Source organism: Sarcophilus harrisii, chromosome 2 (genome assembly GCF_902635505.1).
Source record: "Sarcophilus harrisii chromosome 2, mSarHar1.11, whole genome shotgun sequence".
NCBI lineage: Eukaryota > Metazoa > Chordata > Mammalia > Dasyuromorphia > Dasyuridae > Sarcophilus > Sarcophilus harrisii.
In genome coordinates this window covers 139,525,458-139,669,636 of record NC_045427.1, presented here as the reverse complement: position 1 = coordinate 139,669,636, position 144,179 = coordinate 139,525,458, and the positions used below count along the sequence as shown (strand labels likewise).

Here is a 144,179-nt window from a genome sequence, read left to right as displayed (position 1 = left end):
TTCTCACCTCAGGTATCAAAAGTAAGAAAACTAGCTGAGCATCAGTAAGTGTCTAATCCCTATTTCTGCTTTCATAATTAGGAAAGTTTCTAATTTTTTATATTTAATTTTAAAAATTAAATTTAAACTTAAATACAAAATAATAAAAGAAAAAAGATATTTCCATTTACAAAGTACACCAAGAGAGAATTTGATATAAAACTTTCTAACAGGTAAATACAAATTCCTATTAGGATTGATTTAGACATATTTAGAAAAAAGCATAACATTTTCACAATGGCACAGAGATCAGAAAACTAGATAGAAAAAGGAGGTATACAGATATAGATACACATGTATATCTCTGCTATCATATTACTTTTTTTTTTTAAATTTAATAGCCTTTTATTTACAGGATATATACATGGGTAACTTTACAGCATTAACAATTGCCAAACCTCTTGTTCCAATTTTTCACCTCTTACCCCCCCACCCCCTCCCCTAAATGGCAGGATGACCAGTAGATGTTAAATATATTAAAATATAACTTAGATACACAATAAGTATACATGACCAAAACATTATTTTGCTGTACAAAAAGAATCAGACTCTGAATTATTGTACAATTAGCTTGTGAAGGAAATCAAAAATGCAGGTGTGCATAAATATAGGGATTGGGAATTCAATGTAATGGTTTTTAGTCATCTCCCAGAGTTCTTTTTCTGGGTATAGCTAGTTCAGTTCATTACTGCTCCATTAGAAATGATTTGGTTGATCTCGTTGCTGAGGATGGCCTGATCCATCAGAACTGGTCATCATCTAGTATTGTTGTTGAAGTATATAATGATCTCCTGGTCCTGCTCATTTCACTCAGCATCAGTTCGTGTAAGTCTCTCCAGGCCTTTCTGAAATCATCCTGTTGGTCATTTCTTACAGAACAGTAATATTCCATAATTTTCATATACCACAATTTATTCAGCCATTCTCCACCTGATGGACATCCATTCAGTTTCCAGTTTCTAGCCACTACAAAAAGGGCTGCCACAAACATTCGTTCTGCTATCATATTACAAATGACCAAATAAAAGAGTAAGATTTGGTCCCTTTTGGGTCTAAATTTATGATTGTTATGAGTTAGGAAATAAGGACTCAAGTCCTGGCTCTGTTATTGGAAGACCTTGTACAATTGATTTCTTTGGGTGCCTGTTTCTTCAGCTGTAAAAAGTGAGATGAGACTAAGGGACCTTGGAGTTCTCTGTTATTCTATGTATATTACCCACTTTCTCAGTCTAAAAGAGTGACAGGAAACTCTGACATAGAGTTACTGTGCCTTCTCTACTAGGAATGTGCTAATATGTCGCCATTGGGGTATATTTATAGTCAGTCTGGGTAGCAGCAGGGGCTCTGATGGTGGCTCCTGTTGGACTTAGCTAATTAAAGGGGAGATAAATGATCCTGCTAAAAATAAACATCCATCTTCCTCAAAGTGGCCAGCCAGCTTCCAGACAACAGCAGCCCACACACTCCGTCACTTGGCAGAAGGGCAAATGCACCTATCCCCTCTTCACTGTACCATTCCCTCCCTCCCCTTAGCTAATTCATCCTGCAACTTTAGCCTATTCAGGGCTAGCCCCCTGCCCACTGCAACACCTGAAATTTCTCAGTCATGTCTAAGCCTTCAACACATACCTGATAAGTGATTATACAACTTGAACCTGGAAATCTCTAGTGAGGAGGAAACGATTATCTCCCAAGATGGTCCATTCCACTTTAGGATAGTATGAAGGCTTAGAAAGCTTTCTCTTATATTGGGCTTAACTCTGTCCTTCCGAAACTTTTACCCTTTGATTTTAATTCTACTTACTTATGCCAAAGGAACAAGTCTACTCTTTCCCACTTTCCAGTTCTTGAAATTTTTGAACAGCTATATCATGTTTCACAAAAAATAATCTTAAACATCCAGTTAATCAATATCTTTTTAAATCATGGTGTCCAGAAATTAATACAATGTTTCACAGCCTGAGTAGAGCAGAGGATAGCAGGACTATTACCACCTATGTTCTGGACATTATTCCTCTAACCCTATAGACTACATTAGTTTTTTTGTTATGAATTTATTCTATTAACTTATAGTGAGTTTGTAGTCCACTAAAAACCACAGATTTTTTTTCTTATAATTTTTTAACTACACCTTCCTACCAACTTTTCATTCTGACATTTTAATCACAAGAACTTTACAGGATGAGTGGTAGCATTTGGTAACTCCCTGCTGAGGAGCCCACTCTTCTATCTAACAACAATGAAGAGATTTTTTGTCTTTGGAGATCATATACCCAGGAAATTTCAAACTATGACCTAAGCCTAGTGATTCATGTGAGCACAAGTGATACAGTCAGAAGGAATCTAGAAAGCATTGGAAAAATTATAAATCTCTGGTAGGAAATTAAAGACCTGAGGGAAATAGATGGAACTGTCACCCTAGTTCTCATTGAAGGCAAAGGCAGATTTGAAAAGCAAAGAGTTGTTCAAAGAGCTAGTGCCTGAGAGTTGGATTTAGATTTTTGGACTATGGCATCAAGACAGTCTATTGGATAAGAGCAAATTTCATCTGATAAATAATGGACGTTAGATAGAAAATGAAAGTGGAAAAAATAAAACTGCCTGCATAAGTGACAAAGCTAGATACCACAGAAAATACAAGATAAGAAAAAAAAATAATGGTAGTGATGACCAGAAAGTCATAAGAGAAATCCAAGAAAGGATCCAACAATAAAACACTTAGTCATGTATCTATTCATAAATGAAGGAGGAAGGACAAAATGGCCTATGTACATTGACCAAGCCAGATACCATAAAGTACATAATTATCAAGCAAGGGGTACTAGACAGTCTTGTGTAAGAAGGCAAATTTGATCTTGTAGGTATAGTTAAGACTTGGTAGAGGGAAAGATTCATGAATGGAATATAGCTGTTAGTAAAATGTAAAACTAAAACAAAGGGTTTTTTTGAGGGGGTTGTTTTTTGAAAGGGGGGAGAAGAGAGAGATCAAAATAGCACTGTTTGTTAAGAATGACTACTCATATGAGCCACTCTAGGAGCCACAATTGGGAAGATAATGGAAAGCAGTTGGAAGAAAATCAATGAAAGCAGAAATAGAAATAACATCGTCCTGTAGGGACCACCTAGATAAAAGACGTCTAAGTTACAAATCACAAGTCTGATATAACAGCATGCTCTAATGGTGATGGGAGATTTTGATTATCTAGGTACCCAAGTAGGTAGATAATATCTTGAGTTGCCTGTAGGATGACTTCATTCTTTAAAAAGTGAAGAAACTAATGAGTACAGTTACTCCGGATCTTATTGTTGAGTGGAAATGATGGGAAGCTAGGGGGAAACCATGACTCTGATTTGCAATTTGTGTGGGAGAGGAACACTGGGCATAGTCTGACATGTACCTGATATTTCAAAGAGTTCTGAGAAAGGACAGGTAAGAGCCAAAGGCTTAAGATTCAAAAGGCAAAGTCAGACGAGAAGAAATGTGAAACTCTCCAGAATGAAATTCTGAAAATACCAAGAAACAATTCTGAGAAGAAAAAGAGGGAATTGTCTAAAAACACTGATATTGATACTTAAGGAACTTAGTTACCATTTGAGATTTTAAAGAGATAAGAATGGAGTGGAAAAGAGAAGATAATGGAGGAAATTAGAGAATGAGCTGAGGCTGGCAGGGAAAGCTAAGAACAATAAAAGGATTTGGGGAAAAGAGAAGGATCAAAGAAGAGTTAAGACTGCTGCTTGGGGTGGACAGGATGATGATAAGAGATAATAAAAAGAAAGAAGACCTGATCAACTCTTATTTTGTTCCCAGTTTTACCTGCCAAGGGGGAAAAAAACTTTTTAAAGGCTAGAACAAAAAATCACTAAATAGGTAGTTGAAACTGGGGTGGGGGGGAGGGGAGGAATGGCAGATAGTAATAATAATAATAGATAACATTTATATACCACTTAAAGATTTGCAAAATAATTTACATATGTTGTCTCATTTATTCTTTACCATAACTTAGTAAGGTAGGTGCTATTATTATAAACCCAATTTTACAGATGAGGAAACTGAGGCTGAGTGATTAGATGACTTGACCTGGCCACACTGCTAATAAGTATCTTTTGGTAGCATTTAATCTCAGCTCTTCCAGAGTAAAAGGCTGGAGCTTTATTCATTCTTTCCACCTTGACAGCTATTCTTTAGGTACTTAAATTACCACATTACATCCTAGGGGTCTGAAGGTACTGGTGATACGATTGCTGAGCAACTATGAGAAATCCCTCAAAGATGATGAAGTGAGTTAAGATGGAAAAATAGCAGCAAGAAATACAACTGAACTCCCAGCCGCAACTCAATTCATCCAAAAAGATCTCAAAAATGTTTCCAATTAAGTCTCAATCAGTAAATCTTTTAAAAGTCGAGATTTGCAAAGGAAAATAGGGAGTTCTGTGGACATTGGAGATGAGGATAGAGAAACACTGGGTATAGTTTGATGTGCACCCTAGATTTTGGGAAAACAATTTTTTAGAGATAAAAATAAAGTTTTATAATTGATTCAAAACTTCAATTTCACAAGTTCTGATTGGGACAGCATTGCCAAATTATAGTTCCTATGAAGAGAAACTGACCTTTAGTGGACTACAAACTTTGTCTTAACATTGAATCTTAAATTTTAAAAAATGGTGAATCACAGTTCCACAGTTCAGATTGGAAGGAATTCCCTTGGGCTGTCAAATTCAACCTACTTTTCAGCAATAATCTCTTCTGTACTATCTCCAACAAGGGAGATCTCCAATGAAGAGGATGTCATCACTCTCAAGGTAATAAATTCCACTTTCTTTTTTAAAAAATTAATAGATTTTTATTTTCAAAATATACACAAAGATAGTTTTTAACATTCACCCTTGAAAAACCTTGTGTTCCAAATTTTTTCTACCTCTCTTCCCCCACCCTCCCCTAAACAATAAGTAATCCAATATGTTAAACATGTACAATTCTTCTATACATCCTACAATTATTATGCTGCACAAGAAAATTCAGATCAAAAAGGGAAAAAAAAGAAAACAAAAAGGAAGAAAACAACAAAAAGTGAAAATACTATGTTGTAATTCACATTCAATCCCCACAGTCCTCTCTCTGAGTGCAGATGGCTCTCTCCATCACAGTCTATTGAAACTGATCTGAATCATTGTTGAAAAGAACCACATCCAGCAGAATTGATTTTGCATAGTCTTGTTTTTGCTATTTTTTTATTTAAAACACACATTGCTTTATGAATCATGTTGGAAGAGAAAAATCAGAACAAAAGGGAAAAACTATGGAAGAGATTAAAAAACACAGGAAAAATGTGAAACATGATATGTGTTAATTTATATCTAATCTCCTTGTTCTTTTTCTGGATGCAGATGGCATTTTATGTCCAAAGTCTATTGAGATTGCTTCGGATCACTGAACCACTGAGAAGAACCAAGTCTTTCATAGATGATCATCACATATTCTTGCTGTTATTGTGTACAATGTCTTCCTGGTTCTGCTTGTTTCATTCAGCATCAGTTCACGTAAATCTTTCCAGGTCTTTCAAAAATCAGCTTGTTCATCATTTTTTGTGAACAATAATATTCCATTACTTTCACATACCATAACTTATTCAGCCATTCCCCAACTGATGGGCATCTACTCTTTTCCAATTCTTTGCTACCACAAAGAGAGCTGCTACAAACATTTTTGCACAGGTAGGTTCTTTCCCCACATATATCCAATCCCTTTCCTTGGGATCCAGACCCAGTGATGGCACTGCTGGGTCAAAGGCTATGTATGCACAGTTTTATAGCTCTGTGGGCATAGTTTCAAATTGCTCTCCAGAATGGTTGAATCAGTTCACAACTCCACCAATCATGTATTAGTGTCCCAGTTTTCCCACATCCCCTCCAATATTCATCATTATATTTTCCTATCATCTTAACCAATCTGAGAGGTGTGAAGTGGTACCTAAGAATTGTCTTAATATGCATTTCTCTAATCAATAATGATTTAGAATATTTTTTCATATGGCCATAGCTTTAATTTCATCATATGAAAATTGTCTGTTCATACCCTTTGACCACTTATCAATTGGGAATTGTTGTTGCTGTGCACAGTGTTCTCTTAGCATCAGTTCATGTAAATGGGAGAACAGATTTCAAAGAGTTCAGAGAAAGGATAAAAAAGATCCTATGGCAAATATCCAAAGCATCTACTTCAGGGAGAGACAATACAAAAAGACAAAATTAAGTCTCAAATCCAGTACAGAGAGGTCTAAACTTTTGCAGGGTGAAGGAATAGTGCCTATTGGTGGCTCTGTTAACCCCCAAATGAAGACTCTCAGAATTATAGTTAAAATGTAGAGCTTCAAGAGAAAAGAAAAAAAAATGCTAGAAGTAGCCAGAAAGAAAAAACAATCAAGTTTCAAGAAGCCACAGCTATCACCATAAAGGAATGGAGATTTTGGAGTATGATATTTCCAAAAGCAAAGGATATAAGATTACAACTAAGAATAATTTATTCAGATAAATTGAATATAATTCTACGGGGGGGGGGGGAAAGAGGGGACTTTAATGAATCAGGGACTTCCAAGCATTTCTGATAAATAGACCAAAGCTACATAGAAATTTTGAAATACAAACATGGGAATCAAGAATAACATGGAAAGGTAAACATGAGAGAACAATTAATCAATAAGGACTAAATAAGGATAAACTATTTACATTCTAATGTGTGGAGATGATGCCCATAGAATTCTACCATCTTGATTATCTTAAAATAAGGGAGAATGATAGGGAAAATTGTATCACATTATCTGGGTATACAAGTAAAAGTCTATGCAAACAAAGAGAAAGAGAGGGTGGGAACAGGAGATATTTGATCTTTACTCTAAACTGGTCAAAGGAGGGAAAAAATACACTCTGTTATAGAAATACATTTAATTCAATAGGGAAAACAGGAGGAAAAGGGGATGATGGAGAGGGAAATAAGAAGGACAGATTAAGGGAAAGATTAGTATTAAAACAATGTATAAAAATTTTGTGGTGGGGAAAAACCTGGAAATTGAGGGGGTGCCAGAATTCAGCAGTTTGGTGATGTTTTTGAACTTGGCTTTGGGACTTTGGGGAAAGAGCAGGTAAGAGAGCTTCTGACTTGCATGGATCTAAGTGTGTGTATTTCATCTCTGAGGGCTGCTCCCCTGCCCTCTTTTTCTAGGTCTTTGGAAGACTTCTGGGCAGGATGGGGGTAATTGGAACTCCTGGGACAATGAATAGGGGCTCTCAGAAGCGGACCGGTGTGTCCGTGAGGTTTAGCTCCCAGAGCTGTGTAAACTGCTTCCTGTTATCTCAGATCTGTAATTTCAAATGACAGGAGGCGATGCTCGCTCTCAGACACACCTCGCTTTCTCGCTTTCTGCTCCATTCAGTGACAAAGCCACTGAAGGAGAGGCAGCCATCCAGGCCTGTCAGCAGTCAGGCAAAAGTAGCCAGGGTGAGAGGTTTTTTACTTACTTATTGTACCCTTCTGAAAGATTATGTCTGTTGTTGTGTCAGATAAATGACACAGTTTGTCATTTATGTTAGCTTGATTGATGAAAAAATCTTGCAACCATTTAAACACTTATTGCACAATTCACAAGTATTTATTAAGCACTTAGTATATGCCACGTACTGTGATTAATATTTGACACAGAGAGAACTTATTAAATTTTTTAACTGAGTTAAAAATAATTGACACAGAGAGAACTTTTGGGAAGAAATTTTGACCCTTTAAAGAGATAGCAGATGTTATTTCCTTTTTTGGTGCAAGCTGAGGGAAGTCAGGGATCTTAGTTGGATCTCCCAACAATAAGAGAATGTACTACCGTGATATCGCTTAGTCAAGGGAGTCTTAATCTTTATATTGTCATGTATCCCTTCAGCAGTCTAGGGAAACCTATGGACTTCTTCTCAGAGTAATGTATTGTTTAAATAATTGAAAATATGGTGTAATTATTTTTTCTATGCAAGCACAGCCACAAACACCCCTTGCAAGTCTATTGATGACAGTTTAAGAACCTCTGTTCAAGTCTAATTCACCTTACCTATGTGGGAGAGAACAGGAGCCAAGGATTCGTGGGTGAGAAGGTTTCACTCCCACCCAATATTAAATTCTTTGGAAAATTTAGTTCCAATTTATTCCGAGTTGGGACTAAGATTGTGCCTGAAATTGAAGCTGGTTCTCTTGGAACACTAGATGGCAGTGTTGGTTTAGGTTCCTGGAAAATCTCATTTGTGTTCAGGCTACCCAATTTCCCCGTAAATATTTCCAGGAATTAAACCTTTCTGTTCAAGAAAACCAGACAGGTTGTCCCTCCAGGTACATGGAATGATTGAGGAACTTCATCTAGATCAGTTCAAATTCTCTCTCCTACTTTCAGTCAATCAACAATCATTTATGAAATACTGGGTTCAGGGCTCTGTGCTAAGTGCCTAGAATACAAAGAAAGGCAAAAACAGTCCCTGCACTAGAGGAGCTTATCAAGCTTATCAAGAAAATAATTAGGCATAAATAAATAAATAATAGACGGAACAGAACAAAGAGGCAGAGCTATGCTGTGGGTTAAGACAATATCTTTGGGCTCTTATTAAAGATCCCATGATGGTCAATGAAAGAATCTAATTTGTTGGACTAGACATAGATGTTACAAGGATTTCATCTTTTTTTTCAGTGATTTTAAATTTGAATTAAAAAAGAAAGATCATGTTACCTGCAAAGAAGTGATTCAGTGGCACTTATTAATTTGGACAAGTACATGCAATTAGTTGGCTACCCCATGGAACATAATGGGCCCTGAAGAACTTGAGAGAATAGGAAAAGTTTATATGGGAAGATCTATCATAAAACTTGGGATTTAATATGCAAAGAAAGGCTTAGGAGAAAACCAGGCTAGAGTTACAGAAAGATGATTGAACTTGAGATGGTCAGGACTTTAATCCTGGCACTTTTGTGTGACCTCTGGCCTGGTGATTATGGTCTCTGAGCATTATTTTCAGTCTGTAAAATGTAATGGTGATATTAATTGCTGTTGAACCTCATAATTGAAGAGGACCTAAATGATGTCATGATGTCAGGGGTTCAATCAAGTCAAACCAATATGACTTGGAAGACTCTACCACAGGTTGGGCAAAAATTGTCCATGCGGAACATTTGGGAAGAAGATGCTTCCAGATGTTTGCATCTCACGGTTCTTTTGAGCCACTGCAATTATGCTTTAATCATAGAACCAGGCCCTTCCTTGATGAGGACCTGCCGGAGGGTCCTGTACGACCGTCTCCCCGGACTCCCGATCCACCCCGAAGTTCTCAGAGAGAGCACTTATTCTGTCTCCGCCTGTGAGTGCTTGCTCTGTGGGAGTTCTATGTAAAACTTCCAGGCAAGCCCACAGCTGGCGCTCCCTGCAGCTGAGCTGGGATGCTCGGCAGCGCTCTCAGGATCGGGCCTCGGTGCCCGGTACCTCATCCTACCGGCGATCTTCAGAATCTTCCCGAGACGATTCAGGCGGCAGGGGCTGCGCTTCCCGCCAGGCTGTCCAAGGCCTGCACCAGGCGACCAGCACAGCGGCTCTGCAGGCGGCCGGATCCCTCTTCTCTCTCTCCCTGTTTTGGAGCCTCCGGGAGGGAGCCAGCTCTGGCAGAACCTTCATCAGCATCAGCATCTTTGCGGATCTCCCTGGAAGTTTACCGAACAGGTACAGGAGCTTCTCCACAGCACTCACAGTTTCTCCCCTGGCTCTCCGTGCCGGTTCCATGTAGGGATGGGGCCGTGCTGCTGGCGGAGAACTTCCGTTTCCTTGGTATGGATGCTCAGGCCGAGAACCAGGGCAAGGCTCTGAGTCTCGGCCTCGGCGGCGGCCCCGAGCACCGTCACCTGGGAACAAAAAGCCTCAACTCCCCCTCCACCCTAGTCTTGGTGTGTCGGCTTCTCAGGTTAAATCCTGTGCCGTCAGTGTGGGGGCGGTCCTCAGGGAAGCCCCGAAAAGCATGGAGACCAGCACCCGGCCTCGTCCCACTCCACCGTGAAAGAGGGGCGCAGGCGCCCTCATCGAGGGCCCGTGGGAGCCCGTCCTCCGGCAGCTGGCACGCAATCACGCAGCCGAGGCGACCACATTTCTCCACGATCTTCCATAAGCCCTCGTGCCCGACTGACGGCTGGGCCAGGTGGATGACCACTGCCCACGGATCTCTGTTCCGCTCCAGGCTGTTCTCCTGGAGTTGCTGGGCCGCAAAGGCAATTCATTGGACCTTTCCGAAGCCGCACTGACTCCCAAGGAGATGATTATCTTCCAAATGAAGAGTCAGGAGGACTCTGGCGAGAATCCTGCCAGCAATGATTCAGAGAGACCCCACTGTGATTGTCTCACGGTCTAAAAACGGCCCATTAACTTTGCCTTTATGGAGATGGACAATAAGGCCCCATTTGATCTCCTCTTGCCGCACAGCCAGAAGATTTCAGTCAGCTTTTGTATGGGCAGTAGAGCCCCTGCTTTGTAGATCTCTGCTGGAAGGGAATCGGCATCACACATTTTGCCACATTAGAGGGGCCTAATGGCATTCGCAATCTTTTCTTCAGTTGGAAATTCGGTTAGAGAGAGATGGACTCCAACCTGAGAAAAATGGTCAGTGACATCAGCGTTGGTGGATGAATGTCTGCTGAGAATACAAGGAAGTGTTCAGCTCAACTCTCCAGGAGGATGCCTTATCACTAATCAATGTGGTTCAGTTAGGAGAGGCTTCATAGAGCTTTAGCCCATAAATAACCTTCTGGGCATTGTAGAAATGCTTGGATTATCAACATCAATGAAAAACTGAATTTCATCTGTTTTCTTACTGAGTCAAGAATCCTGCATCTCCCTAAGCTTCACTAGCACTTTATTTTTTTCTCAATAGTATTTTATTTTTCCAAATATATATAAGGATAGATTTCAACATTTATTTTTGTAAGACTTGTAATCCAAATTTTTCTTCATCCCTCCTTTACTTCCCTCTTCCCAAGAGAGCAAACCTGATATATGTTAAACATATACAGTCCTTTTAAACATACTTCCATATTTGTCATGTACAAGAAAAATCAACCAAATGGGAAAAAAAACATGAGGAAGGAAAAGCAAACAGAAACTGAAAATATTGTGCTTCAATTCATATTCAGTATCCATAGTTTTCTCTCTGGATGTGGATGGCATTCCCATCCCAAGTCTATTGGAATTGCCTTGAATCACCATATTGTTGAGCAGAGTCAAGTCTATTACAGTTGATTATTGTATAATCTTGTTACTCTATACAGTTCTCTTGGTTTTGCTCCCTTCACTCAGTATCAGTTCATGTGAATCTTTTTAGGCCTTTCTGAAATCATCCTGCTGATCATTTCTTATAGAAAAATAATATTCCATAACATTCATATACCTTAACATATTCAGCCATTCTCCAATGGATGGTATCCACTCAGTTTCCAATTGCTACTACAAAAAAGGGCTGCCACAAACATTTTTGCACATGTGGGTCCTTTTCCCTCTTTTACGATCTCTTTGGGATACAGACCAAGTAGTTGCACTTTACTTTTGATGGTTTCCTTCTTAGAGGCAAACAAACTATCCTGCTGGTAAACATTGTGAAGTTCAGAAGTACAGCCACAGGTTCTGAAAAAGACCTCATTTCCAAAATATATAGAGAACTGACTCTAATTTAAATAAATCAAGCCATTCTTCAATTGATAGATATGAACAGACAATTTTCAGATGAAGAAATAGAAATCATTTCTAGTCATATGAAAATGTGCTCCAAATCATTATTAATCAGAGAAATGCACATTAAAATAACTCTGAGATAACACTACACACCTGTCAAATTGGCTAGGATGACAGGAAAAGATAATGCTGAATGTTGGAGGGGATGTGGGAAAACTGAGATACTGATGCATTGTTGGTGAAATTGTAAATACATCCAGTCATTCTGGAGAGCAATTTGGAACTACGCTCAAAAAGTTATCAAACTGTGCATACCCTTTGATCCAGCAGTGTTACTACTGAGCTTAAAGATCATAAAGAATGCAAAGGGACCTGTATGTGCAAAAAATGTTTGTGGCATTTTTTTTTTGTAGCAGCTAGAAACTGGAAATTGAATGGATGCCCATCAATTGGAGAATGGCTGAATAAGTTTGGTATATGAATGTTATGGAATATTATTGTTCTGTAAGAAATGACCAGCAGGATGATTTCAGAAAGGCCTGGAGAAACTTACATGAACTGATGCTGAGTGAAATGAGCAGGGATCATTATACACTTCAACAACAATACTATATGATGATCAATTCTGATGGACGTGGCTCTCTTCAACAATGAGATGAACCAAATCAGTTCCATTTGTCCAATAATGAGGAAAACCAGTTACACCCAGCAAAAGAACTATGGGAAATGAGTATGAATCACAACATAGCACTTCCACTCTCTCTTTTTTTGTCTGCTTACATTTTTGTTTTTGTTCTCAGATTATTTTTACCTTATATCTAAGTCCTATTTTTCTGTGCTGCGAAATAACTGTATGGATATGTAAACATATATTGTATTTAACATATACTTTAACGTATTTAACATGTATGGGTCTACCTGCCATATAAGGGAGGGAGTGGGGGGAAGGAGGGGAAAAGTTGGTACAGAAGGTTTTGCAAAAGTCAATGCTGAAAAATTATCTATGCATATATTTTGTAAATAAAAAGCTATAATTAAAAAAAGAAAATGGAAAATATCAAAAATTATCTCTCATGTAAATACAGAAGGCATCAATAAAATGACTTTAAAAAAGAATAAGAAAAACGTTTTAATTGAACCAAGAATGATTAACACAATGATAACATAATGATTACTGAATTTGACCATTTGCAGATGGGAGAAGAAGCTTGTGTGTTGTTACTGTTGCTTTAAATAACCACTCATTAAAAAATGATAACCTTTCCCTCTTCCTTTTCCTCCTTCAATTTGTAAGCAAAACTACTAAATCACCTTATAATCAAATATACAAAATCTCAGTTCCAATGGATCTCCACTCTAATTTAATGAAACACAAGTTTATGCACATTTATAAAATCTCATTTATAAACTCACAGATCTAGAACTAGAATGGACCTCAAAGACCAACTAGTCTTATCCCCTTGTGTTATGAATATGTGAGGTGAGTCACAGAGAAGTTAAGAGATTTGCCTATAGTCAAGTGTATCAGAGAAGGGGTTTAAACCTAATTTTTTTTTTACTCTAAAACTAATCCTTTTTACTTAAAAAACACAAAGTAATTTGACTAATTTATTTGGCCAATAATAAATATGCTTATATAATTCTTTGTGGGGGCACAGTGGATAGCCTCGAGTCAGAAAGATGTAAGTTCAAACCCAGGTTCAGATATTAACTGTATGATACTGGACAAGTCATTTAACCTCTTATTACCTCAGTTCTATCACCTATAAAATGGGGATCATAATAGCATCTACTTCCCAGGGTTGTTGTGAGGATCAATTGAGGTAAGATTTATAAAGTTCTTCATATGGTGCCTGGTACATATTAGGTGCTATATAATGTTAGTTATTATTATTAGCTCTTTATATCAATTATTATTCTCTCTTAAGGTTTACAGACCAAGTGTTATCTGCCTTGGTGGAAAAGATTCCCATACCAATTAAATAAATCGTGGATCCTTGAAATAATGACTAAAGTGATAACTCACCAACACCAGTGTTTTTCTAAAGTATTGCTGAAAAAAAAGTTGCTATTCAAAAAGATCATTATTTATATGCCTGTTTCTATAATTTTCACAATAATGAATCAACAAAAATAAACAGACTGGTATGTACAATAAAAAAAAAAGAAAGTCATAGCAAAGAGGAAGAATAAAGGTAGGAAGGCAGAAGGAGAATGACAATAGTGATCACATAAGGGAATTTCAGAGTTTATGAGCATGGAGAGTTATGGCAAAATCTAGGGTATGACCCTCTTTGTGTAGGTAAGGTGAGGTGGCTCAATAGGTCATGGAAAATTAGTATTTTGAAAAACTGAGTTTCTGTGATTCTATTCATTATTCTATTCCAGCTGAGGATGGGAAAAGGATGGGGAAAAGATGATGAAAGTAGTAAATATACAAATACTATTTAATGCTAGGAGCACTCATCATTATAATAAGAGCTGTCATTTACATAGTAACCTAGAGTTTCCAAAGCCTTGGGAGATAGTTTAATAATTACCCCTATTTTACAGATGTGGAAACTGAGGCTGTAAAAGAGATAAGTGATCTATTCCTGTGCTTCTTAAACTTTTTCCACTTGACTACTTTTTGTGAGAGAAATTTTTATGTGACCCTAGGTATTTAGGTATATAAAATATATTTAGATATATAAAATAAGTCTACAAATCAAACATTTACAATAATAAATCATAATTTTTACAATAATTACAATATAAATCATAATTTCATAACCCCCATTCCTACATGGCAGGATGATACTTGTAACGCAGAACTTTTTCATTATTATGGCAGTTTGAAAGAGAACATATAGACAGAGGGCACAGGTATGAGTTGAATATGAAAGGACAACATCTACTAAAAAAGATTAAATTAAGGGGTAAGAGAGGAATGTACTGGAAGAAAGGAAAAGGGAGAAGTGGAATAGTGTCAATTATCTTCGAAATTGAGTGAACCTTATTCTCAAAAGAATTGGTTCAAAGAGGAAATAACTTACACACTCAATAAGGGTATAGTACCCTGCAGGAAAATAGAATGGCAATGGAAAACAGGAAGAGGGTAGGGTAATAAAAGGGAAGGCATATTGGGAGAGGAAGTAGTCAGCATCAAAACACTTTTGAGGATAGAAATGTATCACATGTACTCACATTGGGAGTGATACAGTCTGGTGCAGAATGAAATAATTGAAAGAACCATCACAAGACAATCAGAAATGGCTACTAAGAAGAAATATAAGAAACACCCTACATTACTTCCTTTGCAGAGGTATGAGGTTCACAATTGTGGTATACTGCATAATTTTCAGACTTTTCTATATATTGATTGGTTTTGCTAAATTTTTCCTTAAAGAATTTTTTTTTCTCTTAGGGGAAGACTCTCTTGAAAAGGGAAAAATAATGGAGAAATTCTGGTCATGAAAAAAATCAACAAAATTTTTATTTTTTTATTAATAAAAAAAGAAATCATATGCATTCACAGGTATGTGGATATATGAGTGTACTTGAGTCTGGGCCATGTTTTCTTCCTGTTTAGTGGCCATCCACCCGTATCAGTAAACATGGATGAACAAAATGTTCATTCTCCATTCAAATCTGTCATCTCTAATCCTGGTGAGCCTTATTTTCATGTGACTGCCACCTTCCATAAAAACAGCCTCCATGGCATCCCAATCTATCATTCCCAGGCATGGTCAGCCCCCGTCTGTTCTTCAGATTCATACCAACTGGAGCAGTGAGTTCTGAGACTTTCCTTTACCGTGTCCTGCTTTGCTCACAGATCCTCTTCCCTTTCTGTTAGGGAACCTTACATGCTTGTTGCCCATGAGTTTCTAACCTGTTCCCCTAATGCTTCACAGATCACTAACAACGGCTTAGAGGTACCTCTAGGTACCTCTTAGGAAATAGTTCATATGTGTACTAAGTGATATATACTTAATAAATATTTGTTGATTAATTCAAAACATCAAGGGACCATTTTACCAACTGGTGTGGTAGACTTGGAGTCATGAAGACAACTTCAAATCCTACCACAGACACTAACAAGTGGTAGGTAAGTCACTTAAGCTCGCTCTGTCATTTTTCTCCAATATGGTTTTAAGTTTTAAAAATATTTTCTCCAATATAATTTTAATTTAAAATTTTTTTTCATCATTCATAGCTTTCCTAACAAGTTCTAGCAATTCTTAGCCTCAGCTGTTCTGGCATTATTCTTATTAAATCATAGCAAGCTTTTGGATTTATCCCCATTACCTACTCTTACTTCCATTTGTTCTGCCTATATTTTAAAAACCTATTAGCATGCAGAGATATAGCATCTCTAACTAGACTGTTTTGCTTGGCCAAGTATGTTTATCTCTATCTGAGACAAATCGGTTTCATGTCACTTACCTCAGCTCTAGATGACCTGAGCTACTGTAGAGTAGATATGTGTGTTTTGTGTGCATTATGTAAATTCAGGGGTGATAGATGATAGCACAAATCTTTCAAAGAACCCCATCCACAATTTTATTCTTCAATATGTACATGTTAACAAGGTCAGAGTTATGCTTTAGGTACTGGGGTCCTCAAACTTTTTAAATAGGGAGCCAGTTCACTGTCCCTCAGACTGTTGGAGGGCCGGACTATAGTAAAAACAAAAATTTTGGTTTTTGGGCCTTTAAATAAAGAAACTTCATAGCCCTGGGTGAGGGGGATAAACGTCCTCAGCTGCTGCATCTGGCCCGTGGACTGCAGAAAAATCACTTCAACTGCTGAATGAAGGATGGCCTGGGGTAGGAAAAGAAAAAGCTTCAGGCAGGAAGAGTAACCAGAAGACTTTCAGGCACGAGATGGTAAGAGTATGAAGTAGGATGGTGACTTTGGTAGGGAAGAGAAGGGGACACCTAACAAAAAAAAGTTGTTACAAAGGGAGAAACAAGAAAATTGGGCAATAGATGAAATAGGTAGAGTGAAAGAGAACAAGGAGTCTCAGATGACATGAAAGTTGTGGGCCTGGGTAACTAAGAACACTGATACTCTGAATAGTAATAAAAAAGAGAGGTTTTTGAGAAAAAGACAATGCATTCCATTTTGGATATGTTGAGTTTAAGATACCTACAGGAGAGCCAGTTCTATATGCACAAAAGAAAATTGATGATGCAAGACTGGAACTCAGGGCAGCTGGATATACAGATCAGGGATTTATGTGCATAGAGATGAAAATTGGACCCATGGAAACTGGTGAGAGAACACAAAAGGGAAAGAGTAGAGAATCCAAGACAGAGTCTTACAGAACATCCATGATTAATAATTATGACATGGATGAAGAACATCAAAAGAGACTGAGGAGTTGTTGACCAAACAAGAAGAGATCTAGAAGAGAGAAATTTCATGATAATTTAGAGAAAAAAAAGAGTATTCAGGAGTAGGAAATCAACACTATAAACTGATGTAGAAAGGTCAAGAAAAATAAATATTGAGAAAAGGCAATAAGATTTATCAATTAAGAGATAATTCATAAATTTAGAGAGAGCAATTTTAGTTGAATTAAGATTATAAGTTAAATTGCAGAATATTTAGAGGAAAGCAAAAGGAATCAAGTGATGCATAAAACAAGGAGATATATAGATGTTCTATACATTTGGCTTTCTTAAGGAATTTGGCCATTGAGGGGGGAAAAATATGGGACAATAGCTAGCTGAGATAATCAGGTCAAAAGACAATATTTAAAGATGGAAGAGACATGAGCATGTTTTTGAGGCAGCAGGGAAGGAAATGGAAGTTAGAGAAATTGAAAAAAAGGTAGAGATATTGATAGCAATTACCTGGAGAAGACAAGAATAGATAGGATCAAGCCTTGCCCATGGGAATGGCTTCCTTTTCATCTATAATAGTAGTGAAAAGAGATAGTGATAGATGATGTCTGAAAGTATGATGTGAGGAAGAGGAGAGAATGGGAAACTCTCATCAAATGGGCTTATCTTTTTCAGTTAAGTATGAAAACTTGGCCCTCAGCTGAGAGGGTAAATAAGAGGGCTTAATAAAGAGAGGTTCAAAACAGTCTCTGTGGAGAATTGGATAATGAATCAATGAGGGAGGGATAAAATGTAGTATCATGAGAACTTCACATAATAGTTAAATGATATAAATCAATTGTTGTAACAAGAAGACTGTGGGACCAAACTGACAGCAAATACTTGATCTCCTTGTCAGGTCTAGACAATACTGTTTGAGAACATAAACAAGTTTGTAAAAATCTTGCAAAGAAAGATGGTAAAAGTTTACGACCATCAATATCTCAAAAAACATCAAAAACCAGTAGAGGGATAGATAAATCTAGAGATAATTTGGAAAGAGATCAAATAAGTCATCCAGAGGGCATTTAAATATAATGCTAGTGCTAAACTATTTCAACCAGCAGAAAAAAGAAAACTAGAAAAAAAAATCTGTGAAGATTTCTGTAGCAAATTCATTTTGAAACAAAAAATGTTTAGAACCAACATTTAGGCTAATACCCAGTGCTGCATATGGGGCAAATGTAATTGAAAAAACATACTGAAGAATAACAAAGATGAATAATCAAAGAGATTTGATCAAAAACACAGAAATATGTCCATGCTGGAAGTAACATAATTTTAAGATTAATGAAGTACTGATTTTTAAAATATATAATAGAATATAGAATATCAAAGGTATTAGGGAAAATCATAGGCATTATTGCAAAAAAATTTAAAAGAAGACCAAGAGTATATCAATAATGATCAAACAGTATTCTTTTGCTTCTATGCATAATATGAGATTAATCTATGCATGCATCTGAAACCTCAATAAAGATTTAAGAACTTTCAAAGACAGTAATAGACCGGATCATGCCATTATAATTACACAAAGTGGATGCCAGAAATGAAGAGCATATAAGATCCTACCACTATTTGCTGATTATTAAAAAATATTTTCATTAAAATAGAATTTTATGTTTCTTTCTCATATAACAAGGTTATCTTCTCCACATGCATGAAAACCTTACAAGATCTCTTGAAAGAGATAACAATGGATATAACTTTGTTTCACCATCTTCTGATTATTCATGTCAAATGAAACATGAAACAGGGAGACATATATTCAATGTTTGCTACTGCTTCAGTGTTTGCTACTGTCCAAAGCAGAGTTCCTGGAAAAGAAGAATTCCCTAAGGATGTTGAATTCCTACAGATAGTCCTGCTATTAAAGAACACAATATTGACTACATCAAGCAGTAGAATACTGCAGAGTCTTTAAAAAGGAATCCATAACACTGGATGACAAAATCAAGACCCAAGAAGATCTCGACAGGCTAGCAGAAAAGCCGTGTGGTGCCTCTAACAGAGTACTGAATGCAGAGAAAGAGAGCCTGGATTCAAAGTCCTAGGTCACTACTCAGGTGGCCTTGGTCTCTCACTTTAATTCCTGAGTCTCAGTTTTCTCCACAGGACGACCAGAATACACTACACTGGTCTTCTGGTGACATGTGATTGCAAATCAATTGAAGCAGAGGATGACCCAAAGGGGAAGGAGGAACTCAGAGACTTCCATCACTTTTACAGGTGCAATGCATTTTATTTACATGATCTCACAATAGCAATCCTATAGGGCAGATTATTGAGATTAACAAATAAGGATTTGCCCAGGTTCTCTGGGGAGGGTTTGAACCCAGTTTTCCTGACTTCAAGACCTATCCTCCATCCATGGTATGGGCTACAATGCTTCTCTGGCGGTGATGGATCTTGTCCCCAAAGATCTTATATTAACAATAATAGCAATGGCTACCATTTACATTGCCCTTTAATATTTTGAAGGAACTTTATATATTTTGTCCTCACCAAAACTCTGGGAGGAGGTAGTTCCTAATATTATCCTCATGTTCTAGATGATCCAAGTGAGGCAGACAGATGCTAAGTGACATTCCAGATTCACAGGCCTGCTGAGGGTCTGAGGACAGATTTGAACTCCAGTCCTCCTCCCTCTAGCTCTAGCACAGTTTACTATTCCACCTGGCTGACTCCAGATACAGGAGACCTTGTGGAATGGGACAGAGATGTTTCCTGCTAAGGACTTCTGACTCTTTTGAATTCTCTGGATTCTTCCTTCACCACTTAAATGAATAAATAAGCATTTATCAAGTGCACAGGCCAGACAACCTGCCAAGCCCCAGAATTCAAATCTATCCTGCCTTTGTATACCAGAGAAATTGAGGCAAGACAGAGACTGGTTTTTAATCTTTTAATGTGGAGAGTTTAGTCCCCAAAAAAAGGGACTTTTGTCCAAAAGCATTCAGTCCAAGGAACTGAGGCAGGGAACTTCTACAGGGATTTTTCCTGACTCAACTCTCCCAGTTCTAATGGCAAGGAAGGGGGGGGGGGTAGTTGCTATGATTTTTTCTATTCAGCGTTCAAACATATTCCCTGTGGGTTATTATTCAGGATTCAGCACAACACCTTGAAGGAGTTTATATTCTAATAGAGGAAGATAATACACGTGAAACAGTTAAGCCAGCTAAAGGTAAAGTTACAGGTATAGGAAGCAGACCATAAGGCACTGAAGGGATGCAGTTTTTCCAGGGTTGTATGATTATGATTTCCTTAATTTTGAATATCGGCAAGAATGTTGGCAAGAAGAGTCAGTGCCCCTTGGGGCTCCCACAGGATTATAAGGAATTCAGTGTGGATTTCAATGTTGGGCCATCACTGCAAGAGTGTTTGATGATGGCTCTGATGTTGCCATGCACAGTCGTGGAACTGGTCCATGGATACTCTTGCAATGAAGGTTTTAGGCCCAGTATGGACTTTGGTAAGAACGAACAACTTATTGAGCTTATTAATTGGTCTGAGGTATTATCTGTTCAAGGATGGCTGGTGAGAAGAACAGGAAAAAAATAAGACAAAGTTCGAATTATTACAGTTGGTCTCGATGGAATAAGGGTATGCAAAGTAGTGGGATTTAAGAGATTCAAATATACCCAGAAATTTATTTCCTTTTGATATCTTAAATTCTACTACTAGAGACTAATAGTTTAAGATTAAGATTTGATTTTAAGATATTAAATATGATATCTAAAATTCTACTACTAGAGATTAGGGGATATTTGTGAACTTTATTATATTTCTTATGCAGATGATTCTCAAATTTATATATTCAGACCAAACTTTCTGTATATTCTGCACCAAGCTTTCTTCCCATAATACCAACTGGTGAGGTCTGCCTATCCCAGAAGTACTCCATCTCAAAAGGTCTAGTACACAACTCATTAACATTCCCCATAAACGGATTATTCCTCCAAACCTCCCTTATTGTGGCCACCACCACCTAGTTAACCATACTGATAACTGCAACATAAGATGTATTATCTTCCTCCCTTTCACTGAATCACCTTTTCTAGCTTCCAAATTTCCTTGATTCACCAGTCGAAGTCAACAAAATATATGAAGTAGCTTCTGTATCAGTCACTCTGCTAATCACTGAGAACACAGAGAAAGGACTAAAAAAATTCACTCCCTGCTCTCAGGGAGCTCCTAGTATAATTGGGGGGGGGGAGGGGAGGAGAGGGGAAGGAGGGAGCATTAAGCAAACAACCAGGAATACATAGGATAAATACCATGTGAATGGAAAGTAATCTCGGAGGAAGTCACTGGAAGTGAAGGAGAAATAGAGGAAGAGGCAAGGGCAGGGAAAACCCTCCTGTAAGAGTTGAGGCTTGAACTGAGTATTGAAAGCACCCATGGAAACCATGGGATTAAGACAAGACAGGGAAGCCTTCCATGCACAGGACACAGGTGGGACACAGGCACGGAGCCCAGAGATGGGGTGTCTAGCTCCAGAAACAGCAAGAAACCATTGCAGCCACACGGCAGAGCAGGTAGAGGGAAATCAAATGTGAGACTAGGAAGGGGGAGGACTATGTGATGGGGCCGGGTGCTAAGTGCTGGATGCAGAGGAATGCAAAAATCAGTTCCTACTCCCCAAACCCCTCAGACTATGGGGCGGGAGGGGGAGGGGAGAAGGCCAAAATCCCCATCCTCTGGTCAGTTTTTCTTATCTGGCTAACGTTGTTCCCCAGACTGGAGTGGAGATGACTCCGTGCTGTCTTTTTTAATAGGTCCCCAGAGGTGGTGTTTGGATTCGATTGATAATAAAGAATACGAGACAGGCACTCGGTGACAAAACAGCCTGTCATCAATGTGCCGGCACATCCATGGGTCTGAGCCGCTGTGAAAGGTAATGGCTCATCCTCTCACATCCCCGAAGTCCCTGGCGTCTCCTCCTACCCGGGGGACTGCGCTGACTTTCCGATTTTCTCTCCTCTTGCCCTCCTCTGTCTGCCCTTCCCTCTCTTTGTAAGGGGAATGTCAAGTCTCTCCCTTTGTTTCTCTGTCTTTGACACCGACATCTTTCCCTGGATGAGATGACCCCTAATAAGGGGACCTGTCCATAACCATATTATTGTTGCTGTCCACAGGGATCGGTGCTAATTATTCAATTCAATTTAACAAGAACTTTATTTCTCCATTTCTTTATCTATAAAATGAAAAGGCTGATTCAAGAGTCTCTAAGGTCCCTTCCATTTATAAACCCAAGACCTTATGAGATAAGTACTAAGATCCTGAACGTCAGAAAATTATGAGGACAAAGGGAATGGCATTTAACCATTTCTTTTTTTTTGTTTTCTTTTTCAGCATGAATTCATGTGTCTGAAGGATTAATGGTCTAAAGGACAGCACTTCTGGTTCCTCTGTGCCTCAGGCTCAAGTATATTGTAAACCATTAAATAGAAATCACACATACTCTGTCTCTGAGCTTGGTCTTTTCCTTGGTGGAAAGGGGTGGACTAAAAGAGAGATATTAGTGGGTGGTCTTCCTGATTATAACAGTGCTCTAAGAATAGAAGGAAAATTTAGGCCAAGAGCTATCAAAAAAAAATCAAAAAACTTGGATGAGTGAAAATTTAATTTTAAGTTTCATTTAATTCAAATGAGTCTCTATTCACTGAATGCTTTCCCTTCTCTGAATGAAAATATTCTGCAGCACAGGCTAGTCTCTGTTCTTAGAATGATGCCTGATCTAAGGTAATGAATAAATGTTTATTGACTGATTGAGTTCCAGAGCGATCTGTGGTTTTAAAAAAAGCTTAGTTTTATAACTACCATTTAAAACTGATGTAGAGCAAATGATTTTTGTTCTAAGCAAAACATAAACATAAAATTTAAAGAGCATAGGAGGAACTAGTAGGCATGGGAACACTGACTCTGCCTGGAAGAATCCTGTTAAGGCAGAAAAGATAGAACTGTTAAAACTCCTATTAACTCCAGCAAATACCCACTCACCCACCTGCAACAGATTTATAAGATTTGGGGAAGTTGGAGACAGACATTGCTTCTTCTCTTAGGACCTTAGAGCTCCATCACTTTGGCCACCTTCCATCCAAACTGAGGTTAGAAAGGGCTGTGAGTATGGGAACACAGGTGTCTCCCCCATTATTACAGGGCATTAGCTTGCTATTTGAATACAGAGGTGAGTCCCAGATGCAGGCAGGAGGAAACAGATATCAGAATAATTTCCCTTGGGCTCCAAGCATCCACTCATGGGCTAATTAATAATTAGTTTGTAAGAATACTTGGTTAATGGAGGAAGCTGTCATCTAAAAGTAGTCTTTATTGGCAAGGGGGCTGATGGAAAGTGTAGTTTTGAGGGGTTGAAATATGAAAGAGGTAAAAGCTTGGTAGGGAAAGATACCAAAGAACCTGGGAGCTCCAAAGAGGATGAGAGCCTAGGTTTGCAGACATGTACCAGCCAGATGCATGTGAAAGGTCCTACTATTCCAAACTGAATCAGATGCATGTGAAAGGTCCTACCTCTCCAAACCAAATCAGATGCATGTGAAAGGTGCTACTACTCCAAACTGAATCAGATGCATGTGAAAGGTCCTACTACTCTAAACTGAATCAGATGCATGTGAAAGGTCCTACTACTCCAAAATAATCATAACAGTAGAAGCTTTGTCTTTCTCACTGTTAATAGGGAGATATAATTACGCTGTTTTCCTAACTGTCATGGCTACTAGGATCTGGCTAGTTTATGCCCTCTGCACTTCCTTCCCCTTCCACTTGATATTTACCAACTTTCCTGTATTGCTCCTTGCTAGAGCTTAGCCCAGAACTTCTATAGGAGGCTCAGGGAATGCAGCCATCATCAGATGGAAGGCCAATAGTAACAATAATAATCATAATGGGCATTTCTATAGCACTGTGAGTTTTGACACTCTACACCCATTATCTCATTTGAGATTCCCAACACCTCTGGACTAGAGACTCTGATTCTTAACACTTGTCTCAAGCTGGGAGGAGGAGGAGGACAAGGCGGTGACAAAGGGAGGTTTAAAACAGCCTCCAATTCTGAGCTTCCAGAGTTCTAGACAGAGTGAGGAGGCCTCCCAGGCCCTCCCAGGCCCTCCCAGGATACCAGACAGAAACCTCCAAAGAAACAAACCTAATTCCTAAAGGATGCTGGAAGTCAGAATCAAGAAGAAATAAGGGGGGGGGGTGGCATTTGCCCAGGGCCTTAAGGTTTCCACACAACTGTCTGGCTTGACTCTTTGGAGAACTTTCTGGGCAGTAGCCAGGACCCCCAAGAGTGGGAAGCAGCAGTCATCCTGAGGGGCAGGTGAGATGGGCAATGGTGGGCTTGTGGGGGGTCACAGCTTGGGCCTAGAATGGGCACTCCAAGCCCTTCCTAATATTTTCAGAGGCTGATCCAAGTTCCCTCAGGTACCTCAGGCACTAAATCTACCTGGGATGTTCAGCTCAACTAATCTTCAAGAAGCCCCAAGGCAAGGGAATGGAAGCAAGTGAGGGCCCTTCACTGAGGGTGAATTCTTAGCTCTCTCTCCTCCTCCCCCAATTCCAGAAACAGTCCAGGGTCCAGAGGAATCTCTGGGCAAACAGCTGAGCTCTTAGGCAGGCAGGTGGGAGAAACTGGAGACTGCCAGGCAGAAGCTCTGGGCTGACCATAGTATGCGTAGAGTACAGCCTGACAATCAGAGAGCAGACCTAGAAAGGCAAGGGGGAAATGCTGACTGGGGTCTATCTTCATTCTGGAATACAGATGACTGCCCTGGAGACATAGCCTGGCAACTCATCCTCCAGATTGCTTCTACAGCTACATGTGCTGATAAAAACTCAGGAAAGAAAGCTCTTCTCATCAAATTCCTTGATACCATCAAACGGGACAGCTTCACAAACTGTTGGGGTTTTATCAGTGAACATGACATATCATCTGTTCTGCAGCTGTGCCTTAAGTACTATGGGACCTTTCCATCTGACCGGATTATTACTGGCATTGAAACATGAGTCAAATAGAAATCGTCATTACTGTGATCAATGTTGTTATTATGAAAACTATCTTCATGAGTTGGATACATTCGTGTGGGATACTTAGTTCTACACTTAGAAGATAAATGTCATACTTTAACATATTTAACATGTATTGGACTACCTGCCATCTAGGGGAGGGGTGGGAGGAAGGAGAGAAAAAGTTGAAACAGAAGATTTTACAAGGGTCAATGTTGAAAAATTATCCATGCATATGTTTTGTAAATAAAAAGCTATAATAAATTTTTTTAAAAGATTTAATGACAGATTGAAATTTAAACAGCTATTAAAGCTTTAAAATGAACCAAGAATAAAAAAGAAGATAAATGTAACAATTAGTCACTTAACGAGCACTTATGAAGCTCCTATTGAGGGTCAGGAATGGTGCTAAATCCTAGGGATCAAAAAGAGACAATCAGTTCTTCCTCCTCAAGGAGCTCACAATCCAATGGGGGATGGGAATAACCCCACAAAATAAACAAACAAGGTGCAAGCAGAATAATTTGAAGATAATTAATCAAGGGAAGTCACTACCAGTGATGACAAATGAGCCAAGAAGAGCAAGATCATCAAGGAAAAGAATGTAAGAAAGGAAAAGACCCTGGGATGCATGAGCACCCTGAAGGGACAAGAGACAGCAATGGTCAGATAGAAAAGAGGAATAAAAGAAGATATGGCTGGTGGAGAGACTTCAGAGCCCTTAGGAAGGACTGATTAGCTGTAGTCACTGAAAGAGATGGCTGTGTGTGGGAAGGGAGAACACACAGGTTCAATGAGGACAGGACTTTCTGTTGTCCTTCTCCTGTTCCTCATCCCTCACACCTTCCCTCATGGCCCCAGCCCCAAGAGAGCTCCTAGTTCAGGAATCTGCCCACAGAGGACCCTCAGAAGAAGCTTGGACTGATTGATGGAGAGCCCAGTGACAGAAGCAAAATTATTTGGACTGCTAAGGAAATGGCTTATGTTCTTTCTGAGGGGTTAGGAGCTTATTGCCCTTGGTCCTCCAGTCTTCTTGGAGCATAGGCTTTGTCCAGAGCCCCAAACACACAGGGAGTTCATATCCTCTGCATCTTGCTTAAGGAGACAGTAGTGATTAAAATAAAAACTAGCAAAGAGCCCTTTAGAAATTTGCCAATGGTGTTACTACTAAGCTTATATCCCAAAGAAGGGAAAGAGACCTGTATGTGCAAAAATGTTTGTGGCAGCCCTCTTTGTAGTAGCTAGAAACTGGAAAATGAATGGATACCCATCAATTAGAGAATGGCTGAATAAATTGTGGTATATGAATATTATGGAATATTATTGTTTTGTAAGAAATGACCAGCAGGATGATTTCAGAAAGGCCTGGAGAGACTTACACAAACTGATGCTGAGTGAAATGAGCAGGACCAGGAGATCATTATATACTTCAGCAACAATACTATATGATGATGAATTCTGATGGACCTGGCCGTCTTCAGCAATGAGATGAATCAAATCAGTTCCAATAGAGCAGTAATGAACTGAACCAGCTACACCCAGCGAAAGAACTCTGGGAGATGACTATGAACCACTGCATAACATTTCCAATCCCTCTGTTTTTATCTATTTGCATTTTTGATTTCCTTCACAGGCTAATTGTACACTATTTCAAAGTCCAATTCTTTTTGTACAGCAAATAACTATATGGACATGTATAATATATATTGTATTTAACTTATACTTCAACATATTTAACATGTATTGGTCAACTTGCCATCTGAGGGAAGGGGTGGAGAGAAGGAGGGGAAAAGTTGGAACAAAAGGTTTTGCAATTGTCAATGCTGTAAAATTACCCATGCATATATCTTGTAAATAAAAAGCTATAATAAAAAAAAAAGAAAGAAAATGGCAATGATCAACTAAAAAAAAAAAAAAAGAAGAAGTTTGCAAATGCTTTACATACATTCTCTCACTTGATTCTCACAAGCACCCCATAAGGTAGGTGCTATTATTTTTGCCATTTTACAGATGAGGACATCAAAAACTGAGAATCCAAGGGACTTGTCCAGGGTCATAAGCTAGTAAGTGCTCAAGACAGGTGTTTAAATCAGGTCTTCCAGACTCAAAGTCTAGAATCCTATGACCTGCAGCACTTAGCCAGTAAAATGTGAAAAGAAGTCTAGCTTTCACTACAATGTGAAGGTCCAGCTTCTTCAAAGCTGGAGCCCTGCTTAGTAATGATCAAGTTGAGTCACCCTTCAAGGTCTCAGAAATTATTTAGAAACAACTAAACAATGTGGTGCGGCAGCCAAGAAAGCACATGCACTCTTGGATTCAGGCTGGAAGGGTATAATTTAGGAACTCCCTGTCCTGTGACAGAGGACTGTGATAAACTGACAAATGGAAAAGTTGAGGACCAGAGAGGAAGCCCAGGTCCCACACAGTGTTAATTACTTCAGAACAGAAACCAGGGAGGTTGCTGCTTTCCAGCCCTGTCCTCCTTTTTCTCACATCATCACTCTCTAACTTTGTAGCAACCTTCCATTCTCTCTTTTCACATTCTTAGTTTGGGATCTAGAATGAATATCCCTGGGGGGAAAAAGGCAATTTAAACTTCCAAATTTCATATGCATTTCTGGGCACCCTGTGTACATAGTCCAAGGCTATCAGAGCAGAAGGTTCTATCCTTAAGTAGATTAGTATCAGGAAAGCCTGTTCTTGCCCTAAACTATTATAATGAGTATCAGGGTTAAGACACTTAGCAATAAGGCCATACTGTCTACATCAGGGTATGTGTGTGTGTGTGTGTGTGTGTCCAGGACACCTTTAGTAGTTTGGTAAAGTCCATAAATCTGTTCTTAGAAATAATATTTTTAAATGCATAAAAATGAAATACATAAGCTTGCAAAAAACCCAATTATATTCAAATAAAGTATTGGAAAATATTTTAAAAACAACAAACAAGTTCAAGGACCCCAGATTAAGAAACCCTGGTCTGCCATTCTAATAGACTTGTGATAAAGAAAGCCATCTGCATCTAGAAAGAAGATTCTGGGGACTGAATGTGGATTGCAACATAGTATTTTCCCCTTTTTTGTTTTTCTCCCTTTTTTTTTTTTACTTTTTGATCTGATTTTTCTTGTGCAGCATTACAAATGTAGAAATATATTTAGAAGAACTGTACATATTTAACCTATATATTGCTATATATTGTATTACTTGCTACCTAGGAGAGGGGAGTGGGAAAGAGGGAGAGAGAAAAATTTGGAACACAAGATTTTGCATGTATTTTGAAAATAAAAAGCTATTATTAATTTAAAAAAAATTTTAAAGAAGAAACCCTATCCTGAGTGGGGTTACATGCTCCAAGATGAGCCCCATGAGATGAGATGACATGACAGATCTCCATAATCCACATTTTGCTAAAAGATACCATAACAATGAGGTAATATCAAAAATTTTACAACAATTTTTTCTGATAAAGTTCTCATTTCTCAAATATATGTATATATATACATATACATAAAAATATAAATGAATATACATATATACACATGCATATATAATATGTATATATAAAATGGAATCAAATTTATACAAAAAAAAAGCCATTCTCCAATTGATACATCATCAAAGGTTATAAACAGATAGTTTTTAGAAGAAATTAAAGATATCTAGCGTTATATGAAAAAATGCTCTAAATCACTATTGATTATAGAAATGCAAATTAAAACAACTCTGAGGTATTGCCTCATACTTATAAATAATGCTAAATTCTGGTGGAGATAAGGAAAAAATAGCTATATTAATGAGCTGCTGGTGGAGCAGTGAACTAGTTCAATCATTCTGGAGAACAATTTGAGCCCAAAGGGCTATAAAATTGGTCTACCTTTTGAACTAGCAATATCACTACCAGGTCTATATTACAAAGAGATCAAAGGAAAAGAACCTATGTACAAAATGTTTATAAGCAGCTCTTTTTGTGGAGACAAAGAATTGGAAATTGAGGAGACAGATGCTCATCAGCTGGGGAATAGATGAAATAGCTGTGGGCCTATTATTGTGTGTTAGGATTCTTACAAGGTGCTGTCAGTTATCTAATTTAGCATGGTGCCTAATAGTTCTCTAGTTCACTAATGTATTTAGTACTTCCTACAGTTCCACAAGATTCACACCTTTAAGAGAGCATATATAAGCTAGGAGCCTCAACCAGGATTCAGTCGGGGACATTCAGGGCCAGAAGGACAAGCCCACTCTCGGAGGAGGAGACAGATTCATTCCAACTTCCACCTTTGTGCTGGCTGGAGATATTTGGAGGGAGTTAGGGGCTGAAGCTGTCAGAGGCAAAGGACTAGCAGCAGGAGCTCTCGTAACCAAGGCGAGAGATAGGCCTCTAAGAAAGCTAACCGGACTATTTTGAAGGAAACAATAAGGAATTTGGACTTTAACTCCTGACTGCATTTGAGGTGATTATTACTTTGAACTGAAACAAAGGCTGCTCCCAGAAAGCCCCCCAAGAAACCTGCTCCCAGGGAACATTAAATTTTAGAGAAGAAAGTATGACAATTGTGATGGAATACTATTGGGTTATAAGAAATGACAAAGGTAATAGTTTCAGAAAAACATGGCAAAAAGTATATGAACTGATACAAAGTGAAGTGAGAAGAACCAAGAGTTCATTGTACACAGTAAGAACAATGTTGCAGTGAAGATCAAGTGTGAAAGACTTGGCTACTCTGATCAATCCATTGATCCAAGACAATTATAAAGGACTCATGATAAAAAAAAAAAAATGCTATCCATTTCCAGAGAGAAAATTGATGAATTCTGAGTTCAAATTGAAGTATACGTTTCTCACTGTAATTGTCTTACTTTGGGGGGGAAGGGAAATACGGCTAAAATAGAAATATATTTTGCATGATTTCACATATACAATTGATATATTGCATGCCTTCTCAGTGGGCATGGGAGAGGCAGTGAGAGGGAAGGAAAAAATTTAAAACTCCAAATTTAAAAAGAAAAGAAAGTCTAAATGTAAAAGAGAGAGAGATCATATACATTTACAAGCATATGTGTATATAAGTGCTCACCTGATTCTGGCCTGTGCTATTCCAAGTTAGTGAATAATATTAGTAAACACACACACACACACAAAATGTCCCTTTTGTCCCTTAAACCTCCCTCCTCTGTTTTTGGCAAACCTTCTTTCCATGTGACTGACTGCTCCTCCCTATAAAAGCAGCCTTTGAGCCTTTTCAAACCATCTTCTCTCCTCCGGGGAACAACTGTGAGCCTCGGTCTGTTCATCAGATTTATACCACCAGGAATGGTAAGTTACAATATTCTTGTTTAGCCCTGTTCCATTTACAAATGTTGCCTCCCTTTGTGTTTGGGGCCTAGAAGAACCCCCACAGGCTGTTCTTTCCTAGGGCAAAAAAAGCTTTCCATTAATATTCATTGTAGAGATTGGTCTATAATTTTCTTTCTTTCTTTTGGCCATTCCTATTTTAGGTACTGGTACCATATTTGTGTCGCAAAAGTCATTTAATAGGATTCCTTCTTCCCCTATTTTCCCAAATAGTTTATATAGTATTGGAATTGATTGTTCTTTAAATGTTGGGTAGAAGTCACTTGTATATCTATCAGGCCCTGAAGATTTTTTCTTAGGGAATTCATTATGGCTTGTTCAATTTCTTATACTAAAATGGGGTTAAGTAAATAATAAAAAATAAAAACAACTATTCTACCTAAATTAGTCTACTTATTAAGTGCTATATAAATCAAACTACCAAAGCATATTTTATAGATCTAGAAAAATAATAAAATTCGTCTGGAAGAAAAAAAAATTAAGGGCATTGATAAAAAAAAAAAAAAAAAAGCAAAGGAATGTGGCCTAGCCATACAAGACCTAAAACTATTAACTCTTAAGAGTTATCAATTGTTTCTATGATTTGTTGTTTGACCCACAAATTCTTTAGGATTAGATTGTTTAATTTCAATTAGTTTTTTATCTATCTTTCCCTGGACTTTTAGTGCATGCAAATTTTATTACATCATGATCTAAAAAGGATGCATTTACAATTTCTACCTTTCTGTATTTGATTGTGAGATGTTTTTTATTTGTGTGTTTAGGTGTACCACTGAGAAGAAGGTATATTCCTTTCTATTCCTATTTAATTTTCTCCAGCGGTCTATCATATTTAAGTTTTATAATATCATATTCACCTTTTTAATTTCTTGTTTATTTTGTGATTAGATTTATCTAATTCTGAGAGGGGGAGGTTGAGATCCCCCACTAGTACAGTTTTTCTATTTCTTCCTATAATTGACTTAACTTCTCCTCTAAGAAGCTGAACACTGTTCCACTTGGGGCATATATGTTTAGTATTGATACCACTTCATTGTCTATGGTACTTTTTATCAATATGTAGTTTCTTTCCTTCTCTCTTTTAATTTGATCTAATTTTGCCTTAACTTTATCTGAGATCAGAATTGGTAGTCTTGCTTTTTTTTTTTCCTCAGATGAAACATAATGTATTTTGCTTCAGCCTTTTACCTTTACTCTCTGTGTATCTCTCTGCTTCAAATATGTTTCTTTTAAACAACAAAATGAAGGATTATAGATTTGAATCCATTTTGCTATCTACTTCCATTTTATGGATGAATTCATCCCATTCATGTTCACAGTTATGATTACCAGCCAAGTATTTCTCTCCATCCTTTTTTCTCCCATTTATACCTTTTTTTTCTTTCTTTCCACCTTGTCCATCCTCACCACTGTTTTCTTTCTGACCACCCCCCCTAAATCTGTTCTCTCTTCTATCACCTCTCCTCCCTTCTCTTACCTCTTTCTCCTCCTGTTTCTATCCTTCCTTGTATCTTGCCCCTCCTCTTTCCCCTTTCTCTTCCTACTTCCCTATAGGGTAAGATAACTTGAAATGTATGTTATTCCCTCTTTGAGTCAAATTTGATTAAAATTAAGATTCAAACAATGCTAATGTTGATCCCTCTCCCTTCTTTCCCTCTATTGTAATGGTCTTTTTGGCCTCTTTATGTGATGTAATTTACCACATTTCACCTCTCCTTTGTTCTTCTCCCAGTAGAATCCTTTTTTCCATATTCTTCTCCCAGTATAATCCTTTCTTCCACCCTTTTTAATTTTTTTTCTTGTTTATCTTTTTATGTTTCTCTTGTCTTGAGTTTGCAGATCAGATTTTCTGTTTACTTTTGGTCTTTTCAGTAGAATTGACTGAAAGTTCTCTATTTTAGTGAAGATCTCCTCCTTTGAAATACTATGCTTAATATTGCTAGGTAGTTGCTTATTGGTTGTAATTTAAGCTTCTTTGCCCTCCAGAAGATGATATTCCAAACTCTCCAATGCTTTGTTGTAGAAACTGCCAAAAACTGGGTAATCCTAAGTATAGCTCCTCAATACCTGAACTGTTTCTTTTTGGCAGTTTGTAATACCTTTTTCTTGATCTGATAGTTCTGGAGTTTTGAACAATGTTTCTTGGAGTTTTCTTTGTGGTTTCTCTTTCCACAGATGATTAATAGATTCTTTCAATGACTATTTTGTTCTCTAGTTCTAGTATATCAAGGAAGTTTTCTTTGATGATTTCTTGAAAGATGCTGTCCAGGCTGGTTTTTTTTACTTGTGGCTTATGTCTCTTATGTCTTGTGGCTTATGTGGCTTATTATGTCTCCTGGATCTATTTTCTAGGTTGGTTATTTTTCCAGTGAGATATTTTATATTTTTGTCTATTTTTTCATTCTTTTTATTTTGTTTGACTGATTATTGTTGTCTCATTGCATCATTTGATTCCATTTGCCAGTTCTAGTTTTTAATGTATCCTTTTCTTCAGCCAGGTTTTGTATGTCCTTTTCCATTTGGCTAATTCTACTTTTTAAGGTGTTGTTTTCTTCAGTCAATTTTATCCTTCTTTTTCCAAGTTGTTGACTCTCTCTTGTGTACCTCTCATTTCTTTTTCCAATTTTTCTTCTACCTCTCTTATTTGATGTTTAAAATCCTTTATAAGCTCTTCCAAGAAGGCTCTCTAGGCATGAGACCACTTCATATTCTCCTTTGTGGTTTCATATTTTGTCCCCTTCTGAGTTGGTGTTTTGATCTTCCCTGTTTCCATAGTAGCTTTTTGTTGTCAAAGTTCTTTTTTCTTTCTTGTTCATTTTCTTTATTTCTTCTTTTTTTTTTTTTTCTCTTGAGCAACTTTAAAGCTGAGCTCAGCTTCTGAGGCATGGGAGGACTATGCCGAGTTTCTTGTGCCGTTTTAAGCACAGGGACCACTTGTATTTGGTGACAATGCTCTCAGCTTTGGGACTAGCCAGACCCAGTCCTGCCTTTTGTTCTTTGGTTTCTCGTGCTGGGCCTGGAGGCTGCCCCACTGGTCTGTTATTGGGCCCAGACAAAGGAATCTTGCCTGTTGGTTCGTCCTGTGCTAAGACTAGCTTGCCCAGACACATCTGAGTTGGGCTGTGTTCCCATTTCACCCAAGTGAAACTGGCCTTCCATGAAATTCTTCTAAGCTATCTTGTGCTGGAAAATTCTTTAATTTCATCTCTTCTTAGGGTCTGTCATTCCAGAATTTATTCAGAAGCTTATTTTCATGTTGTTTCCAAAGGAAAGTGGGAGAACTCAAACAACTTCCTGGCTTCTCTGTGCCATTTACCATTTGACTTTCACCAGGCTCATCTAGGGGAATTCCTATTTATTCATATTACTACTAACCCCTGACATGTGTCTAGTGTTTGGAAACACAAGTTTTGTGGTATGATCCTTTCAGGATCATTGACCAAATGGAAAAGGAGGAACAAAAACTTCTGAGGAAAAGAATTCCTTAAAAATTAGAAATGAGAATTAGAAGGTAATGACTTTATGAGAAATTGAATGATAATGAAACAAAACCAAAAAAATGAAAAAATAGAAATATCTCATTGGAAAAACACCTGACCTGGAAAATAAATCCAGGAGATATAATTTTAAAATTATTGAACTACCTGAAAATCATGATATAAAAAAAGAGTGTAGTACTCATATTTTAAGAAATTATCCAGGAAAACTGCCTTGATTTTCTAGAGCCAAAAAGTAAAATAGAAATTGGAAGAATCCACTGATCACCTCCTGAAAGAGATCCCAAAATTAAAACTCCTAGGAATATTATAACCAAATTCTTGAACTCCCAAGTCAAGGAGAAAATACTGCAAGTCTCCAGAAAGAAACAATCCAAGTCCAGTGGAGTTATGGTCAGGATACACAAGATTTAGCACCTTCTACATTAAAGGATAAGAAATCTTGGACTATGATATTCCATAGAGCAAAGGAGCTAGGATTACAACCAAGAAGCACCTACCCAGCAAAACAGAGTATAATTCTTTGGGAGTGGGAGGTAGAGAATGAATTTTCAAGCATGAAAAAACCAGAGCTGAATAGAAAATTTGATTTTCACATAACAGGGCTCAGGAAAAGCACAAGGGGGATAATCAGGCAAGGGAAATCATAAAGGAATTAATGAGGTTAATTTTGTTTCGACTCCTACATGGGAGGATGATACTTCTAATACATAAGAATTTTCTCATTATTAGGGCAGGTAGGACAGGTGGAATGAACAGATATAGACAGAAGGAACAGTTGTAAGTTGAATATGAAAGGATAATATCTAAAAATATAAAATTAAGGGGTGAGAGAGGAATGTACTGGGAGAAAGGAAAAGGGAAAGTTAGGTACAAATTATCTGCCATAAAAGAGGCAATAAAAAGCTTTTACGGTGGAGGGGGAAAGGGAAAGTGAACCTTACGCTTATCAAAACTGACTCAAAGAGAAAATAACATACCTATCCAATTGGGTATAGAAAACTATTTTATCCTGCAGGAAAGTAGGAGAAGAAGAGATTTGAAAAGGGAGGGAATGATAAAAGGGGAGGCCTACTGGGGGAGGAGATAGGTAGAAACAAATACTTTTGAGGAGAGACAGGATGAAAGGAGAAAGAAAGAATAGAATAAATAGGGTCAATTTAATTGTGAAAAGGATTTTGAAGCAAGTTTCTCTGATAAAGGTCTTGTTTCTCAAACATATGAGGAACTGAGTCAAATTTATAAAAAATAATAAGCGCCATTCTCCAATTAATAAATGATCAAAAGATATGAAGTTTTCATATAAAGTAATCAAGGTATTTATAACTGTATGAAGATATGTATTCACTATTCATTGGAGAAATGCAAATTAAAACAATTCTGATTTACAATCTCATACCTATTACATTGGCTAATAGGACAGAAAATGACAAATATTAGGGGGAATGTGAGAAAAATGAGACATTAATCCATTGTTGGTGGAATTGTGAACTGATTCAATCTTTTTATAGAGCAATTTGGAACTATACCCAAAGGGCTATAAATTCATGCAAATCCTTTGATCTGCCAATAGCCTGACCAATATTTACAATAGCTCTTTTCTTAGTAAAAATTGAGGGGATGCTGATCAATTGGGGAATGGCAAAACAAATTTTGATATGTGATCATGATGGAATACTATTTTGCTATAAGAAATATAGGATGCTCTCAGAAAAACCTAGAAAGATTTGCAAAGTGAAATGTATGGTGTACAAACAGCAATAATAGATGATCAGCTGTGAATGACTTTGCTATTCTCAGCAATACAATGATCCAAGATAACTGTCAAAGATTTATGATGAAAAATGTTATTTATACTCAGAGAAAGATCTGTTTGTGTCTGAATATAGACTGAAGAATATTTTTTAAACTTTTTCTTGAAGTTTTGGGTTGTTTTTTTTGGGGGGGGACAGGAAAGAATATATGTTTTCTTTCACAATGACTGTTATGGAAATGTGCATAATTTTACATATGCCTTCTCAATGAAGGGTGGGGGCAAGGAGGGAATAAGGGAGAGAATTTGGAACTCAAAGTTCTAAAAACAAATGTTAAAATTGTTTTATGAGTAGGTGTGGGAAAATAATAAATTATAATTAAAAAGAAAAAAAGGATTTCTGATTCCTTTGAATTCTCTGGATTTTCCCTTCGACTTATTAAATGAATTAATTATTTAATTAATTGTATTTATTAATGAATTATTGCTTAAATGAATGAATGAATAAATAGGCATTACACATGCCAGATAATGAGCTAAGCCTAAGGATTCAGTTCTAAAAAAGACACAGTACCCGCCTTCAGGAATTTATATCTTAATAGAAGAAGATACATGTGGTGTTGGCAAGAAGTCATTCAGTGTGTTTTTCAATGTTAGCTGATCATTGCAGGAGCGTCTGATAATCCTGATGTTGCTGTTCTCTGCCCTGACCCTGACCCACGGATACTGTTATAGAGTACAACTTCGCAGGATCTCAAAGTTTGGTAAGAGAAGATCACCTGGGGAAATTATTCACTGCTTTGAGATGTTGCCTGGTTGCCTAGGTTAAAACCTAGAAGAGACTTATAAGAGAAGCAAGAGTCCCATCACTACAGGTGGTTGTGATAAAGCAGGATTATTCAGATGGGGAGATTTGAAAGGTGCATATCTACCTGACAATTTCTTACTTTCTGTTATCTGAAATTCTGCCCATTAAAGATTCAGTAACTTAGGGATACCTGTGGACTTTATTTTCATTTCTATTAAGATGACTTCCATATGGGTATAGCTAATCCAAATTTCCTACACATTTACACTGAGCTTCCGTCCCACATCACCAGCTGGTGACATCTGTTCACCTGCTTCTCCCAGAGGCATCTCAGATCCAAAAGTCCAAAAGAAAACTTGCAACATTCCCCAGAATCCTGCCACTCCTTCAAATTCCTCCTGCTCTTTGTTGAGGGCATTACTACGTAGTTAATTGGGTTCAAAACGTCAAAGGGCCCACTGTTCCTGCTCCCATTTCCAGTCAGTTTCCCCATTGCTTTCATTCTCCCATCGACCACCAGAAGTCACTTATCAAGCACTTGCTCCGTGCCAGGCGCTGTGCTTAGCTCAGGGGATACAAGGACATGTAAAAAGAAGGGAGCCCAAATAAAAAAAAAAAAAAAAAAAAGAAGCGAGCCCCCGGTCCCAGAGGAGCCCACGGTCTGATCACCTTTCTGGCTCCTCTTACCTGCCCTCCTTCAGGCTTCATCTCTTCTTAGCCACTGGCTATCTCCATAGGGTCTTTCTGTTTCCATCCTTTCTCCCTCCTTCTTTTCATCCCCTTTGCACTTCATGATTTCAGATTTCCAAAGGTTATCCCAATCGAGCACTGGCTCTGGAAGTTTCTCCTAACTTTGAAGAATATTGATTAGCTGTGCATGTCTAGCCTTTGATCAATGACCTAACTCCCTTTGGAAAAGCTCATCACCAGGTTGACTACAGGGCAATAAAGTTTTCAATCAGACAGCCTAGTAAATAACCGGGATGTGCACGGGTGAAATGAGCAGGTGCTCCCTGTGCCTTTACAAAAGTCCTCCCAGTCCTACCCTTGGGCTACCTTCCCTCATTTCTGCCTCTCTGTGTCCCTAAATTTCTTTAAAACACTATTCTGGTGGAATTTACTAGAAAACCTTTTCCTGATATTATAATCACCACCTTAGTAATCATCTCTTGAAATTACATTTATGAGTCTCTCATCAAGCATTTATTATGTGCCAGGCCCTGTGGTAAGTGCTGGGGAGACAACAAAAGGAGAAAAAAATTCTAATTATTATCCTGAAGGGATAAGATGGGAGAGCCAACAAGTATATTCACCCAAAACATAGAAGATATATGTCATGTAAATGGAAGGTATTTCAGAGAAAAATGAATAGCAGCAAATGAGGAAAGAAGTCTCAGAGATAAAGGAAACTGGAAAAATCCTCTTGCAGAAGGTGAAATTTGAATGAATATGAGACAAGAAAGGAGAATCTTCTAAGTATAGTAGGACAAAGGCATGGAAGCCAGAAATGTGCTATTATGTTCCAGGAACTATTAAGAAAGTCAGTGTAACTGAACAGAAAGTAGGCAGACAGAAATGAATTATAATAAGATTACAAAGGTAGAAGGAGCACAGTTTTGAAATTCAAATTGAGGATTTCATAGTTGAGCCTAGATGCAATAGAATTTGTTGAGTAGTGTTATGACATGGTAAAAACTGAGGTTTAGGAAAGTCTGTTTTGAGACTGAGTAAAGATAGACTGCAATGAGGAGAAATTTGGACAGGGAAAACCATGAGAACTTTAAAAAGATACTACAATAATCCAAGCATCAGGAGAAGAAATCCTGAGCCTGATCCAAGCTAGCTGCTACATGAGGAGGAAAGGGGACCTGAAAGGAGAGATATTACAAGGATAGAGAGGGCATATTTTCTGTTTTCTTACAGGGGGCCCATTGTATTGTTCTCTCTCCATCATTCATCCCTCTGATTCGATGTTTTTTATCCCAGGGTATAAAACCAGTATAGGTTCTGGATATATGATCAGTTGAATTGCTGCATTGAGCACTCACACTGATAAAATCACAGATCCTTAAAATATAGTTAACATCATTATTATTTTGTTTTTTTTTTTTTTTTTTTTTTTTTTTTAATTTTTTATTTTATTTAATAGCCTTTAATTTACAGGATGTATACATGGGTAACTTTACAGCATTAACAATTGCCAAACCTCTTGTTCCAATTTTTCACCTCTTACCCCCCCCACCCCCTCCCCTAAATGGCAGGATGACCAGTAGATGTTAAATATATTAAAATATAACTTAGATACACAATAAGTATACATGACCAAAACATTATTTTGCTGTACAAAAAGAATCAGACTCTGAATTATTGTACAATTAGCTTGTGAAGGAAATCAAAGATGCAGGTGGGCATAAATATAGGGACTGGGAATTCAATGTAATGGTTTTAGTCATCTCCCAGAGTTCTTTTTCTGGGTATAGTTAGTTCAGTTCATTACTGCTCCATTAGAAATGATTTGGTTGATCTTGTTGCTGAGGATGGCCTGATCCATCAGGACTAGTCATCATCTAGTATTGTTGTTGAAGTATATAATGATCTCCTGGTCCTGCTCATTTCACTTAGCATCAGTTCGTGTAAGTCTCTCCAGGCCTTTCTGAAATCATCCTGTTGGTCATTTCTTACAGAACAGTAATATTCCATAATTTTCATATACCACAATTTATTCAGCCATTCTCCAACTGATGGACATCCATTCAGTTTCCAGTTTCTAGCCACTACAAAAAGGGCTGCCACAAACATTCGTGCACATACAGGTCCCTTTCCCTTCTTTATAATCTCTTTGGGATATAATCCCAGTAGTAACACTGCTGGATCAAAGGGTATGCACAGTTTGATAACTTTTTGAGCATAGTTCCAAACTACTCTCCAAAATGGTTGGATTCGTTCACAACTCCACCAACAATGAATCAATGTCCCAGTTTTCCCACATCCCCTCCAACAATCATCATTATTTGTTCCTGTCATCTTAGCCAATCTGACAGGTGTGTAGTGGTATCTTAGAGTTGTCTTAATTTGCATTTCTCTGATTAATAATGACTTGGAGCATCTTTTCATATGACTAGAAATAGTTTCAATGTCTTCATCTGAGAATTGTCTGTTCATATCCTTTGACCATTTTTCAATTGGAGAATGGCTTGATTTTTTATCATCATTATTATTTTGGCAAGATGCAGAAGAAATTAAATTTTAACCATAATCAGTCTGTTAGTCAATCAGAAAGCATGTATTAACTGCCTGCTATGTGAGCACTGTGCTAAATAATGGGCATATTAAAAAAGGGAAATAAAAGAGTTCTGCTTTTAAGAAGCTCTCCTGGAGTGTGTGTGGGGGTGTTGGAGAGGTTAAGTAATAGAAAGACAAATTAACAGGTAAAAGTAAAGCAGAAGAGTTACTAGGGATATGAAATAAAAGATATACACAAACATTATAACAATGACCAGAAGTAAAATTTATTGGAAAAAAGGTAGAGATAGTAAGCATTGATCTCAGACAATGACAAACTTAAAAAAGATTTGATCAAGAAAAAACATTTACATTATATGTCAGCTATATGAAATTGTTTTAGATGTATGTGAGTGTATGTGTATATGTGTATGTATAAGTATTTTGTGTATGTTAATACATGGGTATACATTTGTACATATATGTATATGTGTGTCTGTGTGTAGCTGTGTATATGTATCTATGTAGATAGATACATATGTACGTGTCATATATATGTATATGTAAATATATTTATATGTGCTTAACTAAACTTGCTTGGGGAGGTGGAGGGAAGGAAAGAGGGAAAAGTGAATAAAGTAAAAATTCACAGCAGATAACAAAAAAAAATCTACAAGGAAGCAAAGAAAAGATGGACAGTTATTAATACAATACCTGATATTATTATATGTTTTCATGAAATGGAAATTTATTGTTACATACTTTGAATTCTTCCTGATGTTCAGCTGAGCACATGACAGTGTTTTTCAGTTTTTTCTTTTTTCCATATTTCTTTTTCTATTTTGTTTTTTTCTTATTCTGCATTTAAGTTTTTTAAAATACATTTTTAAAACGTTATCTTTTAAAAAAGAAGTTCTCAGTTTAATGCAAGAAACCATCAAAATCCCCTATCATATGCTCATCTAATTCTTTTTTGATTAGGCTGGAGTTGTTCATAAAAATGGAATGGAGATGACTTTGTTGTATATCTTTTTTAATAGGTCCCAGAAATAAATGCATCGATGAAATTGATAATACAATATACAAGTTGGGATCCAAATGGCAAAACAGCCAGTGTGAGACTTGTCTCTGCATGAAGGATGCCATGAGCTGCTGTGAAACGTAATGGCCTTTCCTTCTTTTTCTCCCTTTCTCCTTCCCTTCCTTTCTTTTTTTCATTCTATTTATTAAGTGTGCAGAGCACTGTGCTAGGCTTTCAGAGAAATGCAAAGAAAGGTAAGAGAGACCCTTTGCCTTCTTGAAGTATTAAATCTAGAAGCAGGTTAAAACATAGACAAAAATAAATAAAAAATAAAATATGGCCAAGTGATGGGTACACAAAATACAAAGGGGGAATCCAAGTACAAAAAAATTTGTCTTTTCTTCATATCAATCTTGGGAGGTAGATAACAAAAATGACTTTTATCTGATTTCCAGCTTTTCCTATCCTTTACCATTGAGCCTCTTCTATAAAGTTTATTCAGTTCAATTCAATAAGCAATAAGTTCTCCCATTTCCTCACCTGGAAAAAGGATCTTTAAATTTCTTTCCATTTCTATGATCCTAAAAGTAGCAGCACATTGAATACCAGGAAAGTTGTCTCCAGGGACTGTGGGAGGGACCCCACCAAGTCATTCTTTCTTTCTCTTTCAGATCAGGTGATTGCTACTGAAGGACTAAGGATCTCCAAAAGAGCCTCCTTTGGTTCTCTGTTGGAGCACAACTAATACCTGTGCCTTTTGGAAATAATCATATAATAAACACTGACACATAAATCACAAACCATCTGACTTTGACATTTTCTTTGGAGAAAGTGTTTGGACTAAAGAAGATATAATGATGAATGGTCTCCCTACCTATAACAGCCCTCTAAGAAACGAAGGGAAATTTTTTTCTATATTAAGGGAGATTAAATTTAAATTAAAGCAAAAAGGCTTTAATTAGTCTGGATTTTTTATTTCAAATTTCATTAATTTACATCAGTCTGTAGTTACTGAATGCCCTCCCTAATAAGTATCCTGCAGAATAAACTGGTGCTAGGACAATCTTTAGTACAAAGAACCTAGAAAACATCTAGGAACATTACACATTATTATTTATTTAAAATAATGGTGACTACTAAAAGAGATTGAAGCATCAAATCTAGTAGCAGATTAAAATTCTTTTTAGGTTTCAAGCTTTAGCTATATTAATGATAAGTATTCAGAATAAAATACCTAAAAGATTTCAAGATATCTTCACATCTACTACTAAGGATGAGGTAGGTCAAATGAGTCTTTGTTCTAAGTAGATAGTAAATTGAGAGGGTAGAGAATTGGTTATAGAAATAGTGATTCTGTCAGGGAGAAGGCATAGAACTGTTAAAACTCCTATTAACTCCAGCAAATACCCACTCACCCACCTGCAACAGATTTATAAGATTTGGGGAAGTTGGAGACAGACATTGCTTCTTCTTTCAGGACCCTAGAGCTCCATCACTTTGGACACCTTCCACCCAAACTGAGGTTAGAAAGGGCTGTAAGTATGGGAACACAGGTGTCTCCTCCATTATTACAGGGCATTAGCTTGCTATTTGAACACAGAGGTGAGTCCCAGATGCAGGCAGGAGGAAACAGATATCAGAATAATTTCCCTTGGGCTCCAAGCATCCACTCATGGGCTAATTAATAATTAGTTTGTAAGAATACTTGGTTAATGCAGGAAGCTGTCATCCAAAAGTAGTCTTTATTGGCAAGGGGGCTGATGGAAAGTGTATTTTTGAGGGGTTGACATATGAAGGAAGTAAAAGCTTGGTGGGGAAAGATGTCAAGGAACCTGGGAGCTCCAAAGAGGATGAGACCCTAGGTTTGCAGACATGTACCAGCCAGATGAATGTGAAAGATACTACTACTCCAAAATGAATAGATGCATGTGAAAGATCCTACTACTCCAAACTGAATCATATGCATGTGAAAGGTCCTACTACTCCAAAATAATCATAACAGTAGAAGCTTTGTCTTTCTCACTGACCTGTTCAAGTAGTTAATAGGGAGATATAATTATGTTGTTTTCCTAACTGTCATGGCTACTAGGATCTGGCTAGTTTATGCCCTCTGCACTTCCTCCCCCTCCTACTTCACTGCTGCCTGCCCACTGAAAGGTTAAACTTAAAAATCTGTTAGGCAAACACCCCCACACACACACCAAGGGGCATGTTAGACATTCACCAACTTTCCTGTATTGCTCCTTGCTAGAGCTTAGCCCAGGACTGCTATAGGAGGTTCAGGGAATGAAGCCATCACCAGATTGAAGGCCAATAGTAATGATGAGGGATAAGGGTACCAATGAAGAGGTTAGGCAGGAATGGATGGGGATCCTCCTCTCCAAAGCAAGTTCTGAGCGAAAGAATTTGCTAAACTCAGAGACTATGTATGATAAAAAGGTTTTATTGCTAAAGAAACACCAAGAGGGATTGTCTTGGAGGACAAATCATTCTCAAGGGAGAAGTGACCTGCAAAAAGTCATTTTTTGAAGACCTATTTTATGTATGAGTCTAAGAGAAATCTTAAGTAAATGTGAAATCTTGCCTGGGTTGTGACTTCCCCCAAGAAAGCTTATCTTGCTCTGAGAGGATGTAAGACCATTTGGGTTTGTAGATCAAAGAGTTCATTTTTTTGTGATTTTACATAATTTTACAGGGCTCACTCAGGTCATACAGAGTTCACTCTTGTCAGTAACAGTAATAATCATAATAGGCATTTCTATAGCATTCTGAGTTTTGAAAAACACTCTGCATCCATTATCTCATTTTGATGAAGGGAGCCCCCAAATTCTTTCTCTTTCTCTTTCTCTGACTTTGGGAATGAGCCATGAAGTAGAGCATTTGAGAAGCTTCTTGAAGGAGAAATTCTCCTTGAATCCTGCCTCTGTGAGATCTGCCCCAGGGAATCAAGGTAAAAGTGGTTTATCTAGGTGAGGCTAGTTGAGTCCCTGGCTGGAGAATTCCAACCCTATTGAATTAAAGATTAGTCAAAAAAGACTCATTTAATTCCAGCTCAAGCCCACCTAGCCCCCATCAAGAGCAAACCCCAGCTTGTAGCCAAGGCTTCAATTATAAAAATGACAATTTTAAGCTCAGTCCTTGCAGAAGACCTAATATATCATCCCTGGCATAGCAGCAAACCTCTGCCCGCTGAAATGATATTCTCTTTCAGAATTACCCTCTTGTTATCTGTCTCACCTATTTCCCTAACAAGATTTTATACCTCTCTGATGGGATTTCTCTACTAGAAACTTTACTTCTCTGTCAAAACCTTGACATTAAGGAATTCAGTCTTTCTATTCATGCATAGCAAAGGTGACTTCCCAATGCTAATAATAAACTTTTTATCAGTCTAGCTTTTCTGATTCATAATTCCTTTATGAAGGATCTCTGCGCTGCCAGAAGGGGGTTCCCACAACTCCCTGCCCTGTGCCAAATCCTAAGGGGATTTAGGAGAACCAAACCTCTTCATTTGGTTTCCTGAACCCCAAACCTGCCACTAACCTCATCATTTAACTCTCTGACCACCAGGAACCCTAATCTCATCCATTTGAGACTCCCAACACCTCTGGACCTCTGATTCTTACACTTGTCTCAAGCTGGGAGGAGGAGGACAAGGCGGTGACAAAGGGAGGTTTAAAACAGCCTCCAATTCTGAGCTTCCAGAGTTCTAGACAGAGTGAGGAGACCTCCCAGGCCCTCCCAGGATACCAGACAGAAACCTCCAAAGAAACAAACCTAATTCCTAAAGGATGCTGGAAGTCAGAATCAAGAAGAAATAAGGGGGGGGGGTGGCATTTGCCCAGGGCCTTAAGGTTTCCACACAACTGTCTGGCTTGACTCTTTGGAGAACTTTCTGGGCAGTAGCCAGGACCCCCAAGAGTGGGAAGCAGCAGTCATCCTGAGGGGCAGGTGAGATGGGCAATGGTGGGCTTGTGGGGGGTCACAGCTTGGGCCTAGAATGGGCACTCCAAGCCCTTCCTAATATTTTCAGAGGCTGATCCAAGTTCCCTCAGGCACCTCAGGCACTAAATCTACCTGGGATGTTCAGCTCAACTAATCTTCAAGAAGCCCCAAGGCAAGGGAATGGAAGCAAGTGAGGGCCCTTCACTGAGGGTGAATTCTTAGCTCTCTCTCCTCCTCCCCCAATTCCAGAAATAGTCCAGGGTCCAGAGGAATCTCTGGGCAAACAGCTGAGCTCTTAGGCAGGCAGGTGGGAGAAACTGGAGACTGCCAGGCAGGAGCCCTGGGCTGACCATAGTATGAGTAGAGTACAGCCTGACAATCAGAGAGCAGACCTAGAAAGGCAAGGGGGAAATGCTGACTGGGGTCTATCTTCATTCTGGAATACAGATGACTGCCCTGGAGACATAGCCTGGCAACTCATCCTCCAGATTGCTTCTACAGCTACATGTGCTGATAAAAACTCAGGAAAGAAAGCTCTTCTCATCAAATTCCTTGATACCATCAAACGGGACAGCTTCACAAACTGTTGGGGTTTTATCAGTGAACATGACATGTCATCTGTTCTGCAGCTGTGCCTTAAGTACTATGGGACCTTTCCATCTGACCAGATTATTACTGGCATTGAAATATGAGTCAAATAGAAATCATCGTTACTGTGATTAATGTTGTTATTATGAAAACTATCTTCATGAGTTGGATATATTCTTGTGGGAAAAAGTCCCATTCTACACTTAGAAGATAAATGTAACAATCAGTCAGTTAACAAGCACTAATGAATCTCCTACTGAGGGTCAGGAATGGTGCTAAATCCTAGGGATAAAAAAGGAACAATCAGTTCTTCCTCCTCAAGGAGCTCACAGTCCAATGGGGGGAGAGAGGGGAAGGACCTCCAAATAACTAGTATCATGTGCAAACAAGGTGCAGGTAGAATAATTTGAAGATAATTAACCAAGGGAAGTCACTACCAGTGATGACAAGTGAGTCAAGAAGAGCAAGATCATCAAGGAAAAGAATGTAAGAAAAGGCAGAATCAATGAGACCCTGGGATGCATGAGCACCCTGAAGGGACAAGAGACAGCAATGGTCAGATAGAAAAGAGGAATAAAAGAAGATACGGCTGGTGGAGAGACTTCAGAGGTAGGAAGGGCTGATTAGCTGTAGTCACTGAAAGAGATGGCTGTGTGTGGGAAGGGAGAACACACAGGTTCAATGAGGACAGGACTTGCTGTTGTGCTTCTCCTTTTCCTTATCCCTCACACCTTCCCTCATGGTCCCAGCCCCCAGAGAGCTCCTAGTTCAGGAATCTGCCCACAGGGGGCCCTCAGAAGAAGCTTGGACTGACTGATAGAGAGTCCAGTGACAGAAGCAAAATTATATGAACTGCTAAGGAAATGGCTTATGCTCTTTCTGAGGGGGTAGGAGCTTATTGCCCCTGGTCCTCCGGTCTTCTTGGAGCATAGGCTTTGTCCAGAGTCCCAAACACAGAGGGAGCTCATATCCTCTGCATCTTGCTTAAGGAGACAGTAGTGATAAAAAATAAAAGCTCATAAAGCCCTTTAGAAGTTTGCTAATGCTTTACATACATTCTCTCACTTGATTCTCACAAGCACCCCATAAGGTAGGTGCTATTATTTTTGCCATTTTACAGATGAGGACATCAAAAACTGAGAGTGCAGGGGACTTATTCAGGGTCATAAGCTAGTAAGTGCTCAAGGCAGTGTTTAATCAAGTCTTCCAGACTCAAAGTCTAGAATCCTATGACCTGCAGCACTTAGCCAGTAAAATGTGAAAAGAAGTCTAGCTTTCACTAGAATGTGAAGGTCCAGCTTCTTCAAAGCTAGAGCCCTGTTTGGTAATGATCAAGTTGAGTCACCCTTCAAGGTCTCAGAAATTATTTAGAAACAACTAAACAATGTGGTTCGGCAGCCAAGAAAGCACATGCACTCTTGGATTCAGGCTGGAAGGGTATAATTTAGGAACTCTCTGTCCTGTGACAGAGGACTGTGATAAACTGACAAATGGAAAAGTTGAGGACCAGAGAGGAACCCCAGGTTCCACACAGTGTTAATTACTTCAGAACAGAAACCAGGGAGGTTGCTGCTCTCCAGCCCTGTCCTCCCTTTTCTCACATCATCACTCTCTAACTTTGTAGCAACCTTCCATTCTCTCTTTTGACATTCTTAGTTTGGGATCTAGAATGAATATCCCTGGGGGGAAAAAGGCAATTTAAACTTCCAAATTTCATATGCATTTCTGGGCACCCTGTCTACATAGTCCAAGGCTATCAGAGCAGAAGGTTCTATCCTTAAGTAGATTAGTATCAGGAAAGCCTGTTCTTGCCCTAAGCTATTATAATGAGTATCAGGGTTAAGACACTTAGCAATAAGGCCATACTGTCTACATCAGGGTGTGTGTGTGTGTGTGTGTGTGTGTATGTATGTCCACCTTTGGTAGTTTGCTAAAATCCATAAATCTGTTCTTAAAAGTAATATTTTTAAATGCATAAAAATGAAACACATAATCTTGCAAAAAAAAAAAAACAGTTATATTCAAATAAAGTATTGGAAAATACTTTAAAAACAAACAAGTTCAAGGACTCCAGATTAAGAAACCTTGGTCTGCCATTCTAATAGACTTGTGATAAAGAGAGCCATCTGCATGTAGAAAGAAGATTCTGGGGACTGAATGTGGCTTGCAACATAGTATTTTCCCTTTTTTTTTTTTTTTTTTTTTTTTTACTTTTTGATCTGATTTTTCTTGTGTAGCATGACAAATGTAGAAATTTATTTACAAGAACTGTACATATTTAATCTATATATTGCTATATATTGTATTACTTGCTGCCCAGGAGAGGGGAGTGGGGTAGAGGTGGAGAGAGAAAAATTTGGGACACAAGATTTTGCATGTATTTTGAAAATAAAAAGCTATTATTAATTAAAACAAAAAAAAATTTAAGAAGAAACCCTATCCTGAGTGGGGTTACATCCTCCAAGATGAGCCCCATGAGATGAGATGACATGATGGATTTCCATAATCCACTCAAGTCCAATGTGTGAGGGGGGAAAAACTCGGCTCAGATACCAACTTTGGAGAACTCCACGTGCGTCCTTCTTTAGGATGTTCCATGTTCAGGATGCCGGAGAAAGTTTGGAGGAACAGGCGCATTAATCTATCTAAATGTAACCGCTGTGTGTGCAGAACCAAGAGAGCGCATTAGGGGCAGCCGCTCTCAGAACTCCCCCACGGTTTCCCACACAGGGCTTTTAAATAATTCCTGAAATCAAATTTTGGAGTGTGGGAGCCAACAAGTCAGGGGACACGTTTCAAAAAAAAGAAGTCTGTGGCCTGGGGGTGGAGGCCCGGGGAGCCCAAATACAGAGCAACAGCAGCAGCAGTTTCAGAAGCTCTGAGCCCTCACGCAGGGGGTTGGACAAAAAGGGGGACCTTTCGCTGGCACTGATTAACTACTGGTCACACACACTTTTGGGTCACAGTTCCCCGGGGGGGGGGAGGGGGAGAAGCCCTGAGGGTCCAAGTTTGGAAAGAGGTGTGCGGGTGCTTGCGGCCGCCACGGGAAAGGCCAAAGAGTATAGCGGAGAGCCGTGACCGTACCCGTATCCAATCCAGGCTCAACGCGGGCACTTCTTGTAAACGCATCGGTCACGCCGCGTAAGGCACGCCCGATCTAGGGAGGGGCTAAACCATGGGCTGACACTTTACTCTGAACGTTCTAAACGCCGGCTTCCCACCGGAGAACGCAGCACCTCAAAGGCAGGGCCCGTTTCAGTGTCGGCTGGCTCCGCGGCCCGTCGGGCCAGATTCAGAGATGGAGCGACAAAGGAAGCGGTGACGTAGGGAGAAGGACGCGGCTTTGGAGGCACGGGGGGGGGGGGGGGGGGGGGGGGGGGGGGGGGGGGGGGGGGGGGGGGGGGGGGGGGGGGGGGGGGGGGGGGGGGGGGGGGGAGGGGCGGTCCTGCCTCTGACTAGCTCTACGCCGCTTACTCTCTCTAGGTCTCAATTTCTTCTTTTATAAAATCAGAGACTCGGACTAAAATCATCCATTCTTAACCGTTTTTGCGTCGCGGACTGCTCCGGCAGTTGGCTGACATCTATGAAATCACGTCGGAATAACGTTAAATAAAATATTTTAAATAATAAAATAATAATAAAAAATAAATAAAATAATAAATTATTATAATATAACATGATATATACTATAATATTATATATATTCTATTTTATTTGCATTATATTTTATATAATTATATATATTTTATATTATATGTTATATTATATTATATATTATATAATAATATACATTATATATAACACATATTATTATATATTATATAATATATTATAATTATATTATTAATAAATAAATAATAATAAAATAAAATTATTACAAAGGAAACGAAGTTAGAAGAAAGGACATCAAGTATTATCTGGAACCAGTCTCCTCCCCTAACTTCTTCAGGTCTCTCCCGAACAATTTGGTAACTACCACAATTTCCCCGCACACAATAGGCGCTAAAGGAACAAACTAAATTTCCTATGATCTTTATCTCGTTTCTTTTCTCTCACGGGGAAGAAGGGAGGAAGTGCCGCTTTACGACGACTTTACGACAGCGTCGCCGTAGGACTTCCTTGCTTGCCGGCTACAAGCGGAAGGCGTGAGATCTCTGTCGGGAGTTTCGTCTGCCTCCGGCGTCGCTGACAACATGAAGGAGAAACGGAAAGGTGCGAAGGGGAACGGTTGGAAGTGGAGGGTCTGCCTTTCTGTCTTTGGGAGCCCTTGTCAGCGGCCCTCCGTGTCCTGAGGAGAGCGTTTGCGTCGCTCTTGGTGTGACGCTGTGCGTGTGGGTGCTTCCGTGTGTGAGTGCGAGTCCGACGGCGTGTATGTGTGTAAGGGTCCGTGCGTCGGTGTGTGCGTGTGGGTGCGCGGGCCAGGGCGCGCTTGTGATCGCGACGCAGCCTCCTCTTCTTCCTCCTCCCCTCCCGGGCCTTTTCCACGGTCCGCGCTTGCCGCTCGTCGCGGGCTCGGCGCCCCGAGCTCGTGGGCTCCTCTCGCCGCCCACGGTCAAGTTTGTTCGTTAGCTTCGAGCGGTTTGAAAAAGGTTTTGTGAAGATGTAAAATGTGCGCTCTTGTGATTTAAAGGCCCTTAGGTTTGCCTTAATTTATCTCTGGGTGCTCCCGTCCAACATGAAATCCGCTTTGTAGAAATTGACCTTGTAAAACCACTGGTCAATTAAATTATTTTCCGCTCTGATGACACCCTCACCTCTTCCCCGTAACTTGTATGTTAGAGCAGGGCTTCTTAAACTTTTTCCCCTCGAGACTGTCCGAGAAGTTTTTGCATGGCCTGGGATATGTGGCTATATAAAAAATGTACAAATTAAATACTTACTGGTAAGTCACAAATTTAAAAACAGTTCTTTGGTCTGTCTGTGTGTGTGTAGATATCTATATATATATACACCCACGTGTAATTTTATACATTACTTTACACATGTAATTTTATATATTATATATACACACATATACGTGTGTAATTTTACTGTTTATTAAAAACAAAACCAAATTTTCATATGTATGAGGGGGTATTTGTTTTTTACAAAAGAAGTCAAATCATGGCGGAATACTTGATACTTTTCACTGTTGCCAAATTTATCATGACTTCCACATTCAGTTACTCACTATATGTGTGTAATTTTACTGTTTATTAAAAACAAAACCAAATTTTCATATGTATGAGGGGGTATTTATTTTTTACAAAAGAAGTCAAATCATGGCGGAATACTTGATACTTTTCACTGTTGCCAAATTTATCATGACTTCCACATTCAGTTACTCACTATATGTGTGTAATTTTACTGTTTATTAAAAACAAAACCAAATTTTCATATGTATGAGGGGGTATTTATTTTTTACAAAAGAAGTCAAATCATGGCGGAATACTTGACACCTTTTACTGTTGCCAAATTTATCATGACTTCCACATTCATTTACTCACTATACGTGTGTAATTTTACTGTTTATTAAAAACAAAACCAAATTTTCATATGTATGAGGGGGTATTTGTTTATTTTTTACAAAAGAAGTCAAATCATGGCGGAATACTTGATACCTTTCACTGTTGCCAAATTTATCATGACCTCCACATTTAGTTACTCAAACTCATATCGGTATTGAACCAGTTTAAGAAGCTTTGTGTTAGGGAACAGGAGTCCTTATGCCAGAGTTTTGGAAAGGAAATCTCAAAATATTTGGACAGCTAGTTATAGAATCAATATGAGGGTTCTGTTCTGCCAGTTCATTGTTTACCAGTAAATATAAGTTATTTTAAAAAAAACAAACTTAGTTTTAGGCTATTAAAACTTAAATTATAATAACTTCAAATTAAATTTTTTGGGATAGTTTATATTTCATTGGATTCATGTTTCCTTTCTACAAGGAGGATCTGGAGGGGGGGGGGGAATGATTTTTTTTTTAGTCTTTTAATCAAGAAAAAGCATGTTGAACTAAGAAGTTAGGAGATTGGATTCTGTTTCTGGTCAATTAGTCAGCTGTAGGACTTGGATAGCACATAAACTTGCTGTATTTCCTTATTTGTAAAAGGAAAATAATGCTCTTATCTTTACTAAGGTTATTTTAAGGATCAAAATGTTTGTATTTAAAAAGGCAATAAATAATCATTGTTTAAAAAATTTATGTGTTGTAGTTATTCACCTATTTTAGTTGTGTCTGTCTTTTGCCACCCAATCTCATTTGCAATTTTCTTGGCAAAGATACTGACGTGATTTGCCATTTCCTTTTCCAGCTCATTTTAGAAATGAAGAAACAAGCAAATAAAATTAAGTGACTTGCTCAGAGTCACACAACTAAGAAGGTCTGGCTGAATTTGAACTCGGGTCTTAACTCCAGGCCCAGTGCTCTGTCCACTCCACCACCCAGCTGCCTCAGTTGAACTGATACTGCCTTCATTATTACATTTGAGGCCTTATCTCTTCCTCCTAAGAATGTCACCCCCAAAATTTTCTGAGTAGAGTCCATTAACTACCTATAACTATCACAAGGCACTTGCCCAGGAGCAAATCTGTCCTACCAACCATCCCAAGTTATTCTCTAACTTTCCTCAAGACTCAGGTCAGGTGCTACTCCTATAGACCCTAAATCTTTACTGATTTCTTATTTTGTTAGTATTTCCTCCTTTCTTTAGTTCTGTTTATATATTTGTGGATAAACTTTATAGGGACAAATATTGGTGGGGCTTTTGGTCTTCATTTCCTACACAAATCACAGCACTTTGCAAATAGGAGTATAGCAAATATGTGTCAACTTGTATTTGTATTTGTGACCAGTTGGAAAGCAAAATAATAGATATTTATATATTGTTTAAAGTTTTGCAAAATGTTTTTTTCCTCATGTAAATTCAATGCTCACAGCAATTCTTATTAGGTACTATTATTGTAGTAGTAGTTGGGGAAACTGAGGCAGCTAGAGGTTAAGTGACTTGCTCAGACCTGAGACAAGATTTGGACTCATGTTCTTGCTACCAAACACTGTGATCAGCATGTTCACTGGGCCACCTAGCTATAATATATATAGCAAAGTATAAGAAGAAGTTAGTGGGGTTTTCCAGTTATTGGGAGAGGCATGGAGAGTGGGAGGAAAGATTTTAATTACATCTATTTCTTTCCTATGAGTAACATTTTTTTGAGAACACTTCCCCAGATTTATGCTCTTTTCTATCAATTTTTGTTGCTTTTCCTCTTTAGTTGAGGAGGAAGAAGAGAATCATTCCTATTAATAATTATCACAACATTTCAAAGTGAGAATTAATGTCAGCAGCTATTTAGTCCATCCCCACCTAAAATAATATTTCAACTACTACCCTCCTGACAAGACATGTAGTAACATGGAATTCACTAATTCCAGAAGTGGCCCATTATATTTACAAATATCTGTGTTATCAGGAAATTTTTCTTCTTTTGCCCCTAAATTTGAATTTAAGACTTCCACCCCTTAATTGTAGTTTTACTCTGTGGGACCAGACAAAAACAAACCTGATCCCTCCTTTCCATGTGACAGTTTTTCAGACATTTAAAACTAGCTATATCATGTCCCTTTTCAGTCTTCTTCAGACTAAGCATCCCCAATTCCTTCTGCCAACTCTCATATAGTATTAACTCTTCACCATCTTGATGACATTTTGGACTTAAATCTGTTTTATACTAATTAGCTCAAGCATGTATGGTATATATGTTCATATATTAATCCAGTAGCTCTGCTTTTGCTACTATACTTCTTCTATAAGGTAGATTTTTTTTTTTAAATTATAGCTTTTTATTTACAAAACATATGCATGAGTAATTTTTCAACATTGACCCTTGCAAAAACTTCTGTTTCAACTTTTCCCCTCATGGGTAATTTTTTCTTGCAAAACCTTCTGTTCCAAATTTTCCCCTACTTCCTCCCCTCCCCTCCCCTAGATGACAGGTAATCCAATACATATTAAATTATATGTTAAATCCATATATATACATATTTTACAGTTATCTTGCTGCATAAGAAAAATCAGATCAAGAAAGAAAAAAAAAAAACCTGAAAAAGAAAACAAAAATTCTAGCAAATAACAGAAAGAATGAAAATGCTAGGTTGTGGTCCACACTCAGTTCCCATAGTCCTCTCTCTGGGTGTAGATATAACTAGTTTGAATCATCTTTGTTGAAGAGAGCCACATCCATTAGAATTGATCATCATATAGTCTTCTTGTTGCTGTGTGTAGAATGATCTCCTGGTTCTCCTCATTTCACTTAGCATCACTTCATGTAATTCTCCCCAGACCTCTCTGTACTCATCCTGCTGGTCATTTCTTACAGAACAATAATATTCCATAACATTCATATACCACAATTTATTCAGCCATTCTCCAATTGATGGGCATCCACTCAGTTTCCAGTTTCTTGCCACTATGAAAACATTTTTAATATGAGGCCTTTTTAAAGTGGATTTTCTTTATGTTTTCTCTGCTTGTCATGCTTACTTCCATTCTGTGAATAAATAACTTAAAAATAGAACTTCTAAAATAGTATATAACCATTCCTCTCTTAAACTGTAGACAAACATCTGCTTTATTTTTATTGAAATGTAAAAAAATATGTAATCAGAATGGTAGGATGACTTAAAGTTAAAAGTCTTGCTTGAGTTTTTAATTTTGTAGGGTTAGGTCAATAGTCATAGAAAAACTCCTAAGTTATAGTATACATAAACTTAAAACTTTGTACAATATATTCTGGTTTTAAGTGTTTATTTAATTTTCTTTCAGGAGATCTCAGTCCTGCTGAGCTGATGATCCTGACCATAGGTGATGTTATTAAACAATTGATTGAAGCCCATCAACAGGGGAAAGATATTGATCTAAATAAGTAAGTGGGTTTTTTTTTAATTCCCTTAAAAAAATTCATTTATTGGTATTACAGAACTGTTTTGTGTAATTTTTTTTTTTAATTTCTAACTTTGTCCTTTGTTATACTTAAATCTTGGAAATTTGACTTTCCTGCCTGCCATACTCTTAATTTCAGAAAATCTGTCTATATTCTGTCTTTTCTTCCCTTCTGTCCTAAGGAAAAAAAAGTGATCTTCCTTTCTAAGACTAACTTTTTCACTCATGTTTATAATCCTATCTCTCTCCTCCTTTGGCATCTGAATGTAGCTGTTATTCCCAGTCTAACATTTTCAACTTTTTCACTGGATCTTTTTTCTCTACTAATTCTCCCTCTTTATCCCCTGCTACCCGACTTGCACAATACACATTTCTTGCCTTATATGACATTATACTTTTTTTGGTTCTCCTATATCTTTAGCAGCTATCTTCTAAATATGAACATTCCTATGCTTTTTCTCGTGTGTTCTCTCCTTTGGAGACTTATCTGCTGCTGTTAGTAGGGGTAGTAATCATTGATCTCAGACAAAGTTAAAACTAAAATAGATGTAATCCAAGGAGAAAAATGAGGAAAGCATGCTATGGGTCAGCCATATTAATTAGTATTATCATAGACTATTTAAAATAATTGGATAATATAAGGCTAATATTGTTGTAGTGTAGGAAATTATGAGTTGATGATTTTAGAAAACCGTGGAAAGCCTTGGATTTATGAAGGATGGTGTTTTTCACCTTTAGAGAAACAGGACAGTCAAGCATAGTATAGCTTTACATAGATATATGCATGAATGTGTATGTGTGTTTATATACCTGCACTTAGTTGTAGCCTTCTTGAGAGAGGTGGAAGGGTGGAAAGAAAAGAGAAAAAAGAATAAACACAGCAGAGAATAAAAGAAAACCTACAAGGAAGCAAAGAAAAGATGGCCAGCTCTAAACACAGTGTTTATGATATAGGCTTTCTTGAAATGGAAATTTATTGCCTCATATTTTGAATCCTCTTATATGTCCTACTATCAACATGCTAATATTTTTTCTTTTTCTATTTTGTATCTAAGTTTTAAATAAATATTTAAAAAAAAAAAAAAGAAAGAGAAAGGCAACATGTAGAGATGTTGATTCCTATTCTCTAAACATTGAGCAATTGAAATCATTGTTGCTACTTGCTAGATGGAAAAGGATGCATGTAACTTTTTTTTAAAATTTTTTTTTAAAAGCATACTTTTGCCTCCAAGTTTCTTAATTCTTTTGGTAGCCTGGCTGGGGATTTGAATAATCCTTTTAATATGAAATGTTTCATTTTTAGAGTGAAAACCAGAACAGCTGCCAAATATGGCCTTTCATCCCAACCTCGACTGGTAGATATCATTGCTGCAGTCCCACCTCAATATCGGAAAATCTTGGTGCCCAAGTTAAAAGCAAAACCAATTAGAACTGCCAGTGGGGTAAGTAATAGCTTTTTTTAAACTACAGCTAGAAATCTAAGCTTGGTCATTCTTAAAATTTGGTATATGTGCTGCTCCCATTGTAAATTGCCCTTTTATTGGTAGGAAGGCAAGACATGTACACACAAAAAAAGATAACCATACACACAGAGTATCAGATGAGTGGTACAGAGAGAGGGAGTACTAGAGATGTTCAGAGGAGGGAGAGACAGGTTCAGGTAGATGAGAAAGACTTGCTGTGGATTATGAAGGAGGAATACATTTTGGGGGGTAAAGAAGAAAGGATTAGGGAACTGTTGTAAGTAAAAGTGGGAAATGTATAAAGTATTACAATCCTACTTTAGTATCAAAAAATCTTGGTGTCCAGATGTTACTGGGCATACAATGAAAGGCACAAGAAAGTCCCTGCCCCCCAAGGAGCTCATAATCTAGAGGGGAAGACAACATATAAAAAGCAGGTTTGGAGAGTACCTAGCATGAGGCACATGAGGAGAACTTGCGGGTTGAGTGATTATGAGTTAGTTGCACTGGGCTTCCCCTTAAATGGAGGATCTGGGAGTAGTTCTCCAGTCAAAAGTAGAAAGGGATCTTGGGGCCATGGGGTACTGAGGAGGTTTGGGTTTCAGAGTTTTACTGAATGCTGCAGGAAGATGAATTACTAAAGACTAGAATGAAGTCTAGATGATTAGCCTGATGGGAAATGACAGTAATGGGGAAATTTTGAAGGTTGGGGGAGAAAAGTAATGTGTTCTGTTTTATGTTGAATTTGCACAGACTGGAATACTCTCATTTCTGCCTTTCAGAATGCTTACATAGATAAGACTTAGCTCAGTGTGATTACTTTTGTAGAATTCCTATTTCATCATCTTCACATTTTACCCTAGCTCTCTGATATCTTCTTTGTCCCCTTTACTCTTCTCTTTTTCTCTCTTCATCTGAGTTAGGGTCATAGACTTAACAGTAAAATGGTACCTCTTTGAGGGCAACAAGTGTTTTATTTTGTTGTTTTTGTATCTTTGGTATCTAATAGTGCCTTTCATATTATAAACACTTAATGTTTGTGGAATTCAAGTGAATTTTCTCATGACATAGGAAGAATACTCTGGAATGAAAGTCGATTGCTTTGTCTGAATATACCCAATATGTTCCTATGGTTCAAATGTTAGACATCTTAAAAAGAAGTGGGGTTTTTTGGCCTGGACCTGTAATTTCATATATGGAATTTCCAAGTGAAGAAATTCACTCTGCCAGTGCAGATTGGTACCTTTGGATTTGCACACTAAAATTATGAGTTAATATTTTTAAAGTCATTGAAAACATGTAACTTGTTTTGGAATTAAACTCAAAAAAGAAAGCCTTAGCTGATGCTTTTGTAAAATTATTTTGCATCAGCCCTTTTTATGGGGGCTAGAAACTGGAAACTCAGTGGATGCCCATTAATTGGAGAATGGCTAAATAAGTTATAGTATATGAATATTATGGAATATTATTGTTCTATAAGAAATGATCAGCAGGATGATTTCAGAGAGGCCTGGAGAGACCTACATGAACTGATGCTGAGTGAAATGAGCAGAACCAAAGATCATTGTACACATCAACAAGATTATGTGATGATCAATTCTGATGGACGTGACTCTCTTTAACAATAAGACAATTCAAACCAGTTCCAATTGTTCAATGATGAAGAGAGCCATTTTTACCCAGAGAGAGAACTATGGGAAATGAGTGTGGACCACAACATAGCATTTTTACTCTTTCTGTTATTGTTTGTTTGCATTTTTGTTTTTCTTCTCAGGTTTTTTTTTTTTTTTCCTTTTTAGATCCAGTTTTTCTTGTGCAGTAAGATAACTGTATAAATGTGTGTGTGTGTATGTATGTATATATGTATTTATGTGTGTGTGTGTGTGTATGATTTAACATATTTAGCATGTATTGGACTACCTGCCATCTAGGGGAGGGAGTGGGGGAAGGAGAGGGAAATTTGGAAAAGAAGATTTTGCAAGGGTCAATGCTGAAAAAATTACCCATGTATATGTTTTGTAAATAAAAAGATATACTATTAAAAAATATATATTTTGCATCTGTATTTGGTATACACTGGTGCATTTCAGAGATATGGAACTACAGAACTATAATCTTAAAACAATTTTGGGAAGAGGAAAAGGGGATTCCATATGAGGATAGTTTGAGAAAATAGGACAGATATATAGATCTTGTTGTGGAGAGTGATTTTGGTTTATTTATTTTTTACACATCTTCCCTTTACAGATTGCTGTTGTGGCTGTGATGTGCAAGCCTCATAGATGTCCACATATTAATTTTACAGGAAATATATGTGTGTAAGTATGATGGTTGTAGTGATGTATATGTCAATGCTCATTAATCTCCAGGTTAGTTTTAATTCTAGTAATTTAGATTTCAGTACAAACAAAAATCATAAATCAGTTCTTTAAAATAGCCTGCAAAGGACTTGTAAAATGCCCTTTTTTAAATAATGAATTTTCAGTATGCTTCTGGCTTCTTTGTCTTTGGTGATTATTATTGTCTTAGTCACCAAAGAGCATGTAGTGAAATCAGAAAACAAAAGAAAACATATTTGTACTAATTAACTGGATAAATCAAACCTGAAAATATGTGTAGACTCTGCTATGAGAGTCTGAGAATTAAGGTAGAGTTAGGCCAGAAAAAGGAATTTTGATAAAGGAAACATTTCTGTAGAAATTCTTTACGTTTGTTTCTATGGGTTTTAATTAAAGATAGTTATCAGGGCCATATGATTGATTACCATTGATAAGAAGGGGAAGAAGTATTCCTGTATATATTTAAAAATCAAACCTTTATCCTTGAGGGCTTAATAGCATACTGAGGAAAATATTCACAATTTATTGCCATTAAAATGCCTAAAATATTAATCATTAGTCTATATTTAAAAAATGCAAGTAATGTTATTCTTTTAGACAATTCCATATCTTTGTGGGTTGCAAACATTCACTGTAATTGGTGCTGAGTTAGACTTTTCTGTTAGTATTTCTGTGATGAAACTCTTGATTTCAATAGTGTGGAGAACATAGAATCTTGGATATTACTTGGGCTCTGAAATAAGGTTTGTAAATGGCATTTTAATCTGTTTTTCATTTTGACAGTTACTGTCCTGGTGGACCTGACTCAGATTTTGAGTATTCAACTCAATCTTATACAGGATATGAGGTAAAAGTTATCTTCGAGTTATTTTATTTATCATAATAAAATGCTTTGTCAGACTTTGTATTCAGTATAGTGTTCCACAAAAACATTTTTTAAAGTTAGAGGAAGGAAAGTCCATCCCCAAAAGGAAGAAGTCTTCCTTCCATGTAAATGATAGATAGAACCCTTCAATGCTGAGAAATAGTTTGTATTCTTTTTATTAGGCAGAATATTGTTCTTTTTTTTTTTTTTTTTTTTTGAATTTTTGAAATTATTTTGAAATAATTCCTTAAAAATTAAATATATTATTTATATAGTATAAATATTAATATTATATATTATAAATATAATTAAATATATATTATAAAAATGTTTTACATTATTAAGCTTTAATTACTTAGAAGGTTAATAATGTAAAAATACCTAGAAATTTTATTCTGTAGGCAAAGATGAACATATTTTGTGCTTGCTTCTTATGGCCAGTAGGAATAGAGTAGAAATAACTTGTTTAACAAAAGTTATAGCAGTTGTACTTTGAGTTACTCTTAACTGTGTACAGTTCTGATTTCCACAAGAGTTAGTGTTCTGTCCTTTTGTTTCTATGTTTTTTTTTAATTGCATTCACCATATTGATCATTCTCTACATTTCCTTTTTTTTTTTTATTCTTTTCTCTTAAAGTGATTTTTTTTAACCCATGCAATGGGTTAAATGCAATGTATGAAGGAATTTTAAAATGGAAAGAAATGCTAATTATGCTAACAATCACCATTTTCTCTGCTAAGAATTCATAATTTAGAAAACAAAAGGAAAATTTCTATTCAGTTGCTTTCTCATAGTTTATGCCTGTAGGCTATCCCCACTTCTTTATGTATTGCATCCTGTTGCCTTGGGCTATCTCTTTTCTTTCCCTTCATGCTATTTAAAGGAGGGAGAAGATATTGACTGGGTTGACTGAAGATATATTTCTCTGTGTGTTTATAATGTAGATATTTTTCTTTAAGAGAACTGAGATGAAATAAAACCTATTTAGGGAGTAACTTTGAAAAACTGAGCTAGTAATATTGTGCCACGGTTCCCTTTTATTGGCCTGATTTCAATTCTTGAAGAAAGGACCCGGAAACTCTGAAAATCTTTAAAAAAGAAAATCTCCTTCAACTCTGCCTCAGTGAGGGACCCCACCCTGAAGGACAAACAGTTTCATCTTTGTTATCTGGGTGAGGTTGGCTCAGTCCTGAAACTCATTGAATTCAATTCAGATTCTAGCTCTAAGAGAAACCCAGCTAAGGGGCCAACTTGGAACTCCACCCACAGGCCCCCTTTAGCTAAATCTCTCATTATAAAAAGAGCCAAACTAAAATTCTCTCTTTGCAGAGGTTCCAAACATGTCAGCTATACCATGCTTGGTGTCCCAAGGAGCCTCTGTCCACTGGAATACTGTTTCCAGTGCCATTCTCTCTTTACCCTCACCTATTTCTCTAACCAGATTTTAACCTTACTGCCAATCTCCATAATAAACCTCTTTTATCAATCTAGGTTTTCGGGTCTGTAAATTCCTTTACAGAGACTCTCTGCGCCACCAGAAGGGAGTCCCCAAAACTCCCTACCCTTGCACCAACTCCTAAGGGGTCACAGGGGAGACAAACCCCTCCATTTGGTTCCCTGAACCTGCCACTAGACCTTATCATTTAACTCTCTGACCACCAGAAACCCTAATTTCATTTGGATTCCCCAAATCTAAGCCTCATCATTCTGACTCAGTTTCCCCAATTGTTCTCACCCAGTTTCCTTAATTGTTCTGCCTCAATCCCCTTAGTTGCAACCCCCCCTCTTCCAGTTCATTAAGACTGATATAACTCAGAGGTTATAAATTGTCAATGTATAAACTTAAGATAAGGGGGGAGTTCAGACTCCTTGGCTCCTAAATCCTCCTAAGTCATCTAGAATTTATGGTCCTACCCTCTATCCCATCATTGTTCTTTATCCCAACTTATCAGAATGTCCGGTGCCTCCCCGGATATGTGGATCCATTTGATCCCAGTAAATCTCTCCCTTTCAAATAAAATACTATAACTCTCTAATCTCTATTTTGCCTCAGTTTTTTCCAGCATTACATTAAAATATTTTTTGTAGAGAGATGAACTCCAAAAAGCTTTATTGAAATGTGTAGTGTAGTATGAAGTGCTTTATAAAACAAGTTAGAGACTAGTATCATTGGCCAACTTTGCTGCTTTTTTATTTTCTTTCAACTGTACCCTGTTTTATCTTTAGCTTTCAAAACACATACCTTCTGTTCAACTCTCCACATATTCTTTTGGAATTTAAATCTGTGTGTGTTATAACAATTGGGTGACCCTAAGGAATACTTAAGAAGCAGCATTATATATTGGAAGGAATACTGAACTGTTTATCTAAACAAATCGTCTCAGTCAGTGTGACCACATTATTTACTCTTTGGGGTTTTGTAACTAAAATACTTATAACATTGGGTAAAACAATTGTTTAATCTCAGCCCATACTGCTCAATTGAGGAGGAGGAAGGAGAAGGGAAAAAAATAATTATCTACTTTTTTTTTTTAACTTTTAATAAAACTACATGTGTTTGACAATTGACAGCAAATTAGATGACTAAGAAAAAAACTTTGGATATTTTTCCTTTTTTTTTTTTTTTTTCTTTAGCCAACTTCCATGCGAGCTATCCGTGCCAGATATGACCCTTTTCTCCAGACAAGACATCGAATAGACCAGGTAAATATGTAAAAACATTTTAAAAACCATTTTCTTTCAGTAATAAAAATATATATATTTTTTTCTTTTTAGAGGAAGTTTCCTCTGATAGGCCCTGTCAGACAGGGGAGGAGGACGATTTTTGGATAGATAGGGGCTTTAACAAGGACTAACTTAAATTTTTGAGTCAGAGCAGCAGGCGAGATAGCATAACTTGGGGTCTGTCCTTGACAGTAATTCTGTTTCCAGGGTAGTTTTGAACAAGGATGGAGTCAGAGTGGCGGGCACCTGGATATTGTTTTTCTTTTCTACCCTTCATTGTCTTACAGTGATATATGAAGAGGAATCAGAGCCTCGAGGGTCAAAGTTTTCTTTTTAAACTCAGTTTTCCCAAGTCTAATTGCACAAATGAAAAAGGGAAGGGGGGGATGTATGGCCTCCTATCCAGGGCCCAACATGAGAAGAGGGGCTAATCCAGCACCTAACAGTACAGCTTTGATGATAGTTAAGAAGAACATTTATAAGGGAGGGTAGAGGTTCAGAAAATTATAACTTGAGAAGTATAAAGAAAAAAATTATCTGAGAAGCAATGGATCTCATAAATTGCAGACCTACTGATGATACCGGTGCAGATCCAGAAGCTAATTCTCTCTAGAGAATTTGCCCTTCTTCCAGCCCCTTACCAACATACATAGACCAGTGATGCTTTGCTAGGTATCCCATTCTCCCTTCATGCAGAGGACAGGACATGCTTACCCTAGACCAGCACTAACAGCTCTGACCAAGAAAAGAGGGTTAGAGACCTACTATCTGTATTCTTAGAGCAAGGTTTCTTTGATAGGTCAGAGCCTATCTACAAATATACTCTTGAAATCATACTTTTTAGAGCACCTCCTCCCTGAAATAGATGGGGAATAGAGGAGAAAAGAAAATCAGATAATAATCAACTACCAAGATATAGTGTTGTAGCTATTTTGTTTCCCACTACCAAATAGGAGGCTGTCATTTTTTATTTTGTATTGTGTTAATTTGAGACAGATAGCTGTCTAAACCAATAATTCTCAAACTGTAGTCCTAAGATCTTGAGTTTGGGAGTCCTTGATGCTTTCAAGGGGTCCATAAGATCAAAACTATTTTCATAATAAATATCAGTAGATAGGAATAATTTTTAAGATTATAAAGGGATCCTGAGCTAAAAATTTTTGAGAATTCCTACCTTTAATTAGCTTTAACTTTAAGGGTAAAGGAGACAAATGTTATTCTTTCTCAGTCATACATCTGTCAAATGGAGCTGTTTATCATGTGGGATGTAGAAGGTTCCTTTTCTGAAATTGTCATAACTATTTACAAGGGCCAGAAGAAAATAATAGGCCTATAAGTCATGTATGAATGACAAATGAAATGAGTACTTGGGGAACTGTTGCTCTCTGCTTCTGTCAGGACTGAGAATTTTGTAAGAAGTTCATGCAAAAATGAATTTAATGATTTCTGCTCACGAATGGAATCTTTGCTCACTTACTGATAATGGAATTGTAGTTAATGAAACAAAAAATTGTTCATAGAATTATCATAATTTCTAGTTTCTGATTTTTAGCATGGAAAATAATACTTCTTCATAGCTTGTCTAATGATTAAAATAATTTTGCTTTTCATACTTTGCTTTCTGAAAGTTGAAAACTAAAGTTCCTTTTAAGTACTTTAGCTACCCAATTTTCTTTTATTACTGTAGTTTATTTTTTAATTTTGTAATTCCTTTTTTTCTCTATCTCTCTTCAGTTTTCCATTAGCATATATTATGGCATACACAGTTATACTTTTCTGCTCTCTTTTTTGACATCCTCTTGGTTTTGTCTTTATTATTTACATGAAGTTGGCTGTTATTTACTTAAGAATTCCTTTTACCTCATTCTGGATTTTCAGTTGCTTCTTCTTTCAATATGTTTAGATTCCTTCTTATTTGAACCAACTCACAAGATTAAGTAAAATGTATATAGATCATTTCTAATTTTTAAATTTCCATATTGATGAAACATTTAATAATATAAAATCTTGGAATTTAAAGGTAATTTGTCAGAGTTTTATACTAGTGAATTTTATTTCTTTCAGTTGAAACAACTAGGTCACAGTGTGGATAAGGTAGAATTCATTGTGATGGGTGGAACATTTATGGCCCTCTCAGAAGAGTACAGAGATTATTTTATCCGAAATTTGCATGATGCCTTATCTGGACATACTTCAAACAGTGTATCTGAAGCAGTCAGGTGAGAATTGTTCATTTCACAATCAAAAATTTTTTTTCTAAGTGCAGACAATACTTTTAAATGTTTTCAACACTGGGTTTAAAGCTCTATAAGGAAACATTTATTCATATATATATCCTTTATAAAAAATTAATACTGTGTATTGATTAAGACAGTAAAAAAATTTTTTTTGGTAGCCCTAGTGCATAGCCTGACTTATAATATATACTACTTGATTGTTGATTGACTGTCTGATCTTCTTGGTGGAGTAAGGAGAGAGAAGGGAATTAGGATATTGTTCTCTGGCCAACTATTTCTTATTTCCTTTTATCTTCTGAAAATATTTTTCACAAAACCTTCCATTTTCTTATAGCAGACAGTTTTCAGACAAATCAGAACTCTCTATGGAAAAAAATATGCTGTAAGTCACTATTTTGATTAAAGAAATGCAAATTAAAGCAATTCTTGCACTATCTCAAACCCATCAGATTAGCTAATATGACAAAAAAGGAAGATGCTTTATGTTAGGGGAGGATGTGGGAAAAGTAGAACAATAATATTAGCACTCTTGGTGAAATTGTGAACTGATGCATCCATTCTGGAGAACAATTTAGAAATATGCCCAAAGGGCTGTAAAACTGTGTATTCTGTTTGATCCAACCATAGCAATGCTAAGTCTATATTCCAAAGAGATTTTTTTTTTAAAGGAACCAGAGGTATAGGTTGGGGTGAAAAACTTATCTGTACAAAAATATTTTTAGCAGCTCTTTAATATGGTGCAAGAATTAGAATTTGAAATGATGCCCATCTATTGGAGAATAGCTGCATAAGTTGTGGTTAATGATTGTGATGAAATACTATTGTGCTATAAGAAATGACAGGCAGGATGATTTCAGAAAAACCTGGAAAGACTTACATGAACTGATGTTGAGCAAAGTAAACAAAACCCAGTAAGAACAATGTTGTATGATTAATAATTGTAAATGACTTAGCTTTTCAGCAGTACAATTATCAAAGGTCTCATGATGAAGCATGCTATCAACCTCCAGAGAAAGAATTGATGCTATTTGAATACAGACTGAAACATTTTCTTTGTTCCTTTCTTTCTTGTTCTAATTTTCTTTCACAAAATGACTAATATGGAAATGTTACACATGATTGTCCATGTATAACCTATATCAAATTACTTACTGTCTCAGGAAAGGAAAAGGAAGGGAGGAACTCAAAACTTAAAAACAATGTTAAAATTGTAATTGGGGAATGTAATTGGGGAAAATAAAATATTTAAGATCATATGAAACCTTAAAAAAAATCTTTCCTTCATAACAAATAAATATAGTATTCAAAAAAATTTTAAATTTCCATTTTCTACACGAATGACAAAAAACCATTATAAAACCCTTGGCTTGCTGAAATTTCATTCCAAGCAGGCAGATAGTTGGCTATATAGTCTAAGACATTATCATTATGATATGTTAATCATCTGAAGATTTATTTTAAATGACTTCCTTTATCGCAGAAAGATTTGAGCTTTAGAAATGTTTTCAGAATTTTTTAAATAGGTGAATTTTACTTGTATTTAGTGAAGTTAGAAAATAGAAAATTAGAAAATATTGCCTTTGTAGGGACATAAATAAAAAAAAAAACCACAAATGAACGAATAAATGAATGAATAAATAGGACCATATGTATTCCAGCTTTCCTGCTGGAATGAGCTTAGTTTTATAGTAACATTTTCTTGGTTAACTGTTCAGACAAATATTCCTTTACTATGATGCAAAGTCATTATCATTTTCTTTATTCTTTATTTATTTGTGAGGTACCCAGGTTATCAAATATTTGGATTCATTTACTTTCAAATAGCTATGTGGGCCCTTTATCTTTGAAGAAAGAAGAAATAAAAAGCTATTCTAGATCCAAAGAAATATAGATACTGCACTGAATACTGATGTCAACATGTTCCCTGCTTATTGTTGTGTTTAAATGAATAATTAATGAATAAGTATTTATTAAGTGCTTACTATGTGGAGATACAATTAGAAAATTTAACTGGGGGAGATGAAACATGAAAGAAAGTTCAGCTACAGGTCAGATGGTGAGACACAGTAGGTCATAAGCCCTCTTGTACATAGCACTATTGTATTCTGTAATGTTAGAAAGATCTTGAATAAATTATTCAATTATATTTGATTAATATCTTATTTTCATAGGCAACATATTTTCCCCACCAACTTTAACTGAAAGTAAATGTTGTAAGCCCTTGACATGCTCTTTAGTAAATTTCTTTTGAATGAGATTTCTTATTTTGCATTGCAGAATTGACAAAAAAAATTTATCTTCAGGATTAATAGCCTTCATGTATAAAATCTGATAGACCAAATGGTCTATGTTGGTATCCAAATGGACTCAGTTCTACTAATGTAACTGTTGCATTTTTAAAACAATTCAGATATTTGCTTTCTTGTCTCCATTTTGTTTGTTAGTATGCACAACAGCTCTTTTGAAGGTAAAGACCTTTCTTGCCATGTGGTAGTACATCTATTACTTTAAAGTGTTATCTTTACAGAGTCTATGTCTTTTGGCTTTAAACTAAAAAATACTGTGATGTGATATGTTTAACTTTATATTGGTCATAACTCATCTTGCTCTTCTTGTTAGTTATTCATAAGCAACATTGGCTTTCAACAGCTTTATTTTTTGTTTTATATCAGTGACTTTCGATTTTGAATTATGTTCTTCTAAAAGCTACTCAGGTCAGTAGTTTTCTGAAAAAGGTTTTGTCTAGCCACCTGGGAACTCTTCATTTACCTTGGCAGCACAAAATCCTCTGCTCAATTTAAAAAATACTTCAGTAATCTTTTCTTTTTCTTCTTCTAAAAACCATATTACTGGTTTTTTCTTCCTTCCTACTTATCTTCCCTCAATCTTCCTGAAAAGAAAAGAAAAAACAAACTTTTTTTTTTTTAAACAAAAATGCATAATCAAATTCCCATAGTAGCCATGTCTGAAAACCTGTACTCATTCTCTACCCTATTGCCTCTGTTAGGAATTGGGTAGGTAGTAGCATGCTTCATCAGTCCTCTGAAATTAGTCATTGCATTGAATATAATTCTTAAATCTTTCAAAGTTACTTTTTCCTTACAACATTTTCACTGTATAAATTGTTCTTCAGATTTTACTCACACTTTGTGTGGCATCATTTTCTATATGCCTTTATAAGTTTCTCTGAAACCGTCTTTTGACATTTCTATATACTTGAATCTCTTTACTCTCTGACATCCCTTTGAGGCTAGTAGTGACATCTGGGTTGAAGGCTATGCCTAGTTTAATGACTTTGGGGACATAGTGCCATATTCCCTTCCATAACTGATGAATTAGTTCACACCTCCATTGATAGTACATTAGTATGCCTCTTTTCTTATAGCCCCTCTAACAGTTGTCATTTTCCATTTCTCTCATCTTTGTCAGTATGATTGAATTGAATTGAATTTAATAATAGTTCTAATTATTAGGAAGATTTTTTAATGTGGTTACTTTTCTTTTTTTTTAGTTTATTTATATATTTAATTATTTTGAGTCCCTCAGTTGGTGTTGTGACTTGCCCAGTGTTAAGTGCCTGAGATTACATTTGAACTCAGCTCCTCCCTACTTCAGGGCTGGTACTCTATCCACTGCGCCACCTAGCTGCCCCATTTATGGTTGTTTTGAATGCCTTGGATTTCTTCCTTTGAGATCTGTCTGTTTGTGTTCTTTGATCATTTTTCTATAATTCTTATTCGTGTGTGTGTGTGTGTGTGTGTGTGTGTATGCATACATTAATGTGTGTGTATGCATGGATATCAGACTTTTATCAGTGAAACTTTTTATAAAGATTTCTCTCCTAATTGTGCAAAATCATTTTTAGTTTTATGTAATCAAAATTATTCATTTTAATCTTCTGTTATTTTCTCACTCATTTAGTAATAAAATCTTCCCCTGCCCATTACTGATAAGAGGAATCTTGATAAGAGCAATGTGGTATAGTAAAGATTTGAAAACATTAGAAGGGATATGGGAACTGAGTTCAAGAACAGAACAAGTATAGTTTCCCAGAAGAGTTGATTAATATAAATGACATTATCATTGTGCATGCAATGCACAAAGTAACAACTTTTGGTGATTACCAAAATTAGATATAAAAATCACAGATTATTAGGAGATGAAAAAGAATTGGCCAAGAGATGAGTCATCCAAACACCAAACTATAAAAGAGCGCAAAACAACGTGGTCATGCTTTTTAGATGATTTTATTCTTTATTAATCAGTGCTTCCCAAAAGCAATTTTATGTCCAATCTCTAATGCTTCCTAGCTATTCTGAATAGAAGCTATTTAAAATGAGTTACTCATCAAGGATTTTTCAAGAGTGGATGAATCAGTATTTCTCCCTATAGAATTGTAATTCATTACAATCTTTTTATTTCTCTTATAGTTTTTTATTTCAGTTTTTTGACTTAATTCAATGGATTGTTGCCTTCAATGTGCTGGAGAGAAAATGGTTTTGCTAGGCCTCAGCTGAGGTATTTGAGTGTCTTCTGTGGTTGTAGCCTTGGAGACCCCTGAATGGAGTAGGAGAAAAACCGAGCCTAGAAGATGAATTTTGCTCAGTTTTGTTCTGAATTTGACAAACTTCAAATTAGCTTCTGGGTTTTAATTAGCTTCTGGTTTCTTAGACTTAAGGCTTCCTAAACTACTTTCTGGTTCAACTTGGCTCTTTACCTACCAGTCTGTACTTCAATTGAGATTAGGACAGCCAGACACAAGTTACGTTGAAGGACAGTTTTTAATGAGTAATTGAACACATATTAAATGCTAGAAAAGTTAATTCTATATAGCACATAGGAATTTGTTTTGTAATAAATTGCGGGCCTCACAATAAAAGATCAAAGGTAGCTAGTACTACCAAGAGGGAATTATTTTCAAATCCTAGTTTCCTGTCCCTCCCATTAATTCCATTCACTGGACTAGTCTTCAGAACTGTTCATTGACTAACACATGAGTGGCTTCTAATTATATTTTTAATAGATGATGCTATATTCTAACTATGCTAGCTCAGCTTCTGCAGGATACTAGAGAAATCCTGATTTGTAAAATGAAAATAGTATTATAGAAAATAATGAAAGTTTATTGTGTCTATAGAATATTAAATAACTTTTCTGTTTGTTTCTTCTGTTTCCTTTCCTGCAAGTGAATTAACAAAAGTGCTGGTGGGTTGTGTTTTTTTTTTTTTTTTTAATCCTTGAAGTAAAGCATTTTGAAATGAAATTGAAAATGATTATGTGAGGGCTATTTTGTATTCTTGTCCCTTGTGCACTCTATAAACGTCCACTCGTGAAGGGACCTTATCATGCCTGCAGCAGCTTCCTGTATCCTTGATTGGGTCTTTGATGCTCTCCCCTTCAGTAGAAAGATTAGTTTGTAAATTCCATTGGCCTCATCCTGTGATTGCCTTTCCCTTATACAAAATTCACATTTGTGCAGTTACTCTCCCAGTGGTATTTTTGGTGAGTCACTGATGTGTCATTTGGCAGTGAACTTGCTGACTTAATGGCATGAATTCTAAAAAGTAGATTTTTTTTTTAACATGTAGGTTAAGAGAGGTTTTGTGTTAGTAACTGTGTCTTCATCTAAGCTCAGAATTTTTTTTTTTGGCATAATTAAATGCTTTTTTAGTGTATGTATTAATACTATTAACTGTTAAACGCTAAAAATATCAGTAGGTTGAGACTTTTGCTTCCTGATGGAATTTGTTTTGTAACCAGAGAAGCAATAAAATTTGGTTACATTTTGGGCTGGTCCTTTTTTCTTTCTTATATTGTTTTCCTTTAATGAATGCATACCTTGATTACTGTTGCTTCCTGTTATCTTCATACAGAAGTATTGCAGCTTACTACTGTTGATACAATAAGGTTTATACTGTTAGAATAAAGTTTCCACAGAATCTTGAGCTTTATCCAATTTAAAAAAAAGTACTCTCTTTGCAGGTTCCTGGGTAAAATTTTGAGATAACTTACTTAACTGTATTGATTGCCTGGGGAAAGCAGATCTACTTTTAAAGAATAATAAAACCATTGAATTTTAGAAGTAAAGGAGATCTTACACATCTTATAATTGAATTCTCATTTTTCAATGGTTGAAAAAACTGAAAACGAGACTGATAAAGAAAATGAAAGCAAATAAAACCTGAATTGTTCTGGTTCTAGTCCTATTTGGTAATCTTTGGTCTGATGTGGGATGTTTTTGGGTAGGGGATGTAGTTGTGTACAGAAACATTCTGAATGTTTCCTAACACTTTCTTAAAAGTTGTTTCATGCCTTTTCATTATTCTTGTTACTTGCCCTTGCTTCATTTTTCTGTATAACTCTTTCCTGCCTCTCATGTAAATTAATCAGTGAACTCTGTTATGTTTTTATTTTCACTTGCTAAACCCTGTAACTTTTTCTCTCACATACACAAATACACACCTTTCTATTTCCCATTATCCCCACAGTATTACAGGACCTCATTGCCACCATTATACTCTTTTACATACCATTTTTTCTCCCTTCCAATCCATCCTTCATGCTTCTGATATCCTCTTCTTTTTCAGTAGATCTGATGGCAATCACTTAATAAGAACTCTGAAATTATTATTCTTTGTCAAAATTCATATTCCTTAACCTAACAATCAAGACTTTCTACAATGTGATATTACCTTCTCTCCATCTTTCTCATGGTAATCTCTACCAATCTAATAATGATGATGATAGTAATAACTAACATTTACATAACACTTAAAAGTTTTCCAAATCCTTTGTATACATGATCTCATTTGATTCTCATAACAGTCTTGTAGGGTAAGTATTAAAAATGAATGTTAGCCTATGAAATGTATTCTACTAGTGCAAGTTACCTAAGGCTTATAGAAGTTAAGTGCTTGAATAAAAGAAATGGAAGGGAACTCAGCAGCCAGAGTCTAATCCCTCCTCTTTTAACATACCCAATTAATGGTTTATCTGTCCTCTTTTTAAAGACTTCTCATAAAGAATGACTGATTACATCTAAAAGGAACTGACTTCAGGATAGCAATAATTGTAAGGAATGTTTATTTTTAGCACAAATTTGCCTCTCTATGGCTTCTACCAACTTCTTCTGGTTCTGCCCTCTGATCTTTTTTTCTTTGTGATAGGCCTACAAATTTTGAGGCAACTATATCATTCTCTCTATTTATAACAGTTCACCCTTAAGTCCTTCTTAAGGTTTTACATCTCCAGTTCTCAGATATTCACATGGCATGTACTCAAGGGCCTTTACCATTATTTTTTTCTTTCTCTGGGTTCTTACTACTATTCCTATTTATGAGTATTCTAATCTTTAGAAATTCTATTTTTTTTTAAAAGCAAGAATTTCTTTTGATTATGACTCAAATTCTGCTTTGATAAGGGTGGGACTAAGTTTTTTTTAGCTGATATTAATGTAGTGTTTTAAAGTTTACAAAGTACTGTATGTACTTTTCCTCATTTGAGTCTTTCAGATGCTACAGGTCTTATTCCTTTTTTACAGGTAGGGAAATGACTTCTCAGATTTGCTTAGGGCTATTCACCAAGTAGATATCTATCTTATCAGTAAATTTAAACTCAGATCTTACTGATGCTTTAAGTCCAGTGCTCAGTCTAGTACATCATTTTGTCTGACTCCATCCAGGAAGAAGACTGAGATTGGTTTGCAATCTATAACTACTGCATAACTAGGTTTAAGAACTAAAACCAGAATCACCAAGTTAGCCATATTTTAATCAACAGAACAAGGCTAGGAAACAAAAAACCAGGTATGGTAACGGAAGATCGAAAAGCAAATAATCACAGAAAGGAAAGTTGATGTAGGTGGCAGTATAATACCATGAAGAAAAAAAGCTAAATTTGGAATCAGAAGATCTAAGTAGGAATCCCAGCCATACTATTTTCTGTCTTGAGACTTTGAGTAATTTCTTTAATCTCTTTGGGCTCCAGTTTTCTTATCTGTAAAATGGCTTGAAGTCCATTCTGTTTCTAAATCTATGAAGCATCTTAACTCTAGGTCTTCATGTTCTCTATTTTTTTCATCAAGTAAACAGTGACCAATTTCATGAATTGTGGAGGGGGCTGTGTAGGATGGATGCTCAGTTAATCATACTTGGTTTAGAGAGCAAACTCTGAAGGCTGATGTAGGCAAACCCTACCTGATCAGAGATTTTCATGAAGCAAGAATAAAGAAAATGTCAACAAATTCAAATCTTAATATATATTTGAATCAATTCCCCAATATAAAACTTTTATGTAAGAGAAATTCTACTTTGTTATATATAAAGCTACAGTTAACTATTTTGATATAGGATTTTAAGCTTTGCAAAATGCTTTAAATGTATTACCTCATTTGATTTGGCATTGTTTTAAAAAATATTTATTGGCAAATTTGTTATTCTTATTTCTCAGATTAAAAGCAGAGCTTCTTCACTCAGACTACATATCTAAGGAAATATAACTTACCTAAGAACAGATCTTGCTAATTGTATACAAATGACAAAATGACAAAAAAGATAATAATCTGGAGTGTTATATGTAAATTTAGAAGGTCACAGAAACAACTATCAGTAACCAAAAGTAATGGGGTGAAATTGTTTCAGCATATTGTTTTGTCCCTATTGTATGTGTGTTTATATGTATAAAATTGATAAAAACAGCATAATTTGGGAATACTCTCAATTTGCTTGTGTTAAAATGTAATGAATATAACTTTAATGGTTGGAAAAGATTTTAGTGGGATATTGGGGATGGAAAAACCAAACTTTTTCAGTTTTATTTTATTTTATTATTGTATGTTAGAATCTGAAAGGGTCTCTGATTGGTGGAGGCTAGATGTCGATGAGAATGATCATCTAGTCATGGTTTTTATTGGTATTGTACACATTTTCATGTCCATGTACAACTTAGTAGTGGGTAATATCAGCAATAAGCATAATAATAATAAATCTGTAATTATAATTCAGATAAGCCAACTAGCTTTGGTTTGGGTTTGATTTTACATAATTTTGATAACCATTAACAAATGAAATGAGTATTTCCCAAATATATTTCATTTTTAAGTCTTGAATTTATAACTAATAAAACTAACTTAGAACTAAGCTTGGTTATTATTTTTTATAAAGATAATAATGATTAGAGCCCAATATTAGGGAGTGGTCTACCCACTTAAGGCATGTAATAGGATAAAATAGTTTGGCATTTTTAATCCATGTTTTAATGTCAAAAAAATTCAACTTTGTACTGTGATATGTTCATGGTAAATTAATTATATTACACAATATATTCTCAGAATATAGTACAGTTTTCAACTCTTTACTATATCCTACAGATACTTGATTATAGTTCTGCCTAAATCAGTACACAAAGCATTATTCAAATTGGCATTTAATTTTTGGAATTTAAGTAAAAACAGGAGAACAATTCATTTATTTCCTAATTATTCTCCAAAGTAGATAAATGGTAATATTGATACTAGGGAGTTCAGTTTCGGCTAGCAACTAAGGAATGAACAAGTGAACAATGAACTAATTGCATAGCTTATTAGGGGAGTCATTATTTCAAGGAAAAATAGAGTAGAAAACATGGCTATATTTGGAGTAAGAGAATTGAATCTTGAAACTTTTTCATTTAACTATTGGTATGGATTTAGACAAATGAAACAGAGACTTAAAAGAGGCACTTAGCAGTAACATAACTGTATAAATATGTGTACATATATTGTATTTAACATATACTTTTAACATATTTAACATATATTGGATTACCTGCCATCTAGGGAAGGGGGAGAAGGGAAGGAGGGGAAAAGTTGGAACAGAAGGTTTTGCAAGAGTCATTGTTGAAAAATTACCCATGTATAGGTTTTGTAAATAAAAAGCTATAATAATAATAATTTAAAAAAAAAAAAAAAGAAAGAAAATCAGTTAACCTGGGGGAAAAAAGAGGCACGTAAAATATATTTGATTCTATTCTCTTTGACTTGTATCTTTTTTAGTTTGATGGGCATAAATTTTTTTTAAAGAGAGGAAGCTGACTATCATACAAAATAGATTTTTTTCATAATAGAGTGTTAGGAATGTTCTTGCTGGAAGCATTGAGAAAAATGACTGGTGAGAAGGGATACAATTAGAATGTTCTATTCTAGGTTCTTTTCCCAACAATCTTTACTTCCTCCTTGTAGGTGATTTTCTTTTCTCTATCCCAGCAGTGATCAGCACATAGAATATTGATTTAGCAATCTGTTATCTTGACATTAAAAGTATAAAACAGAAAAATTGATCATTATTATGTGCTATTTCTGAGATTAGTAGCATCTAGGAGAAAGTACACATTGTAAAATACTTGCATAGAATACTACAGAGGGAGGGAGATAAAATTCTTGTAGATCCTCTTTGGTAGAAACAGAAAGATGCTTTTATATCAGAAATCATTGCTTCTAAGAGAAAGATGCTTGCAAAAACACTGGATTCTCAGTTATGGAGGAGAAATCTTTGCTTTAGGGAATAAACAAGGATTTTCTATAATTAGAAAATATGATTTATTTTTAGCTTTGTTTTATAGGTACTCTGAAAGAAGCCTCACAAAATGCATTGGTATCACCATTGAGACACGACCAGATTATTGCTTGAAGAAGCATTTGAGTGATATGTTATCCTATGGCTGTACAAGATTGGAGATTGGAGTGCAAAGTGTTTATGAAGATGTAGCCAGAGATACCAACAGGTAAGATAGTGGTGACCTCTGAAAGCTGGCAGTAACATGTATGCCAACCCCATCTAAAGGTCCCTGTGAAATAATGTATTACTCAGTGTCTACCAACAGAATATGAAAAGCAAATGGAGTAATTTTAAGTCAGTTAAATGAAATATTGTCTTGAACACAAGAGGCAGCTAGGTATATAGTGGGTACAGTCTTAGACCTCAAGTATTGATGAACTGAGTTCCCCTACAGTGTCAGACACTAAATATGTGAGCCTGGGCAAGTTGTTTATCTTGTGTGTTTCCATTTTCTTCTCTGTAAAATAGGGATGTCTCCCAGGGTTATTTTGAAGAGAAAATGAGATAATATGGGTAAAACATTTTTTAAACTTTAATCACTATAGGAATACTTTTTATTAACATATATTGTGCTCATCTTCTTTCAAGACTCAGCTTAAGTCTAGTCAAGTCAACAAGTGTTTGTTTATTAAGTGCCTAATATGTGCCAGAAACTGCTAAGCCTCTTCAAGAGTCTTTTCTGATCCCTGACTAACAGTGCCTTTTTTTAATCTAAGGTTACCTTGTATCTTTTTTGTTTGTGTTTTATATATAACTATAAATGTGCGTTTGTCATACCTAAGATCAGGTACTGTTTCACTTCTGTCTTTGTGGTTTTTTGTATCTGACACATAGTAGGTGCTTACCAGTTAATTGATACCAGCTAATTGATAGATTTTCCTAACTCCACCTTGTTGGGTTTTATGGGAAATATGAAGCATCTAGAGAGTAGTGTGGTACAAAAAGTATACAAAGCAAAGTACTGCTCTAAGAACTTGGAATCAGAAAAACTAACCTCAGATTCTTAGTTTTCAACCTAATAACATTTTTTCCTACTAAATTTATTTATTTTTTAATACACATTGCTTTATGATTCATATTAGGAGAGAAAAATCAGAGCAATATGGAAAAACCATGAGAGAGATTAAAAAAAAAAACCAAAACAGAAAAAAGTGAAGAGCAGGTATTGATTTACATTCGTTGTCCTTGATTCTTTTCTGGATGCAGATGACATTTTCTGTTCAAAGTCTATTGGGATTCCTTTGAATCACTGAACCACTGAGAAGAACCAAGTCTTTCATAGTTGATCATTGCGCATTCTTGCTATTATTGTTCTACCTAATAACTTTGTAAATTACTTAGCCCCACTGATCCTAAATTTCCTCATCTGTCAAATAAGAATAAAAACAGTTAGTAGGTAGAATTCTTATAAAATGAGTATGCATGCCAGACAGGGAAAATGTTTATTTTTCATTCCCTCCATTTTCTTCTCACTTTTTATTCAGTATTGTTACTTTCTTTATGGTATCCAAAGATTATAAATACAATACAAATATATCTTTGACTTATACCCCTGGCTTGAAGCTTAGTTTTTGAAACCCATGGCCTAAAGTGTTTTAAAAGGGGGGAAAAATAATTTGCCAGTGGGTACACTTTTTATTGACGTAAATATTTTTTGTAGTATGCATTTTAGAGAAATACAAAAGGAAAAAGACCTGAGATCCTTTCAGCTCAGAATGTCTTCATGATACTCAGAGCCCTTACATAGATGAATGAATATACATACAAAACTCAACACAGTTTGAAGTCATACATAGCCAGGCCAAACTCCCATGGAAATTACCTCATTAAAATCTAATGTATTTTCCCATGGGAACAATATTCATATTTTAGGAGTTTCATTTTTGACCAAGAATTTGAAATAAAATCATTCATAGATATAAGCAATATATGACTGTGTAACAGTAAAAGAATTGTAAATTCTGTCATAAGTATTTTAAAATGGTCCCGGTCCCATTAAAGCACATCATTGAAATGATGATTTCGACATGTTAGTATCAAAGACCTGACATCCAAATGGAAATTTCTAGTAAGATAAAGTTTTGGGAGCCTCTACATAAAATTAATAGTTGAAGCAGTGAGAATAGTTGTTTCTCAGGGGAAGAAATATAAAGAGGTAGATAGAGGTTTAAAAGCTTTGAAAGTACTCAAAGTTTGAGATAGTAGAGCCTCTCAAGTATATTAATACCTATCATTTTGGTAGACATTGAAATTTTATTAAGAAAATTACTAAAATAAAAGATCCTACTGCTAGCATATATCCTAAGGAGGTCATAGATAAAAAGAAAGATTCCATAGGCACCAAAATGTTTATAGTAGCACTTTTTGTAATGGTAAAGAACTGAAAATAAATTGTGATATATAAATAATATTGTGACGTAAAAAGCAATGAATATTATGAACATAGAGAAGTCTTGGCAAGATCTCTATAAACTGATGCAAAGTGAAATAATCAGAACCAGAAAAACCATAGCCGCAATTACAAAAATAGTATAAATGGAAAAACCAATAAAGTAGTTGAAATTGAGTTCTATTAAATTATGATGACAGTGTTTGGGCCCAAAGCAGAGATAATGGCAATGCACTTTATTTCCTCTAAAGGCAAGAGATATGGACCACTAGCATATGATGTCAGACTTGTTTAATGCTGTTTGAATTGTTTTTGCTCAACTGTTATTTTTTTTCTCCAACCACAAACTCTTATTCCACTTATATTAACTTAATATACATGTTCTTTAAATTTATGCTTACGTTGTCGGTGAAAATTTCATCAGACCTTAAAATTAGCCATCATCACAAGTTACTTCCTTGTTAATTATTTTTACAGCATATATCTGTTAGTAGCATCAAAAATAATCACAAAAGCAAAAAACTAAAGTTAAATTTGAATTTTTGGTTTTACTACTATATTTGCTATGCAGTGGCTTTATGAATATCAAGTAATTAATTTTGAATTGTATACATTTGTTCTTAGATTGCCTAATCCATTTAAATACAAATAAAACAAGTATAACAAAAATAATGAAAGTAAATAGCAGGCAACTTTATAAATAATGTAAATGGAATGTGTAACATTTCTTCCCTTCTCTAGAAAACTGGATTAAACTTTATCTTAAGGAATACTTTTTGTAACTAATTCCTAAAGGTGTATATGTTGAGATTGTGTATTCCACAGATTCACATGGCATGACATATAATATCTATAGGACATCAGTTTCTATCACAGCTATGAATGTTCCAATCCTTTTTTTTTTTGTTAGTCTTTTTTTTTTTTTTTTTTTTTTTTTAAATAACTTTTTATTGACAGAACCCATACCAGGGTAATTTTTTACAACATTATCCCTTACACTCACTTCTGTTCTAATTTTTCCCCTCCTTCCCTCCACCCCACCCCAGATGGCAAGCAGTCCTATACATGTTAAATAGGTTACAGTAGATCTTGGATACAATATATATGTGTGCAGAACCGAACAGTTCTCTTGTTGAACAGGGAGAATTGGATTCAGAAGGTAGAAATAACCCAGGAAGAAAAACAAAAATGCAAACAGTTTACATTCATTTCCCAGTGTTCCTTCTTTTGGTGTAGCTGTTTCTGTCCATTGTTGATCAACTGAAACTGAGTTAGAGCTTCTCTTTGTCAAAGAAATCCACTTCCATCAGAATACATCCTCATACAGTATCATTGTTGAGGTATATAATGATCTCCTGGTTCTGCTCATTTCACTTAGCATCAGTTCTGTAAGTCTCTCCAAGCCTCTCTGTATTTATCCTGCTGGTCATTTCTTACAGAACAATAACATTCCATAACTGAATGTTCCAATCATTAAGTGCCCACAACAATACCTATGACTGGGAACAAATGATCTTTTTTTCCATCCCCTATGACAAGCCAGTAAATAGGTAGTTTTCTTTGCTTAGACATAGAAGCTGTTTTAATGCTGCATTATGAAATCACATAAGACATATATAAAAATTCCACATCTCCACATTGGCCACCTCAGATGAAAATAGATCATTCCCCAAATGTTAACTGACTCTACTAATATTAAACATAAAAATCACATGGGAAATAAATCCAGATAGAAGTAACATGCACCTATCATAAATTTTAAAGAAAAACTAGTTGTGAGATAGCATAAATGACAAATGATCAATTATAAATTTTAGAATGTGGCAGACAAAAAAATTGAAAGACTGGTTAATTCACTCCTCCTCCTGCTTCATTTTCATCGTTTTGGGTATTCAGTGTCTACAATGTCAAATCTTCTCATTATTACGGGTACCTAGGTGACACAGCAGATACAGCACTGGGCCTAGAATTAGATCTGAGTTCAAATCCAGCCTCAGTTTACTAACTGTGTGATACTGCTTGCCTCAGTCTCCTTGTCTATAAAATGAGGTGGAGAAGGAAATGGCAAACCACTCCAGTATCTTTGACAAGGAAACCCCATATGGGGTCATGAAGAATAGGGCATGAATGAAATAAGTGAACAATAAAGAAATTGCATTATTAGTATATTGTCTTTGTATGATTCGTTTTTAAATGTATCGAGTTCAACGATGGCTTCATTAGAAGCTATCTTTGCAAGGGAGCAGGCTTTCTCTGGAGAGTTCAGAATGTCATAATAGGACACAAAAAAGCTCAAGGCCAGATTCTTATAGGATGCATTGGTTGTAGCTTTCTTTTGCTGATTTCAGCTGCTTGTTGATATGTTTATTGTGATTATCCCACTATTCCTTTCTTGTCATCACCAGCAGTAATCTCAACCAAATAATAGTATAGTCTCCTTTCATTTTAAAATAGAATACGTTCTGCTTGTGAAGCATTAGGAATCAAGAAGTTTTCCAAAATAGATTATATTTCATTGTGGGTAACTTCTCTCTCTATTCTCAAGATGTCTGCTGTTTTTTCTCATCACCTTCCATTTTTTGCTTAGTACTTGAAATAATCTTCCAAAATGACTAGATCTCATAACATTTTTGTAAGCAACAGAGAAGCGATTCCTTTCCTCATTGATTAATTCACCTCCTTCCTCTCTCTCTCTTTTTTTTGCTGAGACAATTGGGGTTAAGTGTTCTCCAGGATCACAGAGTCAGTGTTAAGTGTCTGAGGTCAAATTTGAACTCAGGTCCTCCTGGCTTCAGGGCTAGTGCTCTATCAACTAAGCCACTTAGCTGCCTTTGAGCTCCTTCCTCTCTTATAGCCTTTGTACAGACTGCCATGTCACTGTACTTCTCAGCCCGCTCAGCCAATTTGGCCTTCTATTACCAACTCGTTTTTATCCATGACTAAATATCGTCCCTGGCGTGACTAGTGGTAGCAGATAGCCAGCCAGGGGAAGGTGGGGAGCAAGACCTCAGTGGCTTTTGGGTGGTAGCAGTTGGTCACCGAACTATTTTTTTTCTGTTTCTTTATATTTTGCTGTAAGTGATAGTTCTTTCTAGTAGGAAATGGTGGGGAGGGTAATATAATAGACATTTCGGTTAAAAAAAGCTCAATTTTTAAAAAAATTAAGACAATGTTTATGTTAAGGGTCAATATTTAATAATACTTTATAATTTGCAATTTACAAGATGTTTGCTTCCTGTAATTCTCAGAGATAATTAGAGTGTTATTAGCTACGTTTTACAGAAAAGTTATCTGAGACAGAGAGCTTATGCTTCCAAAGCTAATAGTATTATAGTTATCTTGGAACCACAGTTCCAAAGTTCCAATGTCTTGACTTCAAGTTTTAGTGGTATTTCTGCCCTCCATAAGAATAATGATAACTTGTATCTATATAGTGCTTTAAAGTTTGCCATTGTCTTTACACACATTTTCTCATTTGAGCCTTAGAGCAGTCTTCTGAAGTAAGTACTATAGATATTGTTATTCCCATTTTGTAGAGGAGTAAACTATGGCTCTAAGATGTCAGATGATTTGTCCACAGTCACACAGACACAGTGCCATTGGGAGGTTTGAACTTAGATCTTCCTGACTCAAGTCTAGTCTCTAGCATTCCATGAGAGCTGTAAGGAGAGAAAAGTAACCTCTAGTTGAGAAGAACAGGAGGGACTTTGGAAGGAAGACTGCCTTTAAGCCAGGTTTTGGAAGATGGATAAGATTTCAATAGATAGAGATTGTGGCATGAGGAATGTTCATTAAACAATGTCTTGTCCAAAGTGGTTTAACTACAGTTCTTTTTGAAAGCAAAAAAGGTACACAAGTAATTGTTAATACTGTCACTCACTTGTTTGTATAATCAGTATATATTGTGCCTTTTGTTTTTTTAGGGGGCACACAGTAAAGGCAGTGTGTGAATCATTTCATCTGGCTAAGGATGCAGGTTTCAAAGTTGTGGCCCATATGATGCCAGATTTGCCAAATGTGGGATTAGAAAGAGACATTGAGCAGTTTATAGTGAGTATTCATTTAAATAATTTTATACGTGTTTCATATCTTGTTTAACTTTCTTCTTATTTGTTATGCTTTTGGAAGAATGATTGAAAATTTCATTCCCCAAAAGAAAACTTAGAAGTGTAGTGTATCTTTGGAATAAATATACTAATGAGTTCTGAATTGTTCCAGATGATCTGAATAGCAGTTTTTAATTATTCTAGAAAAGACACTAACCCAAACTTAAGTTTAGTTTCCTTTGAACATATCTGTCAGTCAGCAGGCATTTTTAAGCATTTACTATATTCCAGGCATTTGGTAAATACTAGGTTTTTTTTGTTTTTTTTTTTTTTGAGGAAAAAATAGTCCTTGCCTTAAAGGAGCTTACATTCTTTTTGTTTGTTTGTTTTTTGCTGGGACAATTGGGATTAAGTGACTTGCCTAGGGTCACACAGCTAGGAAGTGTTATGTGTCTGAGGTAAGATTTTAACTCGGGTCTTGACTTCAGGATTGGTGTACTGCACCACTTATCTGCCCCAGGAGTTTATATTCTAATGGAAAACACAACATACATAGATACATACATACATATATATATATCAGTACATTTTATAAAAAGTAGAGATCAAAGGCATGAAAAGAATTCCATATATACAGTTTTTTTCCCTGTTTTATCAAAGAATTAGAAGCAAAGTTGGGGAATGGTTGAACAAATTGTTCTATATGGATGTAATGTTACACCATTATAAAATAATGAATATGTAAAATTCAGAAATACCTGAATGAACCAATACAGAGCAAAGTAAGCAGAACCAAAAAAATGATTTACACAATAACCAGTATAAATAAAGTGATAATTGAAATACATCAGAACTCTAATTTGTTCAATAACTAATCCTGACTTTGACTTACAAGTTTAGTTCTAAAACAGGTCTCAAAGACTATATGGCACATTTTTGCATATTGACATCTGAGATCCAGAGGGGTTGAGTGACATATTTAAGGTCAGAGAACAAACATGTTACAGGATTTTTGTATTCAAAATGCTTTCCAGTGTACCATCAGAGATGATACTGCTTCCATCAGTCTTCCATCAGAAAACTAATGATTAGCTATGTCTCCCTTCTCTCAATATAAAAGTGGTGAACTAAAGATACAGAATGAAGTATATAGATCAACAAATATTATTAATGTGTTTATTTGTTTTTGCTGCAGTGTAGGTACTTCATTACCAAGGAAAGTTTTGTGAGAAGCATAATCATTGATAAGTAACAATTATATGTTTACAGCATCAATATAACTTTTTTTTTTTTAAGAAATGAGATTGCTTATGTTGTTTCTTCCCATTAACAAGTGAAGAAAAGGTTATTTACAAATATGTTTTTAGGAGGAAGGCTAAATAACAATTCATTTGTTAAGCTACATAGGAAATTTTCTTTTGATATCTCCTTCGTGGGAAAAATTAGAATTGTATTTCTTTATAAAGAAACCTTCAGTTCTGGTGCTACACCTTTACTAATCACTTTTCTTAGCTTGCAAAAGCTGTCTTTATTTACACCCAATGCAAACCCCCCCCAAAAAAAAAGAACCATATATATATATATATAATGAAAATAAGTCTCAGACATTATTATTAGTAATTCCTCAAATAATGGCTCCATAATAATTTGTGGTTTTCAGTAGGGCCTAGGGTTTTTAGTAGTAGTCCCAGGTATTTGATATTAACACCTAAAGCAGTTTTCATTAGCAGAACTCCTGGGAAGATCAATAATAGTACACTAAGAGCCCTATTAAAAGAATATAGTGTGTTCCAAATAATAGCAAATACCCTAATCTCAATTAATTATTCTTAGTGTCCAAGGAGATAGGTTATTTCACCAGTATATCTTGCAGAGAGTCTTTTTACATAAGCAGATTTATTTATCTGCTTGTTTGTGATCTTTTCAGTCCACGGGGGATATTGGCAGACCTATCTCATTTCTAACTACATCTCAGCAATTGAATGGTAAAGAGCTAAAATGGAAACTCTGATATATCCCTAGGGAATAATATTCTCCAAGTTAATGGTTTCATTTCCTCTATAAAATTTTTGGTTAGATAATAACATTGTTCAAGCCCAATAGAATTCAGAACCTCTTTTTTAACTTCTAAGTAATTTTAGTTTGTACTCTAAATCCTGCTTACTACTTGTTTCTGTTTCTTTCGTATAACACCTGACTCGTAATTAACAGCACCAAGCATTTCTAGATTTAACTTTATTCCATAAGTAAAGTTGCTATTAGAAGTCTTATCTGTTTAAGACTCTTATTGTAGTGATATTTTGCCTTTGTATAACCTCGGAATGATTCTGACAAGCTGTCATCTTCCTTTACTGAAAACAGGCCCATTTTAGAACTCCTTCACCTCAGTCCCCTGTGGGGAGACTGGCAAAGGGCAAGAACTTAGTATCTATCTTGTATGGTCTTATTTATATTTCCATAAATTGCTTACTCATTGTGGGGGAAAATGAAAACTTAACATGGATTTATTAAGTAGAACAGGAAAAAGATAGTTCTCTGGTTGGTTCCCTGTATCACTCTCAAGATCTCTCACAATATATAGTTTGGGTCAGAACAATGCATAAGGAGAAGAGTTATTTAGTAACTTTGCATGTGTGAAATTGTTTATTTTGGGCACTTTACCTCAGATTCTTCTTGTTTAATAGAAGAAAATACTGAACTGGAAGTCAAGAGATCTGAATTATAGCTCTACCACATTAGGATCTAAGATGTAGAGCTACTACAAGGGACAAATAGGAAAACTGAGGCTTGGTGTGGAGTCATTCCTCAATCTTCTTTGTTGTATCATTATCCATTTCACATCTGCTAATTCTGGATCTATAACAAGGCTTTCTCTTTGGCTCTTGTCTGTCAGTGACATTATTGCTTCTGTGGGTTTAACTATCATCTTTATGTAGATGACTTCTAGATTGATGTTTTCAGTTCTAATCTTTCTCTTGATAGATTGGCTTGAACAATTAAAAGATAATGGATAGCCATGGAAAAGAATTATACAAGATATAGTACTCAAAGGATAGTAGAATCAAGTGAAGTTTTTAAGGCTAAGTAGATCTAGATATGTTTTAAGATGGGAAGTTGGGAACCCAAAGATTGAAAAAAATTGACATGAAAGTGATTGAACAAAGGGGCAAGCTTTTAAAGAAGACAGAAGAGAATGGGATCAACCACATAATAACTTACATGTGTGAATAAGTAAAAAGCACAATAAGTCTTTTAATCTAGATTCTTGCCTATGAGTCTGCTCTATGCAATTTGGCAGCTAATTGTGAAGTCTTCAAGGAAGTGGTATTCATCAACTACAAGTTAATTTTTTGTACATCTAAATGTATACTACAAAAAGATCTTTTAATTCAGCAAAATTTGTTCTTATAATAAAAACTTTGGGTGACATTGGACTCAACTTCAGATAAATAGATGTGCTGGCAGAAATAAACAAGGTTTGTACAGAAGAAGTTCTACTTTTCCAGAATTCACATAATTTTTACAAGAGGAAAAGAGTAAACTAGGATAACACAACCTTAATAAGAATATTTACACAAGCATTTGGTTATGGAGTTTCGAAATGATAGTATGGGAAACTTTGTCCAGGAGAGCTAGAGAACAACTGACACATTTGCTCTTTGCAGACAACTGCATATTTTCCAAAGATCTTATAGATTGAGAGCATACAACAGTTACAAAGAAAACTGTGTATAGTTTACTAGAGGTGAATTTCTCTAAGGTCAAGTGGATATACAATGAATCTTGAGATGAAAGATGTTTCAAAATCAAGAAAACAGAAATCGAAGAAGTCAATATTTACATATAGTTGGAGATACAGTGAAAATACCATTAAAGGAGGATGCAGTAGATGAAAAAGGCATCCTGAGCAAAAATTTTTTAAAAGATAAAAAAAAAAATCATTATGTTTGGCAATTATTGGTTCAAAGGAATAAATTCACTCCTCAAGAGTTGTGATTTTTCCATTATATATGATGCAAAACAAGCAGTTCATAATTGTAAAGGAGAAAAGGTTACTAATATGAAGAGCAATAAAAACACATGTAGCATCCCTTTGCCAATGCCAAAAGAATAAATAGAACTGCAGTCTTGGGTGACAAGCATTACACAGATTGTTTATGGTGCCAGAAGGATAATATTATAAATTTAGGAGATTTTCTGCTCTTAATGTTCATTGTCAAGATCACAGACCTAAAAACAACTATCAAATAAAGAGAAAAAGTTAAATCCAGAAATGGAATTCTTGTTTTTCTAAACAAAGTAGAATGGACTGGTGTTACGTCGTTCTGTATTCATATATGTTTTAGATGGAGAGATTAAAATTTTATAGGCTGAGAACAAACACCATATGAAGCTCTGTCCTCATCCATCCTGCTTCCAGACTTGGCACTGACACTTTCTAATCTATGCTGGGGAAAAGCATAATCTTTCAAACTAGTGTAAAAAATGGGCCTAAACAAACTCACTTTTCTTGTTCTAAGCCTGATTTCTTTCTGACTCACCATCACAGTGAGTAAAGAATGTAATTAAATGTTTTATTTACAAGGGCTGGCAGCTGAGTCTTAACTTGGGGATCAGCCCAATTCTTGTTAAGCTGTAGATTGCATTTAGAAAAAGTAAACAGAGATAGTGAAATTTTTACCAAAAGAGTTGAGTAAGCAGAGGAAAAATTTTTTGAGGGGGAAGGGATGGTATATTCAACCTGTAATTGATTCAGAATTCCTAAATACATCAGGTTTTCACAATTCTGATTTCCAGTGAATTTTGGTTCTGGAACAAATGACAAATTAGTCTCCATTCAGTCAAAGTTTGAGACGTGATGAGGTAAGAGAAAGGATTTAGAGGAAGTGACCAAGAATACATGAACTCTGAGTAACTTTTTCTGAAAAAGCCCACTAAAAATACAGCTGTTTAATATGACTACTTTTAACATTGAATCATACAGAATATTGAATCATCCAGTCCACCTTATTCCTAAAAAAAAAAAACTGTTAGATTCCACTGGATGACCTATGGTGATAACAGAAAAACCCAGTACCTCCCAAAGCAGTCCATTTCATTTTTGAACTATTCTAGTTATTAGCAAGTTTTCTTAATTTATATTGAGCCCACATTTATCTCCCTGAAGGTTTTCTGTCCACTACTCTTATTTCTAAATTGTGAGGCCAAGAAGAACAAATCTAAACCATTTTTCATTAGATAGCTCTCCATTTACAGACAACTTGAACCACTTCCATCTCTAAAGCAAGTTGTCTTCTGTCTAGTCTAAACATTCTCTTTTCTTTCAGTTGATTCTTTCAGGTTACTGTTTTTATTCTCTCAAGTGATTATCCTGGTTACATTTCTTGATGCATATCACTTTAAGACCATCCTTCCTTGTGCTCTGACTAGTGCAGAGTAATACAGGTTTGTGGGACCTCAATCCGGACACAGTGCTTCTCGTAATAAAGGATGAGCTCACATTAGCCTTTCTAACTGCTGTTATACTCTTAACTTGAACTTGCTGTTTAGAAAAACTCCATTTTCTTGTTCCTTTTCACAAAACTGTTGTCTAATTGTACCTCTTCTGTCCAATACTTATTCACTGGGTTATTTGGAACCAAGTGTAAAGCTTTATATTTGTCCTTATTTATTATATCTTAATATATTTAAGCTTGTCAAGATCTTTTTGGACCTAGACTCTAATCCAATGTATTGGCTATCCCTTCCAGCTTAATGTCATCTGTATATATGACAAGTATGGCATCTTTTCCAATTCATTGATAAAAATGTTGAACACAAGAACAAGTGCAGTGGGTTGTTCTACAGAGACCTTTCCCCAAGGCCAGCCACTTCCCAGATCTTGTCCACTTCCAAACCTAATTTTTGACAATCTTTCACGGAGCAGTAAATGACTTAGTTACCTCATCCTTAAACTGTTATTGTATGATGGGATAAAGTTTGGCTAGGCATATTGGGGAACTAGATTTCCTTAGAGCAGGCAAATGAACACTTACTATTTACTCACTTAGATAAGTTTTCATTTACAATTTTTGTTAGACTGGAAAGTCTAAGTAAATATGTTTTGCTGGAGAAATAGACTCATTCAGTCTAAGCCACAGTTTTATCCTTTTATCTTTCTCTTAACTCTCAAGATAGTTAAAGTGCCCTGCTTTGTTGTTCTTAAAATTTATCTCCAATTCATTCTGAGCTTTAACACTGCTCTCACTATTCTTACAAGATCATGCTCCCCTTTTCTGTTCTTCTTCAGTTATCTACTCTTTTTTCCATGTTGCTACTTGTCTTTTTAAAACCTAATTTGATTGTTAAGTTCCTCTGTACATCTAAATTAATCTTAGACATATCTTACTCTTTTAAACTTTGTTATTTTTAAATTTTATTTATGCTTTTTCATTTTTAAACTTTTTCCTGATATCCTCACTGTTTTTCTATTCCAAATCTTCCTGATTATTTAAAAAAAAAAAAAATTGAGCAAAACCAACTAATATATCAGCCCTGTTTGATAACTAAGTAACATTCAGCACCTAAGGTCAAGAGAAGGAATGTTTGTTTCATCTTCTGTCATTTACTAGGACTAGTATTGGGCATTGCCTTTATTCTTGAGTTCAGCCACTTTTTACCATAGATTACCATAATCTATTTACTTTATTGTAGTTAGTGTGTATATTTATCTTCTGGTTTTATTTTCTTTACTATGTATCTCTTCAGACAAGTCTTCCACATTCTCTGAATTCTCCTTATTTTACATTTATTATGAAGTTTTAGTATTCTAATGCCTGCATGTACCACAATTTTATTCGGCTATTCTCCAGTCAATTGACCTAGTTTTCTTTTAACCCTAACCCTCACTCTTACTTTAATTTCTTTTCATTTTTATGCCACTGCAGAAAGACTACTATGAATATTTTGGTATCTTTTGGACCTTTCTTTCTTCCTTTGGCCTCATTAAGCAAAGAGTGTCTAAACATCAACCAGTGGGAGTACTCAATTAAAGTATAGTAAACTTTCTTTAATTATTTGAAGCTGTTTTCCAGAATGTGTTAATGTGCCTATTTTCCATATTTCCTCCAATAGTATTTACATACTTTGCCAATTTGAGGGAACCTCAGTTTAAATTATATGTCTCATATTAGTATTTAGAACATTTTTACATAGTTGATGATGGTTGTTAATTTTCTGAATATCTTTTATTTCCTTTGCTTATCTTACTGAAATTCTTTGTATTTGTGTCTTCAGAATGTTATTTTTCCTTTATCTCTTAAGCCAATTTTCTATATAAAATTTTAGCATATGGGATTATGCCTAGCTATTTTCTGGATTCTTTGAAATCCATTTTTTTAAAATCTGGGGCACTTAGACTATCTGACTTCACCATTTTTCCAAGGTGGAGTTCAACTATATTTTAGAGTTACAATCATTTCAAATTCAATTACTTCCTTCTTATTGGTTAAAATTAGATTAAAAATAGCTCTCACAACTTCTTCATATTTTGAAGAATGAAATTATAATTAATGCAAGTTAAGAATTTATCATCTACTTTACTTTTGGCAGAGGACAATCTCTATCATATATCTTTGTGCTTCCTAGATTCCTTTTTGTGGTATCTCCAGATACAACTATTGAATCCCCAGAAAGAGTATTGTGATCATGTTTGGCAAGTATTATCCCACTGGAAACAGCATTTGTGGTTGTTTTTCAGTCCTGTCCAACTCATCATAGCTGACTTTTCATGATCCCATTTGGAATTTTCTTGGCAGAAATACTGGAATTGTTTGCCATTTTCTTCTCCAGGTTATTTTACAGATGAGAAACTGAAACAACAAGTGTTAAGTGACTTGCTAGGATGACCCAGCTACTAAGTGTCTGAGGCAAGATTTGAACTTAGATATATCTGACTTCAGGCCCTAATAGTTTATTTCTCTGTTATTAATGTCAGGTTGGACAATTGGACAATTGGACACTGTCACTTAGCAAGGAATTATTAACCACCACCATTTTTTTCCACTGATTAGAATGATTCTCCCTCATTGGATCACAAGTTCCTTACTCCTTATAGTGTCCAGTTCTTCTTTCTCTGGCAAGTATTTTGTACTTATAAAAAACTTCAGGTGTTTAGTGGTACTTCCCTTATTTCTCTGTATTCTATATTCTGTTGCCATCCAACCCACCTGACTTAATGTTAATTGTAAGAGATTAATCTTTTAAACTAATGAGGAAAGAGGTATTTTTCTAACTCCTTAGCCTTCATGTCTACAGATGACTTAACTCTTTTGCCCCATTGGGAGATTGACACCAATTATGAATTGAACTTATCTAGTCCTCTTTTCTATGAAACATTCTTACAAAGATCTAAAAAGTTTTGATTAATTTGTGTATCACTCTGGACAAGAAAAAAAAAGATCAGTGGATTAAATTGTAAATCAAGACAGGCCATTGGAGAAATATTTGGGACAATGTTATTGCTTTTTTAACACTATCCTCTTTTGGTGTGTCATCTCAATTTCCAAAACAAAGAAATATATAAGGTAACAATTGGGTAGCTAATTAAAATGAAGAAATAAATCATACTAAGATTATGACCCTGTACTTCGTAATTTAATGTTTGGGTTTTCTAGAACTGAATTTAAAAATTTCTTTCATTAGAATGGTACTTTATTTCTTTTAAAACGAATCCTTTACTCTAGTCAGTCTAAATATCTGTCAGCTGAATGGTGAGGAAAACAATCTAGGAGGGATTCTGGGTGGATCCAAGCTTAAAAATTCACACTGGTTAATTGAAAAAATATATAATCTGTGCATGAATAATTGAGAATTATTTATTTTTTGTTCTCAGGAGTTTTTTGAGAACCCCGCCTTCCGCCCTGATGGTATGAAGCTCTATCCTACACTGGTAATACGTGGAACTGGTCTTTATGAGCTTTGGAAATCAGGAAGATATAAGAGTTATTCTCCTAGTTGCCTTGTGGAATTAGTAGCTCGAATATTGGCTCTTGTACCACCATGGACACGAGTATACCGTGTTCAGAGGTAATGTGTTTCTCTGTCCATGTTATTTATTATTTCGATATTTGGTGGCATTATGATCTCATCATTGTTTGTATGGATTGTCCATCCATGGATGCAGATCAGAACTATTCTATGCATACCTTCTGTTTTCATTTATTCTTGTCCATGTTTCCATAAATATTCAATAGAGGAGTTACTCAGACTGCTAGAGAATTTCCTTGAAGATTTTTGACTTTCACAGAAACCAGTATAACACTTAAGGCTATCCATATATTATCTCTTCTGTCGCCTTTTGTCCTAACTGTGTTTTTGTTTTGGGGGATTTTTTTGCTGCGGTAATTGGGGTTAAATGACTTGCCCAGGGACACACAGCAGGAAAGTGTTAAGTGTCTGAGGCCAGAGCCTCCTGACTTCAGGGCTGGTGCTCTATCCACTGCGCCACTTAGCTGTGCTCCTAAATATCTTTTATCACTTGCTTATATCCACCATGCATCTCTCTATTAACTTTTGAGTTACCAACAATTTTGATTGTTTGGATATAATGGTATTTCATTATTTGCAGCTATACAGCATGGCCAGACAAATATTGATATTGAAAAAAGATGGGCCTTTTTTAAAAATTGGGAATTAAAGTCATCAAAAAAGCTGCACAGTTTACCAAATGCATCTTGGCTACTATTTTTCTTAGTAATCAGACCAACTCATTGACTATCTGAAGTTCCTGTCCAGGATATGCATAGTGATAGACTAATTCAGCAGACTTTTTCTTCCTAATACATTTCATGGTTTGGGCAGTATTGATGAAGCAAATTCTTATCCTGTCAAAATTAAATTGGCTGGCTCTGTTCACATTTTTACCAATCTATTAAAACCGTTGAGTGTTTTGAGAGTCTTAAAAGTATGAATGATTGGGACAGAGTAAATTTTTTAAAAATATAATATTACTTTATCATTTCACCCCGGAATCTTAATGCAGTTTGGAAGTAGAAGAGAATGACAATAAACACATAGTATCAGAATTTTTCTGCCCCTTTGAAAAGATGGGAAGAACACAGCAGAAAACTCTCTGCCATTACTTCCTACTGTTATTAAAGGGAAATTTACTTGGAAAATGAAGTCTTCTCTCAAACCAGTTTTGATTATTTGGGAAAGACTAAAATGATCTTTACTGTTCCCCTCTCCACAATGGTAATTTCACTGGTCTTGAGATGAATAACTTTGATGAGGAGGAGAGAAAATAAAATCTCACTTGTGATCAGAGGTTTCTAATGATCCTACTGACAGCCTTTCCAAGACCTTCTTAAGTTCTAGGTGTGCCAAGCATTTTACAAATATCACTTCATTTAATCTTCACAAAATCTTGGAAGGTAGATTCAATTAATTCATTTTACTGTTGAAGATGAGATTGACAGGTTAAGTGACTTATCCAGAGTCACTTTCTCTACATATCTGAGTTTCTACATATCTGAGGCTAGATTAGAACTCAGATCTTCCTGATTCTAGACCTAGTAGTTCATCCATTGCATTGCCACAGTATCTCACAGTATAGTTACTGGCTACATCTTTTAACTTGCCTTCAAAACTGTGCAGAACTCTGAAAGAAAGGCTGTTGTACAGTCTTGAGCATTAAGGCTGCAGAGTAGAGATGTCATATTTGTGTAGCCTCTTGCACTCTTTAAGTGTGGCCCAAGTCAGATTAAAATGTAATTGGGAATTATTTAACAAAACAAACAAAAATAGAACAAAATAGATAGTTACAGTTTAAAACTAATGGAATGTGTGGTCCATTGGGATCCTTATGTACAAATTAATGGCCCCTGTATTACAATAATGCTACCAAAAAAAATAGCAGCCCTCATTTATTTAATGCTTTGACAAGTCAGTGGACTTTCATGATCATTTCATTTACCCTGCAGAGAATTATTAGCATTATCTCATTATACTTGAAAAAAACAAAGGCCCAGAAAGTTGTAACTGGTCCAGGATCTTACAGTTATTAAGTGTCTAAAAGGTGTGTGTATGTGTGTGTGTGTGTGTGTGTGTGTGTGTGTGTGTGTGTGTGTGTGTGTATGAAATATTGAAACTCACAGGGTGTATACGAACAAATAGCCAAGGATATCTGTGCCCCGTCTCCCTTGCCATTTGTTGGTTCTTGTCCTGAGAGGAATATTAAAAGTACATATCCAGGAGGCACTAGTCCTACCTAGAATTTCAGACTAGAACTGGCTGACTCAAATCATCTGTATCCAGATGCCTCCTAGGCTTATGTAGCATACAAAGCTTAGATGTCATAAGAGCAGTAAATATGTTTATTTCTAGCCAAATTGAAAGCATTCTACTCTGGATACTACTGATTTGATTTCTGCTCCTTCATTAGTAAGTTCGAACAACAACTTTTAGCTATGTGACTGATTTATATAATTTCTTTAGGTCTCAGTTGTTCACTTGTAAAAAATAAAGGAATTAGGCCCTTTCTAGAATGTTGATGAAATATAGATCTTCTGTTTTAATAGATTATAGTCCTAAATGGTTAAAGGATATGAACAGACAATTTTCAGATGATGAAATTGAAATTATTACCACTCATATGAAAGAGTGTTCCAAATCATTATTAATCAGAGAAATGCAAATTAAGACAACTCTGAGATACCACTACACACCTGTCAGATTGGCTAAGATGACAGGAAAAAATAATGATGATTGTTGGAGGGGATGCGGGAAAACTGGGACACTGATACATTGTTGGTGGAGTTGTGAACGAATCCAACCATTCTGGAGAGCAATCTGGAATTATGCCCAAAAAGTTATCAAACTGTGCATACCCTTTGATCCAGCAGTGTTACTACTGGGCTTATACCCCAAGGAGATACTAAAGAAGGGAAAGGGACCTGTATGTGCCAAAATGTTTGTGGCAGCCCTGTTTGTAGTGGCTAGAAACTGGAAAATGAATGGATGCCCATCAATTGGAGAATGGTTGGGTAAATTGTGGTATATGAATGTTATGGAATATTATTGTTCTGTAAGAAATGACCAGCAGGATGAATACAGAGAGGCTTGGAGAGACTTACATGAACTGATGCTGAGTGAAATGAGCAGAACCAAGAGATCATTATATACGTCAACAACGATACTGTATGAAGATGTAATCTGATGGAAGTGGATTTCTTTGACAAAGAGACCTAATTCAGTTTCAATTGATCAATGATGGACAGAAGCAGCTACACCCAAAGAAAAAACACTGGGAAATGAATGTAAACTGTTTGCATTTTTGTTTTTCTTCCCGGGTTATTTTTACCTTCTGAATCCAATTCTCCCTGTGCAACAAGAAAACTGTTTGGTTCTGCACACATACATTGTATCTAGGATATACTACAACATATTCAACATATATAGGACTGCTTGCCATCTAGGGGAGGGGGTGGAGGGTGGGAGGGAAAAATCGGAACAGAAGTGAGTGCAAGGGATAATGTTGTAAAAAAATTACCCTGGCATGGGTTCTGTCAATAAAAAGTTATTATAATAATAAAAAAAGAAAAAAAATTATAGTCCTAAAATAACACGTTAACTTTTCATTAAAATTTTTCAAAATCACCCATGCACACAATAATATATCTCGATCTTAGGAAAAGAAATTATTCATTTTGTAGCTCTTCTTTTAGTCCCTTTTCATTTTTGGCCCTCTTTATATAACCTTGGCTCAGTTAATTAGCAGAAGCAGCACTTAGAATCTACCTTAGATTTATATCGTCTATGTGAAAAGGCTATTTCTCCCACAGCCTTACAGACCTTTTTTTGAAGTACTCTTAGTATTGTCTGAATTTTTGTACATGGAATATCATATCATCTCTAATAAGGAAAACAAACTAACAGATTGGCTAATTGTGTTTTCTTTGCATTTATAGAAGTCAATGAGAAGAGATATGAAAAAATCAAATCCATTTAGAGAATTGAAGTAGAAAGGAAAGAGAGTTGGCATATTCTCTGTACAAAGACTTCTAATACTTAAAAGTTGAGTAGGAAATAGATGTCCAAAAGGCGAGCAATAGTCCCAATGTAGATTTTTCTTTTTTATAGTGTTTCTTGTGCCATCTTCAGATATTGAAGTTTGTTGGATAGAATTAATTGGAACAACTTCAATGATAACCATACTCTATAGTTACAAAATACTAATATATTTGTAAATATGTTACATGTGTATGTGTAAATAGTATACACACGTATACATATTTTATCTTATTTTTTTCTTTGCCTCTGATAAACTAAGGTTGGAAGTGGCCATATATTTCAATTAATACCTGAAGAGGAATCCCTTTTATATTAATATCCCTGACAAACATTAATACAACTTCCACTTGAAGATCTCTGGTGATGGAGAAAATTGTTTCCTATAATTATTGAAAATTTTACTTAATATTTGGCCAAATCTATTTCTCTAGTTTGTATGTTTACATTGTTTTAATATTTACATTGTTTTAACCATATGAGAGTTTAAAAATACAGTGATAACAAGAAAAGCCTTTGAATTTTTATATGCTTTTTTACAAAAGCTGCCTTCCTTTGAATGTCTATGAATACCATAATAGATCTCCAGATATGAGAAATGAGGCCTTAAAGACAAGTTGGAGATTAAAATAAGACTCAGTAGTTCCATTTTACTTCACTAGGATTTTCCTTCCTTAAATTAATATTTTTGAACTTTTATTTCTAGTTTCATGTAGAACATGCTACTTTGTATCATCATCAGAAAATTATAGGTGTTTATTAGTCATTTTTATAACATTTTCTAGTGCTGCATAGTAATTTTCGTCAACCGTACATTACTCTGTGATCCTGGGGAATGGGTTTCTTAATTTTGTAAATGAGAAAACTGATGAAAAGATGTGAGAAGTAAAATGCTTTGTACCTGGTGTCTGGGGATATGGGCGGGGACGTGGGGGTGAGGGTATGTAACTGATTACTCTGTGGAACAAATCTGCTTTAACACAACATTATTTTTATGTTCTTTTTCCTCTGCAGAGATATTCCAATGCCTTTAGTCAGCTCAGGAGTAGAGCATGGAAATTTGAGGGAGCTCGCATTTGCAAGAATGAAAGACCTTGGAATACAGGTAAAAAAAATAATTAGAATCTCATGATTGAGTTGAGAATAATTGGATCAACCAAGGGAGCTTTCTGCTAGGTTGTATCTTCCAAGTGAAATTTACAAACTTATTAGGCATTGCCATTGTTTAATATACCTGTTCTCAGCAAGTGATTCTTGTGGTCAGGGACCACTCGGGGTGCACTAGCTCAGGCCTCTGCCATTTTCATAGATCAGAGTATTTGTTTATTTGGGTTTATGTCTTCCACCTCCCTTTTAGTCAGCAAATACTTTTTGAGCACCTAATATCTTTGAAAAGTATTTTTAAAAATCCATCCGATACCCTCAAAGAATTTATGATGTATATGAGAATACAAAAATAAAATACATAAAGTAGTTAACAAGCAATAGAAGACAGTTTTGGCTTTTTCCTACTTTCATTCACATCCTATGATTAGCTCTCTCACAATCATAGCCTCATCAATATGTAAACAGTAGCTTTAAAATATTTCTTTGGAATTCATCTAAGCACCTTTGACTATGGTCACTCCAGATAATTTATGCAGTGGATTACAACATGAGAGCTTGGAAGACTAGCCTCAGATAATTGCTAACTGTATAACCCTGAGCAAGTAATTAATTACAGTTTATTTCAATTTCTTCATCTGTAAAATGGATATAATAATAGCACCAATCTTAAGAGGGCTTCCATGAGGTTCCAGTGAGATAATTATGTTTAGCACTTTGCATACCTTAAAGCACTATATAAAGGCTATTATTACTAGCTACATATAAGCTATATATATATATAAAATAGCAGTGCAAAGGATAGCATGGTAATTTTTTCTTGTATTTTATATTCTGAATTTTCATAATTCAAGACTGAGAGAGAAGAAAAATACCTTGTAATAAATAAGCTCAAGCAAAATAAACCCACATGGTGACCATGTTCAAGAATATGTCTCTTTCTGCACTTTAAGTCCATTGCCTAGCTGTCATTGTTATATTTATATAAGTTGTCCTCCTGGTTTCTATTCTTTGTACTCTGCTTCAGTTCATACTATCCAGAATTCTCTGAAATCTTTTTTTCTTTTCTGCAAATATTTGTTGTCCAATAGTATTGTGGTTATATCCTATCACATTCATATATTAGAATTTCATCAACCAGTCTTCAAGTGATGGGCACCTTCTTAGATTCTTTTTCTTTTTTTCCCTCTTAATCTTCTCTTCAGTATTAAGAAGTTTGTTTTGCTTGCAATTATTCCTTCCCCAATATACTTCTCCCCTTTACATTTCTCCCCATTAAACTGTATTATTTCTAAATCAAACTATTGGGAATTGTCTGTATGTGGGTGTTTTTTTGTTTTTTTTTTTTTTTTTTTTTTTTGTATTTTCAACCCAGCTTTGTCTGAATCAGTTGGTAGTGAATTTTATTTGATGCCTGGGCCCCCCCACCTTCCACTCTTCTTAAGAGAAATAGCAAGTTTCACCTCCATTTTCCTCCCTTCTGCTCTAATTTAACTTTCCCCCTCTCATCCCTCAAAGAACCCTTAGAGCAGACCCAATTCTTTCTCAGGACTTTTTTTTCCCCTTTCCCTCAATATCTTTTGAGAACATTAAGGTCCCATTTCTTCTCCTATTAAATTGTTTGTACTATATCATCATAGTACTTGTTACATCACCTTCAGTTGCTCAGATAAATTTACCTTTATAGGTTTCCCTTAATTCTTGTGTTTGTATTTCCAAATTCCTTCTTACCTGTGATCTTTTTATCAGAAATGTGTGAAACTCTCCTGTTCTAGTGAAATATTAGTCGTCTATTTTTTTTCCTCCCACTACAATTAAGGATTTTATCCTTAATTGGTAAGACAGTCTGGAGGGTAGGAGTGGGGAATTGTGTGTGTGTGTGTGTGTGTGTGTGTGTGTGTGTGTGTGTTGAAAAAATGCTTTAGCAGCATTTTTATTTTATTTTTTACGTGGGAATTATAGATTTTTACTATGACATTCTGGGGATTTTTCATTTTTTGGCTTAGGTAATCAATAGATTCTGCCTTTACTTTGAACTTCAGTTTTAGTTTATTTGAACAGTTTTCACTTAGGATTTCTTGAAATATAGTATGCAGTTTTTGATTTCCTTGACAGGTTAATTGTACATTATTCCAATTCTTCTTGTGGAGCAAAATAACTGTATGGATATGGATACATATATTGTATTTAACATATACTTTAACATATTTAACATGTATTGGTCTACCTGCCATCTGGGGGAGAGGGTGGGGGGAAGAAGGGGAAAGATTGGAAAAAAAGGTTTTGCAATTGTCAATGCTGAAAAATTACCCATGCATATATCTTGTAAATAAAAAGGTATAATAAAAAAAAGGAAATATAGTATGTAGGCAATTGCTTTAAAAAAAATTTTTTTCAGGGAATCCAGTGATTTTTACATAATTTCTTATCCTGTTTTCCAGGGAATTGTTTCTTAAAGTAAAATATTTTATATTTCCTTTTATTTTTTGAATCTTTTGATTTTTATTTTAATATTTCTTGCGATCTCATGAAGCTTTTGATTTCTATTTGGTTTATTCTTACTTTTATGGAGATCATTTCTTGGATCAGTTATAATACTTTCTTCCTTTTCCAAATCTTTTCTCAAGAGCTTTTATTTCATTTTTGATCATTTGAATAATTTCTTCTGTGTAGTCATATACTCCTTATGGAAAATCCAATTTTTCTCTTTGATTCTATTTTTTTCCCCATTTAATTGTTTTCTCCCTTCTATGATTTTTTTTGGTTGTTTGTTTATTTGTTTATTTTGGCATCTTTAAATCTACAATATTTTTTTATGCCAGTACAGATCAGTGTCTTACTATCTGCAAGCTTCCTTTATTTCTTAAAAAATGTATTTATTTATGACTTCAAAAGAAAAAAAATTTCCATTTACAAAGTGAACATAAGAGAATTTTAAATGAAAACAACAAATTTCCATTTCAAGAAAGACTATGAAATAGGTAGTACACATTGTATTCAGAATTTTTCTTTGCTTCCCTGTAAGTTTTCTTTTCTCAGCCATGCACTTTTTGCTCCATTTTCTCCCCCTCCCCCAAAAAGGCTGAGTGAATATATTTATGCATGTAAACCTACATACATGTATACATATGCACAGATACATAAAGACATCTATAATCATATACATGTGTTTGCAATACATTCATATAGATCTATGTAAATTAGCCTTACTGTTTGTTTGTCTTTTGTTTCTCTGAAGGTGGATAACATCTTCCTTCTTGTGTCCAAGTCTTTCCATATTTTTCTAAGTCTACCAATTTATCATTTCCTACATCACAGCATTATTCCAACTTTATACTGTCTTGTAATCTTAAAAATCTAAAACAATATTGATATGAATGACATAATGTAGTTTCCCTATTTTTCTCTTTAAATTTATTTTAGGTTTAACTTTGTTAGAATCTTGATTATTATCCATGCTTTTTTAACCTAATAAATTTTACTTCTGACCTTTATTATTTATGTTTATATCTTATTTTCTTTCTCTCCAGACTCTTCTGCTTTACTTTAACCTGCTGTGTTGCCCTCCTATTACTTAACCTACCCTCCCTCCAACCATTTTGCCTGTATCTTCTCCACCCACCCTTAACCCATTTACATTAATTTGCACACCTTTATCTGCTTTCCCCTCTTCTTTTAACATATTAGGACAATTTTCTTAAACTATTTTTAGTATTGTTGTGTGAAGATTATTTTTTTGATAATAGTTTTCAGGTAGTCTGGTTGTTCTTTTTGGGGTTAAGTGACTTGCCCAGGGTCACATAGCTACAAAGTGTTAAGTGGATACTTAACAGTCCAGGGCTGGTGCTCTAACCACTGTGCCATCTAGCTGCCCTTAGTCCAGTTATTCTTATGTTTTCTCCTTGATCTATTCTCCATTTTACTTGTTTTTCTTAGAAAAATCACATTTTCTTCTTTTTTTTTTTTTCATTCTTATTTGTGTTATTATTTCTTGATCTCTTATAACTTCATTGGCTTCCCCTTATCTGATTCTAATTCTCAAGGAGTTGTTTTGAGATTCTGGATCTCCTTTTCTAGTTGGTTGACTTTGTTTTATAGTCTTGTTTTTCTTGGATTGTGATTTTATTTTAAAATTTTTCTTCAACCTCTCTCATTTCATTTCTTAAAGTCTTTTTTGAAAGTTTCTATATGTATTCATTTAACAGTATTCTTTGGGGATGGAAGAGGCTTTTTTTTTTTTTTCTTTAGTATCCTCTCTGAAAACAAACCCTGGTCTTCTCCATTTCCATAGTAACTTTTTGTGGTTGGGTTCTTTTTTGCTTGCTCGTTCTTACTATTATTATTTACAACAGTTTTGTGTTTTCCTCTAGTTCTGGGATAGGGAGGATAAGGTCTCTGGCCTTAGGTCTTCCTTTGGTCCTCCCCTTTGGGCTAGAACCTAAATCAGGATCTCTGTTCTTCTGGGAGAGCCTCCCACTAATCCTGCCTTATCACCTCTACATTCATTAGGACATGCTGGTTCCTTCTCAGCGAGGGGACGACACAGCTAGGCCCGGCATCCTGTACCAGCAGAGGTTTCTTCACTCTTTCCCCCAACACCCCACACTGTTCAGGAAGTGAAAATTCCACTCCCAACCCCATTAGCCTTGGGACCGCCCACTAGCTGCCTCAGCGGAGATATCCTAGGGTATTTATATTTCATGATCTCAGGTAGGACCTGGTATCTATCTTCTGATCTTCCCTGATTGTCCCAGGAGGGCCACTGTTCTCTCCCAGCTCCTGTTTATTTTTACTGTTCTTGTATACTCTTTTATCTTATTTGTGGAGGAAATTTGAAATGCTTGGAATTTTCTGACCTACTTCACCATCTCCCCAGAATCCTCTCTGCTCCTTCATTTTTTACCCTCTGAGCATCAGTGACCTCTAATGAAAGTGTTACATTATTGTCCTCTTCACCAATTTCATTCTTTCTACTTACTTTGACCCTGTATTCCAGAAATCCTGGTAATTTCTCCTAAATAAAACTGGGATTGGGTTCAACTTTGACTTAGTAATAACCAAGAACATGGGAGACATGATTGTACCTGTGCTTTAGGAAAATGATTTTAGTGGCTGAAGAGAGGATGGATTCCAATGAATGAGGAGAGATTTTAGATAGGCAGACCCACCAACAGACCCAGTAACACAGGGGTGAAGTGATGAGGACCAGGAGCAGGCTGGTGACAGTGTCAGAGGAGAGCAGAGGGCATATTTGAGAGATGTTGGAAAGGTGAAGATAACAGACTTTGGCAAAAACTTGGCTATATGGCCTGAGATATGAGGGGAGAATGTTAAGTTGCAAGCTGAGGTACTGGGAGGAGGATGTTACTCTTTATGGAAATGGAGGAAAGACTTGGGGGAGAGATAATGATTTCTGTTTTGGACAGATTGAGCTTAATATTCTGCTGGACACCCAGTTCAAAATGGCATAAATGCACAATTGTCAGCATAGGGAGAGTAAATCCTAGGGAGCTAATGAGATCAACACATGACATAGTATAGAACAGGGATGGGAAACATCCAGTCCATGGGCCTTATATAGTTCATGAAATCATTTGCTAAGGTAACCAAAGGCAATGATGAGTTAAAAACTAGGTACAACAACCTCCCACTGCTCGAGTCATAAATTGGTAATTTTGTATGGCCTGCAAATGATGTTATAAATATCCAAATTGCAGTTGGTAGAAAAAAGCACAAGACAAGAGGTTCTAGGACAGAATTCTGAGGGATACCTATGGTTAGATTATGTAATGTAGAGGAGAATCCAGAAAGGGTGACTGAGATGGAGTAGTCTAATAGGTAGGAGAAGAACCAGGAGAAAGTGGTGTCCTGAAACTTAAGAGAGAAGAGAATACCAAGGAGAGAGTGATGAACAGTGTCAGAGGCTGCAGAGAGGTTAAGGAAAATGAAGAGTGAGAAAAGATTTTGGATTTGGTAATTGAGAAATTATTGGTGACTTCAGAGGGAGCAGTTTTGGTTGAACTACAAGGTTCAAAGCCAGATTGCAAGAAGTTAAGAAGAGAGTGAAAGGAGATAAAATAGAAACTCCTCAGCATTTTTGAGTTGTTTAGCTACAAAGAGCAGAAGAGAAAAAGGATAATAAATAGTAGTTGTGGAAGAGTCAAGTGAAGTTTTTTTTTTTTTTTTCAGGGTGGAGGCATTTTTGTAGATAGTAGATAGAGAATAAACCGCTAAATAGGGAGAGATTGAAAATAAGTAATAGAGTAGGGATGACAGAGGAAGCAGTTTGTTGGAGGAGATAAGATGAAATGGGATTGTTTGGAGAAGGAAATAAGTGGCAGACTGAATCTTTGCGTGATTTGAGTTGAAGAAGAGGGAACCATAATGAATGGCCTCAATTTTTTCTGTAAAGTATGAGGCAGATTCTAAACTAAGAAGTTGGGGAGAGGGAACCATAGGAAGTTTGAGAAGGGATGAAAAAGTTTGGAAGAGCTGCTTTGGAGAGTGGGAGAATGAAGTATAATATTAGGATTGCCTAATGGCAATGAGGGCGTTGTTGAGGTTGTGTAATATAAATTTGTAGTGGACGCAGTCAGAATGGTCATATGATTTTGCTCTACCTTTTTTCAGCAACATGTATGTAGGAGCAAAGATGACAAATGGCTGGGCATAATTGGTCATATGATAATGAGCCTGGAGAGGAGAGGAGTATGTAGAGTTGAATTGGTTCACCAATGGCTCAAGATAAGAAGAGGAGAGAATGGCTAGTGCAAGGGAGATAACCCAAAAAAGAACTGAAAGATCAAGACATTGAAAGTCACAGCAAATGAAGAAAAAGATTTTTATAGAAAAGGCAAAAATAAAATGAAAAGTGAATAGATTATGATCAGAAAGGGGGATTTCACAGTTCTTGAACTGAGGTATAGTACATTTATGAGTGATAGCAAAATCAAGAACAAAACCATCCAAAGTATAGCTTACGGAAAGTGAATAGGCTGAGATACTGAATAGTTCATATTTCCTTCTAGCATCTCTGGAAAACTTTGCTGCTCCAAAATTAATCTAAAGAACAGTTAGTGAACTGTTTTCTGTGTAGTGAATGGTGGCGTTTCCTTCTAGCATCTCTGGAAAACTTTGCTGCTCCAAAATTCATCTAAAGAACAGTTAGTGAACTCTTTTCTGTGTAGTGAATGGTATTTTCTAATTTCTAAAACAATACCATTATAAAGTTTATTTTATTTAAAAAGTTAAAATTACTTTTTTATACATAATAGAACAGGAAAAGGATTGTTACCTGAAACTACAATATATGTAATTTGCTTTTCTTTTAAAATATATACCTGTATGTGCCAAAATGTTTGTGGCAGCCCTGTTTGTAGTGGCTAGAAACTGGAAAATGAATAGATGCCCATCAATTGGAGAATCGTTGGGTAAATTGTGGTATATGAATGTTATGGAATATTATTGTTCTGTAAGAAATGATCAGCAGGATGAATACAGAAAGACTTGGAGAGACTTACATGAACTGATGCTAAGTGAAATGAGCAGAACCAGGAGATCATTATATACTTCAACAACGATGCTGTATGAACATATATTCTGATGGAAGTGGATTTCTTTGACAAAGAGACCTAATTCAGATTCAATTGATCAATGATGGACAGAAGCAGCTACACCTAAAGAAAGAACACTGGGAAATGAATGTAAACTATTTGCATTTTTGTTTTTCTTCCCAGGTTATTTTTACCTTCTGAATCCAATTCTCCCTGTGCAACAAGAGAACTGTTTGGTTCTGCACACATACATTGTATCTAGAATATACTGCGACATTTTCAACATATATAGGAATGCTTGCCATCTAGGGGAGGGGATGGAGGGAGAGAGGGGAAAAATCGGAACAGAAGTGAGTGCAAGGGATAATGTTGTAAAAAATTATCCTGGCATGGGTTCTGTCAATAAAAAGTCATTATAATTAAAAAAAAAAAAAAATATATATATATATATATAGTAAGTGCTTTCTGCTCTCTTCTAAGTAGTTTTTAAAACATTTCAATAACTTTCTTTGCTTTTAGTTACCTTTTTTCCTACTGATCCCACCTTTTGCCCCGATGGAAAAACTAAAAACTAAACAGTTGTAACAAATATTTGTAATTTAGCAAAGTATTCCTTCATTTACCATGTATGGAAAAAAAAAAGTCATTCTTTATCTTGAATCTTATCAACTTTCTTTTCTGGGATAGGTAACAGCTTTATCATAGATCCTGTGGAAACATGGCCAGTTACTGCGTTGATCAGAATTCTTAAATTTTTCCAAGTTATTTTTCTTTACAATGTTGTTATCAGAGTATAAACTGTTCTCTTCATTTTACTCATATTATTCTGCATACCTTCATACCAAGTCTTCCCCACTTCTTTGAAACTAATTATGCCAGTATAAAAATTAAAAACTAAATAGGAACTTTGCAAATAATGCAGATGTGAAAATTTTTTGTTTTGTCTTTTATGTTTAATGGAATCATAGACTGTTAGCCTTAGAAAGGCTCTTCAAAGACTTTTACTTAAATTGCCTGTCCATATGTGAATACATTTTGCAAAATCCCTGAGAAATGGTCTTTTAGCTATGTTTGAATACTTTCAATGATGAGTTCATCACTCAAGACATCCATTTTTTAAAGTTCCTATTATTAGCTCTTATGCTGCCATATAATTTACACCAAATTTTGTCTTCTATATATAAATTGTTTCTCTTTCCCAATAACAAATCTTGAAATATTTAATGACAACTATCTTGTTTCCCTCTCAACCAAGTCTTCTATTAAAAACTCTAAATGTTATCTTCTCTCCCCTGACTCAGACTGTTCTCTGATTTTAATAATGATGTTTTTAAGGCTTGCCTTACAAATTGGTAACGTTCTGATTTCTAGAATACAACAAAATTGTACTTCTTATATATTTTCTGTATTCTCCATCCCCAAAGTATATTAAGCATGACTTGGTAAAGGTTTAATTTTGAATTTAATTCATTGGATTTTTCTGAGTGAATCATGCCATTCAGATTTAATTCTGAACCCCCAGGGGTCCTCAAACTACGGCCTGTGGGCCAGATGCGGCAGCTGAGGACGATTATCCCCCTCACCCAGAGCTATGAAGTTTCTTTATTTAAAGGCCCACAAAACAAAGTTTTTGTTTTTACTATAGTCCGACCTTCCAACAGTCTGAGGGACAGTGAACTGGCCCCCTATTTAAAAAATTTGAGAACCCCTGCTCTAAGGGATAGTGGGAATGTTCCTCTAAGTGCTGAACCCAACCATTTATTGTGAATTTCTCTTCATCCTTTTTTTTTAAACAGTGCCGTGATGTAAGAACCAGAGAGGTTGGAATCCAGGAAATTCATCATAAAGTGAGGCCATACCAGGTTAGTTTCTTGAATTACAAAATTATTTTTTCTTTTTTATAAGATGATTTTTAGGCCCAGGTTTATGTCTATAGACCTAGGAGATTGTCTAGTGACAATGGTAAGCCGAGGAGAAGGGAATTGTTTGGATGTAAGCTTGGGCATCAAAACCAATGTTAATTTAAGAAGACGAGTTTAGTAGAGATTAGTTCTAGGAGAGTTGAATCTAGCAACCCAAATCATTTCTCCTAAAGAGCTGTCAGTGCAGGGGATAGGAAATAAAAGAATCAGAAGATTGGTTGTTGTCTCAGCATTTGCTTGAAAGAGACTTAAAGGTTTTTCTATTTCTATACTGGGTTGCAACTATATTGGAATTGAGATTCATAGATTCTTTAATGGTTTGGGGCCAAAATCATAAAAGTCACTAAGTCCATATCATCAGAAGCTCCTGAGTCAAATGGCTGTATTTCTCAAAAATTGTGTTTTTCTGTAATTCTTATAGCCTAGTGTCTGGTCTTTAGAATCATCTCCCGGCACTGAGGATCCACCATTTGGGGTCTTTGACATTATGGAAGGTCAGTTCTTAGGAAGTTGAGCGGTGCTGATACTTATAAATAAAACAAATTATATAAAACAGATTTGAACATTGCTCTTTTGTCCTACCTTTGTTTTAGTGATCATCAGCACAGCTTTATTCTGCTATGCAGATTTTCATATTTATAGAATGGATAACAGAAACTGATACTTTGCCATTATTGATACAAATCTTAGTTCACCATGGAAGCACAAGTGGAGAGTGTAAGAAAAAAGCTTACACTTTTTTCATTAGCATAAAAACTTTCAAAGGCTCATAAAAGATCTTCAAAAGATCATAAAAACAAATACCTCTTAAATACATCCATTTTTTAAAAGAAATAACTTTTTGTTGTCTTTTGCTTTTACACCATAGTAATTTCACCATCATCATCCCCCACACTAAATCTTTTCTTGTGGCAAAAAAAAAAGTGAAGACAAGTAACAAAATAACTGCCTCTTAGAATGTATTCTGTGTGACACATCCATAAATGCCAGCTCACCTCTTAACTGAGAGAAGGAAAGGTTTCTTTAGTTTTCTAGGTATGAGATTTTTCATTAAAATTCATCATAGTTCAGTTGTTTTTTAGGGATATTCATTAAAAGTCATCATAGCTCAATTGTTTTTTAGGGCTATCACTTTTGGTATTTTCTTCTTCCTTCTGAAGCCATTCTTTTTTTCAGCTGCTATGCCAAGATGTGCTACTGTTATATGCAGGATATCCAGATGTGTAACTGAACCATTCCCTTCTTTGAGCTTTATTTTATAAAATCCAGTGAGACTAAAACAGTGGAACACCTCATTAAAACTTTGGCTTACAAAGATATAGAAAATATTCAAAATCCTTTTCCAAAGTGAAAACAAAACTCCTCAAAGAATCCTTTCTCTAAAATTAATGTTATTCCTTTACAATTGAAGGTGGGCATGCCGATTTTATATCTTTCAGAAAAAAAAACACATTTCACTTTTGCTGATAAATTAGCATTTTCTCTTTAAATATGTAGTTTTTAAAGTTTATTACACTTTTTAAAGTCATTTATACATGCCATAATGTCATATAGGGAAATGCTTTCATTAGTAGAAATTCATTTCAAAAGAAAGATTTCAAGGAATCATTAGATGCTTGTTGATTGAATGAAGAATTGATTACATAATATAGGAATCTATTCCTCAGCAACTTCTTTGGGTATGTCCAGTTGCATTTTTTATTCCACAGTTAGGTATTTTTAGAAAATAGTATGTTGCTGGTAATAAATCTTATATATCTATTTTCATTTAGGATATATTCTCTATAAAAGTTACCTTTCTTCTGTATTTTCTTGCATACTTTCCTCATATTAAAATATTCTTCCTATCCTTAAAACATTATTATAAAAGGAAGAAAGATTTTTTTAAAATACAATTTATTGTTTTCAGGGTCTTATATTAAATTTTTCAGTCTTAGTAAAATTTACGTCTCAGAAATGAGTAAGTTATTTCATAAGTGAGGAAATGTAATAAGATTATAAATGGCTAAGATTTCACATTGATTCTTGGGGCAGAACAGGAATTAATTCTTCCTCAGTTTGTTAAGAAAACCATTTTATTTTTGAAATTTGGCTTACTTTCTCCCTCTCCAAAATAGTGACAATATCACATATACTGCTTTCCTTATGAACATATCAGATAATATTTAAGCTGACCAAATTAAACACTCTTAAAATAAAAATATTTTAAATTCCTCATCTTCCTTTTCTTTAATATCTAATTAAAGTTCCCATATAAAGTTCCAGTTTATAGTAATCTAAAAAGTTAAAGAGCTATATTTTGAAATTAAAAAAATGCTTTTTAAAATGTTTTTATTGATAACTTTTTTTAATAAGCCATTTCCATATATTTACCTTACTCTGTGAACTTAACCTGTAACAAAGAAAATAGTTGAGACAAACCAACACAGCAACCATGTCTGATAGTATATGTAACACTACAACTTTAGTTCTCTCTCTTTCTCCATCAAAAGGAGGTATATAGTTCCTTACCTTTTATAAAAGGGCCAAAATTAGCCATTATAGTTGTATAGTATAAATAGATGCTTTAACTTTTTTTTTTTTTTTTTTTTTTTTTTGTGAGATAATTGAGGTTCAGTGACTTGTCTGGGTCACACAGCTAAGTAAGGGTCCAGTTGGATTTGATCAGATTTAAATCCAGGTCTTCCTAACTCCAGAATCAGTAGTCTATCCACTTTGCAACATAGTTGCCCCCAATAGATGTTTGTTTGTTTTAAGTAGGCTTTAATGTGAAGTTTTACAGAATGAATATGGTCAGCTTTCCCCTTAACTCACATTATAAAATTATAAATACTTTCCAGTCAAAAAAAGTATGACCCCCAGCTGAAATATACTGTCTATATGATATGAGAATTCCCATATGTTGTTTCTGGTTCTGTTGTTTAGATAAAGTGAATTTATAATAATAAAAGTGAATTTATAATATTTGCTTATAAGTGTACCATAGTCCCAATTGCAGGTAATGATTGCTCTTAACGTTATCTTATAGCATTACATGACTATCTTCAAAGACTAGCAAAAGCTGGATTGACTTTATTTTTTTTCATAATAATAGCTTTTTATTTTCCAAAATATATGCAAAGATAATTTTCAACATTCACCTTTGCAAAATCTTGTGTTCCAAAATTTTCCCCCTTTCTTCACCTCCCCCCTCCCTTAGATTTGCTTGACTTTAAAGAATTGTTAATTAAAACTTTATTTATAGCATGTCAGAAATTAACTTATTGTGATTTCAGTGTATAGTTTTACTTGATAGATTTGGTAATTGTCTATCCCAAGATCTCCATTGTGGTAAACCTTATTTCAACATCTTACACCTTTGTTATACTGTGCCAGTTTTCTTAGTATTTCTCCATAAAACCTGCTCAAAAGATCAACTTGACATTTTGTAGTTCCTGCAAGTATTTCCTTGTCTCTTTAATGGTTCCTATTCCAGTGGTAACTCTATGTGCCTAGCTTAAATTTTTTCCAAGTATATGTCTTAAAGGTAGCATAATCAAGAGAAAATTGATTTTAAAAATAAGTGCCTTTAAAACAAAGAGCAACTTGGGATCATTGAGAATGCTATACCAAATATATGGATGATCAAAAAAGATTAAGTGGAAACTTTCAATAACTGCAGAGAAAACATGGTAAGAGAATACAGACAAAAGCAGCCCTGAGGTTTCACCTCATGCCATGCAAATTAGCAAATGTGGCAAAAGTTGGAATCTGTCATATGGTGTGTTAGAAGACAAACACATTAATTCACTGTTGATGGACCTATGCAGTCATTCTGGATCTTTTGAAATTATGCAGAAAAAGATTGCTTTTTTTATCTCCTCTGATCTAACATTCTCAGTGCTGAGACCTCCAAGGAGGTGCGAGATCCAGTATGTTTCAAAATAACTATGGTAGTGCTCTAAAAAGTTGCCCATTGGTAAGTGCCCATTGGTAAGAAAATAATTCAGAAAAATTCATGTAGTTTATAAACATGGGGGGCATGCTATCATATAGTAAGAAATGATGAACAAGGGGAATTAAGAAAAACACAGGAAAATGTATATAAACAGACATAGAATGAAATATGCAAAACAGAACAATATACATAATGATTACAGTAAGAAAAGATTGCTAAAAAGATATTGAAATCTTACCAATTGAAAACATTGATGCTCCAAGAAAAAAGATAATGAAGTGAACTTTACTCCCCCTTGTGGAGAGGAGTACCAGATTAGACTAAAGCTATTTGTTATGTCCTTGTCAGGTGCCATCACTGTATCAGGTGGATCAGATGGTCAGGTGGCAAACTGCTGTGCTCCCCTGGTCTTCCTTGGGTGTTCATAGGGAATGGGCCTTTTGCCTCTAGAGAAGTAGTGGGAGGATGTGACTAAGAGGGCCTGTGATCCCCATGGATGGAGGGAATATTAGTGATGACACAGCGCATTTGAGATCTCATTTCACACACTTGTCTAAAGATTGCACACTGCACTCTGTAAACAGAATCAACTGAATAATTCACTTCAGTCAGCAAACCTGTTTTATGCCTAGAGTGTTCAAAGCCATGCCAGACTGCAGGAAGACACAAAAATGAAAAAGCCTTATCCCTTAAGGAATCTTCAGACTCCTGGGAAAATTTAACATATTAACAGATAAGTAAATATTATAATTTGAAAGATGAGAGAACACAGAAAATCTAAAGGGATTTTTTTTTCCTGAGCATTTAATGTTCATAATCTTCCTTCAGCCTCCATAATGTTTTACAAATAGTTTTACTTTAATCTGGTGTAGTCCTTGGCTTCCATGTCTTTACTTGCCAAGAAGGCCAAGTCTTGCTGACTAAGATAGTTTCAGACTGTTTTGGTCTCTTCCTTTTGCTTTTACCTTGGTTAAAATTCTCTAGGAAAGGTGATTAAGTTTATATATTTGCACTTTTATCATGTACCAATTTTCAGAGTCATTAGTTTGTTATATTTAAGCTAATCAATTGAAACTTAAAAGCTTTGTCTTCTCTTCTTTATCCTTTCGGATTTAATTATGGTTTTTGACCTTTACTCTAGCTAATCAATGACCTGACTACAAACAGCAGAGCAGATCCTCATATTGGTTCTGGGAACATACTTTCCTTAAATATTTCTTTAAAATACTTAGTACTATCCTTTTCCTTAAAGTCAGAGATCAAAGGCAAAATCAAACTGAAAACAATGCTTTTTTTTCTTATTAACTTTAATGTTAAAATAGTAGTACACTTAACATATACCACATAATAATATCCCAAACAACATCATTTTTCAGCATCTTCATTAATATAGTTTAACCAAACCTCCTCTCTTAAAGTTTTAAAACCTCCATTATATTTGTCACTCAATCAGTCTCCCATACAAAACATATTGCTTCTGTGAAGTAGATGTTCCCTGCAAACAATATTTTCCCTAATATCATGTTTTACAAGAAGTCAGCAAACATTTATTAACCACTACTATGTACCAGAGTTACAGAGCAAAGTATAAAACAGTCCAAGCTCTCAAGAAGTTCACGGTCTAATGGGGAAAATAATATGCCGACAGCTATTTACAAACAAAATATATAATAGGAGAATTTGTAGATAATCTCAGAGGGAAGACCCTGAGATATTGAGGAGTGGAAAGGGTTTCTTGGAAAGGTGAGACTTTAGTTAAGACTTGAAGAAAGTCAGGAGGGGAAAATGAAGAAGAGAATTCTAGTCATGGGGGACCACCATTGAAAGTGCCTGGATTTGTAAGATGGTGCTTCTTTTATGTGAAATAAGAAAGATATTTTCTTTGTTTGTATATATAGTATGTGGGGAGAAGATAGGACTTATGAAATTAGCTGTTAATGAAGGGTTTTAAAGCAAACTAGTTTTATATTTGATCCCGAAGGTGATAGAGAACCCCAAGAGTTTTTTGAATAGGAAGGTTTAGGAACTTTAGGAAGATCAAATTGACATTCAAGAAGAGGGGTGAAGTGAGGGGAAGGTTTGAGGCAAATGGACCCACTGGCAGGATATTGCTATAATACAGGCATGAGGTGGGGAGGGCCTGCACTTAGGTGGCACCAAGATCAGAGGAAAGAAGAGAGCCTATAAGAGATGTTGCAAGGTAAAAAGATAGGACTTGGAAAATGATTACATATGGGAGTTGAGTGATGAGATGAAGATATCCTTATCTAGATTGTGAGCTTGGCTGACTAACAGGATGGTAATACTACTTAACAAGTAATTGGAAAGTTAGGAAGAAGGGAGGTTTGTGGGATAAAGATAAAGTTCAGTTTTGAATGTGTTGAGTTTAAGATATCTATAAGATATTCAATTTCAGGTGCCCAACAGGCTATTGGTGATGAGAGACTGGAGATCAGAAAAGAGATTAGGACTGGAGAAATAGATCAGAGAATCATCTGCATGAAGATGATAGTTGTGTCCATGGGAACTGAGGAAATCGTAAAGTGAAAAGTACAAAGAACCAAAAAATAAAACCTTAAGCAGGTCATGTCTCTACTTCTTTGCTCAGGTTTCTGCTCTCTAAAAAGACCTTACTCCCCTGGATGCTTAAATATAACTTTTGAAGGGTTGTTTCAAGGATTTCATGCCATTTTTGTCATTTAGAAAAACTTGAAGAGGGTAGAGTTTTCCAACTGTAGTAAAGTAAGTATGACTTTAATTCCTGACAAAATTCTAGAATGTATTATTCAAGAGAAAGGTCAAATGGTCTGGGAGTCAAGAAGTCAGGAATATAGGGATTCAAATTCTACCTTTGACATATTTGATTCTGTAATCCTGGGTGAATTATTTAACCTTACAGTGACCCTCAGGCCCCTTTCCAGAACTGTAGATTTGTAGAATGGCATTGGTTGGAATTTCCCTACCTTGAGAAAATCATATTGCCATTTCCACACACACACACACACACACATACACACACACACAGACAAAGAAATACTGCTAGAATGCCTCAGCAAGAGCAGGTCATTTCGGAACTAACTTTATTTCCTTGGTTTAAAAGGATATGACATAGCATACTTGGATTTCAGCAAAGCATTTGACAGAATCTTCAGTGCTTCAATTATTTTTATTTTAAAAAAAAAAAAAAGAGCTGTGAGGATTAAATGATTGGACAGATAGAATCAGAGATGGGTTATTTTAGACCCACAGAGCAGATTAGACTAGGTGGACTCCCACATTCTATGACTATATCAAGATAGTTCTAAAACTTGCAAATTCAGTACTAGCATAAAGATTATGTAGGTTTGATATATTGGAAGCCCCAAATATTAGAAGTCTTTAAGTCATTCAGTTGAAGGTAGTCTATTAGAGTTAACCTCATTTTGATCTCCCTCTGTCCAGTCTTTCGGCTCTCTAGTCCATTCTCTACATACCTACCGTATTGATATGATATTCCTCTTTGATATTTAAAGCACACCATAGATTGATTTCAGCCAATGTTTCCTAAGAGATTACATAATAATCTTTTTCATGCATTCTAGTCTACTTAGTATGCCCCTTATATGGCACTTCATATCTCATCTCCATGCTTTTGCACAGGCTGCTTTCCATAAATTTGCCTCTTGTTAAAAGAACCTTAGTTTTTCTCAGGTCTCAGCTCATGTGCCATTTCCCTTAAGAAGTCTTTTCCCAATTTCCTCCTCTTCCACCTCCCAAAATTATGTATTTGTATTTTTATATGTGTTTGTATGCATTTGTACGTTATATGTATTTGTACATAATCTGTATTTACTTAATATGCACATATTTTGAGTGCATCAGTCTCCATCCTGAGCCTTAATCAAAAAACCCCATTTCTAGTTTTGTGCCTTTTCACACTTGGCATATGCTCAGCACTTTCTCTTTCCCTCTCCCTCAGTTTCTTCCCTTTCTTCCCTCTCCTTCCTCTCTTTCTTTCACCTTCTGACTCACAGTTTTCCCTCCTTCCATCTTGTCTGTTAGAATGACTTCATATAGGCCAGAAACCTTTTTTTCCTTTTGTTTTGGTCTTTCTCTGTATATCCAGGATTTACCAGTCTAGCCTATTTACTTAATAGATGCTCACTGAGTGACCAAACAAGTATCCTCCCAGTGAAATATAAACTCTGTGATGGCAGAAACTGTCTCATTTTTGTATTTGTATTCTCAGAACTTGGCACAGTACCTGTCACATTAATAACTATTTTCTGATTGCTTGATAAAGACCATTTCATCTTATTCTTTATTTCAAATTTCTAGAATGTTGTGGTTCTGTGGAGATGCAATCCACCAATTTCTTAATGTTAATGGACATTTACCACAACAGCTATATCTATATGAATAAGAATGTATGCTGTTATGTATAAACTATGTATTATGAGTCTATCTTTTATGTATCTATGAAAACATGAGGGGGTTAAAGAGGAATAAGCAGCCGTCTGGAACATAATTGCAGGAACATTGTCCTCACAAAAAAACCAACCTGCCCTACAAAATACCTCCTTTCTCTGTTGATTGATGCTTGAAATACATTTAACAGAGAGCACAATTTTATTCTGCAAATTACCTTAAAGCATAAATAACTATTTAGACACCTGAAAGGTATTGAAGGAAGAGGGTAGTGCTACCTACCAGAAGGAAGGCAGTGATTCAAAAAACCAACCTAGGGTAGTGAGAATTTTTACTTATTATACTAGAGGAAAATATACTTGTATCTAAACATTAGTCAGATTTTGATCGAAAGCAGGCATCCATCCTTGGAATGAGAGCAGTCAGGTGGTGGCGTGGTACACAGAACCCTGAGCATGGAGTCAGCAAGACTCCTCTTCCTGAGTTCAAAGCTGGCTTTGGATACTTATTGGCAGTGTGCCCTGGGTGAGTGTTTGCCTCATCTAGGAAATGAGGTGGAGAAGGACATGGCAAACCATTCTAGTATCTCTGCCAAGAAAAGCCCAAATGGGTCACAGAGAGTTTGTCATGGCTGAAATGTGCAAGCAACAACATTAGAGTATTTAAGTACTTGTTCCATGGCTCTCTCCCAGTTGGACAATAGCACTCATTACTTCATTACTCTAATGGCGTCTCTGGATCTACTGAACTCACAGGGACTCCTGGCCACCTCTACCTTAGAATATAGAACAAATACAGAGAAAGAGGTGGATACATGCTCCTAACTATCATGTCCAAATGGGAGGGAGGGTTGCTGCCTTCTTAACCAACTGGGAACCAGCCGAAAAGAAAGAGGGTAATAAGAGAAGGAGTTACAAGTCTACTCTGTCCTGTCCTAGCATGTGTAGCCTTAGTGATCAGTTCTATATTCAATTCAAAGACTTCATTGTGAAATAATAATGTCACAGTACAAACTCCTTGGCTATACATGGCCAGAAACAGGCTCATCCCAAGCTTCTGCATACTTTCCGGACTGAAATATATTTCATAAGTAGACATGTTAAAAAATAATAATAATGGGGTAAGGGGTTCCTGTGTAAATTAACCTGTATACATTAATTTTTAAAAATCAATTTTCAAAAATAAATATTTGATTCTTTTTCTTTTTAAACAGGTTGAATTGGTTAGGCGAGATTATGTGGCAAATGGTGGCTGGGAGACTTTCCTATCATATGAAGATCCTGAGCAGGACATTTTGATTGGCCTTTTACGTTTGCGGAAGTGTTCAGAGGAATCATTTCGACCTGAGTTGAAAGGAGGTGTTTCCATAGTTCGTGAACTACATGTATATGGGAGTGTAGTTCCTGTGAGCAGTCGTGACCCTACAAAATTTCAGCATCAGGTATATCTTGAATCTTTACCCATTTCCTTTCTATGAAGAAAAGCATCCATATTGGAAAACCAAGAGAAGAAGGTAGAAAGGGGTAGAAAATAATGGAAAAGTAAAAAGGGGGGGGGGGGGGAAGCAGGGATATAAAGTGACAGAGGAGTTCACATTTATTTAGTTATTCTGAGCTTTTTTTTATCTAAATGAAAATTTTTTGTCTTCCTGGGTTTTAGGTAGAATAATATATGGTAAGAACAAAAAAGAGAAAAATGCTTTAGGAGCTAATTTGTAAAAACCAGCTGTTGGCAGTTGTATGGCATGTGAAAAAGTTGGTAGTTGAAGATTATTGTCTCATTTCTTATAACTCTTAGGAATTGTTAATGTTCTAAAAAAAATTGTCAATAGCTATCCTAAGCTTCCCCTGCCTCAAACTGAGTGAATCAGGGCTTTTAAGCCTATATCTTTGTATATGTTCCTACATCTCCCTAAAAGAGAAAGATATTGAGAGGAAATTTCTTTCCCAAAATAATTAGTTCCCATTCTAAGAGAAGGATCTTTTAATGGTACTTTCACTAAAAATTGCCTTTGTTAACAGTCAGGTACAGAACTCTTCTCAATAATTGAAGGATTATTCTTCCCTTTTTAAAGAAAGCTTTTTTCACTCTTGTTTCAGCAGACTAAAGCAGCCTCTAAACTAGTCTCTAAATTACTGCCTTCCTATTTGTGAATATTACTTCCTTTTTCTTTTGTCCCTCCCATAGGGATTTGGCATGCTACTCATGGAAGAGGCAGAAAGGATAGCTAAACAAGAGCATGGAGCTCAGAAAATTGCTGTCATTTCAGGTAATATTTTTGTAAAAAATATGATGGACAAATGCTAAGCTTTATGGTTAGTGCCATAATTGAGGTGTGGGGGGGAGAATCTCATCTATCTTACCTCACTTTGTTATTTGTATATGAAATTGGGGAAAACTGAATATGTGAAGAATACGTGATTGAAGCCAAGGGATGAATTCCAGTGAAGAGTTGAGTAGATAGGGCTTTAAGAACCCTTCTCTTGTAGAAAAAGTAGGAATAAAGCCCATGTTGAGACCAATGGGTTCTGTTTCTGCCTCCACCACTACCACACAAGTTATCGTGATCCAAACATCTCTCTTTTGTGTCTTGGGTGCACTTCTGGGGGAAAAAATATATATATTTTTTTTATTTTATTTTATTATTATTATTATAACTTTTTATTGACAGAACCCATGCCAGGGTAATTTTTTACAACATTATCCCTTGCATTCACTTCTGTTCCGATTTTTCCCCTCTCTCCCTCCATCCCCTCCCCACGATGGCAAGCAGTCCTATATATGTTAAATATATTAAAGTATATCCTAGATACAATATATGTGTGCAGAAGCGAACAGTTCTCTTGTTGCACAGGAAAAACTGGATTCAGAAGGTAAAAATAACCTGGGAAGAAAAACAAAAATGCAAACAATTCACACTCATTTCCCAGTGTTCTTTCTTTGGGTGTAGCTGCTTCTGTCCATCCTTGATCAATTGAAACTGAGTTAGGACTCTTTGTCAAAGAAATCCACTTCCATCAGAATACATCCTCATACAGTATCGTTGTTGAGGTATATAATGATCTCCTGTTTCTGCTCATTTCACTCAGCATCAGTTCATGTAAGTCTCTCTAAGCCTCTCTGTATTCATCCTGCTGGTCATTTCTTACAGAACAATAACATTCCATAACATCCATATACCACAATTTACCCAACCATTCTCCAATTGATGGGCATCCATTCATTTTCCAGTTTCTAGCCACTACAAACAAGGCTGCCACAAACATTTTGGCACATACAGGGCCTTTTCCCTTCTTTAGTATCTTCTTGGGGTATAAGCCCAGTAGAAACACTGCTGGATCAAAGGGTTTGCACAGTTTGATAACTTTTTGGGCATAATTCCAGATTGCTCTCCAGAATGGTTGGATTCGTTCACAACTCCACCAACAATGCATCAGTGTCCCAGTTTTCCCGCATCCCCTCCAACATTAATCATTATTTTTTCCTGTCATCTTAGCCAATCTGACAGGTGTGTAGTGGTATCTCAGAGTTGTTTTAATTTGCATTTCTCTGATCAATAGTGATTTGGAACACTCTTTCATATGAGTGGTAATAGTTTCAATTTCATCATCTGAAAATTGTCTGTTCATGTACTTTGAACATTTGTCAATTGGAGAATGGCTTGGTTTCTTATAAATTAGAGTCAATTCTCTATATTTTGGAAATGAGGCCTTTATCAGAACCTTTAACTGTGAAGATGTTTTCCCAGTTTGTTGCTTCCCTTCTAATTTTGTTTGCATTCGTTTTGTTTGTACAAAAGCTTTTTAAATTGATGTAATCAAAATTTTCTGTTTTATGATTAATAATGGTTTCTAGTTCATCTTTGGTGACAAATTTCTTCTTCCTCCACAAGTCTTAGAGATAAACTATCCTGTGTTCCTCTAATTTATTTATCATCTCGTTCTTTATGCCTAAATCATGGACCCATTTTGATCTTATCTTGGTATACGGTGTTAAGTGTGGGTCCATGCCTAATTTCTGCCATATTAATTTCCAATTATCCCAGCAGTTTTTGTCAAATAGTGGATTTTTATCCCAAAAGTTAGGATCTTTGAGTTTGTCAAACACTAGATTGCTATAGTTGACTATTCTTGTCTTGTGAACCTAACCTGTTCCACTGATCAACTAATCTGTTTCTTAACCAATACCAAATGGTTTTGGTGACTGCTGCTTTATAATATAGTTTTAGATCAGGTACAGCTAGGCCACTTTCATTTGATTGAAAAAATCATTTTGTTAGGTATATAAGTAAAATGTGTTTTTGTATAGAAAACTATCATTGATAGTGTTCAAAAACCCATAAGAAAAAAGTCAATACTGTGACCAGAAATTTAATGTAAGAACCCCTAGTTTAATATATCCCATTTCTCACTGGTTTTATGGCTTCACAGCAGAGCTTACCTTAAGGCAATTACTACAGTCCCCTGTCCCTTTTCTACAATTGTTTAGAGGAATGAATGAGGAAAAAAAAGGAAATGTGCCCAAGTAGAACAAAATAAAAATTCATAATAAAATGTACACCCTCCCAGAATACTTCTCATTCTTTTATCCCTAAGGTAATTGTCATCACTATCAGAAAGCTAACAGAGCTAGAAACAGGAGTGAAACTCAAGTTATCTTTTTTTTTCCTCCAGGCATCTTTGCCTAAGATTATGCTATCTTTTCAAATGCCAAACCACATCTTCCAGGAGTTCAAAAAAGTGAACTATGGGGCAAGGGAGTGGTCTTGTAGGGAGGACCTCTTAAAAAATAAAGTCTACAATAGCTGTGCCTGGGTTTTTGCTAATTTTAATAATGAAAATGTAATATCTAGGATTCAGTTTTTTTTGGGCAATAGGATTTTTTCTATTAATAGGACAAACACATAAAGCATTTCAGGACATAATATTCTCCACAAATGTAAAGACAACTTTCTTTGATCCTACTAAAAAAAAGGGAGCTAATTGAAGCTGCTTGCCTAGTACATTAAAATAAGTAAAATTGTTTCTTAAATATTGTTGTCTTATATTTGGATATACTCTAGATATGTGAAAGCATCACAGTGAAACAAAATTGACTCAGGAAATAAATCTGGAACATAACATGTACAAGATTGACATCTGGAATTTTGGTACCCAGACTGTATTAATTCTTCTCCCTATATTCTGCCAAGCATGCAGCTGATAAACTTAACATTCTTGGTTCTGTCCTATCAAAGTAAATGGGAGAACTTTGTTTGACTCTGTGATCTAATTGGCATGCATGTCTTGATATAAAATCAGATCTGTTAAATTTGGTAACTTGATTGCTAGCAGCATCAAAATTATATTGGATACCCCTCTGCTTTATGTTAATACATTTATTTTTAGAATTAACCATTTGAAATAGTCTAAAGGGGTTATTTCCAAAGATTGAAACACAAAAATAAAAGAAGGAGGAATTGACTTATCTGAAATCATACTAAGTTACTTGTAGAAACTTTAGTTTCTAATTTAATGAACTCATTGGAATAATACCAAGAAATTTTTGAATTTTCACCAAATTCTGATTAATGGCTCAATTTCATAGCATTTGCTTACATGGTTATATGTATATATGCCACAAGCAAGAGGCTTGTGCATAAGTGTATTGCTTTGTCCAAAGATGGAACCCTGGGCAACTCCCTTAACTACTTGGATCCTGGGTTCTTTGTTTATGACATGAGGAAGGTTGAATTAATTCTCTATGGTTCTAACTCTCAAATTTTGTAATTTTTTCCATATCCCTAAAGTTAATACCCTAGAATTCTCAAGTTTTCAGATTATTCACACTGGTTGTATTTTTGGTCAACTGCCTCCTAATATCAGTGGGTAACATCAGCTCAAGGCATTGTGATAAGTCATATAGGAATAGAAATAATAAAAAAAAAATTGCCTCTGCCTTCAAAGAAATCACTTAATATTATATTCTTCCCTTGATTGAAAAAAAAAAAATTCCTCCTTTTTCAGTTCTCAGATTATTTCTCAATTTAGGAATATTTGCTACACTAACAAACATCAGATTCTGTTCTAAAGTTGGATTACCATTAAATCACTAACCTCTATGAAGCTTCCAATGAAGGTGCTTAAGAGATCAGTTTTTTTTTTTATCCTTTTGACTATCCATAAACATTTTTCTTGCATATGTTCCAAAAAGCAGCTTAGCAAATTAATCTTATTTATTTAGAAATTTTCCTTTTTTCAACTCGGATTTCCAGTATTCCTCTGTAGTGTTTAACCAACTCATCTTTTCCCTCTACAAATTTAGAGAGAGTATAATATTGAGAATTTTTCAGAATCCAGTAGCATATTAAATACATTAAAAGCTGAAGATTGTTGGTAGAAACAGCTTTATCTTTACCATTTCTCAAAAGAATAAATATTGACAGCTTCTTTTCAAGGAATGTTTGATGGCACCCTGAAGAATGTCTTAGTCTCAGCAACATGGCTAGATGTAAGAACCAGACATGTCACTGTTCTATTCCTTGAGCTAATTGCTATTCAGTGAGATGAACAGTCTCCCAACCTCAACCACCATCATCCTGGTCCTAATCGGTATTCTGTTTGTGTTCTTTCGAGTAGAAAATTAATATGGACATTGTCCAAAAATTTCATAAGGCTAATAGACCACAGGAGGATGATTGGGAATGAGACAGATGTCTGGATGAGAAATGACAGAAACCAGTAAGGTTTAGAGAAATTAAGATAAAGGATGACTGCATCTTTCAGAACTATTTCAAAAGTCAAAAAAGATAAGAGAATGAATAATTAAACCTTAAATCTGGAGTATGCAGTGGGATAGCTATGGAGACAAAGCCACTTATAGCATTGCTACAGCTATGTGCCCGTGGACTCATTTGCAGTCACCATTAGCCCACAGAACTGTTTGATTATTGCATGTTCTAAATATTCAAATACAGAAATTAGTAATCTTTCAGAGCTGAAGGTTGTATGTGAAGGAGCCTCAAGTAACTCCAAACTGTCACTGATTTATAGCAGATTTCCATTCATCTGAGTTGGGAAGTGGCAGGTGTTGATGAATTAATTTGACCTCCATGCCACTTTTGGAAAAACTGAAGTTACTCAGTCTTAGTTCTTTCTAAATTATAAACTCATTGCGAGACAGTCTTATTTCACTTTTGTGTCCACAGAACTAGGCATGGTGCCTTGCACATAGTATGAGTTTAATAAATATGTGTTGAATTGAGCAAGAAAAATTCTCTTAAGGATAGCCCCTCCACAGTGTAAGAGGGGCCAACTAAGTTTTAAACTGCACCTCATATACTTCTGCACCCCAGAACTTCTTCCCTGCTGTTTATCTGGAACTGAGGTAATTGCAATAGGAAGGAAGACAGATACCTGTATTTTTAGATATCTTTTCTTTCCCTGCCACTATCCTACACTTCCCAACAAAACAAACAAATCACATTAAATATTAATCTATATGAATACACACTTTCCTTTTTAGCTCCAAACAAGCCTCTAAGCAAGGGATATTAAGTACTTCCTGTGACCCAGGGAAGGAAGGCAGCTGAGGCAAAAACAAAGGATCTCACAGACTTTAGAGTCATTTGACTTGAATTTCACTTGTAATTTGAATCTGTGAGCCTCAATAGTTGCTTTTTCATCCTAAGCCTAAATGTTCTCATATCTAAAAAAGAGATGATAATAATAATACCTGTATTGCCTGCCTTATCAGGTAGTTGTAAGGATAAAATGAGTTAATAATGTGTGATGCATTTTGCAGATTATCAAATGCTATGTAAGAGATTGTTGATATTATAGATGTAAACTTCATTTTTCTTTGCGCATCTTCATCTTTTGGTGGCCAGATAATACCTTTCTTTCCTTTCCTGGGTGGAAGATTCTTTGGGGAAGCAGAAAAAGCCATTCTAACTATATCTTCCTTATTATTCATAGCACCCCAGGTCACTGAAAACCCAGGTTTGTAAAACTCCCATTTTTTTTTATTATAATAACTTTTTATTGACAGAACCCATGCCAGGGTAATTTTTTTTTAATAGGTGAAAAAGAAATCTTAATTATTTTATTTGAAAAAAAAAAAAGAACCAAAAAGAAACTATCAGATTTAGAAAGGTGACATCTAGGAAACATGATTTACATTTGAATTATATTAAAGATTTGAGATACTATTATTATCTATGCTACATAAATTATTATTATTTTTTTTTTTAATAACTTTTTATTGACAGAACCCATGCCAGGGTAATTTTTTACAACATTATCCCTTGCGCTCACTTCTGTTCCAATTTTTCCCCTTCCTCCCTTCCCCCCTCTCCTCCTCCCCCAGATGGCAAGCAGTCCTATACATGTTAAATAGGTTACAGTAGATCTTAGATACAATATATGTGTGCAGAACCGTTCATGTAAGTCTCTATTAAATTAAATCATGGCTACATGATTCAGTTACACTTATTAACCTTCTAAGACTTTGGATCTCTCCTGCTTATTTCCTTAGGAAAAAGTCTTTCTGCTAAACCTGCTATTAAATTAAACAAACTTTTATTGAACGCTTAGTGTGTGCAATATCCTGAGGAAAGACAGCGCTTTGCTCTCAGGAAGCTTACATTTTACTGGTTCATATAACATGTCAATAGAAGGTAATTTGAAGGAGAAAACATTACCATACAAGGGTCCGAGAAGAGCTTCCTCTAAAAAATAGTATTGGAACTGAATCTCAAAAGAAACAAAGATATGGATAATGAGGCAGAAAGTTCTATACCTGTGATACCACTTGTGAAAAGATATGTGCTTCTAAGTAGCATATTTATCCATAGCTCCTTGAGTTCATTCCCATCTTGACTTGAATGGAAACAATTAGAGGCTTTCTTGTTTTTGAAATTATTCAGCCATTCTATTTATTCACATTTTCCCCTCTCCCTCATAGAAAGACTGGTGGGGAAGGGGGAGAAATAACAAAGACATCTAGTTCCTGATCTCCTGCCAACTTTCATTCATCTTTGTGATTCTTACTCCCTCATTATCAAAGATCTAGTGACTCACCAATAATTATACTGTAACCAAGTGGGAAAAACACTTGAAATATAGAACCAACAGTTTCCCCCTCTTGCATCAACTTTAACACTTAACGGAAGAAACATCTTTAAGCAAGGCTGAAAATCTTTGTAAAAGACAGAGTAAGTAAGCTAATCTACAAATGACTTAAAACTGATTGGGTCCTTTTAAATTTCATAGCCAGGATTTAAGCATCTTTGGTCTAAAAGGAAGAGAAATTAAAAAGAAAGTGTAGCTTCCAGTTTTCCATTAGATTTGAGGTACATTTGGGAGGTCAGAAACCTTTCACAGGAGATTATGGAAATAAGAATAAATCAGGGTGGTGATTACTGGCAAGTTATCACCTCCCATCATCCCATGGAATGGCAAAGAGCCATTCTTTAATTTAGCATTTTGCCTGCCCTGGCGAGCATTCTTGGAGAAGTCTCTTATAGAAGTTGCTCCTATCCCTCATTTCAAAGCACTTTTGTAAAGTAGTAGGCTTTAATAATTTACATTACCTTGTTTGAGCCTCACAATAGTCCTGTGAGGTAGGTAACAACAGCTTTATTTTTATATGTCCACTTGCATTTTCTTTCCATATTTCCTATTGAATCTCTTCAAGGTGTAATCTCCAAAACAGCAAAATAAAACAATCATTTTGAGTAACATATGCAAGTACTTCAGTACTTTTACATTTATTAAAAGAAAGAGCTACAGGATGCTTTACCATTGTTGTCCAGTTTTATAATCTGAGCCTTGTTGCCATTCAGGGTTGTCTCCAATGATGTGGTTATAGTCATTGTGTTCTTTTGGTTCTGCTTTGTTTACCTGCTTCACTCAGTAAAAATCTTTCTCAATTTCTTTGAATCTTCTGTATTTGTCATCCTTGCCGCACAGTAATATAGCATAGCAAGAATAGAAACTAGGATTTAAACTTGGGTTTCATCTAAAGAATGATGGACTGAAAGTTGGAGGACCCAGTTTCCAATCTCAGCCCTGCCACCCGGGACCTGCACATCCTCTGGCAAGTCATTGCCTATTTCGATTTCGCTCTTTGTCTGCACAGCAAGGAGCTTAGACTATTTGATTCCCAGGGACCCTTCTTGCCCTGAGTCTCTGATCCCATGATCGTAAGGGTCATTGCCCCTATTTTCTAGGTGAAAAAATAGACTGAGAGAGGCTAGTGATGTGCCTGACATCACAGAAGGAGTAAATGCTAGAGCCCTTCTTCTGATTCCAAATCCCATGTAGTTTGAATGTATCCTGCCTTTGATCCAGGCAACACTTTCCTTTTTTTTCATAATGTGTACACTTAAAGAAATATAAAAGGAAGTATGGACCCTGAAATTATTCGGGCCCTTCCATGAATTTTGAAAAAGTCACAATATACAACAACAACAACAATAATAATAATAATAATAACACAATAATAATTAGCATGATACTTTTTAGTTTAAAAACTTCTTTCATATCAATAATCTCATGGGATCTCCAGAAAAGCTTTATGGAGTAGACAGGGGCAGGCAGTATTGTTCAGAGAGAAAACCAAGGTCACCCAACTAATACCCAGGACCAGGACCAGAACCAGAACTGAAGTTTTCCAGGACTCTGCATTTTAAGATGATGACTCTTGATCCAGGCAAGCTTCAGCTCTGAGTTATAAGATAACTGGGGGAATACTGTTAGAAAAGCACTTCTCCCCACCCCCACCTTCTACAGAGTTTGTGCACTATGGATTAGATATGCTAATTAGGCATCTTGAACACTGGAATATTTAGTAATTTAATTACTACATCATCCACTTGCTCACTGATTTGGAAGCATTACAATGACAAGTAACAGAAGGGGGATAGAGCTGTCTCTCTCCTTAAGGGGAGGAGGCAGCAGTCACGGCAATAGCCGTGAGACACCCTGCGGACGTCAGTCCTGAAGCCTGGCTTACGTCAGCTCTGAAGGGTAATTGCTTCTCCTTGGCTTGCTAACGAAAGGAAAGTTACTGGTAAATAGAGTTCCTTGGAACCCTACCAAGTTGGGAGGACAGATGAAAGCTGGAGTAGAGCATTTACCCAGCCCAGGTAGCATGTGGTTATCTTTCAGACAGGCAGAGACAGTGCTAAGACTAACCCAGTCTGCAGTGCTGCAGCAACAGAATTTGCTTTCTTTTTTTCCAAGAGAAAGAGGACCAAGGAAGTAAAAAGAGGAGATTTTTTTAAAGTAAGGATGAGACTGAGAGAAGCTGAAAGTTGAGCTTTCTTCCGTGAATTTCTTAAATCCTCCAAAAAAAGATCTAGAGCTTGGCCTTGAATGTCAATGTGGTTTGTTAGTTAAAGTGAATAGAGAAACTCAAAATGATCTCCCCTTCTTCCAGAATCTTACTGAGTAATAACAGTTTGGCATAATGAAAAGAACACTAGATTTAAATCATGGCTCTATGGACAAATTGTTTAACCTTTCTGTTCTTTGTTTTACTCATCTGCAAAATAAAGAGGTTAGACTGGGTAACTTTTAAACAAATGTAAATCCTGTAATAGTATTAGGATTCATTTCTTAATATGTGAATGATGAGTGAAAAGAGGGCAGAAGAAAGGGGTATACCTGTTAGTCCATCTCCTATGTCAAGCCTTATGTAGAGGGCATAAAATAGATCACTGTAATCCTCTTCGGTCTAGAAGTCAAAACTCTGGATTGAAATCATTCGATTAAGTTATAAGATTCAAATGCTATTACCCAAATCCAAAAAGTATTAAATGCTCACTATATTCAAGGCAAGGTACTAGAGGCTGGTTATACAAAGACAAAACAAAATACAGTCCTTGTCCCTCAAGGAGTTTACATAACACCTAATGATTAAAAAATTTTTAAATAAAAATATGATAAATAAATAGTGACGTGACTGATTAACTGAAAAGCAATCTGTTTCCAGTGAAACTTTCTAGATTGATAGTCTTTTGTTGGCTATTGGGCCTCTCAACCTACCTGTTACTTTAATTCTGAAATTCTTTCAGTAATACAAAGTTGTGTCTGTTGATCTCATTTACATATTTTAGAGAAAAATCACTGTCCAGAGACTTCCATTCTAGACGTTTAGTAATCTACAGTGCCAAAATAGAGAATATAGATTTTAAATTTTCTCTGATTGTTTTAGCTAAGCAGAAAAAAAAAAAAACTGGAAGAAAAAGATTATCTTTTCCCAAAACTTCATAGGTAGAAAACAAGAAATTCTAGAAGTCTTGTGAGAAATAGCTGTTTAAAATTTATTTGGTTACACATTTTTTCCTAAATCAACCCGTCAACACTCAATAAACATTTATTAAAACATTTTCTACATCCTAGGCTCTTGTATCTAGGGCAGGGCATAAAAGGAAAGGTAAAATACAATCTCTGTTTTCAAAAACTTGAGAAGGACTTCACAGTCTAATGAGGGAAATAACATACAAACAACTGTGTCTAGACAAGCCATAAGATAAATAGGAAGTAATGACAGACTAAAGTCATTAGCATTAAAGAAGGATCAGCAAGCCTTCTTAGAGAAGGTAGGATTTTAGTTGAGACTTCAGAAAAGCCAGGAGACAAATGAAAGAGCAAATTTTAAGCAGGGGAACACACAGTGAAAATGCTCAGAGTCAAGACTTATGGAGTATCTTTGCATGAAGAACAGTAAGGAAGCCAGTGTCACAATATCTCAGGATAAAATATGGTGGAGAGTATAGTCTGAGAATACTGGAAAGGTAGGAAAAGATAAAATTATGAAGAGCTTTAAAGTCAAATGGAAGATATTTTATTTGATCCTGAAAGCAATAGGGGAGAATTTATTGAAAAGGATGGAGCTGTGGTCACTTATATTTTCTGAAGATGATTTTAACTGCTGAGTGGACAAAGAACTGGACTAGAGAGTTCCCTGAGACAGGTAGGTATTGGGCCTCTCAACCTACCTGTTACTTTAATTCTGAAATTCTTTCAGCAATACAAAGTTGTGTCTGTTGATCTCATTTACATATTTTAGAGAAAAATCACTGTCCAACAAGTAGACTGTGGTTCATACTTGAGGACTTACAGCAGGGTGGTAGTAAAGTCAGTGGAGAAAGGAGACTACTGGGAAAGTAGAATTTAAAACCTTACCAAACAGTAGTCAGTAGTGTGGGATGAGGGAAAGAATGCCTGATTGATGCTCAGAGAACCCAAATGTAAATCGAGGTTCTCATTTTACCTTATATCTAATCCTGAGCAAATCACTTATTTTTCTGCTCTTCAGAAACAGAGATTTGGGGAAGGTGGAATCAACTGGACTTGGCAACTGATTGCATATGGGCGTAAGAGAGACTAAGGACTTAAAAGATGACACCTTGGTTATGATCCTGCATAATGAGGAAGATGGTGATACCCCCAAAAGTGAAAGGAAAATTAGGAAGAACAGAGAGGGAAGGGTGGCAGATAATGAATTCAGTTTTGGACAGGTTGAGTATAAATTGGGACATCCAATTCAAGATATCCAAGGGTTATTTAAGATTAGAGCAAATTTAGGGCTTGATAAATACATCTAATAATCAATATCATAGAGAATTCATCGCAGTTCATAAGAACAAAAGAAATAGTATATAGAGAAAAAGGTACAGGACAGTGTCAGAAAACATCTACCTTTAGCAAGTTGTTGTTCTTCCTTCATTTTCAAAGACGATCCAGGACATCATGGCTAATGTTTGGATTTGCACATGAATTGGAGTTAGTGAGTCAGAGTTATGCAGTGTCATCAACCTCTCTCTTCCCGAGTCATCAGAGCCCAGTGACAAGACAAAAGTCTAGGCATGGGGTGCAGCAGATGGGCTGGTGTCTTCAGGCCTGACCTCTCCACAGTGCTTGCTCTAGCCATCCTTGGTGTTCTCATCTGCCTTTCTTTCAGGGAAAGCCTCCATATGTTAGGGTACACATCCTTCTGACTCAGCAACAAGTTGGAGGCCAGCCTGGGCCAGCCCACCTACCAAGACGGTTTAGTTGATGGTTTGGTTGCTCTGTCCTGTGCAGCTTCCTTGGGCTCCAGGTGAGAGCTGGGTGAAGGTGGATGAGCAGCCTTCCTACTGGAGGGGCTAGTCTTCCCTAAACACTCCATGCCCTCCATCCACAAATGTGATCTGGACAAAGGGAGACTAAAGAGAAGAGGAGAAATCGGGTAGAGTCATGGCACAGAAATCCAGAGAGAAGAGACTGTCAGAGAGAAAAGGGTGATTGCGTCAGAGGCAGCAGAGATGGCAAGAGGGATGAAGATGGACAAAAGGCCATTAAATTTGGTAATCAAGAAATGGCTGGAGAGGGAGAGAAGTAGAGGTATACGCTGTTAGACGCCTTCTCACGGTTAGCCACAAATGGGAGGAGAAATATGATACAATAGAGCAAGTGAGCAATCTTTTGCAGATGAGGGAGACATGGGCATGTTAGCAGGCAGAAGAGAAATAACCAGTAGTTGCAAACTGAACACTAGTGATAAAGGAGGGGTTTTAAGGGGCTGAAGAAGGCAGTGGGATTGGATCATATGGTGGATTTGCTTTGGCTGTGAAGTAGGAACGGTAAAAGAGTAGATGGCAGCAGAAAGCATCAGAAGGACTTGCAATAAGGAGGAGGGGAGAAGAGGGAGTTCTCAGGCCCATCACCTCAATTTTTTTTAGTGAAATGAGGCAAATTTCTCAACTGAGAGGTTGGATGAAGGGATAACATGGGAGGTTTTGAGGCAAGATAAAAAAGTTTGGAAAAGTAGCTATGGAGTGAGTAAGATGGAAACCAATGCTAGAAACAATCGTGAAGAAGGGCAGATGATCACTAGGAGCCTGATCAGTGAGAACCAGAGGATGGAAGGAGTAGAAAGGGGAAAAAAAGATTTTGAATGAGTAGGTTTGTTACCTGTGGGAGCAGGCATATGAGAGGACACAGTGGAAGAAGTGTGTAGCTTTAGAGTGGGGCATTATGGGTTACAGGATGAAGGGAGCAGGCAGTGGGGGGCAGAGGATGGCATGGGAGTAATGGTAGCTGAAAATTCAGATAAATGAGTCCAGGTGGGTTATCTCACCCTGAGGGGTTTGGCATCAGGGTAGAGGGATCCCTAGTAGTCAGGCAGGTATGTGAAGCTAAAACTTGGGAGCACAGGCCCCATAGGCAGAAGTGAAGCAGCTGGAAAGGTTGTTGGAAGTGCCTGCAGTGGAAGCCTTAGAAACCATCCGTTGTCTGCCCTTCCTTTTCAAAGAGGGCCACGACATCAGGGAGGGGATGCTGTGACATGCAAATGAAGTGGATTTAAGTGAGGGAAGCTGAGCAAGGTCACCTGCCTCACTTTCCACTTTAGAGCCATCTGGTCCATTTTACAAATGAGAGGAGAGCCTAGGAAAGCCAAATGGCTTATCCAGCAAGCTGATGAGTCCTCTCAGATCTTGGGAAGATCTGCATTAAAATCCCACCTCCAGTGCTTATTAGCAATCACTTAATTTCAGTTTTCTTCTATTTCCCCATCGATCTAATAAGACAGTGCCTACCACTAAGTGCGGGCTACATGAATACTAGCTATTGTTAGAACTCAAACATTCTGATTATGATGCTGAAAACTAGTCAAATACCTATAAGAGGCAGAAATCATAAACATCAAGTTGCCATTGTGTGCACACACACACAAAAAAACAAAGCCTTTAAAAATGATTAGGAAAAAAGAGTTCAAATCTCTTAAATTTAAATTACTCTCACTTAATTCTTTTCCTCACATTTATCTCTAGTTCATCTATTTCATGTCTCTAACCTTGGGCACACCTGCTTTTAAATCCTAATTTTAGTGCAAAGTAAAGTTTGTAGAAGACTAGTTTTGTTCCTTATCAAGCTACAGCTATTTATACCATGACGGTATAACTCCAAAATGGAATGGCCAGAGATAAACCTTAACAGCAGCCAAGTAAGTAAACCAAGAGCCAAGTAGGCCATCAGAGATAATATTTTCTGAAACCAGCAAGTGGATCCCCCATATCTGGTACACAAAAGAATAGCATGTCAATCTTGTGCTACTATGCCCTGTTATATAGGATTTCTTTCTCCATTTTTGACAAGTAAGTTCATGGGGACGGATGAAAAGAGAAGGAATTTTTTTTCAAGGTTTCCTTCAGTTCATCAAATTCTCCCCAGGAAATAATCATTTTCATTAAACCATAGATTCTCCTATTTTGTCTGTTGACAAGCAGCTAAGTCCAAGAAGCAAAAAGAGTCGACAGTTTGACTGCCAGTTAACAGTTTTGACACCCAATAGCAACTAGCAATAAAATACTGCCTTTTAGAATATCAGCGAGGTGTTTACTGCTTTTAGCTGGTTGATTGATTTTAATAATCAGTATCCTATCAGGATGCTTCCTCAGAATTTATCCTTCACCTCAGTCTACTCAGTTTGATAGAAGTCCTCTGGGAGTAAAGAAAGTGCCTTTACTGTTGATTAAAAAAAAAATTTATTTGTAGGACCTCCCTTAGAGGTCCCTTAGAAACATTTTTGTAATAGTTAATGTTTGTAGAAAATGCCCAGCTTTTAGCATTGAACCCAAGATAGGTTATATTATTCAAATTTTAAATATACTTATTATGTTGCTAGACTTCTATTTTACCAGGCTGGACTTCTGTTACCTTAGTCTCCACTGCCCTTCTTGACCTTTGTGTAGCATTTATTACTGTTGGCCATCCTACTACGGCTACTCTCTCCCCATTTGGCTTAAGTGCTGCTGCTCTCCCCTGTTTGGCCTACAACACTGTATGTACTACTGCTACACCTCTGTCCTCTATACTGCTAAATTATCTCCTAGTCCCTAAGGGTGAGTGAGTGTTGGAGATCAGTTTACAATAACTTGAGTTATCACTCCTATGACTCCCAAATTCAAATCTGGCCCTTATCTTTTTCCTGAACTCCAGTTCCATATCATTAACTGCCTGCAGAGACATCTCTACCTGCCGTTGTGTCCAAAACTGAGCTCGTCAGTTTTCCTCTCCAGCTACCCTTCTTCTTAACATCCCTCCTTATGCTGCCAGTACCATTTTTCCAGACTTGAAATCTCAGAATTGTTTTTGATTCATCCTTCCTTTTTCCCTTTTCATTCAGTTAGTTGTCACCTTTATCCAATTAGTTGTCAATTCTCTCCTTCTCTACAAGTGTCTCATTCTTGCTTACATTAAACTTACATTTTCTTATGTTTGCTTATTTGCCTATTTTTCCTAATCACATCCTTCTGGGGCCAAACAGTTTAAGTGTTTTCTAGATGTCAACTATGCAACTGTCCTGTTTTCCATTTATACTCTGGTCTCCTTTTCTGCAGGCTAACCTTCTCCCATCCTCTTTTCTTCCCTCCTGTTGCCATTATCCTAAAAATTCCCAGTACTGTTTCCCATACTACTAAATGCATCTCCATGGCTTGTAATCATTCCTTCTGTACAATCTACACAGCTACAGTACTGTGTACAATTGTACACAGTACAATTCTGTACAATCTTCCTAATGTACAGATTTTTGTTGTTCAGTTGTGTCCAACTCTTTGTGACCCTATTTGGGATTTTCTTGGCAGAGGCTACAGAATGGGTTGCCATTCCCTCCAGATCATTTTACAGATGAGGAAACTAAGGCAAACAGGATTAAATGACCATCCAGGATCACACTTGTTTGTTAGGATCTGAGGCTAGATTTGAATCCAGTTCTTCCTCCAAGCCTCGTGCTTTATCCTCTGCACCACCTAGCCGTCTCTTTCAAAACCTTCCAGAGGCTCCCTTCTGTCTATAGGGTAAACTACAAACTTTTTATTCAAGTAATTAAAGCCCTCCACAATATGGCTTCAACCTAATTTTACCAGCTTTATTTCATATCAACTATATGTTCTCAGTTTCAGCTAAATCTGACCATTAGTCATCTCCCATTTTCATTCCAGTCTCTTACCTCTGCATTTGTATAAGTTATCTATTCCCCCATGCCTGTAATATACTTTCTCCTTATTCCTATCTATCAAAATTCCATTCCCCCCCCTCTAAAAACCTTCCCTAATTTCTCCTCTTTCCCAGACTTGCCAAACCAAACAGATGAAAACATTACTTCCCTTCTCATGTTTTTCTGAACCTTCACTGAGCTTTGTCCCTTTGTCTTATCCCCAGTAGACTTTTAAGTTCCTTTAGTAGAGGGATTGGTTGATTTCACAGTACCTGTCTTAAAAGTGAACACATTGTAAATGTTTAATGAATTTAAATCATGTGGTCTCATTTAGCAACAACAACAAAATCCTAAAGCTGTTTGGTACATTGTTACTGAGTTGGTCATTTCTTTTAGGTCCTTTCTTTAAAAGTAGAGCTTACCTTTTGAATAGAATACTTGAGACATACCCCAATATTACCTTTCAAGCCGCCTTCCTATGAATCAGGGATTCAAAACTTTTCTTAAAAAATTTTTTTAAATAACATTTTGTTTATTCCCTCATTAGATGTAAAAAACAATTTTCAGCATTTTTTAAAATAATTTTTACTTCCAGATTCTTTCCCTCACTTCCTCTCCTCCCTGAGAAAGTAATCTGATATGGGCTATATATGTGCAACCACATAAAACATATTTGTCATCTTTGTGGAAGAAAATACAAATAAAAAAAAGTGAAAGATAGTGTGTTTCAATCTGCATTTAGATTCCATCAAATTCTTTCTCTGGATGTGGACAGCATTTTTTTTTATCATGAGTCCTTTGGGATTATATTGCTAAGAATAGTTTAAGTCATTCACAGTTGTTTGTTGTACAATATCACTGTTATGTGTAGTGTTCTGGTTCTGCTTACTTCACTCTGCATCAGTTCATGTAAGTCTGAAATCGTCTTGCTCATTATTTGTTATAGCACAGTAGTATTCCATAACAATCATACCACAAATTGTTCAGCCATTCTTCAATTGATGGATATACCCTTGATTTCCAATTCTTTGCCACCACAAAAACAACTGCTATAAATATTTTTGTACAAATAGATTCTTTTGCCTTTTAAAAAATTTTGTCTTTGAGATATAGAACTAGTAGTGATATTGCTAGGACAAAAATATGCATGGTTTTATAGCCCTTTGGACATAGTTCCAAATTGTTGGATAGATCCATAGATCCAAAAAGTTGGATCAGTTCACTAGTGTTTCAATTTTCCCACATCTCCAATATTTGTCATTTACCTGTTCTGATACATTAGGCAGTCTCATAGAGGTGAAGGGGTATCTCAAAGTTGTTCTTATTTTTTGTGATCTCTCTGATGAAACTATTTTTCAGACCAGTGTTTGTTGTTAACATTCATGATTGAAGGAAATACCAAATTTCATTTAGAGGTTAGTAAAAATAAAGATGTAATTTTTTTTCTAACCAAGTTTACAGATCCCCTGAAATCTGTCCTGGAACACTATAGACCCAAAGTTAAAAACCTCTACCCTACATGATGAGGAAACAAGGATTAGTTGCCCCTCTCCCTCAATTTGTGTAGTCCTATGGTTTACCAGTAAACTTACTTCCTTAACTTCCTCAGATTTTATTGGTCCACCCTGCTCCACTTAGAGATGTAAAACCCCAGAAGAAGTCAAAAGCAGTGCCATCAATTTAACAAAAAGGGGAGAAGCATTTATTAAATGCACTGTGCAAGCTCTAGAAAATACCAAGACAAAAGCAAAGATAGCCTCGTGTTAGAGAAGCTTACATTCTAAGTGAGGCAGAAAACGCTGATTAGAGAACCAGGTATTGTGGTTGGGAGAGCTGAAGGATGGTGCTTGGAGCCCTAGGGAGAAAGTAGGTTGTTCCCACTCTCCTGTCGAGCATTGGCAGTGTAGAATTGATCTGGGTTTCAGAACTGAAAATGGGTGTGGTGCAGATTATACAGCAAGACCACAGAGGGGAAGGTGCAGGCCTGGAAACTGCCCTGATGTTGTTGTAGGTCATGTGAGGTACTCATCAAAGAGGAGAGAAGAAGCTCTGGGTTTGGAAGGGTTATAAGCTCCAGGGTATGTGGTGTGAGGAGGGAGACACGGCTTCAGGCAAGGGAGGCAGTTGGGCATAAAGGATCTTCACTTCCCTTGTCATTTAGCCAAAGGCTGCAATTTGATGAACTAGATTAGTGTATCACTACAAAGAATTGGGTTGATTCAAATGTCCTTCATAATCTTGCTAGACTCAAAAACCTAGTTCCAAATCCTGCTTCTGATACTTAATAACTGTTTGACCTGGTAAATATCACAGCCTTCCTCTACCTCAATTTCCTTATCTATAAAATGAGGATTAATATTATTTATGAATTGTTGTGAGGAACAGGTCATTTTTGATCTGTATAATAACATTGTGCGAACTTTAAAGCTCTGTGTAAATATCAATTTTTGTTACTTCTCTTTATGGACTCCACATTCAAGACAAATTGGATTGCTGGCTGTTCCCCAGTCTTATCCTGCCTATATATTGATTAGTGTAGACCAGTGGTGTCAAACTCAAATAGAAACAGAACCAGCTGTGGTCTAATCCTATGGGTCACATATTGACTTAGTTTTAAAATGTAATGTTATCTGTATTTTATTAATTGTTAAACATTTCCCAATTAGCTCTTGAATCTCTTGATTAAAGCCCATAAGTGTAACCATGTGTGTGACATTTCTAGTATTGACTATTCCCTGTCCCTGGAATGCTCTCTGTCTTCTTATTAGAAATCTCTCTTGAGACATTTTGTAGGTGCCCTCCCCTGCCTGCTTTATGAAGGGCCAGTAGCACAATGGATAACCAAGTCCTTTGACACTGAATTTTAGAGTTTACAGGAACCCAGAAGATCATTTATTTCAATATTCTTCTTGTTACTTTATGTTACCTTTATACATATAAGATATGTATGTGATTTAGGACAAAGAGTTGTTCATCAACAGAGCCACAATGAGAAGCCTTTCCATACTCCAGTCTGATAGTATTTTCATTATGCCAATTTCTTCAGTTTGTTTAGAGGGAGGTTATAAAGCCTTAAGTTACTGCTTACATGTTGGCCAGCAACTCAAGATCATTGCCACCTAAGAAAACTTTCAAGTGTAGTTTACATTAAATATCTTTGAATTTTTAAAATTTCACTTTAGCATTTGCACTATTCAGAAATGAAAGTTTTTGTTACCTTGTGCTAAAATAATTATGTTACATGTTTGTTACCTTCTGGGAATTTTGTCTTAGTTTGTTTCTCTCAAAACACCAATTAAGACTTAAGCAAAAAAAAAAAAATTATCCCAATCTCACATTAAGGCTATTTGTCCTTATACTCCTGGAATCAGGAACATGTATTATGAGGCAATTATGGAGGATACTTGTTTTCTCTGGTTTTTAGCATAGCTAGGAGCAAAGGGCTGACAGATCAACGTTGGCATACATTCTCTGAAGGCAGGTTTTGTTAAATTGCTCATACTTTCAGTAGGGACCTCTTTGCGTGTGAACTTCAGTGGAGATGATACAGGCAGACACTTCATAGGGTGAGAAGGGAAGCTCCTTTTGTGTGTGGCTGACACTGCATGCCTTCATTGAGCTGCACATTTATTGACGTTTGCCATGTGCATAGCTAGCACTCAGTGCACAAGGCATTCCATTTCCCTGCTTTGGCCCTTTTCACTGGCCTTTCCCCCTGCATTCAATGTTAATGTCTGGGCTAGCTTTCTCGAGGATCTCTCTAGAGTCTGGAATATTGTTAATAATGCTTTGTAAACTGCAAAGCACCATATAAATGTAAGCTATTACTATCTTATCTATTGTCAAATCTTTATTTGATCCTACAAGTGGACAGGGTTAGATCTGAAGCCTCACTCTTCTAACTCTCAAGCCCTTTATATTATATGCTTTACCTGAGCTGAAACATTTCCTAGGACTTTGTGAAATATAGGAAATAATGTGTATTTAGCAGATGGATGTAGTTCCTTTGGGAAGTAAGAAATGATAATAAAAGAAATATTTAATGTTTAAAGGAACTTTTTTTTTCGACAAGAAAAAATTAAAGTCTTTAACACAATTTTTTTTAAAAAAAGAAATCTCTCTTCCTTCAAGATCCCTAAATTTTCCTGGGGCATTTTATTTGTGGAATGCTATCATCCATATTCAACTAATTTACAATTAGAATTTGAAAATTGGTAATTAACAAACTATCCATTCTCTATGAGCTTCAATGCTATTGTGTTACAAGAGTTGATCTATGGGTTTGTTTTTTCTTTATCCCATCTTTGTAAAACTGTCTATCCTTTTGTGTGTATAATTGAAGAGAAAAAGCGGGTCTTTTCCTGTGTTTGAAAAAAAAAAAAAAAAACAACCATGTACTTTTAGTATTTAGAGTTAATCAAAGTGAAAGGAATGGAATTAGGGCAGCCTCTTCTAGGACACTTCAACCCCAAATCTGTCACAGTGATCAAAGTATAGAATGACTGGTATACTTGGTGCATTCCCAATTGTCCATAACATTCATCTTATGATTTTAGTGCTAACTCACCACCCAGCTTCTTTTTCTGGAATGGAGTAAACTTTGGGCATATTGAGGTTTTAAATTATGTGGAAGCACCAAATGGACTCACTCCCTGCTGGGCCTTTTCAATCCCACAGGGTCTTTCCATGTTCGGGGGACCAGGCTGCTACTTCTCTGACTTGATAGGCACATTTTTCTTCCCAATTAAGTTTTTTCTCTGTCATTTCAGGTAAAGAGGAGCAGACTTATTACTTGTAGAACACAGAGAGAAGAAGTTTAGCTAAGGAGAAGTTACTGACATAAAGGAATATCATTCTTGTGTATTCTCACAATCGATCCTTTTTGTAAAGCATCCTTTTACCCACCTCACAGCATTACATATGCATACTTCCGTAAAATGTGAACAACCAAAACAGAAAATCTGAATAAACCCCTGGTTAGATTACAAAGTTTTGTAAACTTTATAGAACAAACATACATAAAAAGCAAAGGGATAAAAGCTGACATAAATTTTGCCAATTAACAAGATAAAATGAATTAACACGGTCAAAAAAAAAAAAAAAAAAAAAAAAAAACAAAGAAAATGCTTTTCTGTGTCCCTTGAGGACACAGAGGGCTTTCTTGAGGTTTACCTAAATATTTTTATGGCATCATATTTTAAATTAATTTGTTCAGCCTTTGTCCAATTGTTGGATATAATTGTTGAAAACTCTGAATTGACAATGATGATCAGTTTTATGATTCTTATTGCCATATTGCTTTACAAAACTTTTGCTTCAGTCCTACAAATGACATATTTGTGTGCCTAACTTCTCAATGTTAGATTTTTTTTCTTTTGGGGAGCTATTTTTACCACTAAGTATAAAAGGGTATCGTAAAAGTTTCCTTAATTTGGATTCTCTGAATATCATAGCATTTTAGCATCTTTTCACATGGTTGTTAAAAGTCTATATTTCTTCCTATAAATTATCTGCTTGTGCCCTTTGACTATGCTCAATTGAATAGTGTGTATTAGTTTTATAGTAGTACATCAATTTCTTAAAAAATTCTGAATGTCAGATCTTCATGTATCTACTGCAAATATTTTTTCCAATTTGATTTTTTTTTCCTTTAATTTTAAGAGATTTGGGGGAGAGTGAGGGTTTTGTGCAAAGCCCTTGTATTTTTGTATACTAAAATCATCAATTTTTCTCACCATTAATTATATTGTTCTTTCAAATTTTCTTCCAATTTAAATGTTTTTTAAAATATTTAAATCACAAATCCAAATAGAGCTTGTTTTATATGGTATGAAACATGGACACATTTGTGTTTTGGGTTTGGGTTTGTTTGTATGTGTGTTTGTTTTTTTCAGTTTTTATATTAATGTTTGTTAAAGAGTGGTTTCATTTCCAGTGCTTTTAGATGTGAATTTATCAAAAACTAATTTTTTGCATACAATAGGGTTTATTATCTGTTCCTTTGACTTGTTTCTCTGCCCTTTTTCAAGAACCAGGCAGTTTTTAGGTACTGGGACATTTTGAGATCTAATAATGATACTTTCCCTCCATCATTTTTCTTGAGGTTCTCCATTTATTTTAAAATTTTATTGTAACTTCATGTAAAATAACATCTTAATATGTTGGTTGGTATTGTATTAAAACTGTAAATCATTTTGGAAATTAATGATGTTTTTACTGTATTGGTTTGGTGGAGTCATGACCAGGAACATTCAGATTATCTACTTTTATCAACAGTTACTCTCATCAGCTGATACTCTGCTTAGACTTATTCTTCAGTGATTAACCAACTCCTACCCCACTTGCTTTTTCTGTCTTAGTACAGGATTCCTGACTGCCTAAGAGCAAAACACCCCTATTCCCAACCTCCCACTTTTCATTATCTTATCCACATCCACCTTAACTCTACTCTGTCAAGGTCCCATTAGAGATCTGCCTACCCTTTCCACTATATAGACAGCTCATGGATCCTAATTTTAAAAGGTTTCTTGTGTGTATTCCTCTTCCTCTCATGTGGCTCTAACAGAAACCTAGCTGACACTGCCTCCCAGGCCATCCTTTCCAGTGCTGGCTCTACTTTCTCTATATCCCCAGCTCATTAATGTCAGAGTGCTGATCACAACATCATTTGCTCCCCATCTCCTCTTCCAGACTTCCCTCTGCTCCTCTGCGATTCACTCTACCCAACTTCTTCATCCACTCCAGATCCCAGTAGTTTTCTTATAACATCCAAGAACTTCTCCTCTGCCTTTCTCATTGAAGCTAAGCCCTGTCACAGTGTCCTTCACTTCAGTTCTTGCTCTCATTCCAAGGTCTTCAGTCTGCCTCCCACACCTCCCCTCCACCTTGGGCTCACTCAGGCACATGAGGCAATAGCTCTGATCCTGCCCCTGCTTAACAAGTGTCATTCCCTCCATGATCAAGAACCCCGAGCTCCTTTATCCCTTCACGACCGGAGCTCACTCTCTGGCCCTCTGCCTTACTCTTCCTAAAGCCAGTCAGTCAGTAAAGATGAGACGCACCAGGCCCTGGCCTAAGCCCTGGGTGACAAAGAAAGGCACGGTCTGCTGGGGGCAGGCAAACAAACAGTCTGGAGAATAACTGAAACAGTGGAGGGGACAAGAAGGTTTCCGGTAGAAGACAGGGCTCGAAGTTACCAGGGAACTTAGGAGGGAGAGCATTCCAGGCCTAGGGAGCAGGCAGGGAGGAGGCCCAGAATCGGGAGGAAGGCCAGCAAGAGGTGTGACTGGGCTGGTGAAGAAGGCCGGAAAGGAGGAGGAGGGCACTGGGGCTGCAGAGTCAGACCTGGGCTTTAGGCAGATCACTTTGATACTGGAGTGGAGGATAGACTGGAGTGGGCAATTGTGGCAAAGGAACTGGGTAGCCCAGATGTGGAAGCACGAGGGTCTGCTTGGGCTTCTGGCAGTGCCTGTTTTAAATAAGTGTTAGAAAGTGTCAACTTTATGACAGATTTGGCAACAGATTGAATCCTGGAGTGACAAAGAATTAGAGGTCAAAGATGACACATAGATTTAGAGGCTCAGTGAGGATAGTAGTTCCCTCAGAAGTAGTAGAACTAGGACAAGGACAAAGGGAAAAGCTCCATTTTGGACAGGCTGAGTTTAAGATGTCTACTGGACATCCGGTTCAAGATGTTCAGTAGGTAATTGGAGATTCTGGAATGAAGGTCAGCAGAGAGGTTAAGGAGTAGCCAAGTAGATTTGAGAATCATTAGCAGATAGATGATGATTGAAGCTGTGAGAGCTGATGAGATCATCAAGTGATTTAATATAGAGGGAAAGAGGAAGAGTGGGCAGAAGACTGAAAAGGAAGTCAGATGGATATGAGGAGAGCCAGGTGACAGTGGGGGTACACAAATCTAGAGAATTATCAGGGAAGTGATGGTGACTCTCAGTGTCCAGGGCTGCAGAAAGATCTAGAAGGATGAAAATGGAGCACAGGTCATCAGAGCTGGCAATTAAGGAATCATCAGGAACTTTGGAGTTTCAGCTGAACGATGAAATTAGAAACCAGACTCTAAAGGGTGAAGAAGAGAGTGAGAGGAAAGGGAGTGGAGGCACCTCTTGTAAATCACCTTCTCCAGAGTAGCCACAAAAAGGAAAAGATACAGGAGGATTACTAGCCTAGGTGGCTCAGAGGAGGAGGGGGGAAACATATTTATAGGCAGTAGGGAAGCTACCAGAAGAGAGGGTGGGACTGAAGATAAGTGAGTGGGGTGATACAGGCGCCAGTTTGTTGGAAGAAATGGGATGGGATCCCTTGCCTTGCACTTGGGAAGTGGTTTTCCAGTTCCTTTAGGCAAACATTTATTAAACACCTCTGGGGTACAAGGTAAAGTTGCTACAGTGTCTTTTCCTGTAGACAGGCCATTCTAAGAATGATACAAAAATAACATTTAAAAAAAAAAACAAAACACCTTTGCAATAGCATTTATTATGTTTATGACCAGTTTGTTTCTGGATCCTGACCAAAAGTCCTTATTATCCTTGTTTTACTTAAACAAGTTCCACTAAATAAAGTCTACTGCTACTTGTTCAAATTATGGTCAGGAGTGAAAACTAGGGACATATTTGAGTAGCATAACATTCCTTTATGATTGTGGGAACCTGATCCTAGGTAAGTATTAGTTCTCTCTGCCTTCTTGAAGCACTTGCTTTGAATACCAAGATGTGTTTTGAGTATGTCAGCTTCAAATTACCATTCATTCCCTGTCCTCTCTTAGCGGTTGTGTGATAAGAGATGAGCTGGGTTATACAGAGCATTCAGCATGCACAGCCACCCAACAGCCTGAATTGACTGATGAAAACTGAAGAGGTTAATTGAGAAATCTATTGCTTATTCCTTTTCCCAGAAATAGGTATTCTCTGTCCTTAGTCATTGCAATTCAACTAGGAAAGTTATTTCCTCAGTAAGTCACCCACTAGTACAGTACAAAAATATCTGACAGGAAAATACAACTTCATTCCCCTTTGGTATAGTTTTAGTTTTTTTTGTTTGTTTGTTTGTTTGTTTTTAAGTTTTTAAGTTTTTTTAGCCTTTGATCTCGTTACTTTCTCCTATCCTTGCTACTAATAGAGAGGCAAAGTCTACGTAAGGTATTCATTCATAATAGCTGAATTTGGATGTACAAAGTAAAATATTACTAATAAACTTTCAGTATTTTAACAGTTGGTCCAGGAGTTGGTGGAAGAAAAATATCCTGTAGAAACCATAACAAATAATTTTTGTATCTGGGGCAAGATGAATAAAATACATTCTCAATTGGGGGAGGAGAGAGGGGAGGAAACCAAAACCTTAAGACATCAATATGATAGTAAGAAGAGAAGATTCACCTCTTATGGATCATCTGGTATCTTCCAATCTAAACCAAAAGAGTTTGTAATCAATAAAAATGTATTTACTGAGCACGTATCCACAGACATTGTATTATGCACTGAGCATAGATGGAAAGAAAGGTTTAAACAGCTCTTGACCTCCAGTAGGGAAACAAAATGCAAACAATTATATATATATTACAGTATAAATTGGAAGGTAAGGTACTAAAAGCAGGAGACACTGGGAAAGACTTTACAGAATGTGGGCTTAAGCCCAGTCTTGAAGAAAGCCAGAGAAATGAAGTGATAAAGCAGAGAGGGAGAGCATATCAGGTGGGGAATGGCCGAGAGAAAGGAGATGAAGTGTCATGGAGAAGAGAGCAGGGTGGCCAGTGTAGCTGTGCTGTCACATCTATGTCCTGTGGGAAGAAGCTTTACGTGCTGGTAGGTGTTTGGTCCTGGAAGTCACCTAGGGATGCATGGTCACAGCCAGCCTTCAGAACAGGCCTGGACCCCGAGAGAAGAATGGAACGAGGGGAGGGGAGGTGGGAAGCCGTCAGAAGGGCACAATGTAGGTGAGAGAGAGGAGATGCTGAGTAAGACGGGATGGTGCAGGCATTCCTGCCGTGGAGTCTGTTAGTTTGGTTTTTAAAAATACTTTGATTGTCCCATATCAGCACTCAGCTTTCTTTGTGATCCTACATTCTTTCTATTGTACGTTTAAGCACATTGTTCCAAGAAGGCGTCCATGGGTTTTACCAGAATGCCAGAGGGGCCCAGGACACACAGACAAAATGAAGAACCTTGTTCTAGAGGGAGAAGAGGGAGGGGCCAGGACAGGCACCCACACCTAATCGGCAGCCATGAAACTCATAAAGAACCAGCGAAGACGACTGAGGAGCAGTTCAGTAGGGAGAGAGCGCACTGGATGGGGAGGATCAATGGCACGCCTGCTTCAGAGTGGTCAGGAAGCGCTGGACCTGAGGAAAGGCCGTCAGGTCACTGACCACCTCACGGCACATTCCCGCAGTCTGGGCTCCTGTGAAGGCCCAGTGTACTTGGGCTCAGGAGGGAGGCCGCCAGCTGCCCCCACCAAGGCTGACGCCAGGCTCCCCAGGAGGGACAAGGGCTCTAAAGGGCCAGGAGAAGGACTTTGAGGAGCTTCTTTTCTGATCAGCAAGAGGATATAGAGAGAGACAGCGGCAGAAACTGACTGGCACTTTTTTAATCGCGTCATTTCTGCTCATTTCTAGTGGTGACTTAACTCTCTAGGATCTAGTAGCACAATTTTTTTTTTATGGTCACCAATAGAATTATGGAAAATAGGTTGTTTTATTATTTCCAAAATTACAAACATTCATTTTGATTTTAGATAGTCCATCTATTAAGTTAGGTCATTACTGTCTTGGATAGTAGGACGACAGAGAACTGAATAGACTGGGCTGCTTTGGAGAAACTGCAGCTCTTCAATGTTCACAAACTGCAGCAGAAGTCCTTTTTTTTTTTCCAACACCAGTTTCCTCTCACTGATGTTATATGACACTGAATTGTGAAATGTCATGATCTCAGAAGAAACAAAATTGTGGGTGACTTAAGGGGCAGCAGGTGCTTTTGTGTTAAGAATGTAATTTATAGCATGTCCTCAATGATGACTTAGACATGAACGAGGAGATATAAGACAGGTATTTCTGGGAACAGGTGAGCCATTGATATAGAATGAGGAATAATAGATGGACAGCCCGAGTCCTGAATTGATATCTCTGCAGTAGTAAAAGAAAACACTGGAAAGTTCCGGGACATTGGGCAGCTCCCTTATGGGGTTTTTTACCCCATGGAGTATGGGGAGTTTATCAAAAGACTAGGAAAAGAAGGGATGGGTAGATTTTCATCCACATGAGCAGAGGGATTGCCCACCCTAAGAAGACCATAGAAGTTAAAAGTTGTCTCAACTACCCTCACTTTCAGTTAAACAGAAGGAACAAATTGAGAAAACTAGCATTTTATTTTCCAAGTTTTATTGCTTTAAACCACAGAAAATTCCCTTTTTTTGAGAAGGCATAACTAATCTAGCTTGTTATTGGCAAGTCCACCCCCAGATATTTATTATATATAATTAATCTTTGAAAACAGTTTGTTTTCCCTTTAGATATAATAGCAATAAACCCATTTTCATGAAATTTAAATTGTTTTTCTCTTCTAAATTGATTGTTTTTCTATTCTATCAAGTAATTTTGATTTCCTAACAAGACCCCATGAAATAAACACTGGGATGAAGATGGGAATGGGAGAGCAGAACCTTGGTCTTATTCTTCTTTGCATCTTCCCCAGGACATATTGCAGTGCTTAGTCCATAGGAGACACTTAATAAATGCTTATTAAGGAGCACTGTGGGGCAACTAGGTGCCCAAGTAGGTAAAAGTGCTGTCAGCAAGACTCATCTTCCTGAGTTCCAATGTGGCCTCAGATGTTTATTAGCTGTGGGATCCTGGGAGAGTCACTTCACTCTGTTTGCCTCAGTTTCCTCCTCTGTTAAATGTGCTGGAGAAAGAAAGTGGCAACCACTCTGGTGACTCTGCCAAGAGAACTCCAAATAGAGTCACAGTCGGTTACAGCTGAAAAGATTGAACAACAAAGGGAACACTATGTGTGAACTGCTATTGAATAAGTAAATGGTATTTTATGGGAGATAACAGGCCACATGGGAAGAGCTCTGGCTTTAAAGGCAGAGTGCCGAACTTCACCTCCATGTGACTGAGGACAAATTGCTTCACTCTCTAGGTCTTGATTCAAAGGATCACTGATATAAAACCAGAAGAGATTAAAGAGGTTAAATTATCCAGTATCCCAAAATGAGAAGGGCAGCTTGCTGACAGATAAAGTCGTTTTCAGATCCAAACTGTGATCTTTTGACATTCTTTTTAAAAAACATTCTTAGCATAAGATTTCTTCCTGAGTCTTTAGCTCTTTTTAAAGAAAAATGTATTAGAACTTCATCTACCTAATTTTTCTGCTTCTTTACAGGAGTTGGCACTAGGAATTACTACAGGAAGATTGGCTATGTCTTAGAAGGACCTTACATGGTAAAGAAGTTGATCTAACATCCATCTTTATCCCAGGATGCTTATGGCAAGAAGGGTAAACTAAATTTACAGTTATAAGAAAGAAGGTATGGGAGAAAGAAGACTAATGAAACCAAAAGGAAGTTTTCTCTCATTCCCAAAAAAACAAAACAAAACCAATCTGGCAATAAAGGTCCATTTTGTAAGCACCGATTCTCAGAAATTTTTGATAATCTGCTTAGACACTCGGCCCAGTGACACTGAACGCCTAAGCAGAACATATGCCTTAACCTTTGGGCCCGTTTTTCTTCTGTGGCAAGAGTTATTAAATTGAGCTATTTTTGTTTAACAATAAAGCTTCAGTTTTCATCAGAGAATGAGAATTGTTTTTCTTCTAAATCTGCTGTGACATTTGATTCTCCCTTCAAAGATTTGATTATCCCTGTGTATTTGCTTGTGAATACTATGATGCTAGCTTGGTTTTGGCCTTGTGCTCTAGACCAGTGGTCTCCAATTTTTTTTGATCTCACATCCTTAGCAGCACAGAATTTTTGAAGCTATTCTGCTACTTTTTTGTTGTTCGGTCATTTTAAGTCAAATCTGACTTCATGACCTCAGTTGGGGAGGTTCTGGCAGAGATACCAGAAGGGTTTGCCAGTTTCTTGTCCAGTTCATTTTACAGATGAGGAAACTGAGGCAAACAGAGTTAAGTGCCTTGCCCAGGACATTCTGTTATCAAGTGACTAAGGCTGGACTTGAACTTGGGTCTTACTGATTCCATGCTCAGTACTACCTAACTGCCCCCAATACTATTACATTATATTTATTTGCTTATAAATTATATACCTATGATATACGCAAAAAATAAGTTTTAAAAGGATGAGAT

The 144,179-nt window shown here is 36.3% G+C and overlaps 1 protein-coding gene and 1 pseudogene across 5 annotated transcripts; one reads left to right on the top strand and one right to left on the bottom strand.

Moving 5' to 3' along the window:
- The first annotated feature begins 48,530 nt into the window (after window positions 1–48,530).
- On the top strand, window positions 48,531–143,667 carry ELP3 (elongator acetyltransferase complex subunit 3). Of its 5 annotated transcripts, XM_031950942.1 has the most exons (16): window positions 48,531–48,664; window positions 49,410–49,558; window positions 54,148–54,247; window positions 55,568–55,706; window positions 57,975–58,045; window positions 58,850–58,913; window positions 61,567–61,635; window positions 63,721–63,875; window positions 74,490–74,651; window positions 80,798–80,924; window positions 89,793–89,986; window positions 94,982–95,072; window positions 104,421–104,486; window positions 114,104–114,331; window positions 115,078–115,159; window positions 143,256–143,667. In XM_031950942.1, exons 2-16 carry the CDS (start codon window positions 49,540–49,542, stop codon window positions 143,330–143,332), a joined length of 1,644 nt encoding a protein of 547 aa, XP_031806802.1. In that variant the 5' UTR covers window positions 48,531–48,664; window positions 49,410–49,539; the 3' UTR covers window positions 143,333–143,667. The 5 variants fall into 5 exon arrangements, with proteins under 5 accessions (XP_031806802.1, XP_031806805.1, XP_031806803.1 ...); XM_031950943.1 differs by lacking the exon at window positions 48,531–48,664 and having other exon boundaries at window positions 49,251–49,558; window positions 54,151–54,247; XM_031950940.1 differs by lacking the exon at window positions 48,531–48,664 and having other exon boundaries at window positions 49,251–49,558.
- On the bottom strand, window positions 78,982–79,811 carry LOC105749072 (annotated as a pseudogene).
- Window positions 143,668–144,179: the final 512 nt, after the last annotated feature.

Bases quoted from the DNA above. Each gene is read 5' to 3' on its own strand.
- ELP3 (XM_031950942.1), top strand. The intron at 58,914-61,566 runs GTAAAAGTTATC...TTTTTTCTTTAG, and splicing joins AATCTTATACAGGATATGAG to CCAACTTCCATGCGAGCTAT. The intron at 104,487-114,103 runs GTTAGTTTCTTG...CTTTTTAAACAG, and splicing joins ATAAAGTGAGGCCATACCAG to GTTGAATTGGTTAGGCGAGA.